Source organism: Amblyomma mixtum, chromosome 2, assembly GCF_055824585.1.
Source record: "Amblyomma mixtum isolate Tamu chromosome 2, ASM5582458v1, whole genome shotgun sequence".
NCBI lineage: Eukaryota > Metazoa > Arthropoda > Arachnida > Ixodida > Ixodidae > Amblyomma > Amblyomma mixtum.
Genome location: NC_143013.1, coordinates 33166758 through 33310474, shown reverse-complemented (window position 1 = coordinate 33310474; position 143717 = coordinate 33166758). Strand labels below are relative to the sequence as shown.

Here is a 143717-nt window from a genome sequence, read left to right as displayed (position 1 = left end):
CGCAGTTGCGGCGGCGTGCAGGCTGACGCTTTTGAAGTTCGCCGCCTATGCCGGGAGCACGCCGCCGCCGCTTCCTCGGAGATGGGAGGAGGGGAGGGGAGAGCCTTTCGGCGTTTGTTTACGTTTTTTCCTTCCGTCGGGAGGATGTAAGGCCGGCGAGAAACGAAGCTTACAAAGCAGGCCTCGCGAGAGCGGCGGGAAAGGAGGGGCGCGTGTTATTTCGTCTTCCCTTGGCGGGTTGTAATTAGCTGGCCTGCCATGGGTACCTGCTAGCCGGCTTGGGGTGCTGCTGCGGACGTTAAAAGCAGAAGGCGTAGGAAGTGGAGAAGTGAGGGAGGGGTGAAGCTCGCAGTGGGGAGAGAAAAGAGAGAGAAAGAAGGGGGATGTCTTTGAGGGGGGAAGCCGAGGCAAAGAAAGACTACTTTTGACCCCTCACCACTTTGCGCTGTTTCGCCGCAGCTACAGAGTTTTTGTCACGGTTCTCTTTTTACCCTCGTCACTTGTGTACTGTGCCGCCTCGGCGGCGCTCGTTTCATGCTCTCTCTTCCCTTCCTTCTCCTCCTCTACTCTTCTCTCCGCCTCGTGTACTCCTGCGAGGTCCACCCCAACGAGATGGTGTACGAGCGTACGCGCCTCGCCTCGCTCGGTGTTGTGCGCCTGCCGCCGACCGGCTGCGCTTGCTGGCGGCGGCAGACTTTTCCGTCGCCCTTTTTGATCGCCCCTCGCTTTCTCTCTCGCGCTTGGCCGCACCCTCTCTCTCTCTCTCCCAAACACGCTCTCGTGCTCAGTCCCTTGTCCCCCTTGCAACTCCTGTTTGGTCTTTGGTTGTGCTTGATGTCGGTCGAAGAAGTGCCCCTCTTCGTACCGCTTCAGTCCCTCCTTGACACTCTTTCCCTTCATAAGTTCCCTTTTCGGTTGCCGCCAGAGCGAGATAATTTTTGCGAGAAGCATTACAGCTACCAAGCAACAACCAATGTGTGAAAGTGGGGATGGAGTGAGGGCAAGAGTTGGAGGGGGTATCCCCATGAAAGCTGTAGTGCTGAGAAACGGGGTTGGCCTGTGCTGGCATCTCGGAACCGCGAGAAGTGCCAACTTTGTGCCGTACCATAAGGAGGAGTGTTAGTGGGAAGCGGCTTTGGTTGGGCTGTAGCGCTTCGTCTCACCATCGCAGCGACGGCGATGGGCAGCAGCGGCTTTTCGAAACCAGAGGCTGGTCAGCTAGAAAACGCTTGTCGACGACGCTTGGCAGCAGCGGCGTTGTACCAGCGCGTGCGTCCAGCCTCAGGCAGCAAGCGGCTAGCTACGTGACCGGTTTTTTCTTTCTTGCAATCGTGGTCCTCTTCGCTCCTTCACCGACGGGCTTCTCGGACGCATGCCGGCCGAACGAACCACCGCTCGCAGTGTTCCCTTCGACACGGGTGTCACGTCAGAGAGCACAGCGCGCGATTCTTCTCAGGGGTGTGAGGCCGGCTTCGACTTCTCCTCCTTGTCTTCCCTGCCGGCGCCTCGGCCGAGGGTAGGGTTCCCCCCACGTGTCGAGATTGATGATGGACCGCCTGCGAGCGCGGCGTGCCGCTGGCCGTGTTTCTTTTCTCGCCAGCCTCTTTCTTTCTTCTCTCTGCCTTCTTTCTCGCTGCTAGCCGACGGAAGGCCCAGGTCGGTTCGTTTTCTCGCTTGGCCGCAGCCGGCCGGCTCGCGCGGACTGTTGCTCTTACCTCGAACGTGCCGCGTCTACCCCTCTTTTCTGTTTTTCTCTTCTGTTTTCGTTATCACCCTCCTCAACTGGCGGCGGCGCGTAAACGATTCTCCGCGCTCGCGCGCCGCTGCGGCGCGTGTGAAAGAACGCGCGCACGAGCGATGTCAGTTGGGGCGCGCCACGCTTTGAGTAAGCAGCGCTGCTTATCACGCGCCTCTACGGAGCACTACGCAACCCCCCCCCCCCCCCCCCCCCCCCCTACACCACCAGCTCTCTTCGCGCACACACACACCGCCGAACTCTGTCTCCGGAGCGCGATACATCGTTTACACCTCAGCTTAATGGTCGCTTGCGTACCTTACTTTCTGCCAATATGTTATAGTATTTTTTTTTTCACTTGAAGCAAGTAGCAGGTTTCTTTGTGGCGGCAAAGAGACGACGTACGTACTTGTCATCTGTAGCGCTCTATGGCAACACGCCAGCCTTGAGGGGGGAGGAAAGGGAGCGACCAGTCTAACCAGGATTCCACTAAACTTTGAGCGAGAAACGATGTTGGAAGAAGAACAGAAATAAAGTAACTGGTATCCCCTTCCCTTTCTAGAAATGGGACGAGGAGAAATTCGGAGCAGCTGAATCAAGCCGTTAGGCCAACCGGCGGTAAAGGTAAGAGTTAGCAAGAGCGCATGAACTCAAACTATAGAACATTGCGATTCACTTAACCTTACCTGTCGCTAATCCAGAAGGGTATTTCTGCATTTCAGCCGAAGACGCGAAGTACAACACTCAAATGATACCTCACAACTAGCCAACGTGAAACCTTCATTGCGTTTAAACTGAAGGAGTGACGGAGGAATCGGGTGGGCGTACATCGTACCTGCACCTTCAACGCAGTTTTGTGCCATAAAATACAGCAACAAGAACAGAACCGTCACAAGGATAATAATATAGTATTTAGCAGAAGAAGCAAAAGTCTAGTTTCGCCCCATTCGCTATTTTGCTCTGGAAAAGTTGATTAATTACTTTTGACTTGCGCATCCAATTAGTTTCTTTCACAAATGCTTAGATACTTATTGAAGGCAGTATGCTCACTAACAGAGGCGTTGTTGACGAGTGAAACGAAGAATAATTCAAGCTTCGCATCCTTCCTCCCTTGAGACTCAGGTGCTCCTGGTATAGGAATTTTAGTGTTCCTGCAATCTTCCTACCCCAGCGCTATAATCGGATGAGCGTACGAGAAAAAAGCGCATCCTTAGCGGAATACGCGAAAGCACGGGGCGAGGCGGCATAGGCAAATGGGGTCAAAGGACGATCGCGACGATGGCCTTCGTTACTAAGCGACCATTTGCATAACGACTGGCGAGGTCGCGCAGCATAGGAACGAGCTACAAAGAGAGATGCCGTCGTCCTCGACACCCATATCAGATCCCACGCAGCACCTCCACTCCATTAATCGTTCACCACGAATTAACCTCTGCAGCCTCACATGGGAAAGAAAGCAGCGGGGAAAACGAGTAACTCATACCAGAAATCCTGTCGTGACATCCTCCCGCGGCATAAACAGGAAACTGGAATCGTAAAACATACGGCCAGCGTCACGATAAATGCAGCGTAGCCTAATAGAGTCTTGCGCATCATCGGCGATGCACCCAGATGGCGTATGAATGGAGACGTCCAGTATACGGCGCTGTACGGTACGCCGTGCTGCTATAGTGCCTGTCGAAGCGAGGCAGTTAAAACGAATGTTATAGATTGGCCGTTCATCAAGATTTTGCGCCCAATGACGCGCGCGTCTCTACATAGATCCTTGCTTAGTGTGCTTCGTGTTCAAGATATTCGCTTGCCCTGCCTGAGTGCGATGTGTAGTAAAGCGCAAAAACTTTGAACTTTTGTGCGTCAGCATAAAAGTGTCACGGTTAATTAACAGCCCCGTTAGAACTGTGCGCCATAAATATTGAGCCGCTCGAACAAAGGGCGGCTTGCGATGTAGGCCGCGTAACCGTTTGTGAGTGGCGAAAATTTATACCGTTTTCTTGGATCGACGGCAGGGGTATATATTTTCGCGGGATCGACGTCATGCCAGTTAGGCCACTAAGATCTTATGAAAAGACTGTGTGTGTACATTGTAGTGCTGGTCTCTGTGATTACATCTGAGTGAAACACACTCGTGGCTTCCGTGTTACGAAGTGAATTTGTTCGCCACTTGGTTACGATGTTGTGTCGTAGTTTCGACATGCTATAGTGCGCGCCTGCAGTGTGCAATTTCTATCGAAGCTCGTCTAAAATCGGCATTCGCAGGCACTATCAAATAGCTGCTGAACTGCTTTTTAAACCGTAATTTGTACTTAAGATATAAAGGGGACACGGAAGGAATAAAATAATGGGGTGGTGGCCGGAGCAGTTTCGCTGTAATCCGGATTACAAGGGCATCCTTTATTTTATCGCTGCGCAGTGCACTTTGCTGCACTCGTATGCGGTTTGCACATTGCGCTGTTCTGTGTACGGTTGTTTCGCTGTTCAGTGTAGAGATGTGAAGGCCTGAAAAAAACACTGCAATTTTGGAAAAAAAAAAAAAAAACGTTTTTTTTTTTCAGGCGAGAAAAAATGGAAAGAAACATCGAAAATTTCACAATGCAATTTCAAGGTTTTATGATTGCTTGCTTTAAGTTTAGGTTTTTGCTTTTGCTTTGAAAACCATTACAGTGTGTATCGTTGAACGATTGGAGAGCAGACGTCATCGCCGGTGCCAGGTAGTGCTTTTAAAGGTGCACTGAAGAGGATTCTGAACTTGTCTTTTTGCCGTGGGAACTCGATCTACACGTTCCTAGCATTCTTAGAAACTGCAACTTATTGCCCTGTATGTCCGATTTCCCTAATTAAATCGAATTAACGTCCGGCTCCCGCCCTTTTTTTTTAAATTCTGCCTCGTACGATGGGCGGAGTCGACCAACGCGTGAAGTTCCTTTCAGCCAGCTCCGTGGAGGCTTTGCTTTCGCTTTATTTTGTTTTTTAGGTTTCCATGAATAAATAGTTTCATTCGCAGATAATATAGCCGCAAAATAAGCCCGCAGAAATAAAAATAAGCGCGGACTATTTGCTACTACGGACTACTACGTATTACTCCGCCGATGGAAGAGCGGCAAGCCGCCGCGGGACTGGGTGAAAGGCACTCCACGTGTTGGTCGACTCCGCCCACCGTACGAGGCAGAATTCAAAAAAAAGGGCGGGAGCCGGCCGTTAATTCGATTTAATTTGGGAAATCGGCAATACAGGGCAATAAGTCGCAGTTTCTAAGAATGCTAGGAACATGTAGATCGAGTTCCCGTGGCAAAAAGACAAGTTCAGATTCCTCTTCAGTGCACCTTTAAAACGTTCGTGCGGCGAGTATGCGGGTTGAAGGCCAGGTCACATATAAGATCCAAGCTAGCCTTAAAAACACACTAATACTTGAACTCACGGCTGAAGTAGCACAAAATGGCTCCAAATTCGACAGCGCGACACACACGGCATAAATAGCATAGTCTGCTGTGCAGGTAAGCGGTTTTAGCGAAATACAAGCCTGGCTTCTTGACTTCCAACGTAGCAGAGTACAGAACATCCGCAGGAATTTGATCCAGGACAGGGGTCTGGGACTCAGCGAAGCACGTGGCCCCATCTACCTGGTGGCAAGTCCTTTGCTCCAACCAGCCGCTAACTCCTCTGGCTTGCCGACTGCTGCAGATACCACAATCAGCGGCCAGCTGCGAACGAAACTGGTCACGTTTAGGAAACGTGTGAACAAGGATTCGCAACAGGCTTTCAGGGGAACGCGTTCGAAAGCTCGTGTATGTGCAGTCGAACCTAGCTGTGGACACAACTTCAATCCATGCTGCTGCGCGTAGTGCCGCATCCAGCGACGGTGACTCTGAGTCCGATATGGTGTGACTTATAGATCAGTTTTCATGTTCCCTTTCTCGGTGCAATACAACAAAAAGTTCGTTTCACAAATATCATATTTATATCTCCATATTCGCCTGAAGTGCAAATCATTATTTATCTTCTCGGTGCAATAGAACAAGAAGTTCGTTTCACAATGTGACATATATAACCGCATATTCGACTGAACTTCGGTGCATTGTTATTGATCGTTGTGCTGTTGGAAATAAATCTGTTTTTGACACGTTTTGCAAAATTTCAAATTCTTCATGAAAAAACCCTGAAACAAAGTTTTTTTCGTGCCATTCAAAATTTCTTGAAATTTTACATCTCTAGTTCAGTGGCAGCGCTTGCCTGAAGCCGCACGGTGTACTAGTTTAATGCGATAGCATTACAAGCTCCATGGGGCCAAAATGCGTCGTCGGTCACGAGATTCACCCATTGGCTGGAGGGAGTGACGTCACCAGACGGGAGCACTCTCACTGGCTGCAGGTAAGTGACGTCACCAGAACAGAAGTGACCTCGCTTCCGATAAAGACAACAGCTACTGACTCTGTCGCATTGCCGACATATACTGGAATTAGGTGTCATTGTGAATTATTTTTTTTTTACGTCGCTTGGTTCTCGGCACGGCCTCGTTAGCTACGAGTGGTGCAAGGCCGAACTATACTCGAAGCCAATTAGGCACTTGGAGAATAACCTCGAGGGGGGCCTTCAGAATCGAGTTTCCGCTGAAGTCTCGACAGGAGGTTTAGACAGAAGATTCAGCGCTGATTAAACCCAGCAGTAGGTACGATATGCAGACCTGTGCAGCCATTGCAAAACTATCTTTAACCACTCCAAAGGTAGTCCGTAGATATCCTTGTTCATTGAAATTTCCTTGTCGGAAGCAACAGCCAACCGAGTGCAAGTGGCGCCTGAGAGAAGAAGGTTACCACCACATCCACATCTCGATGCACACCAATCCCGAACTATTCGCGAAACCAAAACCAAGATGCTCCTTATCCCACCCACATTATTCGGCATCAGAGACTGGTCCAAATTGGTTCGCTTTCATGAATATAAAGTCTGCTTCACGTCACCAGTGTTTTCTGTGTTTTATGAAACCCACTACATCAAGCTGACTCCTGTGACAACGACATCTGTACCTGTGAAGCAGTATATAAGGCCCCTGGTTTCCCGTGATTCGTCGAAAAGTCACCGATTACGGCGTTTCGTGGATGTACTTCTATCAGCGTCTATTGAAACGCGAACAAGCCAATTGAAACGCGAACAGCACAACTCGCAGATATTACACAAGGGAGGCAAAATACATGAGCAGTTCATTTTCCCATCGAAGCCGAAAAGACCGCTCTTCTGAAATGTTAATAGCCCACGCCTGTATTTCATCTCCAGCCTCTAATATGCTTGATTTTTTGTGCTCGCGTTCCAGCTGTTGTGTTCGCATTTCATTTGACGCTGATAGTACGTGCGTTCAGCCACATTCTCTCTTTTTAATTATTATATTGTGGACATTAGTAAGAATGACTGAACGACGGGAATCTGATTACTTTAATCACCTTATTTTCATGAAAGGTGGAATCTATTGATGCCCTGACATGCCTGTTCTCCCGTGCAGTCAAGCAAGGTAGGGCTTCTGGTCCTGCGGCTTTGGCAACAACACTCGCATACAAGCATTTAATAAGAGACATGATCAGGCGTGTGTCCTTAGCAATGCTGCGGTATTTGCACAAATATAAGCCGAGTCCTTGCTGAATTCTCCCCTTCGGAAAGCACCGCGCGTTATAATTCGATTCAAGCTACGCATGCGGTGCGATTTTTTTTTTCCGCTGTTCTTTGAGAAATTAACAGCGAGCTCACCCGTCAGCTCCGTGAGCTATACGAGAAAAAAAACGCCAAATCTATGAAATTCGTGCCTGGGTCATCGAGGCGAAGGACGCGCCAAGCCCTTGCGAGTTATGTGCAAAAAAGGCGGTGTGGGTCGTTGAGAAAGAAAAAAAGACAGGCAAATAAGTCATGAGGAGTGGTCGAACGGACAGAGCTTGGTAACACGAAACACTAAGCAGCGAAGCAACATGCGGTGGCAGGACTCCCGCTGCAGTTCGAAAGGCAGCAAGGTTTAACGCGTGGGACATTTCGCGCTGATTACTGCAGGTTACTTGTTCTTCATTCGCGGATTTCAAAACTTTCCGCCACCGGAAATTAGGAGCCTTGAGCATGGCTACTCAGTTTTTTTATCCTCGTCTTACTTAAATCCAGTGACGTGATTATTAAGGCAATATGCAACGAGGGGAAATCAGCTGAACGAATTATGGAGAAAGGTCCGGTTGAGTTAGGCTCGGACATGAGCTGAAAAATAAAAGCTCTCTCTCTCTCTCTCCTGTTCAGTTCAGTAACCTCTTGCCTACGGGATAAATTTTACGCGTCGTCTCTTCCGGTGTCGAACGACTGAACAAAGACGCGACGGCGTGGTGCCAACTCCCATTCCGCGGTGCGACGAAGGCACTCGCCTCATTTCGCGCTCAGAAAGCACATTCCCCTGTGCAGGAACGATCGCATCGGTGGGGGACAAACGACCGACTAAGCGACGGCGGCATCGTTTTAACGCAATTCCGGGGAAAGGGATCCACATTGTACCCTCTTTGACGACTGACGTCTTCGGCGTACGACCGCAACAACGCATGAAAGCGCCCCATCATCCACTTTGCCGACAGCAGCGAGTGGAAGTTAACCCGCACCCACGGTGCTGCTGCCCGAAAACAAATAATACCTTTTTGGCAGCAGCGGTGAGTCTTCCCTAACGACCTCGGTCATCGTCCAGTCTTCCAGCGGGACACCGACATTCCTGGCGGCAGTGTCGCCCTCTCCTCCGAAACTGCTGCGAGGGTGGGCCGATGACGCCTGTTGCTGTGGGCGGAGCCCTAAGATAAAACAAGTGACCACCTGGCTGAATTAGGCTGACCGAACTTGCTTCCCTAAGTAGGGATCTGGGGTTCATGGACCCCGTTTAACGAGTCAGGCGGTATGCTTTAATTTGGTTCGGTTCTGAACTCTAAATGTGGGAAACAAGCCTCTCTTGCGAAATTCTGCACGAAGCCCCTGCTGGTCTTGAAGAAAGCCCACAGTCACAGAAACTACAGTCATTTTATGCTGAAGCTGAGGAAAGCAGCTTCGGGAAATTTTCTGCTTTTCTTTTTTAATTTCTGGTCTTGATCAATGGAAAATTGTTAGTGCAGACATTTATTGACTAAAATATATTTGGTTAGAAAATTTGATTAGAAGAAAAACAGCCACTGGCTGCCGTTGCAATCCGAGCCCACGACCTTTTCATGTCACGTGAGGTGCTCACTAACTAGGCTACACGGTGGCTCTGTAATCTAATTTCGAGGGTATCTATGTTGAAGGTAACGTAACCTTGAGAGAGTTCACCAGCGCCACTCTCGACCATAGCGGTGGAAGGAGGAACGCAGCTGTCATGCCGCAAGTGCTAACAACACAAATAAAAAAATAGAAACATTCCCTATGCTTTCCTCAATTTCAGGAACTGTTGATTTTGTTCATATGTGTGTCGTCACGAGCCCCTCTATTCCCTATCCTTGTCTGCTAATTGGCTCAACGCGATCTTCGGTACTAGGGTTTTAGCAGTCTTGATGCCATAGGAAGCATAAGAGGGTTCTCGCACAGCTGCCTCCTCCTTCATCGTCTGATCATGTTGTACAGTCGGGAACAAAACTCTGTGGACCACGTGCGTTACTAGCCGCCGGTTGGAAACCACACTTGTGGAGGTGAAAGTCAGAGTTCACTCCTTTCACCTCGGCAAATGTGGACTTCAGCTGGCGGCTAATAGTAGAGCTATAGGCTTCGTTTATGTATCACGTAATCCACAGACTTCTGTCCCCGACTGTGCGTGTCACTTGCGGTATATAGCAGAACGTTCCTACGTCCGCGGCTAGGATGGAAAGTGGCGCTGGTGAGCACTCTCAAAGTTAGGTAACCTGCAACATAAATACCCTTGAAAGTAAAAGATTGGACAGACGCTGTCGTTGCTCAGTCGGTAGAGCACCTCACATGACATGCGCACATGCGCAGGTTGTGGGTTCGGATTCCATCAATGGCACGTGGTCGTGCTTTCTTCTACTTTGCAATCAATCTTCTTTAAAGTAAACAATGGTGGCGCTACTAATTTCTCATTGATCAACAGCACATTTTTTTGAAAAAAAAAAAAAGAAACATTCCCGTGTGCTTCTCCTGCGTGACTCTTGGCTTTCTCTATATGTACGTCGTCACAAGCCCGTGAATTCCCTATCATTGTCTGCTAACGTGCTCTGCTTAGTTATACAGCAGCCTTTTGGAGCCGGAACCTACCGATCTCAACAGGTGCATGCTAATAACCCACTGCTAACAGTCCTTGTGAAGCATATACTGCTTACATGTAATATTGTCCAAAGCTCACCTTATTTTCCATATCTATTTCCCATAAGTTGATGCGCTTGGCATTACTTCATGGTGCCTGGTAACCAGCGAGCCCCGGGCATAGGTCGGCACACTCACTCATGAGTGCACTCATATCGCCTCACTCACACTCACACTCACGTCTGTGAGTGTGAGTGTGAGTGAGTGGTCGTGAGTGTGAGTGGACGTGAGTGTGAGTGCGAGTGAGTGGATGTGAGCGTGGTTGGTCACGAGTGTGAGTGCGAGTGAGTGGATATGAGTGACGGTGGTCATGAGTGTGAGTGCGAGGGAGTGGATGTTAGCATAGGTTGCTATGAGTGTGAGTGTGAGTGAGTGGATGTGAGTGTAAGTGAGATGAGTGTGAGTGTGAGTGAGTGGATGCGAGCATGAGTAGAGGTGAGTGGCGAGTGGACATGGTTGATGAGTAATGTGAGTGGACATGAGTGGCAATGAGTGGCTGTGATTGGACGTGAGTGGCAGTGAGTGGACGTGAGTGGCAGTGAGTGGACGTGAGTGGATGTGAGTGGATGTGAGTGGTGAGTGGACGCGACAGCGAAGGCGGCCACGTATGTTTCGCGACGACCGCTTAGCTATCTTCATATTGTTGACAGCTGAGGGAAGTCAGTTTTCACTACTGAGGACGCCCGAGGCAGCATAAGGCATCATGCCGGTGTCATTCGACAACTGAAGCAGAGGATTCCGCTGGCACGGAAACGGCAATCTTTCGTTGCATTTTTAGTTCACCATTGGCACGGGCGCAGACCCTTCGCGGATGTAATGAGCTGCTACGATTTTTTTTCAGATCCTTTATCGAATTTCTCATTCCCAGTCCTGAAAATATAGACAGGTAGACAGGAAAATATTGCCACGCTCCCCCCAACTCTGCTCTGCCCGTAATTTGTTGATTGGGCCGGACCCACGCGAAAATCTGACCTACTTGGCGCCGCTATTGAACTGCACAAGCTCAGCTCACGCCCGAAAACGACGCGAAAACCAAGTGCGCTTTTCGGTATGTTTCTATCATGCACCTGAAGGCGCCCAGCATCGCAGATCAAGCATGTGGTTTTTATTTTTTTTATGCATGGCATCAGACATGGTGATGCCTTTGACGCCCAAGGAGATATACAAAATGGTAATATTTTATTTTTAATTTGCGCGAGAAATGATTGTTTCGTCCCCATGTTGATAGTGAAGTTCACGGTGCTGAACATTGTTTGAACGAATACGTACTTGCGTGAAGAATACGGGACCCGACAAAGGAACATACACCTTTGTTGTGTCCCGTCGTCGCCCAAGCACGTACCCTTTCAAAGATGAACCAACTCGCCCAAACAAAAGTATTACTTGTGCATTGTTTATTACGCGAAGAAATCCTCTACTTGCGGCCCATTCCAGCCATTTTCCTTTCCGTGAGTAAAATACTCGATCATTTGAAAAACACGCTCCATTTTCCATGAAGCAAAAAGTATTCATAGTCGCCACTTGACTCCAATGTGTTCATGCAGAGTCACGGAACGTCATTGTCAAGGAAGTCAAAATATTGGTAATTAGACATCATCCAAGACTATTGTCAAGGCAAACTCATTATTGTTACTTAGATACCGTCATCGCCGCGCGCACAAGAAAGGAGGGAGCGCCGCCCCCCCCCCCCCCCCCATACATCTAAGCACCCTAATCGCCAATTCTGCGCCATACATTTACTCTGTCGGACCTGTTCCGTCATTGTTTACAGTGCAGTGCTATGACCAATCAGGTTTTTTAGGGGCCGAAGACCCATCATGTTGCGTTCAAAGAACTGTTTACTTTGCCGGGTCATTTTGAGGCAAGCTTTCAGGTTATTTTTTGCAGTGAGAGTAACAAAAACAAATCTGTCACATTTTCTGGGGTCTAGAGAGAATGGAAATTACTCTGGAAGCGCGATGTTACATTGATGCTTTCGCGACGCAGTGACTGCCTTCCTCTGCAGGTACTCACGAGGTGAACAAGGGAGGGGAAAGCCTCAATGTGCTTGCAAACGTTTCAACAAGAGGGCTGTCTTCGTCTGGGTGAAGACGAGACCTTTTGCGGAAATGCTGGCAAGCACCCTGACGCTTTCCCCTCCCTTTGTTCATATTTTGAGTGTGAAGAAACCAGCGCCTTATCCTCTCTATTCCGTATATTGTTCTGCCGATGTTACACATTAAAATAAAAACTACTGCTGAATAATATCTTGTATATTTTGAAATTGGTCAGATGTTCAGGGGAATCCCCCAAGGTGGAGTAGATTTATTGTCTAAGCGTCTTAGCTGACGCTGAACAGGCACTCACCGCCTCAGCAGCAAGCCCAGGAGCACGCGTGCGTAGCATTCGGTGCATGGAATATGCGTGATGAGTGACCACTTCCTTAGAGCATCGATACTGTTGGCCAATAGCCCGACAAAGGCTGGGCTGCTCGCCGCCCCATCTTTGCGACTCAGGCTATGCTAGGGGAGCAACGAGGGCAATCGGCCGCGGCAATAAATCTCTCATCCCCTCCGTTGTTAGCAATGAAGGAAAGATTGAATGAACTTGAATGTGAGTGAGCGGTCATGAGTGTGAGTGGAAATGAGCGTGAGAGAGTGGTTGTGAGTGCGAGTGGTCATGAGTGTGAGTGAGTGGTTGTGAGTGGGACTGGTTATGAGTGCGGGTGTGACTGTGAGTGAGTGGTCGTGAGTGGGAGTGGACATGAGTGTGAGTGGGAGTGAGTGGTTGTGAGTGTGAGTGGTCATGAGTGTGAGTGCGAGTGAGTGGTTGTGAGTGTGAGTGGACATGAGTGCTAGTGTGAGTGAGTGGTTGTGTGTGTGAGTGGTCATGAGTGTGAGTGCCAGTGAGTGGTCGTGAGTGTGAGTGGCCATGAGTGGGAATGTGAGTGAGTGGTTGTGAGTGTGAGTGGACATGAGTGTGAGTATGAATGAGTGGATGTGAGTGCGAGTGGCCGTGAGTGTGAGTGTGATTGAGCCACCTTTATTGGTGCCGAGGGCCCCCGGGTGAGCAGATGACTCGGGGTTTTATAGAAATACTGAGGACAAAATGGAGATCGAATGTAAAGGTTGATTACAGTATTTTAATTAGAAAGAGGTTGGTTTCTCTGAAAACCGAGCTTTAATAATCTATAAAATACCAACACATGATATCGAGCTACCGCCGGCAGCAGGCCGTTGCCCTCGTAAGCCACGAATTCTCGCAAACGCGAAGAAGTCGTGTTTTTCGATATGCGGATCTCTGAGGCTAGACCGCAACACCTTCCACTTTCGTTCTGCGATCACGGAGCCCCTCCTAATGAGCTCCATGTTATCATCAACGTCACGAGTTCGAATCGACTGACGGGTCAGAAATATCCTATAGATTCTTAATAAACATCCCTCCCAAGAATGATTGAGTAATTTGCTGCCAAACTGACTTTTCTGAGCCACAAAAAAAAAAAACAATCAAGCAATCGAATTTTACTAAGTGCGAAAATTGGGTGGAGGCGTCCACCCTGTCCCTTTAAAACGACCGGCACTGAAGGCTGGCGTACTGTATACGCTATACTTAACCAAGGCACGCAGCGAAGCCACAGGCGTGTGTCCGTTATATGCGGATTAACCCGGCCGCAGAGGCTGCCCAGCTATGGCAGACATTCGGAGCCCAGCCCGGAATGGGAGGAGGGACAAAGGCCGTTCCATCCTGCGCACATAATGGTCGCCGCGCGTAGTTTTTACGACCGCGCGCGGTCGTAGCTTTCCTGCTGACTTCCTGCCGGGCCACTTCCTGGCGACGATTCTCGAGAAGCCGGGAGAAGGCACACGCTGGCCACGCTGTAAACAAGGAGCCCCCAGCACACCCTCTACCCCCGTGTGGAGCTCTTTACCTTTGCCACGGGATGCTGCCATTATGAATGTTGGGCTGAGTCTGCGCGGAAACGCTCGCAGTGCTTCGCTCGGGGGCTCAGGTGTAGCGAGACAGGAGAAGAAGACATAAAAGTGGAAAGAGTAAGCACAGAGCGCTAGCTTGTAAAGTGATGGATGATGTAGTTCTGTAATGGGCATGCGGGATTAACTTTAATTTGGCCATTTCGGCAGTTTCTCCGCACGTGTATTACTGTCTACACAAAGATAATCCGCGTAGCTCTTCCCACTGGTCCCCGATCAAACAAGTGTAAGGAGGTGAGATGCTCGTTACGAAATGCGTAGGAAAGGTGCCGACGGTCAATGGAACCAAGAAAAACATGAGGAAATTCTTTTATTTTTATGGTTTCTTTTATGATGGTGCTGATTAGCCTGGGAACTTAATCCGGTTATCGTTCTAAATAGCATATCATTTTGCAGGAAGAAGTCACAACCACTAGCGTGCTCTGAACCCACGACCTCTGACTGCCGCGTGCAGTGCTTAACTGGGAAAGAGTGGCGGCTATCTCTCCTTCTGCATGTCTCTTTGCTTTCCTTCGTTTAATGCTGCTTTTCCAATGACTTGCAGTGTGCGATCAGTGAGAACAAAATGGCAGAATCGCCGCTGAATCCTTTCGGATGTTTTATCGAAAGGATAACGCAGCACAGATAACACACGAAAAGATAGCGCAGCACAGAGCATCCGCCTTCATGCGGTTTATACATTATTGTATGAGATTCGTGGTCTCTTTACCTTTCTTCCGTACGGTGAAATACACCATGAGCATCCACATTCAGCACTCGTGCGCGATACGAAGCAGACGTGCATGAAGTCAAACTTACAATATAATGCACTGAGATGCTTCCGCTTCGTTCCTTTGTGCATCATGCCTGTACTAATGCTCAAAATGGAGTTGGTAGTCATGTAGCCGTACGATTTGTATGGCAAGCCACTGTAACATATTTTATTTGGCAATGTCACCGGTTTACTTTCGCGTGGTTGGTAATGAAGGAGTTTATTTACCTACTAAACAGTGTTCTATCCTCTATAGAAACGAAATTCGCCCAGGAGTCTTTCTCAATCGGGCACACATGTCATCACAGCGAAAGCTCACCGCCACTTGGAAATGCCTGCAGTGCGTTCCTTAACTTCCCAGTCTTATGTATGCAGTCTTTACTGAGAAGGACACGCATCCCACTAGAGAGCTATATGATTCCAAAAGACTGAAAAAACCTGTGCGAACACAAAAGACAAGATATAAGTGAAAAACGCAATTGTTTCCGAACCCGCCGCGATGGTTCAGCAGTTTCGGCGTTCAGCTCCTGATCCTCGCGGTGTGGAATCCTGGCTCCAGTGGCCGCTTTTCGATGGAGGCGAAACGTACAAAACACGAGTGTTCTGTGGGATGCCAGTGGACGTTGCAAAACCATAGGGGGTCTATATTAATCAGAAGCATTCCACTGTGCCGTCTCTCATAGCGGCCTGTGTCAATTTGGGACGTTAAACCACCACAGTCGCTGGTGACCTACATACTACCGCCTCCGTTCTCTGCTTGCCCATTCTCTGAATTCGTCTGTTAGCTCCCAGCTTTCCATCACTGAGGCTCCAAACCACCATTTCTACTAGATGTACTTTCTGCACAAAACGCATTCGCCCTGTCATGAAGAAAATCACGCCAGACATCGGCTATTACTTCCTGGGATACAACGGGCACATTCCCAACATATGGACCGGAATACGAAGTTTCACCCCGGGCCAAATAACACACCTTGAAGAAAGGAACATTCGCTCCTCGCATATCACACCCCGATAACAGCAAACAGATATGCTGTGCCCCTTTTCCTATCTTGCTACTCCCCTCCCACTCCCATCGTTTACCCAACGTGTCTCGCTGTTTTCACGCCAAGCCGCGAAAGTGCAAGTGCGCCAGGGCCACGTGAGACTGCGCTCGTAAAACATAAAAGCATTCTAGCCCAGGAAGCTCCCTTCCAGATTTTTTTCCATATATATTTGTGTAGTTCTCTCCTCTCGCTTCTCTTGCGTTCTCCATTCTGAGGATGAGACACGACGTTTCTCGCCATTTCCGCCGCATGCGTTTCTTTCTATCCCTATTTTTACAATTTTTTATTTATTTTCGCTTCTCTGAGGTCCCATTGGTTTTGAGACAGCCCGCGCGAGCGCGGGCTCTCTTGGCTGCTTCGACGCCGTTCTCCCGCATCGCGTGTCGGCGGCACAAGCTGCGAGGGTACCGCGTCGGGAAAAAGCGCGCGGTTTATTTCGGGACGGATGGAGCGCGCGAAACTCGCGTGCGCGCGCGCTCGCGCGCTCTTTTATGCCGTCTAGCTCTCTCTCTCTCTTTGGCGCGCTTTTTTCGCCCGCTTTTGATAGGAGACGGCCGGTTCACTGGGGGCGCGCGTGCAGAGACAGACACAAGCCGTGGGTTGGTCCGGAACTGTCACGTAAGAGCAAAGCGCATCGTTCCTCTCTGCGCCGTCGAAACATGTGGAGTGCACGAGCGGGCATTTTTCTTTTTCTTTTTAGCCGAGGGACGAGTCGCGAGTTTCGGAAAGAAGACAGCTTTCTGCGGCCGGGCGTGACTGCTCGCGTCGAGCGCGCCAGACGCCGTGACAGGAAAGGAATGGCGCCAAAGGAAAGACAGAAAGACCGGAGTTGAATCGCGTTGAGTCTCGAATTCGAGCGAACTCCAAGCGCGCGGTACAGCCAGGTGGAACCTTCATTTCTGCGCTTTTCTTCTTTGTTTTCATCCTTAGTTTTCGTTTCTTTTTTTTGCTTTTTTTGAAGGGGGCGATAAAGAAAAGGGAAAAAAAACTGCAGGCTTCGTGAGTTCCGGCCTGGGTTTGACCGTTAAGACCGGCGCAGCTGCGACCAAACAAATTCCAGACTTTCCGTTTCTCCTCGGAAAGGGCAGCTGTTGCCTTCCTACCTGCTCACTACCCTTAGGGGTGAACAGGCGGCAGTGATGGCTTTACCCCGCCACCACCTTCTCACAACGAAATCATTCCGTCCAGCGCCTATCTCGAGTGGCCTCATCTGAATAATGCGATATGCGTCCACCCATACACCTCCTGCCACCCACCCACCCACTTCCTAACCTCCGTCCGTCCGTCTGTCTGTCTGTCTCGCTTGCTCGCCTCTTAGGGCCAGGCCCATTTGCATTCATCGCCACGCACACATTCTCGTGGCCGCGTAATCTCCGGCATATTTTCATAACGTTCGCATCGGCCGTTCCATCTTGAGATCCTCACAAGACAGCGGCGGTCGTTCATGTGAACACGTCATCATCAACGTGTTATTCTAAGGCCCAGAGAGGTCCACGGCAGAACAAGGGCATCCTCCACCGATCTCTAATTATCCCTGTCCTGTGCCACCTGTGGCCGCCCTGCACCAACCTCACCTGATTAGCTGCCTCTCTCAAATATAAAAGTGTTCGTATTTGTCATCATCTAAGTTAGGAAGCACAGACCAGAGGACAAGGTAGAGAGAGCTTGGACGCGTTAAGGAGGAGAAAGGTTTCTGACGTACGACAGCTAACTGCAGGGGAGCTACAGCTGCGTGTGATGGTTTACAACTTACAACTTGAATGCTACTTTGTGCTTGCATGTCCATGCTGCAGGCCTGTAAAGAAAAGCGTAACGCCAAAGCTTTCTGAAATGATTTTCATTTGCTTTAGCTTCGTTGAATTCTTATAAGGAATTAATAAATCTGGATTACGCTCTAAGACATTTCGTGAAAGGGGGGAGTTCGAAAACCACTGTTTTGTGTTCCACTGCGGGAATAGGACTAGCTATGATAAGGCGGCAACGGTGTACGAGGAGGACGGCGCATTCTTCGTTGCGGCTTCGCGAATGGGCCATTTTCCAAGCCCAGTAACGTCGCGTGTACGCCTGGAGTGCATGTGGTATTTGCGGGCAGCGCTTCCTCCGTGCAGGCCGTTTTCCACTTGCATTCAGCAAGTGGAGATGGGTAAAGCTTGTCGAGGAAGAAGAGCCGCACAGCGTAGAGATAAAAAGCTGGAACCAGCAAGAGAGACAGGAGGCTAAGATCCGGTCAGGCCGTCGCCCGCTCGCCACTTTCGCATCCCGCGAAGCCCGTATAGGCAGTTCCGAGCTTGAGCCCCCAGTATATCCCCGCCCTCTTTTAAGACGCGCGTTTCTGCGCCATTGGCCGGCATTTCTTTGCAAACGACTGGTGTGATAGCCCATTGTTTTCCAGCCACAACTTCCTGCATTCTTCACAGCGTTCAACCTTTTGTGTGCACAGAGCGCGCATATATAGGTATATACACATGACATCATCATGCACCCAAATGGCGACTCGGGTATAAGATGCGGGCCCCTTGGCCGCTTCGACACGAAGTGCGCTTTCCGGATGCTGCGTGGTCTGGAAGGGAGTTAACACGCTTGCCTCAACTGTATTCGTTTTAATGGATACAATATTTAAACCGGTCAATACGGGATTTCACAATGCACGGCTTACACTTCTGTGCGTAAGGTCCTCGGACACACGACATTAGAACTAGCTGTGCATTATGTCCTCACGTAAAATGCTCAAGGCTGCGCTAAAACCTTTTCTCGGTGATCTCCTAAATGTGCATGGAATCTATAGCTGGTCCTGTCTACTTTACCCAAGCGAGCATTCTATACATTCTCATTTCCTACGCTGCGTTCACCTTGCTAGTGCTGAAGTAGACGGTTCTCCGCTTTTCCTTTTGTCGGTTGTGTGAAGAGGGAAGGACGTGGCTAAGAATCATCATATTCGTCTCTCACAGTTTGGCGAACATGAATGCCGATCAAAGCCCGCTCCTGGGCCATGTCGAAGGAAAACGGTCATCGTCTCCTGGTTCAGCAAGTGCACCTCAGGAAAAGCAACTTATATTATTTCAGGGGCATGTCGTTGGGTATGCGCTCTGGCGCTTTTTATACTTTCCTGCAATTAATAACTTTCGGTAAGTCAGGCGTATGGTAGCGACTGCTGAGGTCCTGAGATCCCTAACACAATTTTATGGTAACCCTTTACCCGTGAGCACGGCAAAATTTATCTAGGCACCAGCTTACTGTAGCTGATAACCAGAACAGGCCGACAGCTCGAAGAAAGACGTTTACTACAAAAATATGAGTGCATCGCTTAGCAAGCTTTGACTACGAATATTAATGCTACTTGGGATACTTCAATTATAAATACCTCCACATGCGCAGACAGCTTGATTCTAGAGAAAAACTGCATCTGTCAACTCCGATAGCTGTCGCCCGACGGCTCTGAGATAAAAAAAAAACAACTAGTTAACGAAACGAAAGTTTCACCTATCACCTCTGCCAGTTAGTTAAACAAGCCTTCCTTTTAGACTGCCTCTTCGGAACACGAAGAGGCACTGAGCTATGTGGGCTTATGCGGGCATGTCTGCGATGGTTACGCACGTGTTCGGCAGACATGAAACAAGCCTCAGAGGAGCCGCCAAGACTGCTGGGCTTTACAGAAGCACGCCACGCTGTGAGCGCCGACAAAGACAGGCAACACGCCTTTGTTCGGTCGGCGAGCGCTATAACTTCCAGAAGCGCTGGGAAGCTAGATTCTTCGAGCACCCTCCTACCCCCTCCCACCATCTTTTCTCTTTTATAACCTTTAAAAAGTAAAGAAAAAGCTTGCACTCCCTTGGCGCCCAGAGGACTGCGGGCTCGTTAACGCTTGACTTTGCTCAGGCCGTAAAAAACATCGCAGACTACTTTTTGTTCCCGTCCGTCCTCAAGGAAAGAGGCTGGACTTGCTGCTTTAGGAAGAAGTTGACGGGCGCGGATGTACGGCCACATAGCCATCATGGCTGCTCGGGCTGCGAGCTTTAACGACGAGTTCGGAGCACTTTTATGGCCGCGCAGGAGCAGGCGCGCATGCCGGGCAGAACGCATGCGCGCATACGACGCTGGCCGGCGCATAACTATATTTGGAAATGAGGGGCGGCGTTGAGCGGCGGCAGTGGGGAGAAAAAAATATGATTGCGGTTTGTTTTTTGCCCCCTCTTTGCGTAACCACGGCGGCAGCTATTTCTTCTCCGCTTCAGTCGGGGCGTTGACATCGAGGGAATAAAGCTTATATGCTTGGGCGAGGGCTTCCGCTGTGCAAACAGCGCGTAGGTCCTTATGGCCTCTGCTATGATGGATGTCGTCTGTTCGGGCTGGACCGCCAATCAGCTAGAGAATAGAAGCGGCTTTGTGAAGAATACAACAAAAATGGCTTTTAGACATTCGGGTAAAGGGCACGGAGGTCTTTATTAGAAACATCAAATGGCCGTCTGTTTCATTTTCTTCCTCATCCTTTCAACCGTGTTAATTGGGATCAAATCTATTGTTGAAGCTTCAATCTAAGCCAAAGAAGGGTAAAATGGGACTGCATATCTGAATCGTCTTGACGTAGCGGCAATCGGTCTATTCGAAACGATATTAACTGTCAATGCTTTATGTCATTTTGTAGTTAGTCTCTAAAGGGCCACTACCTGCTCTTTTAGGGACCACTGGTTGCGGCAGAGCAGTTCGTTCCTAGAGAGCTAGCCCCTGCAGCACGTTTTGTTCTTTATAAATTAGAATGTCATTCAGGATGATCGACAACAAGCATATGAAAATGCTGTGGATAAGTCGCTTCCAATTGCTATGAGGTGCAAAAGACCTTCTCTTCGCTCTTAAGACGGGTTTACGGTCAACGACATTTCCTGCCGGCCTCTGGCATCACTATCCATGTAGGTGCCCTTCCCCACCGGAATGTCTCCGTGCACCTTACCAGTCGACTTACAACCCATTTCATCTTTGAAGTCCCATCGGGAAGAGTGACGACGAAGGCTTATCAGCCAGAGGCCACAGCGACGGAGCGGCGACGGGCGCATTCAACACAAAGGATGAATGTTTCAGAAAGGAAGCCGTCTGGAGAAATGAGCAGAGCGTCTGCAGGAGGCAGAAACGTGGAGGCTAATTACCGGGAATGTGTCACGTCCTGAGTGCCCGGTGTGTAGCCGTCGCTTGAGACCGGCCGCAGACGAGGGCAGCGCAGCTGCAAGGGAGGCCAGTTCCTGGCAGCCCTTCATCGAACCAGCGTATAGCCCCACAGACGATGAGCTCAACATCAACAGTGCCGTAAACAACCACAGAGTCAGATGTTTTATTTTAATTAAATATGCATAAAGCCAATTTATTTGAATCTCAGTGTCAATCTCCTAGTGACAGTGTGGATCCAGGTCCGTTAAAAAAAACCGGCTCGTTCGCACATATAAGTTCACGTCTCTCATACTTCTGATCAAGGCTCAATTTCTATGGATGAACGTATTATTCAGAAATTCTGCATTTTCGGCTCTCCGAGCCGCGAGATCGTGAATAAAGTTGACAGGCACACAAGTCTTATTTTGAGGAAGAAATTTAAGAGCTTCGTGTACACGAACACAGGTCAGCACAATCATCATTGAACAACATGGCGTCGCTCCAAGCGCAGCCACACGGTTTCGGAGGAAACCTACACAGCTGCCCAGTTGAAGAAAAAATCATCTTTGTCCGGGGTTCGAACCCAGGGCTAGCGCCTATCCGGGGTAGTCGCTCTAAAAACTGAGCAAATCAGGAAGGCTAGCAGACGGCAGGGCGATGCCGAATCGATGAGCAACTCGAAGCGGGAACGGTGTTAGAAAGCTGTATACATATAGCTTTAATTTTTGCAGGGGTGTGTTGCTGTGCTTGGGTGGATACTAATGGATAACTGCTACAGGACACGAATTTGGGTGTGAATTAGCGCTCCCGCATGGACCTTCCGGACAACAGGGACATTATCCGGCAGAGACAAGACGCTCTCGACAAAGTGCTCTTATAGGCGCCGGCACCGGACCTCCTTGTGTGCTCTGCGTGGTCACGAGACCAAAGAGGGTGTGGCCGTGTTGTCCTTGGAATTGGTACAGCTTAGGGGATGTATAGGGTCTGTGGTAGCAGCGAATCTCTTTGCAGCTATGTATACTGTTTGTTCGTCGCAGCGAAGGACTAGTCGCCTGACATTTTTATTTTCTCTTGTACGCTATTCATGGTTCCACGTATACATCGGCGGTCGAGAGTTTACGTAGCACAGTATCGGCTACAAACATATATTTCACCGCCGCCTTTGCATGGAGCCTGGAATTACGTCATATACGTTTCCAGGTGTAAGCGCGCGCAAATCGCACAACGCAGCACTGAACCTCAATCAGTGAAACTTCGATAGAACGAAATTGCAATTATTAGCGTCACTGTCGCCCACCGCATACTTTGGAATGCAGCTATAGATGTATACCACGTAAAAGCTGCAACCACCCGGGCGAGCTGTTGCAAGCTTCGCGTCGCTTCGAGATTTGGAAAGCAAACACATTACACCTGCGTGCCCTTCGGAGAAGAAGAAAATAAAAATAAGAAACAGAAGATGAACCCCCCGCTGTTCCATGGTCAAGAAATGTTCCCAGAATCGACGAACGGTTGGCCCTGCACTCCCTTGTTCGATGCGAGCTCTCGCTTGTGGGAGCCTCTTGTGTCTCTTGTGTAACGCGCATGCCTCGCGAGGAGTGGGATGGGTGCCGTAAAAGGAACCTGCGCGCCCTGTTCGGCGGCGCGGCGACGTGGTTCGATCCCGGCCGTCCTATCTTTATGGGGTCGTAACTCTTTTCGAGCGGTTCGCGTCTACGAGAAAAACACGAGGCCGCCGCGGTTCCGTTTGTTCGCTCGCGTGCTTGGGCGGCTCGCGTGCGCCTGCTCACAGAGGCGCGTGCGTATGGGGACTCCTTTAACGGCGGCGCCAAAGCTCTCTGTTGTTCTCTTAGCCGCCCAACGAGCGAGCACTTTACGTCCCGGCCGAGGTCATAGCGAGCCTGTCGCAGTTGTCCGTAGCCGGCAACGACGCTTCTGCGTGGATAGAGCATGCGTGCTGCAACCGAATGGATGTGAATCTCTCTTGGCGGTACCTTTTAATGCGAGAGCATTGTGTGGCTCAGTCGGGTCAGCAGAAAGTGGCCGCAAAATGTGTCCGCAAATTTTGTCCGCACGATTAAGTCGTTCTCGGAGGATAAATGCGTGAAAGTGGGATCGTGACAGATAGCGTATGATAAAATGTTGCCGTGGGAAAAATTTGGTTGATGAGGTGTAATTGTTCAGTTATTTAAACGCGAAAAAAACGCGAAAAAATGCACTTAGACGTCCAAAAAGGGTCGCCGCACTGATCTCAAGGTTTTTTTTTTTTTGTTCGGGGTAAAAGGTTCAGTCTCCTGTGCCCGATGACTGCCGCGTTTGCCTGCCGGATATGTGGACGAGGTTTGTGACTATATGAGCAAAACTGATCTTCACTCCTTCTTTTTTCTTCGACATTCCCTCTCCCCTTGCTTACTATGCATCTTATGCCACACTACTCCAATAAAGAAAAAAAAAACAGCAAAGGAAAGGTGCCGTAACTGCCTAACTCGGGGAGAACACCTCAACCGCGCCACGAAACATCCTCTTCAGACGGATGCGAATTCCTCAACTTAAGCGACAGACTTTAAAAAAAAAAAAAGAATTGACAGGACGGCCTTGAAACATGATGCAAGAAACCTGCGATAGCCGGTGGATTTGCTCTCTTACCTTGATGTTTTTATTCTCAGCCGAGGCTTCCATCGCGCGACCGGATATTTCAGGAGACTGAAGGTGGGCGGAGGTGAATGGTGGGAGATGCTTTTGGAAGGTGGAGGGGGGTGGAGAGGGGGTCGAGGACCTCTTTTCAGTTTTCGAGTAGTGGATGGTCCGGGTACTGAGGCCTCTGCCTCATCGAACCATCCATGTAATAAAGATTTTTTAATTGGATTGAACTGAATTTAATTTTATTGAATTGATTTGGTGGCTCGAGGGAAGCGGTGCGTGAGTAGGCATCCCTCTAGCTGGGGGGGGGGGGGGGGGGAGTGAAGCGGGGAGATGGCTGGTGGGTAGTGCTTCCGGAGGGCAGCTGCATGACTTCCAGCTGTTGCTTCGAATTGGATTCCGTCGGCGCTTTTAGTGCGAAAGCCCTACTTCACTAGCGAAGCTAAAACCCCGAGGTATGTGTGAAGCCTCAACGTTTGACCTTTGACGAAGCGTCAGCGACGGTGGCCGCTCACGCACTTTTGTTGAAGTATCTCGAACGCCAGTGTGAAAAACCTGCTCCTGTGCCGTGATCAACGGTTACTCCAGGAAACGACGGTTGTTCGACAAAAGAATGTGATGCCGTGCTTCATAAGTCTCGTCCGTGTCGTGGGCTCGTCCCAGGACTCGTAGCAGGCCATCGTTGTCAAAGTACGTCCTGAGCTGCCGCACTGAACATCCCGAGAGAGATGCATGTTCTTTCTTGTTCACGTAGTTTGCTTCGGCTTCGAAATGGCTCTTCTGTTCGCTGTGAATGAAGTGTCGTTCTGCCTTCTGAAATGCTTCCCGCTGAAAGTAGACCAGCCCACTTTATGTTGTTCTTCAGGTTGTTAACGTACCGAAAGACCCACGCAGTTGCCCTTAAAAGCCGAGTAAGAGAGATGAACCATTCAATATGAATAAGAGGTTTTGGCAGAAAGGTCGTATTCACACGTGAACTGATACGAAACTTCTGTTCAGGAATGTTCAGCTGAATGTCCTGCAGTGGAACCATCTGCAGCCAACATGCGCGTTCTGTAATCCATATTGGTTCTTCCACCATAAGCGTGACTGAAGCAGGCGGTAAGCAGAAGTCTTGCTTGTAAGCAAGTCAGCTGGGCTCTATTTATCAGGGCAGAAACGCCAGCGGGAGTACCTGCAGAGATCGCAAACCTCTTCTCGGTTCTGTACAAAGGTTTTTCAGTTGCTCGGGTCTTTCCTGATTCAGTAAAGAGTGATCTGAGAGTATGACCAAATCATGACATCGAAAAAGCCAAATTACAGTTATTCGATATGTAGCTGTACATTTTTGCAGCTATCAACGCCGACAATAATTTAAATATTGTCAGAATGATCGGCTTTAGCAGCGCAACTGTGTTAGCAAGCAAAGCTGCATGAGCCATTCCGTCAGCTCCCTGTACGCACACATACGCTACTGCGCCGTATGTTCTCGGACTTGCGCCCGCAAACAAATGAAGCTCAATTCTGTCTTCCAGCCCTGCATGCACCTAGAAACCTTGGGTTGGATTGTATAACATTTATTTCGTCAAAAAAGGCAAAATGCAGATGATCCGTGCTAGGTGGCTACCAGCCCACGGCAGAAAACGACCTGAGTAGCCCATTCAATGGCTCGGGTTTGAACGCCCAGGTCTGAGCTGACCAACCCGACCACCCATTCATTGCTCGAGGTACAGGAACTTGTATTAGAGATTCCGGTGGCGGCTCCTCTATACAGTTCCGCAATATGTGATCTTAAGTGGCTATTTCGCCACATAGTGTACATTCCGGGTCGTAATCACCGGGATAGAATTTTGATAGTAAGTAAAAGGAATCAGGAGTGAGGGGAAACCTTGGGAACGCTCCAAGCGTTAATTCCTGGCTACGCCTTTTGATTTGCTTTTCTTTGATATTTTACGGAAAAACTGCGCAACAGCTGTTTATGAGCTCTGCGGTCACGAAGGCAACTTTATCGACCGCTCGACACAGTCAGAGCAGGAGCTGCACAAGCTTTTGGAGTTCTTCGACCACCAGCTGCAGTGCAGGGAAACTGTGGTGGCAAACCCCCAACCAGGATGGCCATTGGACATCGCCAAGACGTCTGGCACCCGAAAGCCTCCGCATCAGCGTAGCCCCTCGACTGCAGACGCACTTCAGAGCACAGTGAGTAACCAGAAGCAATGCTTATTTTGTAAGTCGGACAAATACAGCACCCAGAAGATAGCGACTCCCACGGATATGAAAAAGCTTCCCACTAAGACGGGCCTCTGTTTTGGTTGCGTATAAAGTGAGGACCTGGCAAAGGATTGCAGAGGTCGCATAAAATGTGAAAAGCGTTCTAAAAGACATGTTACATCTGTGTGCACGTTTGACACCGCCAGCAAAGGGAGCGATAAGATCACGTATGCGCCTTTCAACCTGAGCTCGAAACAAACTGCATCAGTTGTACTCTTGCACAATTCGACTACCAAACAACAGGGACCGCAGCATTTGGTTGCTATCCTATCCTCTTTGTGGCGGAAGCCGACTCAACTTCATAACAGCTGGTGTTTCGCAGAAACTAGGAGCCGAATTTATAGGAGAGGAATCATTGAGAGTCAGTGTCCGCGGTTTCGGCCCCATGTAGTGGATCTACTAGTCCCCTGCCTTCGCATAGAGGTCGCAGATTGGAGACGGGCTTCCGGACGCAAGATTCCTTTAATGAGACATCGAGCAACGGAACGTCAGCGAACAGCAGATCGTGAATGAGGAGCAATGACGATGGTGTCTTCTTCATGTGTCGGTGAAGAAGTTCCAATACATGCACACGAAGACTCCATGAATTCCATCAAGTTAGTGGATTGAAGAACGCGTCAGGCACGCTCCAGAGGATCACCTTCTCCGCAGGACCAGTTTCCATGGGGCGCATGTTGTAATCTACGCGGTCATCCGCGCTAAGAAACACTCGGGCTTGTGTAAGAACAGAGCGGGAGCGAAGATACAGAGGCGCAGGTGCTGTCGAACGCGGCGCCAAGAACCCACCGTCGTCACCCCCCATCGTTCTCCTCTCCGCTTCCCTAATGGCAGTCGTCAACCGCCAACCGGAGTGACGGAGTAGCACCGACGTCGGCCCGGTGTTTAGGAAAAATGGAGTCCGCTGGGGCCAGGGGCGTGCAGACGCAGTTCGCCGTCTTTTATTTTCTTCTGCATCTCGCGGCACCTGTTTGGCGTCGTCTCCTTCCTCTTCTCTCGCCCCTCACCCTCTATCTCTCCAGGCCTTCCATACGCACGGCAGGCGGGCCCTTTTGCTCGCAATCCGCAGCTTCTCTCCTCTCCTGTCGCGTAATGGGGGTTCATCTTCAGGTGCCGGACTGACTGGTGCGCTGATTGATCGGCTGACGTGTCCCTTTCCCCTTCCCTTTTCCTTCTCCCCCTCTTTTCCTACTCGCGTAGCTGCGTTGCATGACCCGAGTACCCACTAGGCGTACGTACCTCGGACAGCGCGCTACGTTACTGCAACGAGCCTCCGGTGGCTAATTCATTACGCCGACGCGAATTATGCCTCAAGCGCGCGTATTACGTGTTGCTAGTATCGCGCGGTAGGCTTGCTACTACTGCGCCATGCAGTAATGAGGCTAATTTGTGCCTTGGTGGCTCGCTTAGAAAACTGTTTGTCGCTACCGTGTAACGCGGTTGAGTAAGCCGACCGTATACACTTACTACGGAAATGACTGTGGGCAGGAAACTGCTGCCTGGAATACCGTAGTCGAATGATTAAAGACCGTTCGCTCAGGGGAGCAGTGCCTACGCGCACGAGAGCGAAGGAAAAAGGACATGAAAAAAAAAAGCTTTTTAACTTATCGCCGGAATTAATGGTGCTGTTTTCTTGTTTCCGTAATCGCGGTAACAAGCGCTTCAGTAAACTGCTGTTGGAAACGCCTCTTTAACAAGTAACAAGTGAATAGTTAATTAAAAGACTAGCGCATAAGACTAGGACAAAGACAGAGAAGGAGACAGGACGAGCGCATAGTTTTATGCGCTAGTCTTTTAATTAACTATGTCAAACCAACTAGCCCAGTTTTCCGCCTTGATAACAAGTGAAGGCGGGCTAGTTGGTGGTTGACAATGGAGTGCATATTGCAACCGCGCAAAACGACGAGGGACGAAGAGAGGAAAGCACAGGACTAGACGCGGAACTTCAACTAAGGTTTACTACAGGAAAACCACATTTATACAGGAATCGTAATCACACCTGATGAACGCCTCTCCCTGAAAGCTCACCGCAATCGTTTTGAGAAGCAACCTTACGCATTGAGGTCAATAAAAGCTGTCAGATGAACCTGCAACAGAAAAGAAAAGGGGGAATTTTGGCGATTGTTCATTAAATTGTCTTTCTCATACATTGCGGTAAGACTTCGCGTGTTTGCCTAATTTCGTGGCAAGGAATGCAGTGATACCGTTTGTAGAATTCGGTTACCGAGACTCAACTATCGTGCTAAATGCCCACTAAGTACTACTTGTGACCGGCACTTGCTGAAGTGAGCGCAATAAGCCTTAAATTGCCACCGTTTCAGCACGAATTCCTTTGTCGTGCATTTTGGATTTTTGCGAGAAAAAAAATATAAATAAAGGTTTCAACAGCGCCAGCTTGCTTTGCTCGGGTTGCAATTTAAAGCTGACATCCTATGTTTCCTCACAGCAAGCAATGTTCTCACTGCGAAGTGAATCAGCGTAGCCGAAAGTCAGCACGGGGTTACGCTCGCAGTACCTCCAAAAGGCTTCCCTCCGACAGCCACATCTTCCGCCCTGCATTCCGCAGTTTCTTTTTACCGCGGAAAATGCGTCATTTATCCTGTTTTCAAGGTTCGCTCGTGACTTTTTCAACGTCTGAAGCAAAGCACACACATCAACGAGCAATCCTGAGCTGGCTGAGCCGCGGGCAGGCAGAAGACCATAAGAAACAGAAACGGAAGGAAGTGGAAAAAAAAAAAAAACTTTAAAGCCACCAAAAAGAAAGGACCATAGCAAAGAAATACAAAGGCGTCAGGACAACGACGACTGTGGCGGAATCCTTTCGGCGGCGGGCGTTTATCACTGAGGCCTCGCAGCGGCGGCGCGGGCGTGTCTCTCTCTCTCTCTTTCTTTTTTTTTTTTTTTCTGCGAGGGATGACGAGACGGCGGCTTCAGCGGAGACGCCGGCGACGACGCCAGCCATCCAGCCAGTCCTCCCGCCTGCCCGCGCCCGCGGTGCCAACGTCCACATAATCATCCTCCACGCCAGAGCCCGCTGAGAGCCCCTTTTTCTCCCGGACTCCAGCACAGCTGCTGCCGCCGCCGCATGCCCGCTCCTCGTCAGTGGCGGCGAGGAGCGAACGAATGCAAGCGCGCGCTCAACCTGCCTCGCCGTCCGAGTCGCAGCCGCGTCGTAATGACGGCCCTCGCGCCCCTGGTGATTGCCGCCGCGTTTGCTTTAGCCAGAAGCGAGGGAAGACCGCTTGTGACTCGGCCCCGCAGCGCCGCTTTTCACGGAGCGGCTGGCGGCGGAGGCGGGGAGAGGACGGTTGGAAAAGACCGGCCAACAGTGCTACGGGACCGGAGTGTTTGGAAGGAGGTGACACAAAAGCAGAGAAGGAAGGAACGGAGGCAGGGAGGAAGTTATATTCGTTTCTGCGAACAGCCGCGGCCCGCAGGTGGTTATTTACGAAGAATGCTCTTTCTATTCTTCTATTCGGCGCGCGCGCCGCCGCCGCGTTTATGTGCGCATTCGTCCGTCCGCGTCGCCGTCCAGTCTCCCACACCCTCCTCTTCCCTGAAGGGTGGGAGAGAGCGAGGTTTGGTTGAGAGAAAGAAAGCAGAGTTGCGCAAGGGGTGTTTCTTGCCTTTGTCATTTTTCTGGCCTAACGCGCGCGGCGGTTCCTTTCTTGTTTGATGCCCCGAGACAGCGAAGACAGGCATTGCGGGCTGCGCTGAGCCGCTAAGCATGCGTGACCGCCGGACGCTTTTTATTCCCTTCTCTTCTTCTCGTTCGTTGCGTCTTTCCTCTCTGTGTGTCCAGCTCGTTGCGCAGTGTATATATACGTCGTGCGAACGCCACGCCGCGGCAGCTTTGCGCTCATGGAAGTCGCGAGCGATTTTCTCTTCCCACCGGTCACAAGAGCGGCGGTGGTGATGGTGCCAGGTCGTTTAGAGCGGCGGCGGCTGCGGCAGCTGCCTGATGGGAGGTGGGATGTTCTGGATGAACGCGTCAGGGGCGCTCTGGGCTACCTTCTCACGCCACCGCCGGCAGCAGGACGCGTTTTCGCGCCTCTAGCGGCACCGACACTTTGTGCACTCAGCGGTCTGTTTGTATGCGTGCCAGCCGGTCTCGGCGTGTCCACACAACTGCGCTGCGCGTCGTGACGTTAAGGGAGTGACGGTGGACAGTAGAATCCGAAGCAGGCGGTGTGGAGGGTTCTGCTGCAAGTCCAGAAAGGAGAATGCTCTCAACTGGGATTCGGTGGCTGCGCTGGGGTTTCCTGTGTAGTTACGCACGGAAAAGTCGCAAGCAGGTTTACGTAGATTAACTAGTTAGGCGAGTTGATGCTTGCGTAACACTGACCCGCCGCGGTGGTTTAGTGGCTTTGCCGTTTGGCTGCTGACCCCAACGACGTTGGATCGAATCCTGGGCGTGGCGGCTGTGTTCCGATGAAACCGAATTATAAAAACACCCGTGTGCTCTGCGTTGTCAGCGCACGAACCCCAAGAGGTCGAAATTGCTCCGGAGCCCGCCACTATTGTGTCCCTCATAGTACATGCGTTGCTTTGGGGCGATAGACCGCACAGTTAACGATTTAACTCGTTTACCGTCCCGGTGGAAAGAGATCGAAAACGACCACAGAGAGAAGATAATGTGACATATCAGTGCGCCTCAAGTTTTTTCACCTGGTCTTCTGTCTGTAATCGTTTCTTAGCTCTTTTCACAAGAATCTTCAAATCGCTTTAGCTTTCATTTTCCCCTTTGTCACGGTGAGCTGCAACTGAATGGTGCGCGAGTTGTAAAACTGGCATTTTAATACAGGCATCCTGCTTGCAGAAAAACCATATGGCTGAGAATGCAAGACGTAAGAAGACTGCGAAATTTGAAGTCTACATCATGCCATGTACATTTCGGAAGTCGCGTACGTATGCCATCATTCCATTCATTCAGAAATGTTGCACATGTTTAGCGCGATATGGAGGAACACATGCGCCTCACTTTCCACTGGTGCTGGTACCAGCTGTACAAGCTAATCCAGCTGTCCGCACTGATGAACCACGTTTGTTAAAAACAGTTTCTCACTACCACTGCCCTTTGTTGGCCGCTATTTTTACACGTCATGCAGCGCACATATACATTTACGATCTTTGATTCCCGGTCACTCGAGGTTTCCTCATGGACTTCGTACCAGACGTAAATGAAGCAGTGGCCAGTAAAATCGAGCTCTGTGTAATTAAACTGCAGTTAGGGTCGATGGCGTTGCCCATCTTTGGCAGTTTGAATAGACTTACAGCGAATCAAAAAGAAAAAGTATTGGGATTTTTGCTCTCTGGGGTCCACCTGCCCGAGCCATGCCAGTGATTTTTCGCTCACAGCGCCGACAGCGCCGACACCGGATTTTCTGGAGAACGGGGTCTCCAACGCTATCGCGTTGAAAAAGCTTCCGAATTATTTCCTACTTCTTGGCATGACGTTCACCAAATATGAAAAAGGAACAGAGTACATATTAATGTATATTAAAACTTCATAATGTCGCATTTTGACAACCGCAGCGGTGGCCTAGACGTTTGAGCATCCGCCTCGCATGCGGTAGGTGCGGGGTTGATACCCAGCGCCTCCGAATACCCACCGGTGACACAGTGGGTACAAGCTTCCCCCTGGCCTGGTGCTCGGCTTCTTTAGGGTGAAATGCTTGGGGAATGGGTCTTTGAGCCCATCTTGAGTAGCAGAAACAGCCTTGTTACATGGCTTTCTTTGGCCGCATACACCTTTGCGCCATAAAAATTAGTCATAATCATCATCATTTTGCCTCACCCCCTGGGGCAAAATGAGACATCCTTGCAGAATCAACATATATTACCCATCCTTGCAATGTATGCACACGAAGTTGGCTCTCTTGAATTCACTAAGACCAAGCCCTTCACTGCATTGTTCCTTTGGCCACTACTATGCACTTCTTGCACCGGGTTCTGCACGTAGCATGGCTGCGTAATGTGTTTCAATTTTTTACCCATTTCGCCGTTTTTTTTTTGTCATAGTGTCATAGCTATTGCTCTTTCGCTCAGCTGTGTTGAATGGATTCGCAATTTGGTTCGATTCGTCGAGGCGTTGAATGTGATCGTGTACGCCAGACCGAATGACACTTGCTCCATTGTCAGAATGTGTTGTCAACAGTGACTCCGGAACCGAGGTGGGTAGGGGGGGGGGGGGGGGGGGTTGCTTTTAGGAGCGTGCGCTGCAGATTTTGACATCAGCAGGCTTTCAGCGCAACTCGTACTTCTCCCAACGCTCCTGCGTGACGAGGGTCCGGTCGCAAGAGAACGTATTTTACAAATTCTGCAGGGGAAGTCTGCAGACATGCGTAATATGATGGACCAGGTTGTCCGGTATCTGCAACTTGTGTTTTCTGTGAGTGCGCCAGCTGCTTCAGGAGAGTGCTCTTTCAGTGCTCTGAGGAGAGTAAAAACATTTCTGCGCAGTCGAATGACGCAGAGGAGGCTGACACACCTTCTCCTCCTCTGCGTGCACAAGAAGAGAGTTGCGGACCTGCATTTGGAAGCCGTTATGAACGAGTTCGTATCTAGAACGGCAGAACGAACAGCAACCTTCGGCCTCCTTTGAAAACCTCTCCTGCCCAACGTCCTCTTGTCATGCTAGCCTTGAAACTGAAACTCGTCAGTCTGCGATACTATAGCTTCGTGCCTAGTGCCTACTTTCATGTCTACTTGCGTGAATATATCAGTTCACATTTGCTTCAGTGCGAGCGCGAATTCAGAAATATTAAAAATGTTTTTTTTTTTTTCGCAGCTTTCGAATGCGTTTATTCACTTCCGTGGTCTGCGCAGGTTTCAGTAATTATGAAATTTCCAACCATTTTTAAAGTGTATATACCAATGTAGAATAAGCGAGGATTCGATTATGTAAAATTGAAACGGCTACAATGTATAAAGTAATTAATAAGAATAAGAAGTTTGCAAAAGTCTAGTGGATGCAGCTAGCACAGGACTGGGTTAATTGAAGGAATATGGGGGCGGCCTTTGCCCTGCAGTGTGTCTAGTCCGGCTGATGATGATAAAGAAAATACAATACTTGCCCCCCCCCCCCCCCCCCCCCCCCTCCCAAAAACGTTCCGGAGTCCCTGAACTTGTCAACTAGTTGTTCATGCCCACCGGACAGAGTGCGACACTGATGTTTCTTAAGTCTTTTTATATACTATTTCTCTGTTTCGTATTCTCTCATTTTCTGCACTGTTCTATGGTGGGCGGCTTTGGGAGCTTCGCTTGATAGCGCCTGCGCTGCATGCGTCTCTCCAGTGCTTTCTTCATGTTTCCTGCGTGCTTGTCGGCATTTATTTCTTTTTCGTTTCGGTCTGTCAGGCTACCCTAGAGAGTGGGAGAACATGGGTAGAGCTTTAGATTAAGCTATAAAATCATTACAGATACGTCAGTCCCTCCAGAACACCACATTATCGTGTTTGGCCCCACATCTCGTCATCATCATCAGCCTGGCTACTTCCACTGCAGGGCAAAGTCCTCTCCCACGTCTCTCCAATTAACCCTGTCCTTCGCCAGCTGCGGCCACCGTATCCCCGCAAACTTCTTAATCTCATCGGCCCACCTAACTTTCTGCCGCCCCCTGCTACGCTTGCCGTCTCTTGGAATCCACTCCGTTACCCTTAAAGGGATACTGAGGCGGTTTTCGAATCAGCTAATCTTTTAGGGTATTGAAGTAGTGTAATTGCTGATCACGTCTGTGAAATTATTTTTTTGATTTTGGCTAAAACAGGGGCACAACCACCAATTAAAAACGCGATGTTCAAATCTCCCGCGCCCCGCGCGAGCGTAGGAGAGGAGAACAGCGGAGAGGGAAACCTCGTCCATGTCGGCCAACGTGACGTCACGTTGAGGAGCCGGGGATACTTCGGCGCACCCGAGCGAGCTTTCAGCGCGCGTTGTTTCTTGTGCTGCGTGCGTTGTGACGTACAAAGCGTGTCAGCCGACCTTGAGAATCAGTTCAACACGAGGTTCTACTCTGCGTTCGTGTCCATGAACAAATACGGCCGAGACTGTGTCATCTTCCACTGTTTTTTGCAAGATAAAAAGCTCGCAGCGCAAGCGCTCGCTGCTGTGACAAAGAATTCAAGCTGACCAAAGCAAGCCTACTCTGCTCGAAGCACTTTCGTAAGAGCGGCTACATGCAGAGCTTGTCCCTAATGTAACCTCTGGAGATTTCTGTCGAAAGGGCGCGGCTGAACCATGACAAAGTCCCTTCGATTTTCTGGCGCATGAGAGGCGTGTCACCATTCCGAAGAAGCGCCTCTTTTAAAAGTAGAAACATGCTCACTTAGCCTCTGACGAAACCTTATAGAGGCTTAAGCATGTGTCGCTCTCATCAGCTTAGGTGCGGCCAGACCACCTGAGACGTGCTCAGCAAGGCTCGGTTAGTGATTTTATACCCGGTTCGACGTGTTCAAGCAAGCAAGCAAGCAAGCAGAGCAAAGCACAATAAAGCAAAGCAAAGCAAGCAAGCATCGAAGCTCTTCATATGCGGCATCTCGTTTAATCGTAGCTAAGCAATTAAAATGAAAGCGTTCGGCGTTGATTTCGGATGCAAATTTATGAGAGAAATGAATGCCAACCGAGTTTTTGCAAAAAACACCGCAACCTTACTCGGTTTCTTCATTAAGTTGTGGCAGCGGGCGAGTTGCAGCTAGCATGGCTTTTGAACACACATATAGTTGGCAACTACTTCACTGAACCTAAACTGCAAATCTAGGAAGGGAGAACGTCTCCGAGGCAGCGATTAATATTTTCTGGCATCTGCTGAATGCGCCACGAGTGAAGCAGCAGCCTTGTGCGCGTATTTGGCTTGGTTTCCAGCGCACAATGATTGCGTCACTATCTTGTGGTCACATGCCTCGCAGTGCTTGGCCACTGCGCTCTGCTAATTTTGACACCAACTTTGTGCTCCTCCATTATTTCCTTGAAATACTTTCTTGCCCCAAGCTGCAACGCCGGGTACTGAGAACAGTATTTTTTTGTACACAGTGCTTTGGGCCTTTTCTTTAGGATGGCGCTCTTCCGGGCGAGCCAGGAGGTCTCCGGTGGTGGTAATTGACTTGAGTATTGTTCTCACCCCTTCCTTTCCGAGAATACGAGCCGAGGTTGTGCTGGCACCTTTTACGCACGGTCTGCATCGCGTCTTTGACGCTGGCGTATGCTTGTGCTAGGCGTAGAATTTTTTGCTTGTGTCTTTTTTGGTTTCAGGCGATATGTGGAATGAGCAAACTGTAGTATCCTTTTCTTCGGAGGTCAGTAAAAAAAAATAGTCGCCGTATTCGCTTTTACAACGACACGGAAAGCTGCGATCTGCACTCAACGCAGCGTCGGATCCGCATCGGCAGCTTCTCCGGTCCTCAAAGTGACGTCACGACCTCCCTTGACCAATCACGGGCGGCGGCGCGCCGCGCGGCGTGCCCCGCGGCACAGGCCGCATATTTCGGCTAAAAAAGGCAATTCGCGCTTGTTTTTGCCTTATTTGGATGCGATATTCGAGCATACAGCATGAAAAACTATAGGATGCCGCTGCCAGCCCGATTTTCAAAAAAAGTGCTTCAGTCTCCCTTTAAGGACCAGCGGTTATCTTGCCTTCGCATTACATGGCCTGCCCAAGCCCATTTCTTCCTCTTGATTTCGACTAGGATGTCATTAACCCGCGTTTGTTCCCTCACCCACTACGCCTGCTTTCGATCTCTTAACGTTACACCTATCATTTTTCTTTCCATAGCTCGCTGCGTTGTCCTTAACTTAAGCTGAACCCTCTTTGTTAGCCTCCATATGTTTTTGCCCATGCATAGGTGAGTACCGGTAAGATACAGCTGTTCGATACTTTTCTCTTGGGGGATACTGGTAGACTGCCATTCATGATCTGAGAGGACCTGCCATATGCACTCCACCCCATTCTGTTAAAATAATTATCTCTTAATTACCCGAGGAGAGAGTATTAGTAAGCTTAACGTACAATAGGACCAACAACCAGTTATAATTAAACACCTGCTGTACTCTAGGATGCCGGATTGATTCAGCTTCACAGTTGTGAAAAATGTGGCGGGCCGATTAATTTCATGCCTTTTCGACCGCTTTCTTGTTCAGCACGGCTTACGTCGCAATTTTTTCCTCTACTTAAAAGTCGCGAATTTAGCAAACCTTACAACAAACTGCAATTGACATGGGGCAGGTGAGATCACCCAAATATCCAGTTAATCTAATCGCTCATTCAGGAGTTAATGGGCGCTAAGCGGCAAAATTTCTCGTTTTGCCTCGCTCTGCTAACACGTGGCGAGGGCCGCTCGGATGTGGTTCTAATGTGAACAAGTATTTATAATGCAAGAGTTGAAAATGTGGACCACTCCGGCAATTGAGTTGAAATATATTAAGTATACGTTGGCGGCGTGAACAGTCATTAACAGCCAAAATCTTGTGTAATCAATGAAAACGTGAGGTTTATGAAGGGCCTCAGTCTTACGAATGCGGAAGATATACGCAAGATTTACGTCTTACGAATCAAACGAACATTGCCTCGCGTCTCTGCATTCGATTTCCGTCTCGCAGTCTCAGTCTGCGCTGTGTAGCCCTAAACCCGCATGCACCCTATAACGCTATACCCGCAGAAATTGGACGAGGAGGGTGGAAGGGGCATTCATTCACCGCGTGAGTTCCGGCTCTTCGTCAGAGCGGCACACGATGCGCTTTTATCATTCTGTTTTTATCGTGCACAAAGCGTTCCGCTCCATCTTCCTCGGGCTCCTCTCAGAGGAGCGCCGAATCCACTCTGTCGCTCGGTTGCATGCAGCGCGGCGCTATCGGCCGTCACGCTCCGACAGTGGTCGTAATGGGCGCTTCGTGTTTCCCTCGCGTCGCGCCGTTTTCGTGCCGATTCGGGCAGGTTTCCCACGCAAGCGCCTCCACGCTGTTTGCAGCCTGTAGTACACATACGAGCTGTGGCGTTTTGCCCTACGTGCCGAAGCCCGTGCTCGTATGCATGTACAGGGTTGGTCAAAAGTTTCCAGGCCACAGAGCCTGCTTTCGGGTCATTTGGTGGCGCACTTTTCGTAACCCTCGAAGCTCAGTACATCTGTACGGGGATCTGTACGGGGTCTAGGAGAAGCATCACTCTCCTCTCACAGCCGTGTTAGATTCATAGCGATGTTAAGGGCCCGACAATAACGCTACAAAGTTCACCCTGTGGCCTGCGTACTTTTGACCAACCCTGTACATGGCGTATTGTGAAAACAAGAATTTTCTAAAATGTCGATCCTCACCTCCTAGCGAAAGTTATGAGGTGTATATACCAGCAAATACCGCTGGCGTAATACTTTTGTTCTGCGAAACGCGTCAGACAAGTTCAAATGACAGCGCACGTGCATACGTTTAAAAAAATATAGCGTTTTTAAAAATTTTGTTAGAAAATTCTCTTTCGGTCCTTCCTTCAGCAAGGAGCATGAATGTGCCATCGGGGCCGAAGGTAAGAGACCCACCTCCAAGTTCCGGCCTGTGCTACTTAGCGTGGGGGCGCAACACTTCTGGTGCCGAGACCGGAAGTGCTTTGTCATGTGGCGCCTCTATGCATAGCGGCACAGGTCGGAACTTGGAGGGGGGTTTCTTACTGTTTCCTCCGATGGTACACGCCGTAGCCTGTAAATGAAGACTAGTGCTAACGAAGACCACAACAGCCATGATATTGTACACTTTTTTCGGCATTGTCTCTTCAGCGTGCGCTGTTCGGCAAGGTTCGCTTTTGTCACTGTAAAGAGGGTGAACCGGGTCCCTAAATATGTGGTATGTCGGATGTACATGCGCGATATTTTTCGGGTCTTGTAACATACCTCGAACCCAAGACTTTTACGGTCCCCGACTGACCGAACCTTTTCTTATCGCGCCAGTGCGCAACCGCGAATGACCATCATGAACCAGATGGTCAGCCACAAAACGTTACTATGCTTGAAGGACTATCGGGCATCCGATATATCGGCTGACTACGCATGAAAATCTCGGAGACCTGAACATGCGAGTAGCTGACACCTGCAGGTATCGCTTCCACAATGAGCATGTTGCTCGTGCTTTCATTCACCGAAAAACGCAGAATGGCCGACACTATTCAGTCCACATCTGGAGAGCGCGGACAACAAAAGAACGTCGGAAATGGCCCGTGGAAACCAGACAGATTCCTCCAGAAGCCTGCCACCGCGTAGTTGTATTGTCCTGTCCATCGACGTACGAGGCTTCCTCCTCGTCCGCACGTACTTGCCTGTGATGGAAAGGGTGAGGGCGTGTAGTAATAGCGAAAAATAGGGGCCGGATATCGACGCTGTAATTTCATGCCCGTCCTCGACATCCGGGCTTTTGCTGCGTAGAGCATGGAATTTTGGACCGCGCCAGTTAGCTGTCCATTGTGCGCTCATACGCACGCCCGCACCTCCTTTCCCTCCAGTACGTGAGACGATCATCCTGCGTCCCACGCCATATATCGCGGCCGCATGCGCAGACGCACGTGCGTGCGAGGGTACCGCGGTGGAGTCCGAAAAACTCGCCAGATCTTTCACGTGATCTGATCCCCTTCCCTTCCGACGTGTGAGCTCTATAGGGCGTGCGATCGTCCTATCTGCGCTGCTTTCGCGATGCGCCAAAGAAGGAGGGAGAGAAGGAGGAATAAGAAAAGCGGGCTTCTTTTTTTTGCTTTGTCTCTCCTCCTTGCACGATTCTGTGTGAATGGAGCCCGCTTTGCCGATTCATCCCGTGCGTATTGTATGTGTACCGGATGCGTATAGTGTTGCTGACTTCGTCGTTGGTGGAAAGCGCTTCTTTCCCGCCGTGATTCGCGCCGTATACGGAGTTCTTTTGTTTATATTTCTTTTTCTTATGCGCGGAGAAGGATCCTGCTTGCACACAGAGCGACAGAACTATAGAAAAAGAAAGGAAGAAGCAAGAGGGACAATGGAGGTAACCCTATACGCCTCCCCTGTCGCATGGAGCCCCGTACCACGTGAGCGTCGGCGCCGACTGGTCGGCGGGCGTGATCTTCCCACGTCAACTGGGTCGATCAGCTCTCCCGCGTCATTCGAGGGACCGGCGCGAAGAGATCGGTGTCGTGACAGGAGACGGTCGCTCAGGGCTGGTTCTGAGTCCTAGAGATGTAAAATTTCATGAAATTTTGAATGGCATGAAAAAAACCGTTTTTTTCAGGGTTTTTTTCATGAAAAATTGGAAATTTTGCAAAACGTGTCAAAAACAGATTTATTTGCAACAGCACGACCATCTAGCCCAAACAGAAGTTTTGTTAAATTATGTAGTTATAGATGTCATATTGTGAAACGAACTTCTTTTCCTATTGCACCGAGAAGATAAATAATGATTTGCACTTCAGGCGAATATGGAGATATAAATATCTTGTTCTATTGCACCGAGAAAGAGAACATGAAAACTTATCTATAAGTCACTCCATATCGGACTCAGAGTCACTGTCGCTGGGTGCGGCACTACGCGCCGCAGCATGGATTGAAGCTGTGTCCACAGCTAGGTTCGACTGCACATACACAAGCTTTCGAACGCGTTCCCCTGAAAGCCTGTTGCGAATCCTTGTATGCACGTTTCCGAAACGTGACCAGTTTAGTTCGCAGCTGGCGGATGATGGTGGTATCTGCAGCAGTCGGCAAGCCAGACGAGTTAGCGGCTGGTTGGTGCAAAGGCCTTGCCACCAGATAGATGGGGCCACGTGCTTCGCTGAAGACCCTTGTCCTGGACCAAATTCCTGCGGATGTCCTGTACTCTGCTACGTTGGAAATCAAGAAGCTGGGCTTGAATTTGGTTAAAACCGCCTACGTGCACAGCAGCCTATGTTATTTATGCCGTGTGTGCAGCGCTGTAGAATTTGCAGCCATTTTGTTCTACTTCAGGCGTGAGTTCAAGCATTAGTGTGTTTTTAGGTCAAGCCTGGATCTTATGTGACCTGGCCTTCAGCTCGCGTACTCGCAGCACGAACGTTTTAAAAGCACTACCTGGAACCGGCGATAACGACTGCTCTCCAATCGTTCAACGATGCACTCTGTAATGGTTTTCAAAGCAAAAGCAAAAACCTAAACTGAAAGCAAGCAACCATAAAACCTTCAAATTGCATTTTGAAATTGAAAATTGAAATTTTCGATGTTTCTTTCCATTTTCCCTCGTCTGAAAAAAACGAAAAAAACCGGTTTTTTTCCAAAATTGCAGTGTTTTTTTCGGGCCTTCACATCTCTAGTTCTGACTGCAGTTTTGCTCGCACTTACGAAGATGTACAGTTCACAGCATTGTTTAAGAAATATTTGTTGTGGCGCTCGTTCAAGCACCTTAACACACTATGCTGCGTTGCTTTATAGGGCCACGAAAAAGACGGATTCAGGCAAAGCAGCCTGGCCTGTCTGTTTATATAGTTTTAAACACCCGCAGGATTTTATTGCAATCTAGGCGTGCTTTAACCTTGATTCGTTTCTGAGTGAGCTCTGAAGTACGGACGTCCAAACGGCTGCACGATAGTCTCAGTATAAGGCCCAAAGCTCATTTGTCTGTTAATAATTCATCGTGAACACGTGACCGTCGTCTCAACCGCCCATTCGCATCTACTGTGCTCCGTTTTCCTGGTGAAGCGGGTAATACGCACGCTTTACTTTTCGGCCGGCGTTATAAGTCGGTGACCTGCCCTCCAGACGGGGCGTGTAGCTTGCTGCACGTCGCGACTTTTTGCACGCTTATCGGCGCATCTTCAATATCCTCGTTTTCAGAGGTCTCGCGCCGGAACAACTATACACTCCGGTTTAAGGAATATTTCCTGGTGCGGTTCGACAACCTCCACCTTCTTGTCTGCCTCATGCACACACTGCCACCGGTGCCGGCTGGGCTGAAAACGGGGCAGCTTTTCGCTCTGTTCCTTTTTTGCTTTTATTGATAGTCGGCACTGCCAGCGTCTTTCGCATACAGATTTGGAAGAACTTACGCGCGTGAAGACCACACTGCGGTAGTCTTACAAATGCGGTTAGGTATGCGCACAGTGTGGCGGAAAAGGTACACATGCGGCCGCGAAAGACGAGCCAGCGCGAGATAGGGCATATAGCCCAAGGCAACTAAGCTTCTTGCTTGTACTGATGCATATTTTTCCCTCATCACATCGGATACTGCAGCGCCGATAGCCACGCAGAGTTCGAGATAACTGAGGGATCATGTGAGTCGCGGCCGAAATTCTAAGGTTCTTGGTAGCTAGAGCCACAATAAAGCGATTTCAGTACTCTTCGCTTGTAAAGCTTGTGTAAGATCGCTTGTAAAGCGATTTCACACTACAGGTAAGCCAAATGTAAAGTTTTCTCCTTGCTTGCATCTTTGTTTTTTTTTTTTGCATTAATTGTTAATAAAGAGTCAAAGTTCCCGGAAGTGGTCTCTAGCAACGTGTTTTAACAACATAGAATCTGCAAGACGTCAAGCATTCTATAACTATCATCATCAAAATATTTATAAATGTAAGATCCAGAGGGAAAATCAACTACAGCTATAGATATAACTACATAAATAACAGCGCCGTGTCCCAACTCCCGCTATAGCGTTTCGTCTTTCCGCACGATTATTGGTCTTGTACGAATATTCACAAAACGAATACGTGTCAGTCTATCATGTTCGATTCGGTTCGTTATTATTCGATTCAACTCTAGGCAACACTATTCGTATTCGAATCTGTTTTGAAAAAGTGCACTTCGCACACCCCTAGAATGCACTTGTGCAGCAGTTGTTCCATGAGTGTCTCGTCCGTATTTTTTTTTTTTTTTTTGCGAGCACAGTTCGCGTATTGTAGATCACGGTGTGACACGAGCAGTGTCATTCTCCCCACCTGACAGGCGTCATCGACGAGTCGCGAGACACGTGTAAAGGACGAAAGAGACGTGTACGAGCGTTCCGAGACACTTGACGCGAGCGGATGTTGCCCTGCCGAAGTTCTCGGCCACCGGAGAACAGGTGAATCATTCGCGAGAGACAATGGCTCACGATTCATGTCGAAGCTCGCGCGGAATGTCGGCCGATTACTTGGCGCGCGCGCGTCCAAGTGAAACGAGTTCTAAACCGCTTGCTTCTGCCGCACCCGATCCTTGTCACTTGAGTCGTTCCAACGGCAGTGATCTTGAAGCACAGGTATGACGTTCGCGAAAAGTCGTCGACGCTGTAGTCACACCTCATCTTGTTTCTTCTTTTGTAAGCCTGGAGGTAGCTGCCTGAAGTCATGCTACCCCCCTTCCACCGCCAGCCTCTTCCCCCCCCCCCCCCCCCCCCCCCATTGTTTCTTTCCTTGCCCTAGATTTCTTTGCACAAGGCATTAAGAGTGTGTGGTGATGTCTGTGTACAGGAGTGGTTAAAGGTGGAATTTATTTTTTTTTCTTGTAATGCAGCCTCTCCGAAGTTTTATTCTTAGCGGTTTACTTATGAATTCAAAATCAAATAAAAACGGGAGAAGATGTTGCTAGCCGTGGCAACTGCTATATTATATCTGAAGTACCCGGGCAGCTGCCGACGGAAATAAAAGGGACAGGGAGAGGATACCGAGGTGAAGAACAGAGGGGAGTGATAGCGAGAAAGGAAGAACTATGTATATTATATATACAAATCCAGATTTCAGAACCCTCCTTTGTTCTCGTTTTAGCTGCATCGAACACCCAAATGCGGTACTTTTTCAAACAGAGATTTTCGACTCTACAGATTCGTTCCTGGAAGTACCGATCTCTTCAGGACATACAGATCGACTCATATCTATACAGGATGGAAAATATAGTTTTGCAGACTCAAACGTGGCCCGGACATGAGTTGCAGTGATAAAGCATCTATCTCTTTTTATTTATCCAAGGTTCGCCCAGTGCGAACGAGCCTGTGTGCTGCAGCATAGACGGATTAGTGGCATCATCAAATTTTAGATAAGCCCGTGTGGGTATTGAGCTGCTTACGGTGCAATCGGATCCGGGTCCTGCCAAAAAACTCTAAAAATAAAATTCAGTGTACACACAAATTGTAACTCATCTAGTATGCCGTACGTGAATATATGCACCCTTTTCTAATCGCTACCACCTTTCTCCTCTTCTGATGCTCCTTCCGCTATAACCAACACAATTTTTTTAACTATTACTCGAACAGCACAACGTTCACTCCACGATACGTTCCGCATATTTGGCGTTACGGGGAGAGTTAAAACGGCGAGAAATGATTAAGCTAACAATAAAACTAACTGGCCTAGAAAGTGAAGCCGCCGGTATGGCTCGGCGCCCAAACGTTATTCCTCGGCTCCTTGACACAGTGTCCTCTCTCCACTTACGGTCCCTTCTTCAGACAGGGCTGTAAATGCCAGGAGTATACTCGAAACCATAATTTATTTTTTTTTTCTTTTTAATCACGTTTGAACACCGCGGATTCCTGCGGGTCTCACATGCGGCATTTACTGTCAGTTAAGAGATGACGAACGAGCGGCGGCAGCCTTTGAGCTCGCGACATATTTGACACGCTCGACGGCATAAACACATCCGAGAATTTCCCGCTTCCAGAGCGGCGTATCGCGTTTGCGATGCCGAGGGGGGGGGGGATGGCTAAGCTCAAAGAGGGGACTTGCAGACGCAGGCGCTGTGGCGTCTCCGTGGACAATAAATCTTCAGTAGCCTCGCTTTAACCCTCTTTATTTCTCTCTCGCCATTTTGAACCTGAGACTGTATGCGCGGCTCTTTTTGATACGCGGATCATGGCATCTGTAAAGCAACCAACAGCAATCTCGATCGTTCTAATTTTAAGAAACCTGCAGCTAACGCTATTCGTAGCATTCGTTCACAGGCGGTGTTTGTAGATGATCAATTAGACGTTTACAGCTTCGCTCAAAAGCTCCTAGGCCATAGGGTTCACTTTAGATGGTTGGTTTGGTTTATGGAGTTTAACGTCCCAAAGCGACTAAGGCTATGAGAGACGCCGTAGTGAAGGGCTCCGGAAATTTCGACCACCTGGGGTTCTTTAACGTGCACTGACATCGCACAGTACACGAGCCTCTAGAGCCGTGAAGCTATAGTCAGGAGTTATCCCCTTTCACACTATTCTGAAACTCCCAAGGTGCCGTTAAGACGAAAAAATTTAGGCGGCGATCAATTGACGTGAGACGAGTTGCAGCGTCAGTTGTGAAGGGCCTCGCACTTAAAGGAGGTTATCGTTGTCATATGTATGTAAGAGGCTCATGGACCCTTGTAACGGGCTTAATGGGTCACCGTACCCACTACTGCCAACAAAAAGGTTATTTTAATGCGTTAGCATTAAACCCCCATGTTGTAAAAATATTTCCGTCTGTCTGTCTGGCTGAAGCCTCGGTTGGCAGGTGGAAAATTGGGGAGGGGAAAATTCTTTTTTCCCATTTCAGAGAGAGGGAGAGAGAAGACCCAGAGAGGGTGGGGGGCGCTAATAAAAGAGAAAGCTATAAATATGAGAAAGGTAAACGACGTAAGAGAATTATTAAGGATTGGATGGAGCAGGCTCCAAAGAATGGAGGTAGCCTAAATGTGGTCAAAAGGAAATTAGGCATGGGCGTAAGAGTTAAGGAGGGCGATGTCATTGCCATTATGTACAGGGTAGTTAAAGTAGCTGAGGAATTGCATATATATATATATATATATATATATATATATATATATATATATATATATATATATATATATATATATATATATATATATATATATATATATATATACAGTCCCTGGAATAATCAAGCCGCTGTTGACAAAGCCAGCATCCTGATTATTCTCTAGCCAAAGGTTACGAAAGAGGAAGTAAAGAAGGCTGTGCAAGCAGTGCAAAGCGAAAAGCGGCAGGTGAGCATCACGTGACTGTAAATTTGTTCCAAGATAGTAGGGCGCTGTGCTCGGAAAACATACCACCGTGTACACGCAGTGACTCTCAACATCTAGTGTTAGTGCTAGTTGAGAGAATGTTAGTATCGTCTTATTCCATCAGAAAGGGGATGGTTGTCAAAAACTTGAAAACAACGAACCAATCAGCTTACTATCTGTGGCTTACCTGGAATTTACTAAGGCAAGCGCTAATCGAGTTATACCATGAAAACCTTATACTTCAATCAACCACAGGACGATTCTGGCTTTGGGAAGGCCATAAACACACCATCAATAAGGGGATGTAGAAATGCGCAGAATATAAGCAATCTCGATATCTAGCCTTCATAGATTACTAGAAGGGATTTGACTCAGTCGAAACCCCGACTGTTTTGCAGGCATTGCGAGTTGTAGAAGAGGCATATCTAAAGGTACTGGAAATTATCTATAGAGGTTCCGCAGCAGCCATGGTCCTCCTCAGGGAAAGTGATAAAATACCAATAAGGAAGGTTGTCAGGCGGGGTAGATACGATCTCTCCACTACAATTCACGGCGTGTTTAAACTTTGCAGGAGGTTTTCAGCGAATTGAATTATCAATAATTGGAAATAAAAGTTCATGAAGAATTGCAGAGCATAGTTAAGGACCTGGACAAGCAAGCAGGAATAAGAACGGGGCGTAGTGCATTCGGCAGGTACTTTCAGATCATGAATGGCAGTTTACCAGTATCTCTCAAAAGAGAAATATACGACTGTTGTACCTTACCGATGCTCACCCATGGATTGAAAACTTGGAGGCTAGCGAAAAAAGCTTTATGTTGAGGACAGCATAGCCAGCAGAAGAAGTGAAAATGATAGCTGTAACATCAAGAGATAAAGGGAGCATGGCGGGTCAGGGAACATGCGCGAGTTAATTATTTCGTAGTCAATATGAAAAAGAATAAGTAAGCGTGGGCAGGGCGTATAATGCGAAGGAAATATCACCGATGGTCCCTCAGGATGACGGAGTGGAACTGGATTCCGAGAGAACGCAAGCGTAGAGGGGCAGCAGAAAGTCAGCGGCGTTGATGAGATTAGGATGTTTGCGCGGGTTAATATTGAGCTGGCGCAGGTCAAGCAAGGCGTTTGTTCTCCATTGCACGTTTTTAGCCTAATAGTGATGATATGGCGATGATGACATTAGTGCACCTCGCATTTGACAGCCAGCCGAAAACGAGTTAGATGAGATTCTACTCCACCAAGCACTTTATATAGTGATGCAATCTTCGCAAGATTCTTTAAAAGATAGAAGACGACTTGGCTATGGGTGAAATACTCTTATTACGTCCAAATAAGAATTTCAATCGAATGCATATCAATCACAAGAAATATTCAATTTCTATTCCAAATCGTGAATATGCGCGCAATCTAAATACATATTTAACGCATATTTGATCTTGATATCTGGTTTTGTTCTATTGTACGAAGTTCAGTTTAATTTTCCAGACGTACACAAACTCTAGAATGGTTACCTGGGTAAAAATCTGTTTAAGTGCAGATGATTTTTGAGAACTGCCAATAAATCACTAATGTGACGTCACCAAAAGTGGCTTTGAGAGCTTTTTAGATGAGTTTAGCGCTTGATGGATGCATGGATACCTTTTAGGTCAAAGGCTGCCGAATGTGAAGTGCAAGAGGAGCTTACAAACGATTCTAACCTGTTGGTCGGCACACTGCGAAATTTATTACGTACCGCTTTTAAACTCGTCTGATTTCCAGTGATAATTATTTCAAGAGCATAAAAATCATGCGGCTACTCCGAATCACGCCGCGATAGACAGAATAAGGAAGAACTTAAATGTGCTTGCAGCAGCACTAGCCCTAAGAGGCGGCCACGTATTTTGCGGGTTTGATCTTTTTTAAAAAGTACTGCGCGTGAAAAGTAAATGCAAAACGAATTCAAAACACCCGCAAAAAAAAGCGCATGGGAAGAGTATTGCGAATGTGGTGCCCTCTCTCCACAGCAAAAAAGCGCTTTCACGTACGCGTGTCTTCTCGCTTACTCGAGAGGTGGCGCCACCAAACAGAAACGCAATTTTTGTAATTTATTGTGATGATGTTTTGCCACAAGCTTTACTTTCGCTCTCTGTTACGAGATGCTGAGCGATTAGCATTATGTTATATCTTGCTAATCCTCCCGCGCGTGCGCAAAAACTGTCGCAATTTCTGCAACTACAAAGCAAGGAGCCTGTAATGCAAACTGGTGGCTAACTGGCGAGCAAAGCAGATGTATCTTTTCCAGGCTTATAAACTATCCTTAGAAAATAAATTTCGGGGGTGGACAATAAGGCTTTCATGTAATACAAAGAAAACTTTGAAATGAAAAACTCGCGGCTTTACGACTTTTTCAAGGCATAGAACTAACAACGACGACATTACTGCATCCCTCCACGTTTCTCCCCGGAGTCGTGCGCCTGGCATTCTCCAAGTGTCCAAGTACACATGTACAAATGGCATGGCTCAAATTTGGCTCGTTCTCTTGTTCTAGAAAACGGCAAACGCTTCTGCTGCTAGCTGCGTAGATGTGACCACCGCAGACCTTCTTCTTCTTCTTTATTAATAGCTATGCTTAATGCCTCAAGGCTTAAAGGGGGTACGAATGACGGCTCTAAGGAAAAGATGGTTAAATCAATTAACAAAAGGTTGGCAGGCTAACGAAGTCGAGGCGGGAGCGATGCCTTCTAGTCAAACACAGCATCGACATTGTCTTCTAGTCAAAGGCAGCAGCTTGTTTCTGATTTTAAATACTTTCATATAATCGCAAGTTTTTGGTGCACATAAGTTTTGGAATATGCCCATCTGCACTGCAATTACTGACGACACAACAAGTACAGCGGCAGCCGAGATGACATCACAGGAAAGACGGGTCGGCTGTAGTCACACAGCCGTGACATATAGGTGCGGACATAAGTAAACGGAGCACGATACTCAGTGTTTGTAGCCTGGCTCCATGGAAGGGAGGCCTGCAGTGATTTGAGGACAGGCGGAAAGGGAAATAAAGAGGGAGAGAGTGAAAGCTTCTGGCGTCCTGTTTTACACATCGTTTGATACAAAGTGGCGAATACATTTTTAAAGTTGGTTGTTTGCTCTATTCACGACACAGACGTAAAACAAGCGATTCCCCTACTCTGCCAGTGTGCTCTGCCAGGCCAGCTCTGGACTGACTCGTGCTGTGAAGGCACGGGTTTCCCTTTCCCCCCAGTCTTTGTGTAATGTGGCCGACTATTTGTTTTTCTCGGTGTCGGTATTTGGAAAACAATTTAGGGGTGTGCGAATAGTACATTTTCCAAACCGAGTCGAATACGAATGTGTATCTTCGCTTCCGAATCGAATACGAATCGAGTAGTGATAGTACCGCCACGTAGTGGTGATGGCAGTCGTACAGTCAGAAAAGACAAAGAAAAGACTCTAAAGAAACGTATTATGGTGCTGACTCGGTGGTGGCGATCACTCGGTGGTGGCGATAGTAACAAGCGTGCTCGGCCGTCGTGGAACGGAATGTCTGTCGCTATCGGCAGCGCTCGATTTAAAGCTGGCAAGGAACCACTGAGATTAGGCGCCAAAGCAACAACAGCAATCTGAAACAATGTGGAAGCAGTCGTTCGTGGCTGCGGTCCTTCGAGATAAATCTGGTCGCATATCGCGTCACAAACAGAATGATAAGCGTGAAAAAATAGTACAAATATTCGTACAAAACGAGCAATCGTGTGAAACATTAATGCGCCAGTGGTGGCAGTGATGTACGGTGCCATAAGTCTAAATCATGAATCTCGAGCTATCGCTAATATAGAAGACAGCACTGATCTCCACTAACGGATCGCTACACGAAGTCACTCATTAACCCAAGACCGCCAAGTTATAGGCAAAGGACAATTATCATTTGCTCGGTTTGGTCAAAGACCCTGTTCCCAAAGCATTTCACCCCAGAAAAGCCGAACACCATGCAGGCCGCAGGAAGCCTTGTACCCGTTAGACAAGCAGTGGGTAGCCGGTGGCACTAGATCGCCACGGGAGGAAATGAGACTGGTGGCACCCACATATCAGCTATGGCCTCCTATATCGAGTATCAAGGCAGGGCTTTGCTGAATTTGCCCGAGTCCCGCCGCGTTGTTCAGCCTTAGAGGTCAATCATTATAAAACAGCGCGAACAAGACGAGGACGACGCAAGGAAACGTACAACACGAGCGCTGACTTACAACTAAACGTCATTGAGCAAGATGTGCACAATATATAGGAAGGAAGTGGCAGATGTAGTCATAAGCGGTCGACGTCATAAGGTGTAAATGGCCATAAAAGCGATAAAAAGAGGAAAAGGGTGGTGAGGATTCAGCAGATGCCTGCCTTGATGCTCGATCTAGGAGGCCAAGGCTCATACGTAGGTGCCACCAGTCACATTTCCTTCCGTCGTCCTTGTCTTGTTCGCGCTGTTTTAGAATGTGTACCTACCAACTCGCCCAGGCTACTCAGAGGACAAGTACGAGCATTATGAACCCCACCACCGAATAGCATTCTACTATTGCGTTAAAACACATCCAAAACATCTGATAAACAGGTTTAATTTCTGCCCGGTGCAGCGCTTGCATCACACAGAAGTGCGCCCCCGCCTAGCAAGAACTTGCTGAACGAGCATGCCTAAATTTTATATCAAGCAATGTTGGGTCGCCATTGTCGCGCTCCTAGACAGCCACTCAACGGCAGTTAGGAGGTGTAGCAGTGCTTCTCGTCTCTATGGCACCGTCTTCAAGGGTTGTAGATTCAAAATATCGACTTTGTTGAAACGACTGCACCTTCGGGACGGTATAGACTCTCATACCTGATCATACCTGTTGATATACCCCATGGTGCCCACTTGACGAGTACCTGACTTGTGGTAGAAGAAAGCCAGCATTTCTGCCCCCTTGGAAGGAAGGTCTGAGGTCCTGGAAGGGATCTTGCACCGCAGTATACGTGGACCAGGTTGTCTTAATATAGGTCAGGACTCAGGGCAGAGCAGCTGGGGTTTTCCAATTTGTTCAGGCGAACTGGGTGCCCTGTGGTGAATGGGCATACTCTTTGGGGAATATGTGCAGCTCAACACGTGTTCAGAATTTTTTTAGTGCTCAGTAAACACGAATAAGATTATCTGTCACAAAATCGGCGCACACTTCCAAAGCTGGCGTGGCGCGGAAGGAATCTCGAACGCGCGCGCCGTCGACAGTTCGAGAAGTTAGGAGAAAATTTCAGTGACGGAAAGCGCGTAACCTCGAGAGTACTGGTGATGCCCTCTCCACTTCGTGCGCGGCGGCGCCGGGTCGGAAAGTCGCGACTCGAGCTTTCTAGAAACCTCTCCCAACGCCTGGTCAAGGCGATATCTGCCCGGCGGGAGGGTGAGAGAGCAATTGTACCGTTGACACTGTATGTATGTGCAGGCCTGCCTTGGCGCGAAGAAACGAACAGACGCGGTGCGCCCTATATATTAAGGACATTCAGCGCCGTAAAAAATGCAATATACGCAAATGTCGACAAATTAACAGCATAGCGGATACCTGCTACAGCAGCCAGTAGTCCGAATATGGCAGTTGATGGATTGGAAAGAAAGTGACGCAAATACACGCACAAGTTGCAACAGAGGTGGGGACAAACGTGAAATCTGTTGATATCGTGTACTCCTCTTCAGGAGACTTAACTGTTCGCGTAGTTTTTTTCCTCGTCCTTGCCTGCCCTGTGTCTTTCAATGACCACAAGTGGCGCATTTTCCTCAGCGAGCAGGTAAAACGACGGTGACTACTATCATTCATCAGAGGCTCTTTCTGAGAAACGCACTGCGCGATAGACACGGACGATCACAAAATAACGGAAGGTGCGCTGAAGCTTTATAGTCTGTATCCGTTATAACTTCATTGACAACTGATGTCTAATGATAGGTCTGAGATTTATAACTGAGTTTGAGGTCTGATAACTAATAACTAATGATAGGTCTGAGTTTAGCGCTTGTGTTTCTTGTTCCGTACATGTCTTTCAAAAGCACTGGGAATTTTTCAAAATGGCGCTAACTCGTTCACCTTCTGTTCAGGCGATAGTAAGTGGTCCTAGAGGGGAGGAAAGGGGGGAATCGTCGTTTTACGGCGTAGCTGTTAGTAGACTACTCCCGCTGTATCCGTCGACGTTGGAGTAGTAGTACAGCTGGTAGTGTGATGACCAGCCTCACGGCACTGGTCAGCACGTGACAAACGCCGTGACGTCAACGTAAACGGAGCCGTTCAGTGCAGTCCATCCAGCCGCCTGCAGTCCATCCAGCCGCCAATGTTATCCCCTCGCCATGACGTCACCGTGAATATGCCTCGAAAAGAAGACGAGAAGCAATCCCAAACTGACTAGTCGTAAAATCAAATCGTAAAAGCATAAATAGCTCCGCTTGATAAATGCACTGATGGGAAGCGTACCCATCCTGGAATTTTCTTTTTTTCCTGCTGCGACAGACACTATACAGGAACTGCTGTTACAAAATGAGAGTGTGTGTGTGTGGGGGGGGGGGGGGGGGGGGAGGGGGGTGCATCAACACTGGCGCTGTCATGTTTTGTCTGGAGAGAGAGAGAGAAAGGGTCAAGAAGTCGGGTTTTTTTGTTTGTTTGAATGTCCCAGCTTCCTTACCGGGATCAAAAGGCAGAAAACTGAGCGAACGCTGAGCAGGACTGTTTATTCCAGTTCCCTTGTTTTGTTCTTGTTTCTGCCTCAACGCGATGCAGTCTTGCGATCACGGCAGCAGTGGAGGAAGAACAGCACAGCACTTGTTCGCATGCAGTTTTATCACAGATTTCTGCTGCGCTGACCAGTGTCAGTTCAGGAGGCAAGCACTTAAGACAACGTGAGAGCACGCTCTTATTTAAAAACCGCATTAAAATTTGTCTTTTCTTCCCTAAAGGCACAATAGGAAGTCGTCGGCACGCTATAGTCTCACAACCATTTTGCCACCCGCACCATGGCCACACGCTCTTGCTTCAACTCATCACTCAACGGCGTTCCGTTCAGGCTCCAGAAGGTTCAGCATTTCTTCTTTGGCCTATGCCGAGCATGCTACATGATGAACCACAGGGTTTAAACGGTTTGACAGATTGACGGATGGGTAGATCGGTTCCTGAGTTCCCTGGATTGGCCAACAGGACGTCTCTTCATGGCAAGGGCCCCTCGTGATAGCATTATGCTGAGAGCAAATCGCTTGCTTACTCGAAGCAAGGTAATCTTCGGTGAAGTCCACCCATTCAAGAAGCGCCCACCATAGTTCGTGTTCAGCGCATCCAAAATGTAGCACCAACCCTCGGGAAGGGCACGTTTGAAGGGTGCACTCGGCGTCTACTAGAAACTAAGCACTGGTGTCCGGCGTGAAGGTTGGGTTGACCTGGCCATTCATCTCATAGGCAGGCTGAGAAGGTGCTGCAGATCGCCAATTTGGTCTCTGTTGCTGTTGCTTCCACGCGTTCCATTCGCTGCGAACCATTGGGTCTCGGGGGCCGTAGTTCTCGGTTGGTGAAAAGGTTGCTTTCAATTTCTGCGAGCGAAGCAAGAGACAGACGCGACATAAAAACTGATTTATAAAGAAATGTTTGTGCGGTCATCAAAGAGTCAGCATCACAAAATATTTATTATTTTATAGCAAGTAGAATGTGCGAGGCTCACTTAATTTCAGGTATACCTACAGGCTATAGTCGAAGTGTAGGACACTTGAGCACGGCATACGTACGGATATTCTTTTGTATTAATGTTGAAAATATAATTTGAAACTCCTTAGAACATCGCATTTTTATCTCTCCCAGGCTCGGCCATCAAAGAAGATCAACACACCACTCTATCGCACCCCTCTGTGTGGCCAATCTTTCTGGACTGTCAATGTCTCCTTAAAGCTTGCACAGAATGCAGCTGGAACAACTGTTGTTGTGAATTATGCGCTACACTACTTTCGTCTCCTTCTGCTACAACACGTGTCACAGCCCCCCCCCCCCCCCCCCCCCTCCCCCTTTATCCCACACAGCAAAGCCCGCTTCTCGCGCCGTTGTATCATATTACCACGTTCTCGCATTTCTGCGAAGTATGCTCCAAATCACAAGCCACATCATTGTTGTATACTGAGAGTGCAGCTGAATGCACAGGCTACATGTCCAAACATATCGCGGGAGTATGAAGGAGGAAACAAAATTGTTCGTATTGCCCTCGTCCAAAGGGTCTCATTAGTATCGGCACACAATCTCCGACTTCTTATGGAAAAGGAAGCCAACAAAAGCTGCATATACGAACCTTTGCTAGAAGGGAAAGTTAAAAACAGGCAGTCCCCTATCAGTCTCCCATACCTCCCCACATCTCCGCTTCTTGATTTCCCGGGCAACATATACTTCGTAAAATTCAAACAGACTTGCTACAACTGCAATACTTTTTTATACCGCTTTCGATCTCACCCCTCCAGCCCCAACTGCCTTCAACTCTATGTCGATCTTGCACACTCTCTTGTACTGTCTTGTCGTGTTTCAGTTCAATTTCTGAGCCTGTCCCTCATCTCCAGTCCTCTCCTCCTGTTATACCTGGCTGGTTTTGTTCTCGTGAAGAGTATCAGTTCGGCCTGGTGCGACAGGCGAAGCGTGTTTCGAGCACGTCATTTGTGCTCATAAACAAAGTGTTTTGCTACAACTACTCCCATCAGAAAAAAAGAGAACAAACGAACAGTGCATCTCAACATGCATAAACTTTCGATCAGGCGTCCTATGTGCAAGTCACATTTCTATTCTCATTAATCTACTGAGAAACACATCGGTACGGTGACATGGTCGCTTGCTGGACTGGCACTGTACACAATCCAGGACCTGCTTTGCAAGGAATGCGCACCTGAAGGATGTTAGCGCCCGGTGCTTTGGCAAAAGTGATGGCCATCCACAGTGGGACTTGACCGATGGCGATGGCCGCCAGGACCCAGCCGATGACCTGCCCCAACGGCGGCAGACTAGACGCACTCCCCTCGGTGGCGTTGCCGTAGATGAAGATTGCCTGCGACATATGAATGTGCACACGTTTCACTACTGCACGGACGCCAGAGTCAGTGCTTTTATCAGACTGCAGACTGGCCCCTAAAGCACATCCAAAAACAAAGCACAGCAGCGCTTATCTTATTAATTTCTCGTTCTTCGAAAGGCACTGGCCGGAGCAGTTTGCATATTTATGATCTTTGGCCTACTGTTTTGCTTTTGGCATGACATGAAACAAAATAACTGTGCTATAAAGCTCTTCACACGACCCACTAAGTGGTATAAAGTGCACTATGTTGTGATAACTAAAGGAACTGCATTCGCATACGTATCTTTATCGGCCTTTTTGTGCATGCTAGATGGTAGCTGTTCTTCCAAACACCTTTGCTGCCTTTCCAACGCAGACAGCATTGACAAGTCATTTAATAGCACTGTACGCATAAACATGGAGCAAAAAGCGACTAGCATGCCTTTATTATAGCTGCCGGTGCGACTGGAAATGCTTCTAATCGAAATAAATTTGAGACAGTAAGCATTACAATCTCGAAATGTAGAACAGTGGATACGCTCTGTTTCCCTTGATTTGTGGATATTACGGCGGCGGCTCACAAAAACATCTGTAGCTAATGTGGCACGGTCGCTCAACGACCGCTGTTTCGTTGCTTATGCAGGAGTGCACAACCAACTTCAAAACTTTACAAGTGATATGTCGTCCAATAAAAAAGCGCTCTTCTTACGATGAGAGATACTGGCGTGATGAATCCCCAGGTGATTTTCCAGTACCACGAGATCTTGCCGTTAAGCATGTACTCGAAGTCTCTGATAACGTTCCTGATGCCTGAAAGAAAGAATTTCACTTCAAAATACAGCCCAGAACAAAACGAGTCCAATATTCTTTGCACACTGCTTGAAGGCTGAACGCTAGATAGGTTATTAATGCAGAACCTCTTTCAATGGCGAATGCACGGCTGCTGAGCCCGATATCGTGGCTTCAATAAACTCCGCGGCGTCTTCATTTCGATGGAATGCAGTGAGATTTGGGCGCACATTAAATAGCCTCTCGTGGTCGAAGGTAATCCTAAGCGCTCTACCATGCCGTGCTCTATGATAGCCCACAGTGTTGCTCTCGTGCCGCTTTCTTTGCTATTTCATGCGCAGTGCTTTAACAAGCCTGCATGGAATGCCTTGCAGTTTTTTTTTAATTGATATCTGCGCGTTCAATTTCTTGTTTAGTACGCAATTTCTCCTTAGTACGTATCTCTCGTTAGTACGTATCTCTCGTTAGTACGTCTCTCTTGTTATTACGTCTCTCTTGTTATTACGCATCTCTCGCTATTACGCATCTCTCCCTATTACGTATCTCTCGTTGTTACGTATCTATCGGTATTACGTATCGTTATTACGTAAACTTGATGTGATATTGATGATATTTTCCGGATTGTTTTTCTCTAACTCCTTCGAATGTGGTTGCTTTTAATTCTTCACAGACGGCGCAAAAAGAACGAATACATATTTAGTAACGCGTAATGTTTTCCCTTGTTTTTCTTTTTGTCTTTTCGCGCACTTTAAAAAACTAATGGCATGGATCAAATCGCTCAAACAAGGATTTTAAATCAAAATTTTAGTTATCACTTGGATGCATGCATTACACTCGTTAGGTTTCACGTTACATGATTAACATTACTTGAGCAAGTTTTTAGGCTCGTTATGAAAGTCTAATCAAGCGTCTGTTTCGCTCACCGTAGATCCACATCAGGCCAACCACTTCAAATATGGCATACAAGAAGACAGCTTGGCCGACACCGTAGTTGTCAAACAGAAGACGCATTGCATTCCCGCTCTGGATGAAAGAAAAAAAAATAGAGTAAGAAACTGCTGGAGACATTATAGTTTCTATGAAGTCAGGTTGAGAAGGTTACAAAAACAATGAAAAAACTGAACTGCTCTTATACAGTATTCAGTACCACATCCACGTTCCATAAGCACTTATGATTCGCAAGTTGCTAGATGTCTGTCCATGCACAGTTACCGCATCCTTTACATCGACGCTTTCACCATTAATGAACAGCTGCTTGGCCTATAGGCAAAGGCAATGTCATTGCCAGCCCGTTAATATTGATCTGAGTTGCAAATATTCCAGACCAATTCTTTATACCCAGCTCTAGTGAGTTGCTACTCTGAATAGCTAGCGTGAGGAGGAAAGAGGACAGGAGACAATGGAACGTGAATACACGGTCAAGAATACATGTTGTGGAAGAAAAAAAAAAAGAAGGACATTGTGGCCTTCACCTAAGGAACTGCGGGGCGGGCGGAGCAACCTATTCGGATGCGCTTGATCCCGAGATCCAGATTGTTGGTACGTTAGCAGCGTGTTCGGCGCGCATGCTTGGGGACGTACTATTTAATGGAAAAGCAGAAATTTGAGAAAACTTGTCAAATCAATCTACATATTGCTGTGTGTATGGGACAGGATTAGGAAGAAAAGGCGGAAGGTGAAGAGCACAGAAAATTTAAAAAATAAAAAAGAGAAACAAGTAATAAAAACAAATAGCGGCGTTCCAATTCAGCGATATCGTGAACAACGATACAACATTTTTATCTTCTTCCAGAGAAGAAACACGTCGAAGTTGAACGCATGGCACTGCTGCGAAGGTAAATGGAAGGAACCTGATATACTGTCCCATTGCTAGTGGCATAGGGGTAAGCGCCTCCACACTAGACGTTTCAGAAGCCCGCGCTCCTCCTAAGTTCTGACTGAGTGTAACGTACGTCGGTGCAGAGGATGAGGCCCGTCCCGAAGCATATGACGCAGAACACGACCGATATGTGGCTCCTCCATTTTGTCAGGCCAGGGAACTGGTCGGTCAGCACAGTGGTCACGGCCTGCACGTCGCCGACCTGAGAAAGAATTCAGGCGAGATGCTTCAGTGAGAAAAGGTTGCTTTGTACCACGGCGTCGGAGAAGACGTAGTTTTTCTAAGTTCAGTTTTGTTCAGTACATTTATTTATCTTCACACAATTACGCTACAGTGACGATGAACACAAAGACGAGACCAACAAACAGGCGCGCATTCTAAACTTAGTTTACAATAGTTGTTGCTCAACGTGACGTCAGCGCCACAGATTATAACACTGCTACCCGAACTCTTTGATGATAACTGTGCAGAAACTCCCCTCAAGCCCAATTTACTAAACTCAAGGCATTCTAAGAGGTCGAGAATTTGAAGGTTAGTTGACTGTCATGCCACTTGCGTCGTACAGAAGAACTGACAGTGTATTGGAAACATGGATATGATTAATAAAAAAAAAAGTTTCGGAGCATTGCAATCATGCGTGATGGCAATCTGATATGCAGCGACACCATCTGTTAATACAAAGGAACTGGCCTCATGTCCAGCCCTGATTTTGTTTCGTTAACCAGTAGGGATTAAACTCTCCCGGCTACTCCAAAGTGGTAGTATACTCACTCCTGTGCCAAGTCCAAGGAGGAAGAGCATGAGGAAAAAGAGAACGGACCACAGCTGAGGCACGAAAGAGATTCGGCTCAACGCCTCCGGGTACGTTACGAATGCCAGGCCAAGGTCTGCGCAAACAAGGAAACAGAGGTGGAAAGAGACCTTACGACATGGTTGTGTACCAAGGGGGAAATATCGCTATAGCTGCAGACACTCATACTATAGAAATTCATTTTGAGTACGAAGTGGTATTTTTATACAAAAATGAAAATACGTCATTTAGGCTGCCCAGCGGAATTACTTCATTTACGGAACGAAGACGTGAGTGCAATAGCATCGTCTCGAAGCAGAAAGGCCGGAAGATTGCGAACAGCACTTATTGTAGAAGGACAATGCATGAAGGCCTTCGGAGACCATAGATGCTAGCGAGGAAATTGCCAAAATGCCCTGGATGACTTGTTATATCAGAATTGCTACCGCAAAGTTATGAAAAGGATAGGTGACGAGCTGAATGGGACCTAATTAATAGGTGAATAATGAAATACGTGGGCGGGCGCTCTAGAGAATTCTGATGACAATAGGCTGGGCCATCCTCTGCTTAACTCCTCAAGTGCCCATGACGTGTTACAACACGTTTTTTGTTTTTTTTTTTTTGCGGAACTTACGTATAATTATGGCAGAAATTTCAACATGTCTTGCAGACTGTCGTCCTCAGCTGCCCGAATTTCGAGAGCAAACCACATTTCAGTCGCTTTCCGTAATACATGCTTCAGTAAGCAAACATTGTAACCCTTGGACAGAATGAGTCTAAGTCTATTGGCACATATTAATCAAAATCTGCTAATAATAATATTAATAATAATATAATTGAAATCGCAGCAGAAAAAACCAGTGGACTACCGGACTAGGCGGCCCACCCACATGTTCTAAGAATATTCAGCCAATAAATATGTTTTCAATCAATCAATCGAGATCTGCTAGCGTAGAACATTCGTACATTACACAAGAGAATAATCAGCACGCCGACATTGATTAACAACGTATATGCATTGCTTTGAAAGGCCGCAATACATAGAAGACAATCAACAGGATAAAACTGAACTCATTGCGCTTGAGTACCACGCAGCAAGACATTTTCCTTTTCAGCAAGAATAATTTGTGAGGTGCTCACGCACCCTTCGGTACTGTCAGCAAAGGCTACCCCTTGAATTAATTCTCGAACCAGTTTATTCATGCTTTCGTCATGAGCAAATCTCGGCTGGGGCTTCATTTTCTACCAGAGGCTATGTGGTTCTTACCAGATTCCCCTTTCAACACCTGCGAGATGTCGTCGGTGTTGAGGTCGTGTGCCAGAGATCCCAGGGTGGCGAACACAACGCACCCTGCCAAGATGCTGGTCATGGTGTCCGCGATGCTGATGAAGAAGGCGTCCCTGTTGAGTGGGGTCGCCGAGCAGAAAACGGTAAGTACGGGAGGAGGCAGAGGACGACTAAATGGCGCCAGAATGACCGCCTAGTATAACAGTCTGTTCCGTTTCGATTTTAGATACTCCTGAAAGGGAGATGTGATCAATCAGGAAACTCTGCGACTTCTTCCTTAGAGGTTGTCCAAAGCCGTTTATGGCGTTCATTGAGTTTAAGAACAAAAGGTAATTTCAGCCTCTCAGTGCGATGTCCATTTCACAAAAATCTATCTCCGCTTCAGCAAAGAGTGTGTTGTCTGGCTGATTGGTGAATTTTTTTTTTAATCCATGGAGGAACTGCGCAAACTAGACGAACGCATAAAGGACACGGAATTCTCGCTTCGATTGTCAGCTTCAATTGCCCCTTTTTTGTGCAGGAATAAGCATTATTCTAAGTAACGCTGCACAGCACAAACCGTATCTATACGGCCTGAAATATTGCTGTGTACCTCCGCAATATATTTCGACTGCATGGCCTCAGCAGTGTCTGATATTTTAGGTGGACAGGACCGCAGCCCAAGATGATTCCTTCATTTTAAAGTAAAGCACAAAGCCGGATGTGTTGAAAAGAGCACTGTCGGATAAAACTTACGTCGGTGCATGATTTTCGAACCTGTGTAAGTTCGACTAGCACCATGGGCGTCCGGAGGGGGGGGGCAAGGGGGGGCGGCTGCACCCCCCTGGAAAATCACTCACTCGAACCGTGAGTGATGGCCGCACGCCAGGGGCGGTGGTGCGCTCAGCCAAAAGGGTAAAAGCAGCCCCGCTTCCACGCTTTGGGTCACATCTGCGAAATGCCGAGTCCGGGAGCGCGTCGTTCCGCCGTTTTCAAACCACGCCATCGTTAGCTCTACTGAAGGGCGACCTAGCTGTTGCAGACATACAGCGGCACCGGCGAGCATGTGTTTCGAGCCGTCTTGAGATGGGTGTCTAGAGAGATAGCGACACGGAGGCAGACAGTGTACGGGGCATCTTGTTTTCACCTATCGTTACGCCGGTCACCGATGAATTCTTCAGGAGGGAAGAACAAATCAGCCGTGTCCACCCCCGCTTTGTCGGGCTGCTCAGGGGCAAGCGGGCGATGAGTTGGCGCCGCCGCCGCTCGCTGTCTCCTCCGATCCACGGGAGAGTGCAGTTCGGTAGAAGCGCCGCTTTCAGAATCTCCGGCAAAGGGGATTAGATGCTTTTGTTCACGGCGACGCAGTCTCCAGAGGCGCCCCCACACCAGCGTTCTTTGCGTCTTCTGCGAAAACCAGCGCCTTTGGTATTCTAGTACACTCTACCTTTGGTCAACGCAGCCCGATGGCGCCTGCCTGGCTCGCCTGTCACCGTCTGGCTGGGCCTCAAATCACAACAGCGCCCATGTACTGTGCGTGTCAGTGCATGGTAAAGAGACCCAGGTGGTCGACATTATCCGGAACTCTGTACTACTCCGTCCCTCATAGCCTGAGTCGTTTTGGGGCTCTGAACCCCATAAAAACACAAAAACAATTTTTCCGACCGGAGTGGCGAGTGTCCCTTCCCCTCGGAAGTTGCGCGGCGTTCCTTTCACCCCCAAAGTGCGCGCCTCTGTGTTTGTGCTTCGATGTTTTTAGTGGCCGGTTGTCAGCGAAGCTGAGAACAACCAAGACAGCGGACGAGAAAACGACGAGCGGCGAGCAGTGTGTGTGCGGTTGTTCGACTGTGCGGATGCGCGAGCAAGATGGAGCGAGGTGTATGAAGCTGCGAGCGTGCATTTATCATGTAAATAAGTTTTCGTTGTATATATAGTCATCTTTTGTTTTCAACGTACGCGTTCAACAGTTTTTCCAATCAATGTGTATGATGAGTGTGCACCGAGAGCGTGTAATGAAGCACAGAAGTGAATTTCTCACACGTGTAATTACGCAATTCGCCCAAAAAAATCCGAGGCGCCTACAGTTGCTGTTCGAGGAAGACTGACTGAGTGACTGTAGTTGCGTGTTTGCGAACATGTTGTGCTGTGTGCTGGTCATCAATCCGGGTGAGTCGAGAACCCGTATGCAGCAAGACTGAGCACTCTTCTCCACGAAGTGATAGTATCTTTTTGCATTTTTTATTAATTTTAATTGTTTCTTCGTTGATAAACTCCAATGTACCTCTCCTAGCCACGCTTTAATTTGCTGTTTGTAATTTCTCTTTCATGTGTGCATTTTTTTTAAATTTTAGTTATATATAAATAAATAAATTTACTCCGCAAATAGTGCCTTTTTGCTACGAACATACCCCCCCCCCCCCCCCCCCTCCGGCGCCAACAACCAACGGGGCCCCCCCCTGCAAAAAATTCTGCGGACGCCCTTGACTAGCACAGATATCCTTTTTCTATCCGCGGCGTTTGAGACATTGTCGCCTGAGAGCTGTTACATCGCCCAAGCGTCGAGTACAGCGCCTTAAGGACAAAGCCGAGTTTGAAGCTTACCTTCCCACTTGGTGCCTGAAGTCGTTGTAGCTGGCGTACATTATCAGATGACCGAACGCCGTGGTCAGGGAGAAAAACGACTGCTCGCAAGCCTTAAACCACACCTGCGAATAAGCAGCAGCAATAAGATTGAGGCAATCAGCATTACGGTAAAGCATGTGTGTTTCGGAAATTTCTTTAATGTCCGAAGTAGAGTGAATTGTGTTAGATCAAGAAAATATACTTCTAAACAAATTCATTAATTACTGATCTTCGCAAAACGCTAAAATGTGAAAGGCAAATTCAACATAGAAATATAAAACAAAAAAAAAGTGAATATTCGGATGCGACTTGAGAGCGAATCAGCAAGTACAGCACAAAGGCGGCGCTCCAGCAAATGGCTTCCACTTATTTTCCTGACGTCATCCTTCATCCTCAAGCCGGCAGAGTTTTCAATTCACTAACTCCACCCCGACTACTACGTATATCATATTTCAATTCCTAAGCCTTTTTCACAATGTTCAATTTTCAGAAGTTGCAATAACCCGCCAGTGACGGAGTACATCCGGTGAGAAGCCCATATCGTCAACTCGTATCGTAGGTTTCGATAATTTTATATAAGGCTGAACGTTACTAATAATGCCTGAATTTTTAAGGCCTTATAGTTATGCAAATAGTATCCCAAAATAAACAGAATTAGGCACCTGCCACAACTTTTCTTTAAATGAATAGGTGACTTCTAGCGCGATATTGGTTCTGCTGTTAATCACCGGGATCTGGTGTGACCTAGGCGTCAGATGACCAGCTAACGGTTCATTCAAAGAGAGCGTTACCGGCACGAAAACATTTTCATTTTAAGCATGACATTAGTGGAACTAAGCGAATAATTCATAAAGAACCTTGTTTTCATATCATCAGAGACGTCCGGATAAAAAATCACCACCTGTTTGAACAGACGTGCACGTACCTCAATCTCCCATATCTTCTCCCAGTGTGGCACAAAGAATGCCTTGATGCCGTTGAACGCGCCATCTTGAAGACACGTGATGATGAGCAGCGAGATCATGACCACGTACGGCATCGTAGACGTCAAGTACACCACCTTTTGAATGCCCAAACGCAGGAAAACAGTCTCATTAGGAGTCACGAACTCTTGCACACCAGGCTAACATTACCAATGAGAAAAGCGACAACCCAGGGAAAGACATACAAGCTACCAACATCTCTTGCATTTCTGCAATGCAAAATGATATCCTTTCAGCTTCATCTGAGATGCATGAGCTGAAAGTGCAGACCGCCAATGTTAGAATTGCAGTTTGCCTTAGTTGACCGTTCAGTGCGGAGCTGCAGTCTCACCTTGCCCACAGAGCGGATGCCCTTGTACGTGGAGAGCGCCTCGCATATCCAGGCAAGGAGGAAACACAACGCCATCCGCCAGTCTAGCGCCGATGGTAACGTGAAACCTCCAGAGTCGCGAAGCACGTACTTTCTGCAAGAAGGAATTCGGTCGAACTCAATATGAATGCTTATGGAAAAAGCATATATTCTTTTTGTTCGTATCAGTTACAGGACGCTCCACAGGACACATGCATAAACATCCGACTTGATTACATCCAAATGGACGGGATGAATGGATGCTCGGTACATTTTGTCTCTCTATATTTGTTTTGCAGTCTTTCAAACCTGAAATATGATTTCTTGACGTTGACAATCTTAAATAGCGATTTCTAGGTACTACTGACTATCGCACACGACAATCTAAAAAAAATTCCAAACGCTACCTCGGAAGCATTGCCTTCAAGTAATGGCAGATTCATTTTCACTTTTGAAATGTTCTCACATTTCTTCTCATATAAGAAATAGAGACCAAGATTTCAAGACAGTTACACGAAGCGAATAATCATCTGCGATATGTCAAGAAAGGATTCCCTGAGGATAGCTCTGGAAGTTCTTTCGCTGCACGGTGACATGAACGCTTGTAGAGAATTTTCTCCTGTCGGGCTGTAATATAATTTTTTTTATGGCGGGTTTATGCAACGAATTTCGATAGTACTTGTACTGAAAGATTTGGTCTGACTGCAGTTTCTTTTAACAGCATGCTTCATTCTTAATATATGTAATAAACTCGTTTAGGCGCCAGCAGTTGTAAGACTGTAATCTAACATAAACGTTGAAAAAAACCTAAAACTTGCCTATTTAGCTTTGGCGGTCCGGCGGAACAAAAACAGGTGCATAGTTTTCATTAGGAACGAATAAAGGAAAAACGGACGCGGACCATAAAATTTCATAATCGGGCTAACAGCACTGGAGACTGCGGTCACCTTTCGGCCCACAACGCTAAATTCGCGCATCCTGAATGATAATAAGATTTCCCAAAATGAAATCGTAACTTGAATATTTCTTTGGAAGAAACAACTCAAGTTACCTTTATTATACGTACTGAAAGTATTGTTCTGGTGCTGATGAGGCGCTTGTCACGTTTGTGGTGGCCGATGAATTCTATGAAGAAAAAAAAAGCAAAAGCTAATCGATATGCCTTCGCAAAAGCGAAAAGAAAAATAACTACGATGTAGAGTATGCGGTAATTAGGATAATATTTAATTCAGTCGCAGCGAAATTTTAGATACAAAAACCTTGACGCTGCATTTATTATGACTATTTAGTGAGCCTTGCCTGATTAAATTCGCTGCCTTGAACAGACATTTTTATCAGTTTCTTGTTAACACGGTGCGTTAGGTAAATCGTTATTCACAGGCGTATATTGAAGAAACTAATTATCAAACATGTCCTTCAGAAAGGACGGATTAAAATATCGCTGCAAACCACTAAAGCACACAGATGTTGCCTTCTCACGAGGTTAAGCAGTAAATTCAGCGAGCCGGGTACAGATGAATATGTTTACTAAGGCTTCGCCTAATGCGGCACTCATGTTCAATACCGCTTAACATAAACCGATCTGTAGCGTCTAATAACCAAGTTTGTCGACTGCTCGCCGCGAACTCACTTGATTGGGATGGAGCACGTCAGACATAAAAGCACAGAGGACGAGCAGAAAATGTGGCAAAGATAGATTTGATCTCGGTTTCCATTCGTGGAAGGTGTCGCTTTATATTTGAAAAAAGCAGCTGTCGCCTTGCGTGCTGTTCTTTCTGCGTTTTCGTCTTGTTGGCGCTGCTGAAGTATGATTGCATCAGAGGACTTTGATCACCAAATTCTGAACAAGATTATCTTTACTTTTATGTTTGACTTAATATAAATTACTCTTAATGAATATGCCATACTCTATGCTGATACATATAACTAGTAACCCGTCGCGATGGCTCAATGGTGTTGGCTTTCGGCTCGTGATTCCATGTGCGCCGGAGTGAATCCTGGTCGCGGCGGCCGCATTTCGATAGAGGCAAAATGCAAAAACGTTCCTGTGCTATGCGATGACAGCGCACATCTAAGAACCCCTGGTGCACCCCCCCCCCCCCCCCCACAGCCCCCGTTTATTAGCGCCCCTCATAACCCATGCGTCGCTTCAGGACGTTGAAACCTTACGGTACAGCCGGCCAAATCTTTAGCTGGCGTGCGCGACGGCCGCTTTTTCTGCGCTCCTGAGCTTTGCGACGAAGCAAACTTTGGGAAAGCTCAATATTAAGCAGAGGTTTAGTGAGCCTCTGCTTAAATTTGATATCTTAGCAAGTTCGCGCCGTCATAAGCTGCAGGAGCACGGAAAACGCGGTCGTCACGCACGCCAGCTAAAGTTGTGGCCGGCTGTACGTACCTTATAGTTAGTCTAATTTTTTTCCCGAACATGACATACTGTTATCAATAGCGCGAAAATGGTAAACTTTAGTGACGTACCTCCCCCCCCCCCCCCCCCACCCTCCTCTTCCTGTTCACTTAGTTGTTTTTGGAAGAGAGTTATGTCGCTCTACCATAGCTGTTCCGAAAAGGCAGTCTTTTCACCTCGAAGCTTTTTCTGTAATTAATGTTTTGCTGCAGACCATCCAGAAAGCTAAAGAACAAACTGGCTGACACACACAGAAACAAAATATATCAATAAACTCAAACAAACAAAAAAAAACAGACTGCGCTTTACATTTTGCTCGCTCACCATTGATGAGTCAACACATGAGGCGTCGCTCCATTCGGGATCACAGCGAGACCAGGGCAGATAACTTTGCCACGATGCAAACAAGTAGAAAAGGCACAAAGCCATGATGTAGTTGTACGACACGGTGACGTAGAACGTGGAGAACAACTGCGCCACTCCGATCCCTGCGAAGAGAGCAAGCGTGTATTGCACTGAATTACTGCACAGTGACTGTACATACTTAAAGTCCTGATCATCCCCAGCTCACAGGCAGGAAATCAACGCGAAGCGTTCAATCCTATTTCTACAATCACACTCTGTTAAGAAAGACACGACATGTGCTTTTTATACCATCTGAAATTTCGTAAAGCTGATTTTCACACCGATTTTGTCTGCTGAAAGATATACTAAGGTGAATATTGGTTACGGTTTTATAAGATAGAACGGTCTATATAGGGCACTGTTCCGTATCCTGAGTTTTCATTTCTTATTCCCGTATCCTGCATTTGTACAAAGTGTATATTGCCGCCTATCCTTTCTTCTATCACTCCCTCTCCCTGTCCTTTTATTCCCGCTAGCCGCAGCTCAGGTGCTTCCGGTTTAGATGGCAGATGCGGCAAGTAAAATCTTTTACTCCCATTTTTTTTATTAATAAATAGCCACTAGCAACATTTCATTTCTTTTATAAAACAAAGAACTAGATGAAACCAATGGCGAGTACATTGGCGATACTGTAAAAGGCTGCGAGTGAGTATTGGTCACTTTATCTTGAGTGCACTGGCATAAGCAGTGGCCAACGCCATTAGCTCATCTGACGCTTTTAAATCCAGCTCAGCAGACGGCTTCTATCACCGTAAGTGTCACTGAAAACTAGCTCGAGGAAATTTTTGTAACGACGTCACTGCAGAAAATATCAGCTCCATAAAAGGGCTTCCTTGAAAACATCATTAAAAGGGCTTCCTTAAAAACATCATAAAAAGGGCTTTCTTGAAAAAGTATGAGAAAATGTGCATAAAACGCAGTGAGCGGGGTCTGCAGGTTCCAGTCTCTAGAAAGTAAGGAACAACACATGGATTTCTCCACTGGGTCCTTGAAAAATCAGCAGTGAGACTAAAAAGAAAATTCATTGTAGTCCTCATCGCCTCATTAGGGATTGCACCATCTGGCAAAATGAAACTCTCGCATTTTTTAGTCTCTTCCGTTCCATTACCTACTTTGGCCTCTGAACTTCCTTCTCTTCGATAGTTTCACACGAGAGCGAAGGGTACAGTGCAAAACAGAAGGTGGCACGCATAGGCGCTTTGTTCTGTTCTTGTTTTACAAGAGTTAGCGAGGACTCTACTCACCTTTTAGACCGGGTACACACTTCCAGACTTTGACATGGCTTTTCCCAACAAACTGGCCTATGGCAAGCTCCATGAAGTAAACGGGCTTGCCGATTAGGAACAAGACGATGAAGTACGGAATCAAGAAGGCTCCTGAAAACCAGAGAAAGACAAAGATACAGTTCAGGTGCCACTTCAGCGAAGCTTTTATAGTTTGCTTCCCACTAGTGCTCAAGGCACTGCTATATATCTTCCCCTCCTTCCGTTTTTTCTTCACGTTCTTCGCTCTCTATACAAATTACGCTGGTACACTGCTGGTACCAGAAAGCTAGCATAGTCTTGTTTCTTTAGGTGCAAACAGACTGAAGTTTGAGGAGTTGTGCGAAGGTTCGAATTACATTTGTGCATTCAACTTTGTGCATTCCACTTTGTGCATTCCGCTTTGTGCATTCCGCTTTGTGCATTCCGCTTTGTGCATCCCGCTTTGTGCATTCCACTTTGTGCATTCCACTTTACACAACAAATTATGTAGCCTGTTTTCTGGGCAATAGCTTTAACGGTGCCGCGTCTTTGCGCGTGGGGGCGAAATTAGTCTCTGGCAAGACAGTCAGGATAGTGAGTTAGAGAATATAGTGACCCAAACATTTCGGGGGCTAGGGGAATAGCGAGTCGCCAGCGCAGTCGCCATGGGCAGGACAATAAATCTAGCAGTGTTATTATTCCGCGCATGCGCACTGGTGCCCCGCTATTCCCCTATCCCTCTAATCGATAGGGTCCTCCTACTCTAAAGGTCTGTAAAGTGGCAGTGGAAACGTTTCCACAGCCAGCATCCTTTGAGCATCTATTCAACATAATTTCTGCCGAGGTTGACACTTTTATTGAAACTAGTTGCTCCATTTGCATTTTGAAGGGCTCTTTATTTATTTTCTTTACTTCTACTTATTACTACACACGCCGGTAAGACAATGCCATGAGGCTAAACGTGACCTAACCTCAACCTGTCTGGGAAGCGAAAACAAAGGGGCAACGACCCCTTTGGCACCGAAATACATGCAAGGGATGAAAACAAGAGTTGAGTCACAGCTGGGCAGAGGATCCAGTGCTATGTTTACCTCCTCCGTTCTGGTAGGCGAGCGTGGGGAACCTCCACACGTTGCCCAATCCGATGGAGATGGACAGGCAGGACAGGAAAAACTGCATGCCTTTGTTCCATTGTTTCCTATTGTGCGCCGAGCCGGGCGGTGGTGGTGACTCCTCGTCTGTCGGCTGCCAGGGAAAAAGCGCCGGTTAACGCACTCCAAAACTAACCGGAAAGAAAAACGCTAGGGCGACAAATAAAGAAAACAGTGCAACAGACGCACGCCCGGCCCTTGGGTTCCGGGACCTCGGAGTGTTTCGGTAACGCCATGATTGAAAGGAGTTTACGAAATATGATCAGTTATGAGTTTGCTGGTGAGAATTCACTGGCTGGTGTAGCTATGTGCACTAGATAGGACAGGTTTACGTGGTGCGGGTGTGCGGACAAAAAATATTTTATCTGCGTCACGTCAGCAGATCACTTAATATTCTTTCAAGTGTTAGGGAACTCGCATGCTCCGTCAGCTTGCGGTAGTGCCAGGCGTCTTGGCCGCCAGGTGGGGCTACAATAAATTTATTCCAGAGCGCACGCGTGCCGTTTTTTTTTTTTTTTTGCCCACTGTATACACTTGTTCAGTTCCGTATTGTTTTCAACTGTACCGTTGGAAAAACTGGGTGTAGGAAGAAACGAAATGACGAAAAGAACCATATTAACGCAACCCTATTTACGTATAACTTCTGCGCTTCTTTTACTGGTCTTTTGTTTTGCTTCTCCTTATTTTGCGTAGTTCCACGTGTAGCGAATAACACATGTCTCACGCTCTTCTAAAATAGCGCGACTAATGACCGACACTGAATTCCTCCTTTGAAGGCAATTGGACAAGACTGCCCAGTACCATCAGTCTTTGGCTGTTCCGTTTTTAATCTCACCTAGAAGCGCCTGAGAGGTCAGCCGACTTTTATGATTTGCCTTTTTGTGAGATTCAGATCGCAAGCTTTTCTAAATAATTGTCACTGCACACACTTTCCTTACCGATAGCGGTCACGTTTTCATGATAATTTTCAGTTTCTAGCCTTGGTTATCTATATTTCATTTATGTACCGTTAGAGCCCCGGGAAAGGTATTACAAAATTCAGGAAAGTGGAATTGCTGCAAAGAGCCAGGAACGTCAAATGCATCAACAAAGTAAACACAGTGCAAAGCGTACCTACTACGACACAAACAAACCCGGACATAAACATTAATCAGGTACATGAAGCAGTATCTAAAAGGGTATAATCTAAGCAAGCGCGTGGCCCAGAGGGGCGCATCTTTCTAAATGCGTCAGCAACGCTGAGCCAAAAGAGAGATAGGTCTCTTATCTTGGCCTTTCGTAGAAGCAGCGGATTCCACGTTCTTATTGATAAAACACTAATTGAGTTCTGAAAGCTTTTTCGTGTAAGATAGAGAAAGCGCGAACTTTGCATGCGTTATCAATGCGAACTGAAGTACGAGCTATCGGATGTACCTATAGAGAGCTAGAGAATTGAGTTACGAGGTATGAAGAACAAAGAACGGCTAAAGAAGCAAGTTAAGTGTTTTTTCACACTCCAATACGCTCGAATGAAGCGAGTATAGATGTAATAAAACGAGAAACGTCATACTGAATCAGTTCAAATATGTCAGCAATGTCGGCCTGGTGAGAACGCCGTACGATAGAAACGTAATCTAGGAAAAATATAGTTATCATGTTACATGCCAGAAGTTTAGTAAGCCAGTTACGAAGTAAAAACGCTTCTTTAAAGAAGCACCATAATTTTTTTTTTTTTTTAGGATTAACGACGTGCTTGGAATGAGCCTCCCAACTAAATTTAGAGATGAGAACAAGGCGAAGGCTTATTAGGTATGTAATTACCCGTTCTGAATGTTCGTGTAGCGATAACAAACATATCCAGAATGAAAAAAAAATTGTTCTCTTTATTGTTTAGCCACTAACTTATCTTTCACCCGCGGCGCATAGAAAATTTATTAAGTTAACTGTGCGCAGAGCCGCAAGCTTGTTGCACGATAACTACCGGTTTATCATGCATTTTAGTTTTATTTCCAGGCCACGTTTAAAGGTACAGGTACAGCCAAAATATTACCGAGCACGCTACAGGGCTTGAAAATCTCTCACTCCTTTCGTAGAGGAGATACGATTTCTTGGGTTCATGCGGGACCACACCGGTGGCATGTGCTAACATGTGCATGAAGTGTCTCCATGATTTGCGCTAGGTAAGATGTGAGAAGAGTTTTATCACCAAAGCGTGCACCGTAACATTATAGCCGGGTCCTTACCCTGAAGACAAACTTACGCTGACCTATCTCGGCACATTACCGGGTTCTAATCGCAAACGGGATATTGGCTGATGAATCAACTAGGAAAAGAAACTGGCGAGGGATCATACGATCTGATGTGACAAATCAGCGTTAGAAGTAGTACTGTACATTTCACTCTTACATTGATCGCATTCTCATTGCTTCTTTTAATTTGTTTTCACTGTCACTTTTTTGTTCCGCTGCAGCCTGGGCTACTGACAGGTGAAGTTGTGTTGGTGGTGGACGGAGGTCTTCTGGAGGGTACAGGTAGACGGGTGGACAGGTGGATGGCTGTGTAGTATACAAATGCGTTTTCACATTCCGGACCCACCGTCTGGGGTATTGCCCATCTTATTGCTAACCCAATAAAAACACGAAGGACCACAATTAAGTCCAAAATTACTTGCAGACATGCCCTATGGTTCATAGTTTCAAAAGGCAGCATAGCGCACAGGCACGTATCAGAAAGGGCAAGGGGGGGACCCCCGAAATCAAGGTAAATCTGCTCATCCCCTTCTCTTATTGGCAGAGCTAATACGGTTGCCGGCACACCCCCCTCCAGCTAGAAGAAATTACCTTAAGCCCCTCCCGAATAATATTCCTGGCTGCAACAAACACAAAGGCGGAAGAATTACTGACCGCGCAGAGGAACATTTGCGCTCTTGAAGAGTGAAGGAAGAAGGCATTTATCAGAGCATTGCGCCCATCTGGGAAAGGTGCGACCAACGGTTGCACGAGATAAAGACCCCAGGCAGAAACTATGATACAACTGTATGAAAGACGTTGAAAGATTAGATTAGCGAACGAGTTTGTGGCGCCCTTGAAGACTGCATTGGGTTATCATGAACGGCGTGCGCGAAAGCTCGTTGATTACGGCAAATCATACTGCGCATGCCTTGCTTTCTTTATTTTTCTTATATTTGCTGGTCTGAATCACCAATAAAAACAGATGAAAGTTAGTGCGCGTCCCCTGTCCGTCTTTCGCCGTTGCGCGTTGTTGTTGTTAGTGGCTATTTATTCTTAGGAAAAATATAAACGGAAGGAAGAAGTGTTGATAGCCGCGGCATCTGATATCGACACCTGAAGCACCTGAGCTGCGGCTAGCGGGAATAAAGGGACAGGGAGAGGAAGGAATGAGCGATAGTAAGAAAGGATACGGGTAAGGCGGCAATATACACTGTGTACAAAAACAGGATGTTGAAATAGAAATACATGTGGGTTGCTCCAAACTATTTTTCGAAACCATAAGGAAGGCGCACACCGCAACACTCCTCTTTCGATTGGTTCCTTCATCAAATCATGTGCCAAGCTGCTCAGCTCTTAAACCTTATGCAGAGATATTATCACTGAAGGCGGAGCTTTTTGTAATCTACGTACTGCAGGAAAAAAGTGACAAATATCACCACCGCAGACGGCTGACCTAAGTAAACTGCGATGACGTGCAAAATGCGGCTTTTATAACGGGTCTCCGGGGCTATAGAATACACCGCGCAACTTTTTCTTTCCAGCCACCTTCGAAGTTGCTGATGCTCTTGAAATCCTCCCCAACGCCGCAAGTTTGACTAAGAGTGGCGGGAAAGTATAGCCCAACTTCACCTGGAAAATTTTCTGCAATATAGGCGTCCTTTGCTGCCGAAGAACTCTCAATCGAGCCGCAAAAGCCCAACTATCGAATTTTACTAAGAACGGAAATTACACGATGTTAGCCCCAGTTTCTTTTTAACAACAACAGTGAGAAACCCTCTAATGAAAAACAGAAAATTTAGCCGGCGTTTAAAGATCACTGTCATGCTACTCTGCATGGAGAAGGGAATTTGGGAGACAAAGACGGAAGGAGAGTGGTGTGGAAACGGTAAAATGAAAGAAATAAAAAAGGGGAGAAGATGGAATGCGGCCATTAATTGCGTATTACGGTGCATCAGCGAGTAATGATGTAACATATGAAATGATGAAGTGCCTAGTCCGACAAATGGGCTGAAGAATGAGTGAGGGTAGCATGCAAGGTGAAATTTGAGCTTTACAGGATTTCCAGTGCCATTTAGATAAGCAAACAAAAAGTACATTACATGTTTTTCTTACTTAAGGCAGGCTAGGAGACCTAAAACACTGTTCATTGTGAGAGGAAACAACAACAACAAAAAAGAACTTGAGGGGCAAGGTACACCGAGTGAAAATGTATCCCTACAGCACCTGAGGCACGCATTTTTTTTTGTTCTTTATCTTTTTGTTTTTACTGTTGTTTTCGCGAACGCTTTAACGAGTGCGTTGCAGTGTCCTCTTACTCACCTCTGTATTTCGAGAAAACTGAGGGAATTGCCTTACCGTTGAATGCAATCCGAGAGCGATGCCATTCTCGCTTGTCTTTTCCTGGTATGGAGGCGGAATTTCCTGCGTACAAAGGTATTCGTTTCGCTGGTATCAGTTTACTCGTCATGCAAGCAGAACGCCCCCTCCCCCCCCCCCCCTTTTTCTCTCCTTTTTTGTGTTCTTCGGAGTGGAGGCAGCTTTAGTAGAAAAATAACGAGGCGATATGAATTGGAACAGAGTGATAATGTCTGACCACGTGATTTCTCGCGCTGATAAAGCAGCACTTCACATTTTGAGAGTGCTTTCAAAAAAGTTATATCTCTAGCGTAAGCTATTCAGTTATTTTTCACGCCCACCATTCCCTGTAGATTGAGGCTGACACTTAACCCTCAAATGCTTTGCTATAGTGCGATAAGAGACGCGCTCTACGTTGCAACCAAGAGAGTTAACTGCTGAGCTCGTTGGCTTTCAGACGTATTACCGATATTTTCAGCGAAACGAAGACACACACAAGAAAGAGGACACCACGGGACTGCTAACTTATCAGTAATGACACAAAAGGACACGGATTTACCTATCAAAGAAAGTATAATTGAGGTGTGGGAGTATTTGAAGCTTTCGAATAGTGCATCGAATATCCTTTCATTCGATTGGCTGAACTAATCGAATAGTGCATGTTCAAAATTATTAAAATCGAATCTGTAGTCAAGTTTTTGAATAATTTCAGACTAGTTTCCGTATCATTGGCGCAGAGTTCGAACACGGCGCGCCGCAGTTTTCTTCGGCGACTATATCAAAAACAGGACGCATTCCAACGCGGCCCGGCATTCTGACGCAATCGGTCTGCGCGAAATGGAGGGTTCTGTGCTGCGGCGCAGAGAACTTGTGTGGCCGTATGCATACTGCAAGACTGGGCAATGATAGAGGGCTGAGGTAGGTCCGGCAAACTAGTAAACCCCGCCTTGACCATAGACTTCTACATAGACTTCTTATAGACTCTATTGCCTTCCTATAGATATTTCTTTTTGTTTATTCGTAGTTTATAGACTATCTATAGGCAAAAGTCTACAAAAAGTGCATGGCTATGAACCTATAGATCGTCTATAGCATTTGTATTGCCTACAGACTGTTCTCTAGGAAGAAGTCCTGAAGTTTGGGCGAGTTGGTGTTGATACAGGGTCTGTTCTGAAAGTAGTAGGACTGGTTTTTTCCTGGGCGAACGGGCGGACGAGAGGTGGTCTGCGCGTGCAGGATCGTTGAAGGGGGATATTGGGAATGCTGGGGAAAATGGGCAGTCGGCTCTCGGCCGTTGAAGAGAGCAGGTCGCAAGTACTGTAAACTCCTGTCAAGACATCTCGTCATGCAGAATCATGGAGCATTTACTGGATCAGCGATCCGCGATCAAATTTTGAGTAAATCTTGATAAAACGGGCAAAGAGACTCACGACATGATTAAGGAGGCCTACAGTGACGCTTCCATGGGTAGATCAGGTGTTTTTTTGAGTGGCACAAGCTGTTCCGAGAAGGTAAGGAAAGAGTGGAGGAAGACGACCGCTCCAGACGCCCTTCGACCAGCAAGACCAACGAAAATGTGTAGCGAGTGAAACATTTACTTGACAGTGATCGTAGAATGAGTATCAGAATGATTGCTGATGAGCATTCCTCAAACCCAAGTTTTTGAGATCGTGACAGAAAACTTATCCATGAGGATGGCGTGCGCGAACTTGGTGCCGAGAGTGTTGTCAGAGGAGGAAAAGGCCAACCGGTAGGCTGAAGAAAACCCCGATTTTTTGCCCAGCACAAGACGGCAACGATGCCTCAGCCCCCCTACAGCCTCGACTTGGCCCCGCCAGACTTTTTTCTATTTCCGACAATAAAATCGACGCTCAAGGGGGAACATCACGGATCGGTAGAGGTGGTTCAACAGGCCGTGACAAGGGAGCTAAGCAGCATTCCGGTCCAGGCGCATCTGGAGGCGTACGAAAACTGTAAAACTCATTGGCAGCAGCGTGTAGGTGCGGAAGGGTGCTACCTTGAAAAATTGTAATCGTTTGTACTATTCTATTGCATAAATTTTGTTTAAAAAAAAGAGTCCTACTACTTTCAGAACAGACCATGTACATAATACAAAAACCTGTCGCAGCACGAACGAAACGGGGATAAGAGAGAACAAACAGGACAGGACGAGCGCTGCACTTCGAACTGATAGTTTATCGAAAAACTGAAGCTTATGTACAGTCCTACTGATCATCTTGTGGAAATCAATCAGTTTTCCAAAAATGCTATTTCATTATCATGCAAAACTAAAGATGTGTTTGTTCTTCTCTCTTGTCCCCGTTTCGTTCGTGCTGCAACAGATTTTTGTATTATGTTCTCTAGGATTTGTCTATAGACAGTCTATAGACTTTATATATAAAAGTCCATGGACAATCTATAGACTGTCTAAAAACATTTTTTGAAGATTTATTCGCTGCCTTCTCGATTATTTTTGATGAAAGGAAATGGCTCAGTACTTGTCTCATACCTCGGTGGACACCCGAACCGCAACCACCTCTAAATTACCAGAGGGCATCTTCTTTAAGCATATAAGATGACGGTCACAGAGTTACTATACCGACTTCGTGTTGCGTACCTGCTAACTCGCGGAGGCGCCTACCGGACTGACGCATGCGTGTTGCGTACGCGTAATGGTAGGTGGACTGGCTTACGGGAGCACACGTACAGGAACGACCGACAAGAAAAGGAACGTTTGATTCGCCCTAAAAATCTAAAATTATTTCTATTTCTGCGTCAAATTTGAAATGGTTTGGTTTATGGGGTTTAACGTCCCAAAGCGACTAAGGCTATGAGAGACGCCGTAGTGGAGGGCTCCGGAAATTTCGACCACCTGGGGTTCTTTAACGTGCACTGACATCGCACAGCACACGGGCCTCTAGAATTTCTACCCCAAAGAAATTCGGCCGCCGCGGCCGGGATCGAACCCGCGTCTTTCGGGTCAGCAGCCGAGCACCATAACCACTGAGCCACCACGGCGGCGCAAAATTTGAAATGGCATTAAACGTATAATACTCCTGCAGAAAAACCAGCTCACATTCACTTGTTGTATTGTAAAAAGTCAGAACGCATAACCTTTAACAACCTTTTAGTAACAAACTCTATTAAATGCGCTGCTACAGCTGCCATCCAGGGTCTGCGAGGGCAAGAAAGACACTTCTTATAGTATTGGCCTTTATTTTTTCACTGCGGTGACTGCAGTGCCGACTGCTGTCACTAAAAAAAAAAATGCATTGCTTCCACCAGCACAGTAGGCAATGCTGGAAGGTGGAACGCAACTGTGGCTAGACTTGCTCATTGTGAAACATCCACCACTGCACTGCAACAAAATGGCAGGCATTGGCCTTTATGATCACATGTTCTTTTCGAACTATGTAGACGATAGTCACTTACTGCTCTTTGCAGTAAGAACAGACGATAAGGTCAGTTGTCAGACTCTACCAGCAAGAAGGTTAGCGTACCGCAGTTGAACGTGGAACAGGGGATTCACATTTCATAAGGATAGTATGCAATAGAGGATAGTAGCTTATAGTCTGCTACCAAGTCTGCTGATTTCATATCACTCCACGTAATGTAAAAAAAAAAAGTCCACTTTGTATAGTCTTCTCACTCGTCACACTCGCGCCGAAAGACGCCTTGAACGGTGACGTGAAAATTTCTGGGAAATTGTGAGATTAATAGCCGCCTATAGGCAATTGGCCCAAACAACTATAAACCTTTTGTATCACCGCCTATAGCTGTAGTTTCGAGCGGATATACTTTTCTACAGACAGCTAAAACATTCGTATGTTTCCGAGCCTATAGCTCTATAGTGGCATAGATTTTTCAATAGCTGGAAATAAGCACCGCTTTGGGTGGGTAGACGATCATAAAAGGTCATAGACAGACATAGCTTTTTTCCATAGACGCCCATAGGCCGTTTTGCAGGGCATAACTCGTCCTAGTGATTATAGTCTGCCAACACTGCCATACAAGATACGGGAACGTACTCGGGCAGCAGCGGTATTGTCAGGATTCACGTTTACTTTGTTTATTTGTTTCATTTGCGAATCGTCCTGTCTCGCTCTCTAATTTACTGCGGTCGCCTGCCCTGCGACATTGAAAGCCCAGATAGGGAACCATTGGCAAACACTTATGCTGGGTTTTCTTTTCTTTTTCTCAGATGCACTGTTTTTCACGTTCCGCTGCGCGAAATCTATCTAGTTGAGCAGATTACCTGTTATGGCTCGTTTCACATTGAAGTCCACTATCACAGTGCACTACTCTGGATACAAAAGCCACAATGTGGGTTGTCACGATAGGCAAGGCAGCCTGCAGACAGGAGGTTATCTGGTCATGGTGGAAATAGGAGGCCAATGCCCCATGTGCGCATCAAGAAAAATAGATACCAAGACAGAAAGAGCCACCTAAAGTTCAGAAGGTTAGCAGGAAAGTTGGATCATGAAAATTTTTTTGCTTTTCATTCGCTTTCTTTCGTGTGAGCAACGAGACGACTGATCCGAGATACGTGACAACTAATGGGCCAACAAAGACAAATGCGAACACCGAAACGGACACTTTTAAGCGTCTGACTGCCAGCCATGCAAGGAACGAGACTAGGGAAGAAGCGCTACAGGACCATTCTGAAACCTACTGACAAGAGATAATCAGGCACAACTGATGTTCACTGGTGGGTTTCATTGGGCAGGACCGAACGCCGGCCATCAGGTAAGCCATCTTCATTTTTTTTTTTCCTCGGCGGAAACAGATGAGGAAAACGAAAAGCTTCAAGAAAGCTTGGCTTACGAGGGCCGGCCGCATCCCGCTCTGTCCCATGTTTTTCTTTTTCTCTCCTCGCTGCTAGCCTCAGGAGATATAAGCCTGTTCAACAATACTGAATTGCTGTAGCTTCCGGCCTATTTCGGCCGTTCAACTTTTCTGGCTACGAAAAGTCCAAGAATCTGTTTTTTTCTCTCGACAAGTGTCGACCTCCATGACAGTTAGTAGCACAAACTAAAAATTTACAACGCAACACAAACGAGGACAAGAAGACAAACATATTCAATGAACACAGCGCTAAGTATGTGCATTCTCGTTACCGTCTTGCTTGCGTCATTTTTCCGGTTTCCACGTAAAGTTTTCAAGCACCCAACGCCAACCGGACTTCCCATTTCTCATTAAATCCAGGTTGTTTTGGTATCCCCTTCTCTCTTTTCTCCCAACCGGACTTCACATTTCTCTTTAAATACTGGATGTTTTGGTGTTCCTTTCTCTCTTTCTTTTCTCCGTATTTTTCTGGGCGCACACTTCTTCTCTTTGTACACACTTGCAGCGCTTCCTTCCTGCGAGACGGCGCGTCATAAACGCAAGAACGGGTTTTCCGGATGTTGCTGACCGGACGATGGAGGCACTCCCCCTGCGCACGTGCGACCTTGGGTTGCCCATAGCGAGCGCAAGGTATCGCGCGTCTGTCGCACCCCCTTCTCCCAGTGGCGCGTGCGTAAAAAACCCCGCGGGACACCGACGTTCCATTCTCGGTTGTCTCACGAGGCGCACCCTGTAATTACGCAATTTCACACGTGTGCAGATAAACTGTGCTTCAGGTTACCGACCGTCTGCTCATGAATGGGCGCTCGTCGAAGCAAAAATACGCAAAAAAAAGAGCAGCTCGCAAGCTTAGATTCGATATACGTATGCTGCCTTCTGCTCGGTTAAAAAGCGTACAGCATAGGGGTAGCCAAAGCCAGCGTAAGCCTAGCCAGCGTAGCACTCAATTCATATCATCGTCTGCACGGAACAAGTGTGTGACCAGGCCTTCATGTTTGGCCGAGGGGTTCGTCCGGTGCCCACCGTTCATTGAGGCAGTTACAGTCCCCGAGGCCATTTCTCTTCGTTATATTTCCCATAAAACAACGACTGCGACTACTACGCGAGCTCCAGCCGCATTGTACAGGGTACAGCATGGTAATACAGGGAACGCGAGCAATGCGCTTTCGCACCCTTTTCTCGCGAATACAATTTAGTGCGCGTTCCTTGCCACAGAGTGCTGCATGCAATCCGCACATAATAATCATTTTGTATTGCCGAAGATAACGCTGGTATGAGCGCAGTCGTTTTCTCGGAAGTTTTAGTGGGTTGGGCACGATGCGATGTTATTACAATCGTGCATACGCTGTGTTTTGCTCGATGGTATCGTGCTAAGGATCATCATCCTGATTCTGATTATATCTGCATGTTTAACTATAGCCCGCGACCAAGCGCTCTGCCAGAACCATCTGTCGTAACTCTGTGCAGAGTATATATACAGTGGGGGTACGGCAAGGCTCGCGTGCGTAGTACTTTCGCGCTCTTATCTCACGAACCCCATTTCGAGTATGCGTGTCTATAGGAACAGTCTCCTGGATACAGGACAGCTAATAATGGGTTTGTATTGCCGACCGGTCTCCCGTAGGAAAAGTCAGGATGAATACCACATGCCATGGGGCAGGTTGACAAAGGGAAGAAGCTGACGACACCACAGCAAAAAGAACAAGGTATATATATATATAAACACACTCTACTGTCGTGCCTTCCAGGCAAGAAGCCTAAGACAAGCGGTAACATTGGAAGGACGAGTGAAGACGACGGATTGGAAATCACGAAACTAAGCGAACAACGACAAAGGTTAACGAACACACACACGGACAGCAGACGTTTTGTGAGTCTTCGTCACGTGATTAACCTATCTACGAAATTGAGTTATGCATAACTGAGCACTATACGAACAGCAGCGGGCGTCCCTTTAACCCAGCATGACGCGATAACTGGGAAATTGAATCGAACTGATGCAATTGTTAGAAGACATATACTTCGCCGATTGAGGCGCGACCATTGAACGAGAACTAAAAATACGCATAGTGGCATACGAACCAGCGAAACTCGTTTGTAGCATCTCTGAATCACACAGCAAGACGAGATGGCGGAGAATTTGACCTTGGTGACTGTGGCGCAAAATCTGAGCTATGCATAGCGCTGCACTGAAATAAAGTTTTGCGCTTCGCTATTTCCCTCTCTCTCTCAGCGATTAGGTATGCCACCTGTGATTTATTCCTTGCCATATTAACGCGAAACTGTGGCAGTTGGGACAGAAAGTAAAAGAATAGTTACTCAGTTTCATACCTTCACAGTTGAAGAGTTTATAACGATGCCTGCTACAGATGGACATTTTGGGTGCTTATAAGTTCGCAGATTAGATTGTACACATGGCGAAGGAGCAGGTTTAATTCATCGAAAGGTTCAAAAGCCTAACGAAGCAAGAAAAACTGAGTGTAGTAGTGTCTGCCAAACAGTTTATTCGGTTTCCTCAACACTGCAGATCAATTCAAAGAAAGAAGAAACAAAACGAACTTCAAGCCACCGTGTAGCACTAACCCATGATTTTTCTTTTGTAGTGCGCGCTGCTATGCTGCTCAGTACACGATAGAGGGCTGCCTTCATTGTACGTTCGTGCAGTCCTTTCACTGCCTGGCAATATTATCAAGAATTTTTCGCTAATCATTGTTTATATTCCCCAGACCTCAGTGCTTCAATATAAGTTGGCGATTACTGACGTGTTCTCTTCTTTTGGTTGCTGTAAAGCAACAGGCATTGGTCACCAGCCAGCGTACATGTTTTCCATCTTCTCTGTTTAGTGTTCAAAGCGCTTTTCTCTTTCTTTTTTTCTCAGATCACCGGCCCATCGACCTCAACTTAGAGCTCTTCGATCCAAGCGCATTTGATGCTCTTCTATATCCTACAGTGTCACCATAGACTATATATGGCAGGCTTATTTTACTGACAAAGGTAATATGACAGAGAACAATACATTGCACAATCAACAATATGAACACATCAACAATCCGATAGAGAACAACAAATGGTTATTCCGAAAGTATATCTGACAAGCACACATTGCACATTTTTTTTCGATATCTTTCCTCTGGGCGAGTAACACCAATAAGGCACTTTCAAATTCATTAAAAGAACAGAAAAATTAATGAATTTCTGGAGCAATTTGACTGCCTCTTTTATAGGGCAGTTACCCGTACATACCGAATACAAGAAAAACAATATACCACGTCTCATCAGCATGATCCCTTTCAAGATTCAGCGCGTCAATCGAAGCCACCGGCATATTTAAAAGAGAACGAGAGAACATATCTTACCTGCAGTTCCCACTTGTTCCGCATCTTGGCGGCGTCGAGCAGAGATCTATCGGCTTGGAATTGAGATGTCCGTCTCCCGCTGTGCTGCCGTTCCTTCTTCCACTCGCTGACGAAGCGCGCGGAAATCCCCCGCAGTGAGGCGATACGGGCTCACCTTGCAACGAGCCAATATTTAAGCGGCCATGCACCAGCTGGCTTGTCACATCGATAAGGAGGAACCCATTGTCGATCCCCTGCAGTCACGGGCCGCACCCGCCGTATGCCTCGTCGATAGCGCTTATCTCGGTGTTTTGCCACTTCCGCACCAACTCCACTATTGAAGAGAAAAAAAAAAGGGGGGGGGGGGGCAGCGCTGATCTAATTTACAAGGAAGCGCGTACACACTGTCACCACTTCGCGATATCGGCGCAAAGTTTCGCAAAAATGCAGCAACGCTGGCTCGAAGATGTGAGGCCGCAGAGGAGAGTGACCATCGGGCACGCGCGCACGATCGAAGGTGATGGTCGGAGCGACGATTGAAAACTGAGAGGCGGCCGCTCAGACCTTGCGGCCAAGTTTGTAACGTATGCAGGCCGCGAGCGGCTCGCGTGGCGTCAGCTCAGTCCTTAGCGGCCTTGCGTGTCGCCGCGTTGCTCGTAGGCTTGCGGACAGGTTCTGCGGTTCGTGTTTTTCGCGACGCCGCGTTGCGCCGCACGGATCAGCCGAGGAGGCAAGGGAGAGAGAGTGAGCTAGCGAAGGAGGGGGAGGGAACTCTTTTCCTTCGAGCCCACGTGTCTACTGGAAGCGCGAAAGTAATAGCAGTGAAAGGCCAGTAGTGTTTAGACCAACGCATTCGTACTTTCTCTCTACATCCCTTCCCCATTTCCCCTCTACCCTAGGCTTCGTCTGTTGCACATTTCCTTCCCTCTTCGTTTTCTCCGTCCCTCCCCTTTCCTACGACAAAGTTCTTGCCCGCAAACAATGGGAAGAGTTATTTTTTCTTTTGTTTAATTCTACCCTCTGCATCGTTTTGCCGTCGCCCTGAGCTTTCTCTCGCAGACGCGGCTGTCTGGATCGCCGGGCCTTCTCTCCAGTCAACGCAGGTTAATGTAGGCCGCTCTTCCACTCAGTGCAGTCGCCCGCCGCTGCTGGGCCGTTGTCGCCGCCGGCTACCAATGCTACTGGTAGCGTCAGCGCCGGCGGCGTAAGAAGCTGTCCTGCACCGTTCCAGCTTTCGCCACGTGTTTCGTTCCTTTCTCATCCTGCTTTCTCTCTCCTTCTCTCTTTCCTCTCGCTTGTCGCGCCAGAAAGAACGAATGCGCGATTTGGCCCAGTTTTCTTTGCTTTATGTTCGCTTTGTCGTTGCGCTTTGTGATGGTGCATACCGCAGTTCCTCTCCTGTTGTCATCATGAAGTTTGCTCCTGTGTTCTTTGCTGTTGAACGGGATGATATCGGAGGAAGCGTTTTGTTTTTGTTTTAATAAAACGCTATGAAGGAATGTACGTCGAACATTTAGACAGACCGGCACGCTGAGGGTACCTTATCAGCGGAAGCTAGCTTCTGCTTACTCAAGGGAGTAAATACACGCCGGATGCAGAAACTTTCCTTCCTCTGACAAATGTTTGCTTCTTTCCACTGTGTGCCCGATATTGCGATCAAATCGCCTGTTCATTGGCGACGCGGGTCGTCTCTGCACGTTTAACGCTTGCGTGTTCTTATCGATTTATATTTAAATGCCTCACGCATCGATCAACGCAGACACAGTCTCATTTCAGGAAGTCGTCAACTGTGCTTTCTTTCATGCCCAGCTCTCCAATTGTTTGGGATAATATCATGGCAGCGTCTGCCACACTCGGTCAGCGCCCCATGCAGGACCGCAGTGGAGAAACGGATGAGTGTATGCGCATGCGTGCAGAGCGCTTGCCAGTTGCAGCGTCGTCTGCTGGGTTGTTATAGTCATAGGGTGCGTTCCAATACTCCCAAGTAGACGTCTACTTAGACGTCTTGCCGGACAGCCGCCATTTTGAGACGCGTTCCATTTTTCACGAAGCCGTCCAAGAAGACTGCTTCTCCGAAGTCCACATCGATGCAAGCTAACTTCCTGTCTAAAGATGGCGGAGCAGTTGGCGCAGTCGGAGCTGAGTGAGCCGTGCTCTTGGCGGGCACTGGAGCCCCGAGACGCACCATCTTTCAAGTGTCAGTCATTCCGTTAAGTTGATTTTTGTAGGAACTGGCGGCCGATAAAGCAGTCTTTATGGACCTACGATTATATTGTGAATCGCGCGAGAGGAAATCGTGCGGGTGATATCGTCTGCTATGCAGGTGAGATCGTCTGCTGAAGCGGTAGCGATGAACGCACAATTATTGCAGAAAATAAAAAATAAAATAAAAACTAGCAAACTACTAGCAGCGCGTTTTTAACTTGTTTTATTAAGAATTTTTAAGAACATAGGAGTGCAACTATTCCCAAATGTTAGTTCAGTTTATGTGCCGCAAGGCGGCGCGTGAAGTAGACACGTTCCAATATGTAGACATGTAGACGGCTTCCTAGACGTAACACTAGACGTCTTGTCGGACGTCTAGAGAATTGGAACGCACCCACAGATAGGTCTTTTTTTTTTTTTACCTACACTGGTGTTGCAAGTGTATCATAAAATTATGATACATTGGCTACACTAGTGTAGCCAGTGTAGCTGCAAAAAATGGCCCGAGAGTTTCTTACTATTACCTAGAAGGAAAGCTGGCAGCGCTCCCCTTCAGCCACCATGGACGCTCAAAGCATCATGGGGCGGTGAGCTACTTGGTGCGGGACCGTCGTATTTTTTCGGGAACTTCGAGTGTCACTACTGAGATGTTTCTATCCGAAAACGCTGTTCGTGTTTGCGCAGACGACTTTGGCGCGAACGCAATGTGCAAAAGCCGTAGTAGCGAAACCACAACAGCATACGACGCCAAAAAGTCTTTTTTTTCTTCGAAATACTATTAAAAAAGTTGTAAAGTGTTTAAACAACAACTTTTTTCTAAACATATTTCATTTTAAAAGTGCGCCTGTTAAGTACGAAAAATTAGTTTTTGTAGTGTTCAATACTTGGCCAATAGGAAAGCTAGCCCTCTCTTTTTTGGGCAAACTGTGCATTTACATGCTTTTCTGCTCATTTGTTGCAATTATTAGACAGGATATTGAATGTTAGAGCATTCTTTATTATCGAACGGCGTTTATTTTTGCATTATTTTTTGGCCAAACATTGTAGTTCTGCAGTCGGTAGCTCACCGCCCCATGATGCTTTAAGCGCCCATGGTGGCTGAAGTGGTCTTGAGGGGGCTCCACGCAAACTTCCATAGACGGCGCGCCAGCTTTCCCTTTAGGTAATAGTAAAAAACTCTATGGTCATAGTGGTCCTGCATGTGATGCTGAACTACCGTCTGGCTGACGCTGCCTTTATAATACTATACAGGCGGCTCAAAAACACGGCTCATATCGCAAAAAGGCACAGTAAACACAAAGCGCTGACTCTCGCCGACATTTATCTGGAAAAGTGTATCCAAAATACGCATCGTGGCAATCGTGCAGAGAGCCGCTGATACAATGCAAATTGCAAACACTTCAGTCTTTGTCGGCTAGCGACATTGAAGGTTGTGACCCCGGTACCACCGACACAAAACAGATGAATTTTCTGCCTCTGCTATTTCCAGCGTTAGGCAATAGTACGTCTGCTTTCCAGGTATGGCGTATTTTTTCTAGCAAAGGTGAACGCACGGGTTGTAATGTGCTGAAACGTGCCTTCGTGTGACACTGTCATCCTGCTCCCGCAGTCAACCTCTGATACAGTACCTCGTTTGTTCAATACCTGAAGACAGCGTCAACGTCACTCTTCCACCTCACTCGGCTTGTTTTCATTACACGTATTTGCCGAGCTTCTATAAAGATAGAAACTTTCGTTATCCGCACCAGCTACAACAGCGTAAGAAACGAGCCGCAATGAAAAACTAATGTGTATACAATCATGAGCTTGAGGGGAAAGCCGTGGCTGATAGCGTGACTTCAAACTGTTCGTGCAGGCCATTCGATGTATGGACACATTGCTCCTGATGGGCAACAGGAACATTCATTTGAAGACCCCTGTCGGCATAATTGCTCCTTAAAGGGCAACTCCGGCGATTTTTCAACCACTTTAAGTTAATGGCTCTTTTGCGTTCCTAAGAACCTCCTGTAATGTGTACGATACAAGTTTTTCAAAAGCAACCGTAAAATAATTTTTAAACAGCAAAAAAAACAAAACTCGAAACCGCAAAACGAAACCAGGGAGGTGCCTTCGTGCGGTATTCACTGTGACGTCACGAGCGGGTTCGCCGCGCTGTGAAGTCCCCGAAAATATCACAACTACTCTGAGCCGCGCTGGCGAGATGACTGAAAGCGCGGAGGACAGCTTTTCCGAGACCAGCGAGTCTTTAGACGACGACTCATTCGACGATTTTGGACTGGACGAGTCGCCTTTCAGGTATGATCCACCGCCGCGCGAGCCAGCCGAGTCACACCACAGGCCGCGTAACCTGCAGCACGGAGATGGTCTGAACTCGGAGGAGTGATTACTTGAGTCATTTCTCGTGCATGCATTTGTGCAGCAGTCGTCAGAACAAAAGTTAATGAGATGCTCCCGTCGACAGCTGTTCGTGTGGCCAGTACCGGCCGGCCCAGCATAATGAAAGAATCTGCGGCCGGAACGTTGCCGCGGTGCACAACGTCCTTACACGGGCACGCATCACCAACAGTCCTCTCTGCGAAGCTTTGTCTAGACGGCGAGCTTTTGGAAGTGAGTTCACGCCAGCTACAGTTCTATAATCCAACATACCGCTTCTTCTTGACGGCCGCGCTTCGTTCAGCTGGCCGCTGCGGAAGACGGTTGTACTAGAATAACGTTGGCACAGAATATGCCTTCAAGCGCCAGTTGAACGAAGCCTTAGCGAGTCCAGAGCTCTGTTTGAAGTACACGCTGTCTTCATAGCAATCTGGCGCGAAATGTTCCGAGCACAAGCGGGAATGCTTCCTCGGAGACCAGTTTACAGGGCGGACAGCTCTCACCAACTTGTCGCGAAGGTTCTTATCGCTAGGAAACCTTACGCTAGATCACGCCCGTTGTCACAGATCAAGAATTTGTGCACCCCACAGCACAACAGAAGTTGCCGTGACCCATCACTCTGGCGTACACATCACATCAGGCACAATGAGATGGCGCGAAATTGCACAGGTGGTCGAAATAATTCCAGAGAGCTCCACTACGGACCTCTTTCTTCCTTTCTTCTTTCACTCCTCCCTTACGTCGCGGTTCGGGTGTCCATTACTGCGTCATTTAGTTTCCTCAAAACCAATTTTCAGTTTTCCCCTGCACTGCCAGCGCCAGCGCGCGCCCAACCAGCTTGACACGCCGCCCCGCCAGTGACGTCACAGAACAGGGTGGCCTGTAGAAGTTTCTCGATCAGTGGGTGCCGCTCGCTTGTTTTCAAAATTCGCTTGCGGAAAAACTATGCCGGTTTCAGATACGAAATTTTACATGAGGCATCAGACTATCATAAAGAATACAGACTTAAAATTTCATTTCAATCGATGCACATCGAAAAATCGCCGGAGTTGCCCTTTAAAGGGACCATGAAAAGAATTAAAAGCCGCTTGTAAAAGTTATGCTCAGAAGCACTGACACCAAGTATGAGTCTTCGGAACTGAGCCGGCAATTTACTATGGCTTTTTAAAAATCGCGTTTTTTAAAATTCGCGGGCCGTTTGGTGTCTTCGTAGGGAGCGATTTTGAAACCAAAACCGGGAAAACAGACGTCACTAGTCCCATGACGTCGGTAGGCCACCACACGCTGTCATTCGCTCAAGCCGCGGCAGCTACGACGTCACGGGCACACTTCCGGTAGCAGTGAAAATCGTCTGCTCGAGGCGCCGCGCGACCCCCTCGGGCAAGCGCGGGCCAGGGCATTGCCTTCACGCATATGTTTTCAATTTACCTATGCCGCCTCTTTCTGCCGGGAGTTCGGGAGCTAAGAAAGCGCCGAGACCGGAGAGACGCTGCCGACGCACGCTGCTCCTCGGGAGCGCGACAACCGGAAGTCGTAAACCGAACGTCAGCGAATGACGTATTCATGGGCGGAGCCCAGTCCCGGAGCTGTTTTCTTTATTTTTTCTTGGTGCTCCGCGTGTATGAGTTGAGAGGGGAGAGGAGGAGCGTGATTTTTAATCGTCTATAACTTCGTTGTTATTCATGCTAGCTCGAAAATTCTTTCGCTGGGGTTACGAGTGATGGATTGCCTATCTTTACGTAATCTAAATTAATTTGTTTCATAGTCCCTTTAATAGAGGGAAAACACGTATCATTTCAGTGAGCACTTAGCGTCCAAGCCTACCGAGTTAGCAATCGAAGCCTGTTATCACTAATATCAACCGGGCTGAGGCTGTACGCCAGGCTTCAAGATAGTCGTGTGGGTCATCCTGTGGGCGAAGAATCAGTCGTGTCGGTCGATCTGAATTCAAAAATATTCGCCCTTTGTACACTCTGTTTTCAACGCCAAAAGTTCACTGACCGAACGGCAGTCCTCGTTGTTTTCGCCGATTTCTGAATGAACCCCAGAACCCAAGAAGAGTATAAAAACACATTTAGTGGCTCTCATAGTGTATTAAGTATCGCACTGAAACGTAGAGCACAAGGTGATCTACCGGATAGACTGGTTTTGCGTATACCTGCCGGTTTTATGAGTCGCCGAGGTTGACCTGCTTATCGGTAAACCGCATTTACTTTCGTCCCTTCCCATTTGCCGGAAGCCAGCCATAACAAAAAGCGCGTACTCACACAGACTTTATACGCGTGGCGACCTCTGGTGACCCGGGCCCGTGGTAGGTCGCCGTGTGTATGACGAACCCGGCCGCCCTAGTAGCCACGATTGCTTCGCAAAGAGACCCCGCGACGTTTGTAGGTCACCGTACAATAGGATCCAGTGACGTCGTCGGCAGCGGAGCTGGAAAAACCAACGCCGGCGCATAACGTAGCGACTGCGCTCACTTCCGGAAGAGTTGCCACTCTCGTAGGCAATCTGTCCGCCCCGGACGTTGGGGTTCTGAGCGTTTAACGGTGGCGCAGGTTGCCCGTGGAGCGCGTTCAGTGTGTGAAACCACGTACATCTCTCCAGTACTTTAGTCACATCACGGGAGCGTCGACCGCTAGGTCGTTCAGCGTTCCGTGTAGAACCGCAGCGTCGAAACACACGAGAATACGTGAATGCGCATACCAATTCTTCGCGGTTGTTCTTCCAAGGTGACAAACCCTTGCTGCTCGTATGCTCTCGTCAACCGGTTCCCTGTGGCCGCTTTTGACATAGGTTAGCAGATAGAGTTTTAATGACCAGGTATCGAGCCTTTCAGCCCCAGGTTACCGACCGCAGTTGTCGGCAGTGGCCTGTAGCATGCTAAGGAAGAAGCGAACAGATAGTGGTTCCGTTCACCAGATGGAAAACGATAAGAGGTGTTAATAACAGCCCGAAAAAGGTTGCCAGTAAAATCTGTCTAAAAGTTGTTTTTCTGCACCCATGAAGATCGGTAGGTTGGACGCGAGGGTAAATTTTGAAGAGCAGCTACCCCCTAGTTACACCATAAAGTGCCTTGTATGCTTTGTACCTCGTGCTGAAGGGGTTGTTTGCCGTATGCCGCTATCTTACGGAAAAGATTACATCGGGCAAACTGGTAGATACCCAATTTTTTTCACAGCGATGTGCAAAAAACTGCCGTAAAAGGTCATCTTACTGCCCATGGTAGGCATTGCAAACACTGTACCCCCAACTTTCCAGACGCGGGTGTGATTAGAAAATACAAGAAAAAAGCGACCAGGGAGATGATGGAAGCTTTTTTTGATAGAAGAACAAAACAGATAAAACTTGTTTCAGTGCGCCGTCGGTGTCATTGGCGGAAAAAGAACTTGCATATCTGGCCCAGCGTGCGCACTGACAATGACTGCATATCATTACAGAGCCATGAGTTTTTAGCTCCCGCGGTGACGGCAGCTTCGAATGAAATTCCCCAACGAAGGCTGACGAAAAGTATTGATTGAATCGGGTGCGCTCTTCATCGGTTAAAGGATTGCTCATATTAGTGTGTAAAAAGAAATGAGGATTACCGCGATCGGTGTAAACTGTTTGCGAAGATCTTTTCGGGTTATATTTCAAAAGGGCAAGACAATCATCCGCAAAATGCCTATGTTTTCGCAAAGAGCGTAGCTGCGCAGAAGTCTTTTAAGCGTTCTGAATCCCGGATAGCTCACCGGGCAAAAAGCTAACCAATTTTGAACTGACCCGGACAAAGGTTTACTATACCGAAGCTTTGTAGTTTCTTAAGAGAACCGTTAATTGTTAGCGCATATATATATAACAACCGAATTAAACATAAGTTGACCGTATGCTCATACCTACGGTAAATTTCCATAAAGTCACCGCTGATTGCTAACGCCTGTATTTCAGACCTAATTTATCTTACCTAACCTCGTAACCCTATCCTAACTGCGGTAAACTGTCAGAAACTCACGCAGTTACTAGTTGTTGTTGACCGTTTGTCGTGAACGCCCTGATTTAATACCTAACCTAAGTTGATCCAGGCCTGCGGTAAACTGTCATATGCTCACGTCGCAGATATAACTCTTGGTGCGAAGAGCTGCTGTCCTTGGCCGGGAAAGAAGGCGCTGAGCTTTTGTCCGAATCAGCTCAAAATTGTTTCGATCTTGTCCGACGTTCCAAACACCCTTTGTACTTCCGCCATGGAAGATTGGGCGGACGTTTGTCAATTCTGCAAAGATGTTTTGTTTTTGTTTCACCACCATGACTTGTTGAGCCATAGAATGCTTCGGTCGTTAGCAGACGACACCAATTGGATAAACTATCTACTAGCTCGAACATCTTGTGCTTGAAAGAAACCAGCCAGTTTCCGTTGACTGAGCGAAGGCAAAAAGGCGGGGGGAAATTGTCATAGAAAAGGATTTTAGTTTTAAATTAATGGCATCTTAGGTAGCTTTGTTATATTAACGTATCATTTAACGCGATAGCGTTAAAGGCCCTGTTCATCAGAAAATCCGGTGTGGGCGTAGTGAGCGAAAAATCACGGCATGGCTCTGGCAGGTGGTCCCAGAAAGAGCAACCCAGGAGGCAGATGGGCCACCTAGGTCACGTGACCTTGTGACGTCATCACAACCTGGGCGAAGTTTAAGTGTCCCCTGTCATTTTTTTTTTCGTAGTAGCGCCTGAATATATTACTAGTTCATCAAATTATATACAGTACAGTGAAGTTCGCGGTGCTGTACATTGTTTGCCGCATCCGGATTCGCGAGAGAGGAATGCCCATTAGGTTTTTACTTCTGCCCTCTACGCAACTGCAGAGAAGGGGGTGAGTCACACTCGCGAGTCGCTACCCAGCGGGATAAGGGTGGGCAGGATAGCGGAGGATTCTGGGAAAACGGCAACGGTCAAACCGCTCCGGGAATGAATATGTCAGGTCGCATCCCTGTTGTGCTCGTCCTTGTGACGAGGCGGACCCGCGTCACATTGCGTGGCTTGGTTTGGTTTATGGGGTTTAACGTCCCAAAGCGACTAAGGCTATGAGAGACGCCGTAGTGGAGGGCTCCGGAAATTTCGACCACCTGAGGTTCTTTAACGTGCACTGACATCGCACAGTACACGGGCCTCTAGAATTTCTCCTCCAAAGAAATTCTAGCCGCCGCGGCCGGGATCGAACCCGCGTCTTTTGGGTCAGCAGCCGAGCACCATAACAGCTGAGCCACCGCGGCGGCTCATTGCGTGGCTTCTGTCCCATGTCCACGCGACGTGCGTTGATAGCTTCAGGCGCGGGCAACAGGATATTGCCACGCTAGCTGCAGGAATGAAGACAGTTTAAGTGACAATACTGAACAAATGGGCCTTGAGGTGACTTTCCTTGAACCTGGGTCAACCGGACGTTGAAACAACCAGCACCGTGGAAAAGCGAGAAAGTTTGCGAAGCTAGCGGGAGAAAACGAGAATCCGCTGAAATCTCCATGGTGGAAAATGCGCATATTTGTACAATGCTGGTTGATTGGTGATGTTTTCCTTTCCCCAATGATTTATTGGGTGGATGTTTGTGGTGTTGCCTGATTGGTTACTGTCCCCGCCGAGGGCGGGCACCTAGGGTTTAAAACCAGCTGTTTCGGCGGAACCAAGGGCTGGTTTTGTCACGTAAAAGTGCGAGTCAGTCAGATGTAAATAAGTTTTCTCCTTGCTTGTATCTTTCTTTCTTTTATTAATCGTTAGTAAAAGTTAACCTCTCCAGAAGTGTCGCCTAGCTACGTGACTGAGCAATATCAAATCTGCAAGACGTCAAGCATCCATCAACATTCACCATCAACCCAATTTAGCTCTACCAGATCGAGAGGGAAACTCAACCAGTACGGTCACTAAAACCATCGAGGCAAAATTTGTCCAATTGATTCAGAGGTGATGGTTAGCATTAAGTCTAGGATGCTGTTTCTATTTGTCGTATGAATTCTAAGCTGCGATAGGCTAAAACAGAAGTTTAATTGGATAGTAATGCCGGCCGACGTGCTGCATTAGGACGCAAAAAAGGCCAATCGGTTTTGGAGAAACTAAAACGGGAAAGTGTAAATTGCGGAGAGTAACATCCAGAAGCAACACATGCGCTACGAGGGACGCCGTAGTGCAGGACTGCGGATTAATTTAGACCCCCTTGGACGTTTTTTTTATATTTCGCGAAACTAAAAGCTCTGAAAAGATAAATGTTCGTAGAGATATGGGAGAGGTCTTTGCCCTGCAGTGGGCGTAGTCAGGCTGATGATGATGAATTCCATTGGAAATGCAATGGCCGGTTAGAATAGGGTGGACGGTAACAAACGCCTATCAATATCTTCACAAAGTAATCTCAGCACGCAGCCACTTATGTTGTTTCCGTACCTCACTTAGGTTGTTAAGCATCACAGTGTGTAATATTTATCCAGGTTATACTTTAAGCTGGGCTCAAAGACATGCATAATGCATTAAAGAGACGTTTCACCACATTGAATGTCTCTATTTTTTTTTTTTACTGCACTGAATGTCATTTTGTACCTGTGATAGTCAGGTTTGCTAGGTGAAATAGGACTTCGTTTCTTTGGTTAATCTAAATAATGCGTCATGTCTGTAGTTCATTTACCGCTCTTGTTGTACGTAACTGGTATTTGGTGGCTTTCTATTGAACGTGTGCTGATATACAAGCAAAAGTAGTTGTCCCTGTCCCTTACTCTCTTAGTTTCATAATTACAAGCGTCTAGTTTTTGTGAAGCTCGGCTCACTATTTCGAACATATACGTAGATGTGATGTCTGGCGTTCAATACCGTAGTGGCGTCAGAATCAGCGCCGATGGTCGCCTCTTCGAAGCTCAAAGTTACGGCGTCCTTGAGTCGGGAGAGAGGCGAGCGCTAGAATATGTGCTGACATCAGCCGACGTGCTCCTCGAAATAAACAAACCTTCGGAATGCAATAACTCTGCGCGAAGTTCGCTTGATGCTTCGACACAGAGGCTTATATGTCTTAGCGCTGTGCTCATGCGTGAGCGTTCGCGAATTCCTGCACGCATATTGCCAGAACCTCCGCGAGGCTGCAATCTGCGTTCGTTTTTTTTTTTATGGCACCTGCAAAATAGTATTACTTGCCGCTTCTTTGTACTGATACCTTAGGTTAGGTCCGGCCTGCTGTAATTTGGCTTGTAGTTTGTTTTTGCACCATGAGAAGCAGTCGGCCTTTTTACGCGAATATTTCTTCACTCGTTCGGAAAGAAAAAGGAAGGAGAACAGATCTTTGGGAGCACACCTGGACCATAAACAGCAAAAATAAAATTTTCACTCTGAATTTTTGGCTTCATAACCAGAACTTCTGGACAAGGGCATTTTTTTTTTTTTTCAACGGGAAGTTGTTTATTAACGCATTTTTTGTATATCGTAAGATGCACCTTAACAATCAATATATCCGCAGATACATCCTCGGGACTCTTATAGTTTTCAGCTATTTACTGTCAAAAACTCACCCTTTTGGTTTCCTGGGCCAGTCTTAACTGCTCGGTGCGAGCGCAGAGCAGACTTTAAAAAGAAGATTTTGCTGCGCTTCGGAAGATTGGGCCATTATCAACAATATGTTCATAACAGTATCTTACAATATTTCACTGCTACCTCACAATTAATTGTCAAAAACGCATCCCATTGCTTCTCTATAGCAGCCTTACCTACTGGGTGCGAACATGGGTCAAACTTGAAAAGCAAGCTTTAAATACGCATCGGAAGGCTGGACCATTTCCTTCAATATGCTCAAAGCAGTATCTTACAATATTTCATAGTTGCCTCGCATACAAAAGTGATGTCCAAGAAAGCTGGACTTCGTCACGTGCCATAATCTAAAAATGTGAATAATTTTTGCTCATTCTCGCGGAACTATGCTGTTATTGTAGTAACGAACTCTTCCAACATATTTACAAAAATTGGTGTCAAAGTCATTCTGAGAACAGCAACGCTGGCGGACGACGTACGAGGACAAGTACTATAGGCCAGAACACAGAACAAAATTTCGGTGCAACCTTTTTGAAAGCGCTATGACGCCATCTATTGAACGATGGGAGAAGCATAACTTTCCACACGAGGCGACACGACATGGGGTGCATATCGGAGCAGCGGCCAAACGGCATTTTAAAAACGCTTCATCGCGCCGTAATTAAAGACGCATTTTGCAGTGATCGAATTTAATTACCCTGTGATTTTCAGCGAGGATACTGAGTCCACTGACAATGACTTCTGAGGCCCCTTGTACGCCACCGGGGCAAATTCCTGCGGTTAGTGCAAGGACTTCACACGCTATTCCCTCGAACCGCGTATTAGAATTCCGCGAAACAATCAGACAGGGTTCAGTAATGCAGCGGCATTGTTACAGACTGTTCATCTGCATGCCTTCACTTTGCACGATAATGCGGGAGTGCCTGTACAGATAGCAGGTCTGATATTGTTTTTTAAAGCCACTATCTCAAACCCTTAGAGGCTGGCTATTGTTGCGAGTCGCGAGTTACGATCTTGCGTAGCCGCGATATTACGAAACTCGCGGTTTACGATAATTCGGGGAATCCGAACGAAACGTTACCTACTTATGTAGCACTTAGCACTCGAGCTACAAGTGCAAGCGAAGCGGTTACAATGACCAAACTGAATTTAGGTGCATCGCCCCACTCGTCCAATTCATTAGCTTCTATCGGTCGTGATGCTATAGCCACCGCGCTATTTCAGCGCGACTCGATAGATCGAAGCCGCTAAAGTGTAAACACAGAAAACCAAAGCTGAAGCTGCGGGCTGCACTTTCCCTTGTGTAGTCGACACACACAGTCACCCCTCGCCAAATCGCCAAATGCTCCGACCATACCTGTACATTCCCATAACACGGTCACTGAATGCTACGGTAGGATACAACTTAATAGCAGTTGGCAACACTGGACCATCATCCTCGGAGGCCCAGTGTTACCAATGCTACGTCCCGTCCCTTCTCTTCATTTGTTTTCATGCCGTTGCGCTGTTGCATTACAAATCACGTCTCACCAACGTGCCCACCAGTTCTTGTACATTCGCGGCGTCCTGCATTATTCCGCTAGCCAATCAAAACAGTAAACAAAATCAGGTTTTTAATGTTTCACTTTATTAAACAAGCCAGGTATCAAAATTCTAGAGCTTATAATTTTTTTTTTTCTTGTGATTGGCTTTTTGTTTAGGTATGAAGAAAAGTTTTAACAGCGGACTACATTTTGTCGTGGATGAATTCTGTGCGGCGGTCCTGGATCATGGGACCACAGCGCTTGCAGACACACACAACTGCGCTGCTCCTCTTACCTGCTTCTAGAGCCTTATAGAATTTTTGGCTCTTAATTGTTGCCTCACGCATGGCGTCTTTTTACCTGCTTTTATCACCTCATTGAATTTTTGACTGTGTTAATTGTTGGCCCACATTTATTTTTTCTGTATTTTTTACCGCTTCATGAATTTTCGCCACCTTTTCACTTGTTTTTATGTCTCGTTTATAGCCGTGTTTGCTGTGCTAGTCGTTCGCATTTGTTCACCCATCCTTAGCCAATATTTCTTGCGATTGTTTTCGTGCTGCTTTTTATTCTTTTTGGTGGGGTTGAGCACTCCGTGAATGTCTTATCAAGAGTGGCTTCTACAGAATGTCCTCTTCATATCTGCGTTGTAGGTACGCTTGCGTGTCAAGTCCTTCCGTTAAAAATAAGGCACGGGTCAAAACACGTCCAAAATAAAGTTCACAGTTCAGAGCAGTTGTGTGTCCCCTCTATGTCCTCGACTGCAAGCGCTGTGATTCCATGATGTCTGACAAATGCCAACTAGCCCCGCAACATACCCTGCATAAGTTGATTCCTACTACAACGGGCACCTTCTCAGTGTTTTCTGTCGACCCGTGCGCATTGTGCTCCTCATCGCAACAGCAACGTGCAAGGCAAGATCTTTGGCGGTATGCATCCGCCTCAGGAGTCTAGCGCGATTTGAAGGTTATCGCGCGAGTGTCCACCGGCCTAGCGTTCCAGGCGCCTAGCGGCCGGTTTTGGAATAATGAAAATCACAATTTCACATTCTTCTTTCCCTCGTTCACCGTTTCATGATACAACCATCACCCCCGCGACGAAATCACCCCCTTTTCTCGTTATTCTAAGTTTTCCCTTTGTTTTGCAATCAAGCGCGGACTTGGTTACCTCTTATCTTCGCGGACGATAACAAAGGTGCGAAAGATCTGGTAAAGCTGATCCCTGGCACTGCTTCATTTAGTTGTAAAAAAATATACCATCGCCACATCCCCTCGTCATGATGTTTTTATCCAGCAATGAAAGTTCGCAAAAGATTTTTGCAGAAGGGTATATAACTGCTGTTACACAAGCCAGATGCAGCTTCGTAGCTTCCAGTTCCAGATAATACAGAAGAATACGTCGCGCGTAATACCATCACCGACTGTTGGATAAAGCAAAAAAAATACAAAAATAAACGAAAAGCTACTTGCTCAGAAGGGAGTGTCATCTGCTTGAGGAGCGGCAAAGAGAGTGAGGGAAGCTGGCCAGATACCTCGCTCACCACGACAGAGGATTCTGGGTCATGGCGCTGTTACTGTTCTCAGTCGACGCTCGCGCGATAACCTTCAAATGACGCTAGACTCTGTCGCTTGAAATTCGGGACCTGTTCGGTGGGCTTCTTCCCTCGGCTGGCCACGGACCCCGTACAGTGGTGAGCAGCCTTGTCTAGAGCGCTTGAGCAGTGCGCACTTGGTAACAAAAACCGAAATTAGAGAGCAGCCCCTCATTACAGGGCAAAGTTTTTGTGCCTGCTTTGTTTACGACGCTACCTGGCGCTACTTCCGTGTAAGCGTTGCAGCTGGACCCTAGAGGCTGCCACAAAATCTGGATTTGTTTGCAAGAAAGTGCACCGCCCGAGCGCTCTAGACAAGGCTGCTCACCACTGTACGTGCAAGATACTGCGGTCGGAATGACAGCACCAAGCTCGCCTTCACCGACAACATCTACGACTGTTTGTGCTCATTTCCCCGGCAGCGGCCGCATCACTTAAATGGCGTGAGCTCTCGCGCATAACCAACAGCACCACCGAGTTCCTGTGGCAGCAGACACTTCGACACCCCCGCACACTCGTGCCAAACAGCCCACGTCAACCAACTACCAGGTTCGTCTTGTAGGAGATGCCAAGGACTGCCCCACTTAAGCATGTCCAGTGCTTGCTCGGACGTGGCGCCGCGTTTGCTACGGAACCGATCCTTCCCGCCCCGGATTCACTGACCCTGCAAGTCAGGCAAGTATCAAAGTCAGCCCCTATGTCGGAACGCTATCGCTGTGTCTCAGAAGGCCTCGTTGTGCTCAGTCGCTGTACCGGGAATAGGAAAAAACCTGTGTGTGTATCCTCATCTGCAAGCGCTGTGATTCCATGATGTCTGATAGAAACTAACTAGCCCAGCAACATTCCCTGCATAGGCCCTGAATGTGGGCGGAGCTTCACTGCAGACAAGTTTTATCCGACTTGGACACGCAGAATTATATTGATGGCTTCAAACACGGTATTTACTCCTGCTTTCGAACTTGCCTCGTAATTGCTTCTATACCCGGCAGCAATCTGTATTTGACCCAGGCAGATATCTTTAACGCCCGATGGAAGAATGATGCAGGCTGAACACTCCGCACCGGCAGAGCTCTCGACTCGTCGCTCACATCGCACGCAGCGATCCATAACCAGTTGCACCCGCCGCGGTGGCTCAGTGGTTACGGCGCTCAGCTGCTGACCCGAAATACGCGGGTTCGATCCCGGCCACGGCGGCCGAATTCCGATGAAGGCGAAATTCTAGAGGCCCGTGTACTGTGCGATGTCAGTGCACGTTAAAGAACCCCAGGTGGTCGAAATTTCCGGAGCCCTTCACTACGGCGTCCCTCATAGCCTGAGTTGCTTCGGGACGTTAAACCCCAATAAACCAACCGACCATAACCAGTTGCTGTTTTTCCTCTGGCTGTTACTGCATCTGCAGACAACGCAGTGGTGCCCTGATGACTTATTGTAATTGTAGGAGGATGACAGATGTTTACGAATTCTCAGAGTTTACAGAGCGCGCTAGTTGTGCATGGCGCAAAGGCACTGCGTATCGTTTTGGAAGCCCGGCGAAAGATGGCGCGGTTTGAGCGTGTGCGCGAACAGTTCCCGGTGCGAGAGTATCGTATTCTAGTTTAATACAACTGCGCTATAGTGCGCTGAAATTTCTTCCAGCTGGAAGAGGTTCCCGAGCAGTGCTGCCAACCCTAGGTATTTTCCCCTAGATCTAGAGAATTTAAACGTCGTTTAGCAGAAAAGGAATTTTTGTTGTAATCTAGGGAAATTTTACTTTCTGTATGGATCATTTCTATTTTTCGGTGTGAATCGGCTCTTTATTCACCGTTTCTTCACCACCTTGATTTTGAGAGTCTGTCAGTGCCCCATCTGCACGACGGGAAAGCGTTGTTGGGATCGAGGTAGCGTGGTCAGGCCGGGAGGAGGTACGAGGATAACGGGACTCAGGGAGACTTTGGGGGGCAACAAGACATTCTATTTACATGGTGAAGCAAATGCACGGATGTACAGAGATGATGAGGGAAGCGCCGCAGAGAAGAACTCTATAGAGACTCGATGAGGCGGACCAGCGCCCTGAAATAGGGCTTCGCCTCCGGTTCCCGGCAAGAAGCAAGTCTGCTGGGTGCGGCCCTTGGACAGAGTCGATGACACAACTGCCATGCAAAAGTTGGGAAGCTTCCTTTGCTAGGAATTTCCTGGTCGGTTCCTGGAACAGTCTAGCTTCAGGAGTGTCATAGGCACGCTGTCCAAGAAGCACGGTTCCTCGAAACCACGGCTTAAGGAAGTTGGGTGTGACTCCGCACCCCACATTCTTCATCACAACGTGCGCTGCTTGTTGGAAGGGCTGGTCTAGGTTGGGCTCTCTTGGCTGGGTTCTGGTGAAATTCGTGGCGAGTTTTCTTGGAACCAGTCCCCGTGACTCGCCAGTTGACGGTGAAGTGGTTAATTTGTCTTATTGAGCACCAACTCTACCCGGGTGCGAGCAGAAAGAGTCCATGGGTAATTGCTGGAATTGCAGGTCCGTGCTCTTTCACAACAGCGTAGGCGACTTTGTTTGACCAAATAGAAATGCAGCGTATCAACACGGAACTCAATCGCAGAGAGCCGTCCACCTACAGATTCGCGCTATCGCATACACGTTATTCATAGCTGTTATCTGAGCTAGACGTACACTCGAAGCTACAGGAATAGAGGTCACACGTGCTTAAAGGCTAGGTGTCAGTGACGCTCCTTGATATAGAGATACAGCTCCTTGTTGCAGCTAAGGGCTAAGTGCTTCGTGATTTTGCCTCTCTTACTCGCCTATCCGGTTACTGATATGGGCACACATAGCTAGCGCTCTTCCATTAAAGTAATCAAACAATACGCAGTGCTCAATCAGCCCTTCGCGTCTAAGCGGTTGTCCCACTTTCTAGCTCAAACTGCGGGAACCTTGCAATGTTTTTAGAGCGTTAAGCACTACTTCTCGCGTGTCGGGTCTCGGCGTTATGCGTTACCTACTGTTTGCTGCAGTATATACCGGATGGTGTCATATGATTCAGCGTGTCTTGCAGCATGCACTTACTAGTTCGGTTAGAAGCTAGCTCGCGGCAGGGACTCTAACCGTGACATATGTTGCCTCCCCGTTCTAAGTCTTTACGAATCTTCATATGAGAACTGCGGCTCAGCCGTTTGTCGCAGAGTGTTCGAGGTGGTGGCATATGATTTCGCGTTTCGTGCAGCATGAACTTACTATAGTCGGATACAACTGAAGTCTGCAGTGAAGCTCCGCCCACATTCAGCCTCCGCGCACAGAATTCATCCACGACGGAAAAGTAGTCCGCGGCTTAAACGTTTCTTGTTACCTAAGCGGGGAGCTTATCACAAGAAAAAAAAATTATCAGCTCTAGAATTTTGATACGTGGATTGTTTGATATAGTCAAACATTAAAAAGGTGATTTCATTTATTGTTGCGATTGGCCAGTGTAGTAATATAAGACGCCGCAGACCACGACCGAGTGTTAGCAACTGCTGTTTTTTTTTAAGTTGTATCCTACTATAGTTAAGTTAGTCCAGCTCGAGGCAGAGATTCGAACCACCGACCTATCTTAGATGCGTTAACGCGTGATATTCGATCGCAGCCTCAGCGTCGGCTAATTTTTTGTTTCTTGTTTTTTTTTTATGCAGTAGCATTAGAAGCCCCATCGGAAATTTCTTCGCCATAAATACGCCCATAAGCTGGAGGGAAGCGACGTCACCGGACCGGAAGTGTCGTCTGTCACAAAATTCGGCGCAATTTTGGAAACAAAGAAGCAAAAACAGCACCGCGCGGACGCGTCTCGCCGGCGCTAGCCGAAAGGGGGAGAGGGAAACCCCCGCTGGGCGCCTAGCCTGTGTCTTGTGCTCTCTCTCCCCTCCACCACCGCTCACCGACGCGGCGTGCGCGGAGGGCATGAGTAATCCACGCCGATTTCTCTAGAACGTGCGAGTCGTTTCTACTGCTAACCGGGGGAAGAGGGGGAAGCCTTGCGTGCGCTAAGACATGTCCCCCTCCTCTGCACTCGGACGTCGGCGACGGCGCCATTCCAGAACACGCTCGAAAATTCGAGATGCGACCCCCCCCCCCCCCCCACCTCTGACCAATGGGGACGCGCGGCCAGTGAGAGGAGGGAAGGGAGACAGCACTGCCAATGCTGCTTGTATGTGCGCGCCTACTCTGACGCGTAGAACAAACAGACGTGGAAGCGAGCCTATAAAAGAAGGCGTTGACCGCTACCAGTCAGTCCGGACCAACGTTTGTCCGGACCGCCGTTTAAGCTTCATCGAAGCGCGCCCGTTCGACTCCCGGGAAAACACCACTCGGCCAGCATCGGACCAACGAGGCAACGGTCGCCAGTCTGCGGGACGGCATCGTCGTGGAACTCTGGTCGTCGGACTGCCGCAGTGCCCGGTGAACAAATTGTGTTTTGTTTGTTTACCTCTCTCTTGTGTTAGTGCACTTTAGGTGCAATATTGTCTTTGTACTGTAGTCTCTCTCTCGAGTTTAACTTTGCCCGAGTTGCATTGGTTGTTAATCACTTTGTATGTGCTTGTACTAGTGATTGTGTAATCCTCTGTATCGTCTCTTTGCTGCATAAACTTTGTTTTGTTTGTGAACATTTGGCTCCGACCCATTCTCTGGCTTGCGACCGGCGAAAGCTGGGCACCAAACGCCCAAAAACCTCTTGTCACTTGGTAGCTGGTCTCCGCTGAGCTTGCCACGCTGAGTCGAGGGCATCTCCTTCGAGTCCGAGACCGCTACCCCCACACGCTCTAAGGGTGTCTGGGAGCTTCCCGCGTAAAAGTGCGCGAAGTGTGGGTGACATCGTCACCGGACCGGAAGTGACAACTTCATGTCCGTGTCGCCACCGTGACACCTGCGAAGAACTTCTAACCGCCTGCTAGATGACCCGAATTGATGTGTGGTTGTGTGCAGACAGACGTGCAGAAGAAGTTCGCAAACACCACCATACACGAATGACACAAAATTCTATGTAAATATTCTAACGCCATTGCATTGCGAACAAATCATGTTATTAGAGGTCCCTGCGAATTCTTTTTTCAGCCTTTCGGGACGAGCGGCTAAGAAAAGCAAAAACGTGGGCGAATGCAGTTTGACCAGGCAAATATAATGCTTGGTGCTGGACTATCACATCTGTAGACTAGTGCCGCGTTTTAGTCAATGACGAACGACAACGGGCGGACTGAACCGGTGGCGTTGCCTTGACAGTTCTAGGGGAGAAGCCCAGAGTTCGCTGACAGCTATAACGTTGCAAAACGAAGCATTACAGAAGCACGACTCGAAATAAGAGACTGGCATTATGTGGTAAGACATTAGTCAAACCTCGCTACAACTATCTAACATTACATATCATTTCATGCCCTGAGGCAATTGATCAACATCGCATTAAAAAAAAAAAACTTGGGGTTGCTTTTTTTCTTTTTGAACGGAAAAAAAGAGCAATAAAAGTGCTCCGAATCCATTTTTTTTGAAATTCCGTTTTAGCCAGAACAGCTTAGTGGCTATAGAGCACGAGTTACACTCAGTCCCAAGAGCAAAATATCCAACACGCATCTACAGACCGGGAGGCTGCATCTCCACTCCAAGCGTAGTCTTAGAGTATATCGCGTTTTGTTCACTGTAATCATCTTCATACGGCAGCTAGTTAAGTATGATGCTTCGCTGCGTTTAGTGCCGCTCACGCGCCACTATGAATAAGCGCAACGAGAAAGTCTGTTCTGGCTACGGGGACAGTTCACCGGCAGTTACATCGCTGAAGCCAGAACGCCGACAACGTGATGTACCGCCATCTCAGTAAGCCCAGTACAATAATTAAACGATAGCACTGCAGCCCTATTTTTATAACTATATTTCCGCTTGTATCTCTGGCTGAAAGTGCTGTCATTTAGAATCTGCTTTGTCACATCTTTACTGGAGATATTTCCTTCTATTAGCATAGCTGTAACAAAAAGGCCAAGAAAAACTAACTGACCTTCGACCGTGCAGGGATGCCGCATTGTATCGCCGAAATAAAAAAAGGTAACTGATCCATAGAAAGCAATACTGTTCGAAAAAATTCTAAAATTCTGTTTTTAAATAAACGCCGAAATAAACGTCACTGCATTTTTAAGAAAAAAATAAAATCCGAAAAGCTCTAACCACTAGCCCCGCTCAAAGCTTGCGGAGAACTTTATCTCTCCTCGAGCGCGGCCTGCATAGAGTTGACAGTGGCACCACTGTTGTGATCGGGGGCCCAGCCAGCGGAGAACGGCGAGCCGGGCTGGCGCCATCGGGCTACGCTGATCAAAGGCGCTGTTTTTAAGAGAAGACGCAAGGAAACGATGGCCTGGGGACGGCTTCTGGCGACGGCGTCGGCGTGAACAAAGGCTCTAATCCTCTTCGCCGGCGATGCTGAATGCGGCTCTGGTGCCGAACTGCGCTCCTGGGGACTAGCAGAGGGGACAGCGAGAGGCGGCGGCGCCAACCCATTGCCCGCGTGCGCCCTGAGCAGCCGACAAAGCGGGGGTGGCCACGGCTGATTTGTCCCTTCCACCGACCTGAAGAGGTCACCGGTGTGAGCCGTCAGCACTCGCGTCTCCCACGATCAGGATCGCCACACAGCAGCTAACGACCTTTGGGCCCGGTCGGCCCGCAGCAAACCAAACAGTTCGCGACTGAGAGACGCCAAGTTCCTGCTTGCCAGTGTGCGTGTCTGTGAGGTGTGCGCGGTCACGTGGCGGGGGCGGAGCCTAAGAAGAGACTCAGGGCCCACTGGACGTTCAACCAGAGTTCGGATCCCCTAGCTGGGGGCCTGGGGAATGTGAACTGTATTTAAGCAACAATCTGTGATGTGTCACAGAGCTTCTTCCCTGACCCTTCTGACTTTTGGTCCCCTTGTTACTTGTAAATAATGTAAAATAAACCTTCAAGCTTGCTATTCCTCCCGAAGGCTTCCCTTCGTAGTCTACTGCTTCGTCCTAACGCGGTGAAGTTCACGGTCCCGATCCCCAAGCACATCAACTGCTGGCAGCGGTGGGATGCTGCTGCACCGGCCACATCACTCCCTTCTTCGCGGAAAATTTGGTGCTCGGCCCGCTAAAGGATGCCATTGTGCACGGTGCGTACGTCCTGCTGCGTCCTGCTGCGCTTAAAGGTCATTTCATTCCCCCCTTCAGTAGTAGTAGTAAAAACATTTATTGCTGCAAAAGGAAGGGTTAGGGAGTAGGGGGTGGGGATAGATAGATGTGGAGCATCAGTGATCGGTCTTCCCTATTCCAGGATCCCGCTGGCCTCCGCCGCTGCCTTGGCCGTCGTCACCAGCATAAGCTGTGTGCTCGGGTCGGAGTCAGTCAGAAGGGCCTCGCACTGCTCTAGACTAGGGCTATTTATCTTTGGTAGTAAAGGGCTTTTTTCACAGACCCAGGTGGCGTGGTACGTTGTGGCGTAGCCCCCACACCACACGCTCTCTTTCGCGTATCTGTTCTGCCACTGTCGTGTCCGGTCGCTGTGTTGAATGCAGCGAAAGACGCACACGGTACTTTAAGACTTCGTTTATTTAAAGCTGATGAGGGTGCGACCAGCGTCGACCGAGGCAGGAGCCGAACTGGCCGCCCGAAGAAAGGAGGGAGCGGAGAAGCGTCCACGGGAGGGAGTGGCTTCCCAAAACAGGAGGAGGATGCGGGGGCGCACCATGGGGGGCATCTGGCGACAGCGTGCGACGAGGGGCAAGTGGTCGTTAGGAGGAGGATGCGGGGGCGCACCATGGGGGGCATCTGGCGACAGCGTGCGACGAGGGGCAAGTGGTCGTTAGGACGGAGCACTGCAGGGGTAACACACACACAAAAGCAATAAGGGGACACAACAGCCACATTTTATGAGACATGGCTCTGCTTGGGTAGGTGTCTGTTTGTAGTCTTGAGCGTGGTGGCCTGCTCTCTGTTGAGGATATCTGCCGGAGCCGAGTACTTCTTGCGCGCTCCCAACAACGCCTTCATTGCCTCCCCGTAAGATTCTGGCATGCTGAAAGGTTCGACCGGCAAACCCGCCCTCTGGTTCGTGAACCCTCGGACAACGGTGTCTACCGTGAGATTTCCCTCAACCCCAGTTTCAGGGACCCAAATGATGGTGCGTTGAATGTTTGTGTTGTTTGGTCCATGTCTGTGTTTTTGTTCGAAGAGGATCCTTGCGGCTTTTCGGCCGATCGTTCCATCTCTGTATGCCCTCGCTGCAGCCTGAGAATCTGTCGCTATCCAGTAACTCAGTCCCTGCCAATTGGCTTCAGTCAGGGCTAGAGCTGTGGCGATCTCTTCCGCCGCTTGTGTTGTCCTTGTGTGCACTGATGCACCAGTAATTATCTTGCCTTTGGCGTTCACTACTGCTACCACCCTAGCGTTTTCCTCCGTTCTGTACTTGGACGCGTCAACATACAAAACCATCTGTTTCTTCTTTAGGAACCTGTCCAACTCCTGGACTGCGTGCTGACGAGTTGTGCGGCGAAGCCAGCTTGTCCGGCGTTGTGTCGGCTTCTGTGTGAAGCCTCCACCTGCCAATTGTGGCACGCGGCAGGTTATGTTTAGGGGGAATTCCCTTATGCTTTCAGATGCCCATTTATCTCCAGTTTTTTTTTTCTCTCGTTTTCTTTTCTCGTCTTTACTTCCTTCCTACAGACTGAAGCTCTTGGGCACGCTGGATCCAACAACGTTTCTTTTCCTCCTTCTTAATTCTTAAAATTTTTGGGGCCTCTCTGCCCTACAAATCACCTTTGCCCGGCCATCATTTCTGCCTTTCTTTATTTCTAACTGGGTTTTCTTAAATGTTCTATTGGGCGTTGGTCCCTTTTCTTTTATTTTCAATTGGTTCGCCAGAGGTACTTTGGTGCGGAATTCCTCTCACTTTTTTGTTTGCTTTTTGTACTTCTTGAGAGAGAGAGAGAGAGAGAGAACTTTATTGTCGGAAAAGAAGGGTTCATGGGCGCTTAGCAGAAGGGCCAGGTGGCCGTTAGCTGATAGCTGGCGGCGACCTCTTCGGCGCGCTCGATGGCTCCTGCCTGGACGGCGGGGTCCGAGCTGCGCAGCACTTCTTCCCAGGCGTCTGGTGAGGGAGCTTCTATAAGAGCTTCCGGAGGAGGATCCTCCGGGCAGTCCCATAGCATATGATCGAGGGTGGCAGTGCTACCGCAGTGTTTGCTGGTGGGGTCTATGAGATCGGGGAGGATGTGGGCGTAAATGTACGGGTTCGGGTAAGAATGGGTTTGAAGTCTTCTTCTTGAGAGTTTTACAATAAAGGAGAGGTGAGAGAAAGGCCGGACTGAGAATGATTTAGAAGAAATTAAAATCACTAACAAAGACTGAGCGAAAATTGATACAAAAGAAGCGATCAGAACAAAGAAGTAGGACAAAACTGCGGTAGAATCAGAACTGGAATAGATTGGCGAACGAAAAAAAAATTATATCCCATTTCGTCAGCATCAATCCAATTAGTTACTCCAAAATTTCTTTAAGTTCGACGAAATTTTGTTTTGTTACGTATTTTAGCGTCACTAAATATCGGCCGGGTCAAGAAACGATGAAATTATGAATGAAGACCGTTTTTTTTATTAGAATCAAAGGACCGCATGGCTCAACGAACTTTGGACTTGTTGCCCGAGGAATCTTTAAACTTGCCAAACCGTCAAGGCTTAAACTTTTTTTTCTTTTTGACTTGGTCAGTGGTCGAAGTTCTTCGCTCGACTTCGTTGTCTTTCATTTTGGATGTTGGAAGTGGTGGAATAGGCGTTTGGAAATACGCAACTTAACTTCGCAAATCAAACAAACCGCAGTGACAGGTGCTCCGAACGGCAGTTATTCTAACCGGCATTGTCATCTTCATGTATAAGCCACTGCTCAGTGTCGACATCAGGTTAGCGGATTATATCGCAACGTACAGCGTGCTAGGTCTAACCAGGAGGTCGTCGACTAGTCAACGAAACGCCGCACACACAACTGTTGGGATTAAGATGGAGTGCATAGCGTGACCGCAATTCGTGTATTCGGCACACGCCTGCGGTGCGGGATCAAATTGTCTCGACAGAAGCGTGCAGTGTTTTGTAAGCTAGAGTCGGTGTCGGCAGCTCGCCCAAGGCTGAGTACACACTTTTATGCAAGAGCCCGCGCACGTCGAAATGTTGGCGCCACCTTCCATCCTCCTTTTACGTCATTGACAGTGTTGCTTTGCTGAAATCAGCTGCCCGCAGTCTAAATGACCAAACCACCTATGCACTGTCGCAAGTAATCTTTGTTTATTGTGATGTTTCGTATTCATTCAGTACATTGATTCTGTATCTTTGCGTAAACCGCTCCCCTATCGAGTGCAACTGCCTGAGAAACACTCACGGGAAACACACGAGAAATACTGTCTTGTTCTCTTAGATGAGAACAGATAAGGTCTATACGAGAGCACATAAGGCCGCTGGAAGCCATGACTACTACTTCCAGACTTGCCATCAATTGCCGTAACTGCGGTAAAGATAATGATACGAAGTGCTCTCCGGAGTTTTGAGGCGCCGGCGAGGACCACAGACACAAAAATCAGCTTTGTCGGGAAATATCACAACCATACCTTATGGCCAGATTACTCATGCCATGTGTCGTTAAACCTTCGGTCCCGTTACACCCGGTCGAACTGAATTATCTTGATCGAACGCTTGATGCCTCATGAGGGCATCGCATGTGTTTAATTTAGGTCCTTTAAATATTAGTTTTTTTTTTTTTATACGCTTTCTGTGCCTGCGCGCGCTGGCGTTTGGGGCTTTTATAAGAGTGAACCTTTCCCAATAAAAATTCAGTCGATAGAGCCGCGTGTGTGCGCTTCTTGCGTCGCACTGGCCTTTTTGAGCTCTTCAAAATTAACCTTCACGAAGTTGCCTGGTTTTTTGTTGTTCTGAAGTGTACGACTGCTGCCGCTGATTGGCTGGCAGCAGCTGTACAGCTTCCACAGCGCTGCATGGTTTTAGCGGCGCATGCGCCCGTGCCACGGGGTCACGATACGGCTGTGATCGTCGGCGTGTGACGAACTACGCGGAGGTATACAGCAGCGGGAAACGCAGATATGGGACCTCCTTGACACCCTCGCATCGCGCCAGAGCATCACGCTCAGATGCGCTCCTCGCCACCCCGGAAAGGCGCAAAATGGGTATAAAATCCGACACGCCTGGATGAGTCCCAGCCGGGGGAGCAGTCACCGACGTCCTACCGCACGCGCTGCCCCATAAACCGCTCGCGTGCTCGACGTTGCGTCATGTTGAGCGCAGACGTCGCTTACTATATGCCTCCTGTTGTAGGCGTGCCGCACGAGCGTGTTGTACCGGCTGCGGGGTGTTGTCACGTGGGGGTGAACAGCCTGAGATAAAAGCCTTGACACGAACGCCTTCGCAAAGCTATTGCGCTGGGCTCCGATGATAATTTTTTGTACGAAATGAAGAACCTCAGGTGGTCGAAATTTCCGGAGCCCTCCACTACGGCGTCTCTCATAGCCTTTGTCGCTTTGGGACGTTAAACCCCATAAACCAAACCATAAACCAAACCGAAGCCAGACGACGCCGCATCAGTATGATATTGAACGCTGGGCAACATATGCTGGTGTCTGCGCTGCTTGCCGAGACACAAACATCCCCCTCGTGGTATCATACACGCATTAGAAAGCTTTAGCATGACGCATATACCGCGTAATGTCAGATCCACCACTGGGCATGCGTAGACGACGCCGACGAGGTAGATGCAGGACAGATGATGGTGCACCTGATGCCTTGAGAACATATGTGCTTGCTGAGTGGGGGCTGCGACGTTAAGCTCTAGGGATAAGTGGCATCCGCTATGCTAAAGCTTTCCGTAACAAACTATGCTTTAAGTGGGCATTGTTGAGAAAAAAAAAATTAAGCAATATCTTTGCAGGGTGGTTTAGAACTACCTTCCAGAAGCAGCTTTGTATTGGTTGGTAAAGCTTTTTTTTTAGGCTGTGGCTAGAGTTCCGTCCAGACGGAACTACAATTTGCGCTAGAGTTCCGTCTAGACGGAACTACAATTTGCGCTAAAGTTCCGTCCAGACGGAACTGCATGTAGCGATGGTTTGGTTTGGTTTGGTTTGGTTTATGGTGTTTAACGTCCCAAAGCGACTAAGGCTATGAGAGACGCCGTAGTGGAGGGCTCCGGAAATTTCGACCACCTGGGGTTCTTTAACGTGCACTGACATCGCACAGTACACGGGCCTCTAGAATTTCTCCTCCAAAGAAATTCAACCGCCGCGGCCGGGATCGAACCCGCGTCTTTCGGGTCAGCAGCCGAGCACCATAACCACTGAGCCATCGCGGCGGCGCCTGTAGCGATGGGGTTCCGTCGATGGGGCTCCGTCCAGACGGAACTGTAACTGACACCATACAGTTATTCCGTCCAGCATTATCTGCCACAAGAGTTATGTCAAGACGGAATTAAAGCTGCCGTTAGTGATTGGGGAACCAGTTTGCTTACAGACTTTTGCATGTTTATTTTAAAAAGTGGCAGTCCTGTTCCGCCTAATGTGTGACAGGATATTCTGCTGCATCATTTTATTTTCTAAGCAGTCAGTGAGAAATGGCAATAGAACGAGTTTTGGCTTGGGTTTGTTGATGCGTTTGCATAATGCTTGTTGACCATTTGTGTACGTCTTAGTCTTTTTCGCGCTACGTCATCTTGCAGCACAAACAGCGACAGGGCTTCACATCACTTCGCGAAGAGTTTCTGCACTCTGCTTCTAACAGTGTCATTTTCCCGATCCTGCATGCGTGCACGGAAGTTGTACCTTCGAGGATGTAAGTGAAGGCAGTACGCGGACAGATATTTTGGTGCCGTATAGACCAGATTTTTTTACCCTCGCACGCAGGCTGCGGACGCGCGCCTACTCTCTACGCCAGTCGCCATCTGTCGGCGCGCGCGGCCCGAGGGACTGCGGGTCACGCCGGCGCCGCGCATAGAACGCATGTTTACGTGTTCGCTTCTGCCGTTTTGTGCTCCATCAGCTAACGTATGAGGGTGTGTGCTGTGCGTCACTACTCACATTTGCCCTCTTCCAGACAGTGCTGCGGTTATCTTGTGCGCAGTTACTCGTTAACGTGACATCCGAGGGTAGTCGACCAGGTAGTGTACCGACTGGAAACCGGCACTTCGAAGCAGATTTCTGCGCTGTCGTGTCGTTTGTTGTCGCCTTTTATGTGCGATATCATCTATGATAATTTTATGCATCAGAATATAGATCTATTGATATGACTCAGTGGAATAGTAACTGGATAGGCGAGCTGCAGACTGAAGGTTGTCCCGACGGAGCGCGTGTTTTCGATCACTAGTACGTGTTCGGCATCCTTGCGCTGAGCTTGCTCTTGTTCCCATTAAACACATTTCATGCACAGGATTGTAAGCACGACCGCTACCGAATCCAGCTGCTTTTTCCGCACACATGTCAGAGGTATCTGGGGGGTAAAGGTTTATCTATAGTATCTTTCTGCTGTTGGTATCTACCTTAGCTTGGTTTGGTTTATTAAGGTTTTACGTTCCAAAGCGACTCAGGCTATGAGGGACGCCGTAGTGAAGGGCTCCGGAAATTTCGACCACCTGGGGTTCTTTAACGTGCACTGACATCGCACAGTACACGGGCCTCTAGAATTTCGCCTCCTTCGAAATTCGGCCGCCGCGGCCGGGATCGAACCCGCGTCTTTTGGGCCAGAGCAGAGAGCCGTAACCACTGAGCCACCGCAGCGGTGCGGTATCTACATTATTCATAGGAAAATATGCGCGATTTCATTACATTTTCCACACTTAGCCAAACGCCTACGCAACGCTCTCACACGCGGCGAGAGCTCCTGAATAACATAACGCGACTTCGGACCTCAGAATTAGTGAAAGCTGGATTAGCTGCTCATATCTATTCAAGCTTTTATAAATTAAGCGAAAGTACGTTTTTATGCACAAGGTTGCATAAACCATGACAAAATTTGTTTTCTGTTGGCGCTGCGACTCAGTTGAGCTCACAGCGGTAATTTGTTGATAAACTGGCGCGGCGACAAGAATCCGTTTGTGGAAGGGGGGGGGGGGGGGGGGGGGCTTTATGGCCGGCAGGAACGAATAAGAGTGCATGGGAATTGGAACTGCATACTAGCCGCACACCTAATTCTTGATATTGAATAAAAAGTTTCTTTGCGGTGGAGCACCAAGACGGAATTCGATATAAGCACGAGCGCGTTCTAAGCGCCGGCACAATTAACCTGAATGTCAAACTAAATGTCATTAAAACGCGTCAATGTTATCGCTTTGATAACGTAAATACTTCCTGCAACACAGCCACGCAGCGGAAGTATGCTCGACAATGTTTTTTTAGCGCCCGAAGCGCGGCTATATGCAGGCGCGGCCGCGGAACTGCCGCAGCCCCGCAGTCCCCAAAGAAACGCCCGCACCGCGGCGCGCCAGTCGGTGCAAAATGGCCGCGCCCAGGAGAGGCTCAAAAATCTGGTCTATATATGCGTAGAGAAAACATCTGGGTACAGCTTTGTCAACTGGTTATTCCAGAGGCAAAGAAATGCTTTTTTTGTGGGTAGAAATCACCCATTTTGTATAGTATGGACAGTACGGACATTAGACAGTTTTAGTTTTACGTACGTAGAACCTTCACGCACGTAAACGTGAGCAGTCTACGTAGCGTACGCTCGTGTCGCTTCGTACAGTTTTAGCTACATGTACAGGACGCAAACTGTGTAGATCTGCCATAGAGCCTAAAAATTGCGCTAACATGCTGTGCCGCGCCATCTAGTACAGATAATGAAAACTAATTTTGTTTAGTCGAGCTGCTTGGAGCGGAGCCAGGACAAGCCAAAGTGCGGGTGCTAAATACTTTCCCCCTTTCTTCTGACAAACGTTGAGCGATTTCATTCCACCGAACTGTATGTTGCACGTTATCTTCAAATGGATTGCATTCTTTTACGTCCCGCGGCATATTTAAATCATTGCTTTTCGAGAAGCGAAGGCACGATGGTGTCCCACTCATGTTGACGATGTGTGCGTATGGGGTCAAAACGTGCACCGTTTTGCTTTTCTTTTTCCCGCTGACTGCGCCGAGGGTCTCGCGATATCGCGCGAGGTTTCGAGCTTCACGTGGTCTCGCGAGACCGTTGGCACACTCGTTGCTATGACGACCACAGACGCTTCTCCGTCAGGCTTAGGAGCTGCTGAAACGGATTTCTATGGGGAAAAAAAGCTAGTTCTCACCTAAAACTTCATGCGAGATCAAGAGTGGACCAACTGAAGGCAAATACAGCAGTTTACAGCACGATACCACGTCGATGGATTAGCGACGAAGCTGTCATCGTTGCGAAGCGGGCGGGCAGGGCGCCGCCATCTTGCCAACGCCACGTACGCAAGCAACGTGAAGACCGCCACGCAAATATCTGAATCTCACGTACGTCCGTGCGACCCCCGCAGACACTTCACGTTCTGCGCGTGCTCACTGGTGACCCGTAAGCGCTCTACTTACGTGAAGCTTCTACGTACGTGAAACTAAAACTGTCTATTGTATGGACGGAACTCTAGCTGCAGTAAATATTCCGTCTGGACGGAACTGCAGCAGCAGCAAATGTTCCGTCTGGACGGAACGCTAGACACTCCGTTTTTTTTATTGAAATTTAATGGAAGAGAAATATGTTGTGCAGGGTAATATAAGGTGCCATTTTTCTCCGATTTAAAAGCTCGAACAGGTGCAGTTTAAAAGTAACTTGCATGTTTGGTTTGGTTCGGTTTGGTTCATGGGGTTTAACGTCCCAAAGAGACTCGGGCTATGAGGGACGCCGTAGCGAAGGGATACGGAAATTTCGACCACCTGGGGTTTTTTAACGTGCACTGACATCGGGTAGTACACGGGCCTCTAGAAAATAGCCTCCATCGAAATTCGGCCGCGCAGCCGGGATCGATCCCGCGTCTTTCGGTGCAGCAGCCGAGCGCCATAACCACTGATCCACCACGGCGGCCCTGGGTAACTTGTATGTATATTATTATTCGCAGAGATACCACGCTAAAAATGCAAAATTTTGAAAATCTCACACTTGGCGATTTTCGGATATTCTTCATGAAAACAGCTGAAGGAAGGAAAGTCCTTCTCTCAGTGACTATTATCTATCTTGATCCTTTAAATCATATGAATTTTCATTGAGCAATTTGCTAAGGACTGTATTTCATATTATTTATCTGCCAAGGGTGACGACGCTGGCCTCGCAGAGACCCTTACTTCCCAAATAATGTCATTGCTTTCATGAATCGCGAAGGCCAGTTGCGAATAGCCCTCACGAGGTTGCTCACTTGTACGAATAAAACAACAGCTCGCTGCTTTCAACTTCTGTACTGCTTCCGTCTAGCGGGTGAGCGTATAGTGTCTACTGTTCCCCTTTGTATCTTCGCAATATTGAGCTGAGAACAGCACAGTGCGCTCGAGTTGTTTGGCAATGCCACGGCAGTGAAACGCGATATATGTACCGGACGTGCTGCAGCGCAACCAACTTTCGATACTACGCGAACAGGCAGGACATTATTGATCAAATGTTTTAGGGGATGTCCCCAAGGTGGAGTAGGTGTGTAATAAGGGAGTAATTACTCAGTGGCATCCACCGAAGCGCAGCCATACGCCTACAAAGGGTAGCTATACAGCTTTCTCAGAAACCTCGCAGTTAAAATAAAGTTCGTCCTGGTCCGGGGTTCGAACCCGGGACCACCGTTTCACCGGTGCAGTCTCTCCACCAACTAAGCTAACCGGGACGGCAATCGTATTGTTGGGTGAGAGCGAACTGATCAGTAACTCAGTATAAACGATATCAATGAGTATCAACGATACTGTTTTGTACTGGCCCGCCGGACTTTTGTAATTTATATGTTTGTAATGTAGTAGGGGGCTGAGGCCTTGTCAGGCAACATTGTGCCTTTAGCCTCAGCCCCTTCTTAGGCAAACATCTAAGCAAGAAATAAAAGAAAGAAAGAAAACTCGAAGTGGGAACAGTGATGGTCAGATGTTTTAGGGGAAGCCCCCGAGGTGGAGTACATTTGTAATAAGGGAGTAATGTACTAACATCGCAGTACCTTATTAAGAAAGTACCGCATGTACCCGTAACTCTTTGCTCGAAGGTCCCGTTCGGAATAAATCCACCTCAACTTTCTTTCCTTCCTCCCACCCCCGAAACACGCTATGCCGGAAAACGAAAGAAATGAGGAAAACAAAAAGTGAAAGGTAAAGAATTTACGCCTGATTAAAGTGATCACGCAGACTTATCAACGTTAGTTATTTATTCAGACGCTTGGCGTCCCATGAAAACGACATGTCCGAGGACATGTCCAACTGCGTTTTTACATTTTGGGAGTGGTACGTCAAATCTGCTTATTCCAGCCAAGTCGTCTCGACAAAGGCATTTGAAATCACGCGTCCTGAGCGTCCGAGCTAGCCTGCACGTCAGCGCTACTCAAACTGCAAGAATAATCAGCGAACCTTTCCTCATTTATTCAGGCATCCTCGTCATCTATCATTACATACCGTTTTATGCCCCGAGGCAATCAACATCGCTTTGAAAAAATAATAATAATGAACATTACCTACGTCAACTTGTACGCTCCCTTCAAACACGGCGCATTATTTGGGTCGTAGGTGTGTGGTGCCATCTATCGAGAGCGCACGAAAACCCATATGACTGTGCACGGCTGGTCTCGAGGGGAGCGCGCGCGCGCCGGCCTCGAGACAGGCCGTGGACTGTGCAGCATTCAACTGAAGACGGCACTTGCTCAATGCAACAGGCTCATCAGGCTTGGCTGCAAGAGAAATAGCATCATTTGCTTATTTTCTTCAGTTTGCTAACATTGCAGCGTCTCGAAATGAATGCAGCGTGTAAGCTTTTTTAACTCGACACGTTATTTTTCTGCCTTTTGTCTAATATCGTAGGCCTGCCTACCGCATATGCGGGAAGACCGCCGTGCGCCAAGCGGTTCGGGGAAGCGGCAGTGGGTTGACCACAAAGCTTTCGCCATGCACACTTTAGAATTTCCAAAGTGTCTTCGGTAATTTTTTTTCTGGCTTTTGTCTAATATCGTAGGCCTGCCTACAAGCCGCAGTATGAAGTCAACGTCAGGCTTCGAAAGGCTTTAACCGGCACTACAGCGCGTAGAATATTCCAGGCGCTATTTGCTCTGAGGGTTGCCTGTCAGTGTATTTCTAAAGTAGTCAGTCCTAATGCGCTGGAAGTGGTGAACCTAGTGGTATTAACAGGGTGCTTCACCTAAGATTTTACACAATTCTTAAAATAATGCTTTTTTAAGTTAGTCGTGCTCTTTTTTCGGCAAAGCATTGCCAGCGGTGTAGTACATCTCAATACAGCTAGGACGTACTTACTAGCAGGCTGGTTACACTGAGCAGTTAACTTTTAAAAGTTACTGTAAGGCTTCATAATTATTGAGAGGCGTGTAGCCCACACTAATTGTAATATCTATATCAGTTTTTAGAATTTCGAACATGCGGTTACCCTCGGTGCTGTGGTGCAACAGATTTTGGCTATTTTGGCGAGTTACGTGCACTGGAGACGTTGCTTTGCCTGCATGCTTCTCTAAAGCGCATGCATTTTGGCGCGATGCAGCCAAAATTTGTTGGGTCACAGCTCCGAGGGTAACCGCTTTTTGGCAGTTTTAAAAACCGATATAGATATTACCTACGGTGAGATACATACCTCTCAATAATTACGGAGCCTAACAGTAATAGTTAAAAGGTTAACTATTAAATACTAATTAACCAGCCTGCTGTTAACGAAGCTTAGCTGTGTTCAGATGTACTACACCGCTGACAATGCTATGGCGAAAAAAGCGCTCTTCTAACTCAAAAAGCCTATTTTTAGAAACTCTGTAAAGTATTAGGTGAAACAAACTTTATACTGACACGGTTTCAAGCGCAAGGACCAAGATACCTGTCAAGAGGTGCACCCGTGGGTCGAGGATGCGTTGATGAAGTCATAATCCCCGGGACAAAAATTGTTAGAAATCGGTAGAATAATGTAAGACGCTGTTTCTATGGCATTAAGCAGCTAAGCTTGGAGGCGAAATGCGAAAGCGTCAGTGTGCGGAGCGATGGAAAGCACAAAGTGGTCGAAATTGAAATTGAAATTTTGAAATTTTGAAATTTTGAAATCTTGAAATCTTGAAATTTTGAAATTTTGAAATTTTGAAATTTCTTTCTTTTCAACAGAAAGAGGAAGCCGGGGCAAAAGGCCAATTGGCCTGACGAGGTCCCGGCACCTGTAGCAGGGGCAGCGGTGCGCAGCACATACCATAGATATACAAGCATGATAACGTCACGGCAACAAAATACAAAGAATTGGTGACATTATGTACACAAAACGAGATGGAGAGGCACTGCATTAGAAAGTGTGCCTATGGTATATAAAACACAGGACATATACTCTCTCTATATATATAAATGCAATGGCATAACAAGAAATGCAAGTAAATTAGCACTGCACTGAAATTGATTCGAAAGTGAATCCTGCACTAAAATTGAGGAGTAATTGCAGTTCAGTGCGAGTGCGTTTTAACTGCAGTGAACGTAGTAAGGCTGATTATGATGATGATGACGATGTATCCTCCACTACGGCGTTTCTCATACCCCATGTGCAGCTTCAGGAAGTTCAACAACGCAGTGACCCAGTATTCAGTGTTGGTGAAGACGGCGATGAGAAATACTGCGAGTAGTAGTGAGGAATATACTGCGCTACAAGCTGCGAAATGAAAAGCTCGTTACAAGTGAAAAAACATACCATTTCGACCATGCTTCTAACTAGGTCGTTGAGGACAGCTTGCAGCCACCATTAAAGCCAAATTGTAAACCCCGTTCGCTGAATCGTCGCCCTTTATCATTTCTGCTCGCTAATATTCGAAGTGTTGTTCCCAAGCGCGATTCATTGTGCAGTTTAATAGGTTCATCTTCATGCGATGTCTTACTACTAACTGAAACATGGCTTAACGCATCAGTTCACGATACTGAGATTCTTCCATTTCTCCCAGATTTTGACATATTCCGGAAGGATAGACACGATAATTCGCGCGGTGGGGTGTGTTGATCGCCACTAATCTGGATCTGCATTGTTCATTTGTCAACCTTCCTTCACAACTGGAAATGATTTGGCTTCGATGCACTACTACACATCCGCCCATCCTCATTGGTATTTGTTACCGCCCTCCTAATGCTGACAGTTCTTTCACCCCCTTATATCATGATGCCTTAAATGTGTTAAATAAAACATATCCGTCCTATCCTTATCTTTGGCGATTTTAATTTTCCCACAATAAATTGGTCGAAAACAGATGCTTGGGAAAGTTGGTAACTCATTTTCACCGGAACAGCGCGCACTAAGATAAGAACACGAAGGGAGACACGACACACACGAGCGCTGTAGTTATTACTCTTATTACTATTACGTATATAAGCAAACAAGGAAGGGGAATGAGGGGCTCGTTGTAAATATGACAGAAGCCAACAGCCACAGAAACCAAGGGGCACAGGGGATTTTTTAAAAATTAATTTGTTTATTTTGTGGTGTTGATCAATTTAGAATATTACTGAATATGTTATCGCTTAAAGCTAATTGATTAGAAAAGCAGAAGAAAAAACAACCACATGCCGCCGGTGGGATCCGAACCCACGACCTCCGAATTACGTGTCCGGTGCTCTACCTCTGAGCTACGGCGGCGGCTTTTTTTTTTCTTTATTAAGCTACGGCGACGGCTGTCAAATCTTCTGCTTTTGGGGGGTATTTATGTTTACAAGTAACCTAACCTTGAGAGTGTTCATCAGCGCCACCCACGCTCATTCGGAGGTCGTGGGTTCGGATCCCACCGGCGGCATGTGGTTGTTTTTTCTTCTGCTTTTCTAATCAATTAGCTTTAAGCGATAACATATTCAGTAATATTCTAAATTGATCAACACCACAAAATAAATAAATTAATTAAAAAAATTCCCCTGTGCCCCTTGGTTTCTGTGGCTGTTGGCTTCTTTCAAATTTATAACGAGCCCCTCATTCCCCTTCCCTTGTTTGCTTAATTGGTTAGCGAGGGCCTCGGTTCTAGCAGCCTTGACGCCATAGGAAGCATGAGAGGGTTCTCACGCAGCTTCCACCCTCTCCGTTCGATGGCGTTCTACGTCACACCTGCGGCTACTCAGGATGTTCTACGTCCGCCGCTTATGAACGTGGGTGGCGCTGATGAACACTCTCAAGGTTAGGTTACTTGTAAACATAAATACCCCCCAAAAGCAGAAGATTTGACAGCCGTCGCCGTAGCTCAGAGGTAGAGCACCGGACGCGTAATTCGGTGGTCGTGGGTTCGGATCCCACCGGCGGCATGTGGTTGTTTTTTCTTCTGCTTTTCTAATCAATTAGCTTTAAGCGATAACATATTCAGTAATATTCTAAATTGATCAACACCACAAAATAAATAAATTAATTTTAAAAAATCCCCTGTGCCCCTTGGTTTCTGTGGCTGTTGGCTTCTTTCATATTTATAACGAGCCCCTCATTCCCCTTCCCTTGTTTGCTTAATTAGTTAGCGAGGGCCTCGGTTCTAGCAGCCTTGACGCCATAGGAAGCATGAGAGGGTTCTCACGCAGCTTCCACCCTCTCCGTTCGATGGCGTTCTACGTCACACCTGCGGCTACTCAGGACATTCTACGTCCGCCGCTTATGAACGTGGGTGGCGCTGATGAACACTCTCAAGGTTAGGTTACTTGTAAACATAAATACCCCCCCAAAAGCAGAAGATTCGACAGCCGTCGCCGTAGCTCAGAGGTAGAGCACCGGACGCGTAATTCGGAGGTCGTGGGTTCGGATCCCACCGGCGGCATGTGGTTGTTTTTTCTTCTGCTTTTCTAATCAATTAACTTTAAGCGATAACATATTCAGTAATATTCTAAATTGATCAACACCACAAAATAAATAAATCAATTTTAAAAAAATCCCCTGTGCCCCTTGGTTTCTGTGGCTGTTGGCTTCTTTCTTCTTCCACATGGCAGAAGTATCATGCTGTCGCAAAATAATACGACAAGTTAACCGCTCAGACTAAACTCAAGTTTTTTTCTACTACTTTACCATCTATGCTACAGAATAACCCAAAACGATTTTGGAAAACCATTAGCCCTAATCAATGTAATGAGATTTCACTCAACAGTAGCTCTGGATCTCCTATTCCTTACACTGAGGTTGCAGATGTTCTTAACGCAGCATTCAGTTCGGTCTTTACTAATGAACCACTTGACAGTCTTCCAGATCCACCATATTTTACGCACCCGCTCATGCAAAATATCACATTTCATCCCGTCGGCATAGTCAAGGTAATTAAATCACTGAAGGACTTGTCATCTACCGGAGTGGACGGTATCGACGCCAAAGTGCTGAAAAATACTAAACATACGTGTAGCCTGTTCTTATCGCTCATATTCCAGGAATCCCTCACACACCGGTTCAATTCCACATGACTGGCAGTGGGCAAGGTCATCCCAGTGTTCAAGAAAGGAAGCCGATCATCGCCGAGTAACTACCGCCCGATTTCCATAACAAGCGTTTCTTGCAAAATAATGGAGCATGTTTTATACTCGCATATTGCTAACTTCCTATCGTCCGTTCATTTTTTTCACACAAGCCAGCATGGTTTTCGTAAAAATCATTCCTGTGACACCAACTGGCACTCTTCGAGCACGACTTACATTTAAACCTTGATCGTAATATCCCGACTGATGCATTGTTTTCAGACTTGGAAAAAGCGTTCGACAAGGTCCCCCATAGTCGTCTCTTACTAAAGTTATCGCGCCTTAATATTCATCCATGTGTTCTGAACTGGATTCGAGGGTTTTTATCTAACCGTCAGCAGTTCGTATACGCCAATTCACACTTTTCATCCTTAACACCTGTGCTCTAGGGGGTACCGAAAGGAACGGTACTCGGGCCCCTCCTTTTCTTGATATATATTAATGACCTACCGTGTAACATTTCTTTTCATATTGGACTCTTTGCCGATGACTGTGTCGTTTACCGAGGAATTACTAACTCCACCGACCATTTCGCATTAAAACTGACCTTATTCGCATACAGGACTGGTGTAAAACATGGCTCATGTCATTAAATATTTCTAAAACCGTGTTAATGTCCATTCACCTTCGTTGTAATTACGTAGTGCCTAATTATAATATTAATAACGTGCAGATTGCAACATTCGAATCATTCAAACATCTTGGTGTGCATATCTCGCGTGACCTAACTTGGACCTGTCATATTAACCGCATAATAAATTCTGCTAATTGTGCTCTAGGTTATTTACGCCGTAAACTTTCACTCGCTCCTCCCCCTATTAAACAGCTTGCTTTTCAAACCTTTGTGCGACCCAAGCTAGAGTATGCTAACGCTATTTTTGATCCGCACCACAATAACCTTACTAACGCCCTCGAATTGGTTCAGAACCGCGCAACACGATTCATTCTGTCTAATTATTCCTACCACTCAAGCATCTCAGCACTAAAAGCTCAAATCAACTTACCCCCCCTAGCCTAGCGCCGTAGGATAGCACGTCTTAACCTTTTCCATAATTTTTTCTTTTCTTTGCCTTTTGATAACCCCTACATAAGAAGAGCCCACCGCATTGCCCGGTTCAGCCACAGTAATGCAGTGTATCCCCTACAAGCCCATACTGTGATATTTCAGCAGTCATTTTTTAAGCGTACTGCACGAGACTGGATTGACCTGTCCACCGAAGTTACCATTATCATCAACCCACTAGGATTCAAGCGGAGCATCGCCAACCTTTCATCTTAACATTTTTTACCATTGTTTGCCAGATACCATCCACTCCCTCATGTAATGTCTCAACCGACACCTTTGAGGAAATAAATAAATAAATAAATAAATAAATAAATAAATAAATAAATAAATAAATAAATAAATAAATAAATAAATAAATAAATAAATAAATAAATAAATAAATAAATAAATAAATAAATAAATAAATAAATAAATAAATAAATAAATAAATAAATAAAGTGTCCTGCCAGTGGAAGAGCAGACTAACTTATGCGCACAGCCGGATAGCTTTCAGAATCCACACTTTAACATACGATGTCATACCACGCCATACCGTCCCCATCTGAGGCTACTGAAACACGTGCAGGGGGCGCAGGTAGAGGAGCTCGAGAACGAAGAAGAAGTGATTGACAAGGCGAGAGCCTGCAGTCAGCTCTGTTCTCCTGGACATCAACCAAGCAGACACCATCCATGGCCGATTCAGTCCTGTCCAGCTCCCTGTCCGGACGTTCCCGAGGTTCTCGGTTCTGCCGACGTGCCCTGGCAGCTGCGTTCGGCTTCTCCGTCGGCGGCATCTTCCTTCTGCTCATAGGTGGGCCCCCAGAAAGTGACCGCGAGGCAAACGAAAGGCATTGGGACCCGTACGAGCGAACCGATTCCCTCCCTTGGGACACAATCCAATCTCGTCATCTGCGTCGCCGGTTGGCCCATATCGCCCATGACAGGCAAGCGGCGCCGCTCGAGCCAGTCGCAAAAGGTGAAAGAGCTGGAATGGAATAGAATCTCTCGTCTATTCTGACCCAGAATGAGAGAGAGAGAGAGAGAGAGAGAGAGAGAGAGAGAGAGAGAGAGAGAGAGAGAGAGTAAAATTTATTGCGACGCAGGACTTGGAGTAGGGAACATATAGTCCCTGAGTAACCATGGCTAGTTGGTTCGCCAGCTGGTCCGAGGTGAAACAGGCCCGTCACGTGGGGAACGAGGGTAGGGATAATGGAAATCTAGCTCATCAGTGAGTCACAAAAAACAAACGAAGATAGGTACGGTAAGCGTTTAATGGGTCAATCGCAGGTTTCTTGAGATCGTGGGTGTATCGGCAATAAACAACTTCGAAGACCCACGAGTAGGGCACTGAAGACTAGAAAAAGTTGCCTTTCGCTAACTGTACCTCATTCACTTCTGGGCGACGGTTGAGACGTAGAATTAAATAGCTTTCTAGTTACCCCTCCAGGTCGGCGCCCTCACTGAGGAGCCTGTAAGATTCATTCTCGGACAGAAATTTGCAGGATGCGGTATTGAAGAAAAATTTTACTGCACTGCGATTTATCAAAGCAGGTCGATTAGAAGTATTGAAGCACTAAGCCATACTTGAGCTCAATCTTCTGGAAGAATACCAGTGTACTGTCTGGTGAGGCAACGCAAAAACTTTTTTCTGTAAATTTGCATCACGCAGGCTTTTGTCCATGGCAGTAAGCCACAGTATGTTCTCTTGCTGGTAGAGCAAGGTTGTACTTGAAAATAAAGTGTGAAAGCATCGGCTGCATGCTATCTCAAGCTCGAAGACTAGTGAGAAAAAGTCTCATAGTAGGCGTGCAGTGATTTGCCTAATTTCCAGGAAATAGCGACAGGCGTTCCCCTTTGCCCAAATACAAGGTCTTTCATATATGACTATCACTCAATCAACGGCTACAACGCTATGGTCCATATAATATAAACATTCTTTTCAATTCCTAGTAATCTACTCTTATCGGTAGACTGGCAGTAAGAGTGATAAAAGGGCATGGCGTCGTTTCAGCTGATGACGGGTTGCTGAAAGAATAGGCGTAGAAAGAGAACAGAGCCTATTTATGTTTATTTGTGTCTGTACAATTCACTGCATCGATCCGCTTTCTTGGTCTCGCGCGTCCAGGTTTCCTCGCCAGCCTGGACGCCTTCATGCCCAGCAACGGCATCTACCGGAACGTCAGCCACACCAACATGGGTATCCTAAAGGCCATGTTCGAGACTGCGGTGAACAACATCGCTACTCGCTACGGGGGCGCCGCCAACCAAACTGGGGTCGACGGCAGCAACGCCTCCGAACAGCACCCTGGGTTCGGCGCCGTCATCAACGACACGTCTCCGTTGCTCGTTCGGAACAGGTCCCTCGCCTTCCACGTTGAGCTTCGCCACCAATACCACCTGCCCGTGGAAGCCTACCCGCATGTGCATCCTCCTGACGCTTCCACTGGCAACGGCACAAGTCACGGGGTGGTGGTTCCGGCATCGGTGATCTCTTCACTGACTGACGTTGAGCATGAACTTCGTTCGGGCTTGGACAAGAGAAGCCCTGCGGAAAACTTAAGCCAGTCTGAGAACAACACGAGCCCGGCGGCTCGTCGATTTGAGGACAGCGGTGGTGTGCTGCTGAAAAATTGAGTAAAGTGCGGTGAGCGAAATGGAAGAAGACGTGCCTGTGTCTCTTGTACTGAACGCTGTACCCCCTCTCACTCATAGCACAATCCCACTCATCCCATCGTACGTCCAACTATACCTTTCGCTTCCAAACATCTTTTGTTGAGAACTTCCAACTTCTTGCAGGCAATAAGACGCCGCAACTGGCAGAGAGAATAAAAATGACTCAGTATCCTAAGCGCCACAAAATAAGAGCACATACCTAGACTGAGAAAAGGAGGCAATATGGAAAGTACGGTTGATTTGATGTCCCCGTATTTGAGATAATGTCACGAGCTTTGGAACACATCACAATGTCGAGCGCGAGTTCGCGCACGACATCCGCACTTCGAATGCTACATTAGCCCCTGCCAACTCTGCTACGTTAGCCATGTGCCTGTTTACGCGTGTCTTTGGCGAGCCCACACTGGCTATTGAAAATCGTCACAACGTGGGGTGTGTGAGTCGATGACAAACGCCGAGTTCATGTGTCCGCTGACGCTGTTCACGTAGCAAGAAGGCAGTGTGGTCTTCTTCAGGCTTTCCTTCCACAACAGCCAGTCTCTGTGAACGTCGGGGTCCCTGGGTCCAAATTTTTCGGTGGCTTGGAACGTCGCCTTCAGTTTCTGCGAAAAGTAGAACAACCTTAAGCCACTAGCAAACTGACTGCCGAAGAAACAGGCCGGTTTGTCATGCAACGGCTGATATCAGTCTTACGTACTTGCTCTATCGTAAGAAGTGCCTCGTTAATCATGTCCATAGTCCAAGAACTGCTCCGTTAACTTGATTTTCCTGCCTTAACTACACAGGGATGCTGAACAGGGCAAGTTGGAGAGGATGTATGTTTGAAAAAAAGCCAGCGCGAATGAAGAACGGGACGGAAGCAAAGGAGACAAGCGCTGTCTCACAGCTGAATTTATTAATAGGAAGTGTACAGATTAAATTGCAAAGAACACATGAAAAACACATGAAAAAAAAACGAAGACAAACGCGACTGAAAAAGCAAGTCAGAGAAATGAACACTCAAATCAAGGAAAGCAAAAGTTCGAAATTGCGATCAGGTCAGTGCTGAATCCAGGCAAGTAATCTCATTCTTAGTCAATGCAAGTGATGCTTTTTCAATTGCGTTTGTCATCATGATTCTTCATGTGTTTTTCATGTGTTCTTTGATATTTAATCTGTATACTTTCTATCAATAAATTCAGTTGTGAGACAGCGCTTGTCCGTCTTGCTTCCCTTGCTTCCGGTCTTCTTTCGCTCTGGCTTTTTCTTACCTCTCTCCAGTCACCGACTATAATTTACTTATGTGAATGATTTTCTTTTAAACTTAGAAGGTTTGTAGAGGCCCTCTTCTCGAGAGCGTACTGGTTACCTTGAGGACATCTGGACTGGGCGCTCTTAGGAAGGCTACGATCATCCAGACCACGATCTGACCAACAGCAACGGCAGCCAGGACCCAGCCGATGGTTTGACCGATCGGAGGCAATGTGGACGAGGACTTCTCGGTTACAGTTCCGTAGACAAAGATGGCCTGAAGATAAAAGGCAGTATCGTAGTTTCGCTGACACTCAAATGCACTTAAGCGGCTTTGGAGATGTGTTTCAGGAACTAAAGAAACAACACATTTCTATTTTTTTTTTAATATAGCGTAAAAAGGCTACTTACTATCAACGAGAATGGTGTTAGGATGCCCCAGGTTATTTTCCAGTACCACGACAAGGGTTCACCAAGCATGTAGCCAATGTCGTTGCATATATTCTTCCATCCTGCGCATGGGAAAACCACGGGATCAACTCGGTGAGATGTGCGTAGTTTGGGAATGTGAGATGAATGAATGCGAGTAAGTAAATATGTGCGCGGGGAAAACATTAGTTAGTAGACCTCTAGACCGGGGCTGTAGAAATGGCTATGCTTAAACATGAAGACCCCTTTCGCTAGTGTCCCATCGTCAAGACGACCTAGCTTTCTATGCATCGTAAGCTCAAAAACATCGGCTTCGTCATTTCGCCCACAGTTACACACAAAGGTGGGATTTTGTTGCGAAAGCAACACTACGCGAGTCGCCGAGCCATTTCGCGGAGGCGAAGAAAGGCCATAGTGCGCATGCGCGAGGAGCAGTGACGTCACACGGCGCACAGCTAGCGCGCCGCCGTCGTCGCTGCGCGGGTGACTCAGAGGTGCCGCCGCCGCGCTCGCCAGTTGCGCGTATGCGGTAGCCAGTGTTGTCAGTAACGCGTTACAAGTAACGGCGTTACCAGTAACGTGTTACTTTTTTCGGTAACTTAGTAACGTACTCGTTACAATTTCGGAACCGTAACGGGTAACGTACTTACGTTAACATTTTCCGGTAACGTAAGGTGTTACGTTACTAGTTACTTTTTATTTCAATTGTCCCCCTCCTCCTCTTTTTTTAAAAAAAACGCCAAAAATGGTGTTGCTAATAAACAAAATCTACAGGTGCTTTCAACGACACTTGCTGCGGCTCGCATGCGAGAAAACACCTACCCTTGACGTTGCACTCAACTAAAAAAAAACAGCACGAGCACGCATTCACACACGTACTTGTCTTCACCCCAAAACCACTCACACACACAACTCTCTAAAGAGTGGACGCATGCCGAGCCACCAATGGACCATTTGCAGAAATCTGTAAGTCAGTTTCTCCGTAAGCTTGTTATCGAACCAAAAGGTCTCGGTCCCAGGCGACACTCTCGCATCCTTTGTGGAAGCAGTTCCCTCTTATGAGTAAACTCGGTAACGTCGCCAGTTTACTTAAAGATGGCCCCAAGAAAGCCGTCGAAAGAGTACAATGGTACAGCACAGAAAAGGGGATTGCAGTCAACCGGCCGAAGTAGAGGAAAAAAGAAGGCAATGGGCCTTTGTTCCCGTGCCGGCAGTAGTGAGCTACCTCATGCTAAACTTTCTAAATTTTTTCTACTCAACAACACTGTCGCTCCAACTTTCCCCCCTTCATAGTCATAACCCCCCCCCCCCCTTTCTCCCCTAGCCAGAACAAGGAAGAACCCACTCCCCACAGCACTGTGACAAAGGACGGCTTCCCTCCTTTTCCTGCCTAGAGGCTGTTGCAAGCAGAGTGCGACCATCCGGAGGTTTCATTCGCTTGAAGAATATGAGCGTGTTGTCTGGGTTTGAGATATTTTGGTTGGAAAACAAGCCTTGCAGAGAAGACGAGTTACCGGTTACAGTTACAGCGAAGACGCACTGATTAAAATTTATGGGCATGGAGTAACAACAAAGTAAAGTGCAATACTTTTTTTCGGTAACGGTAACGCGTTACCTTTTTTTGTAGGTAACGTAGGGCAGTAACGCGTTCTTTTTTTTTATAGTGTAACGAGTAACGTATTTAGTTACTTTTTTTCGGTAACGCCTACAACACTGGCGGTAGCGGCGCATAGCTAGCGTGCCGGGGCCGCCGCCGCTGCCGCGCGCTCTCCATCACCTCTCTCTCTCTCTCCTCGTTGCTTTCGCAATCCTCCAGGTTTAACCAGAGCTAAACCACTGCCATTTTTTCTAATAAAAGCAAGGCCGGATTCGCTCTAGAGTGTCGTACTCGCTGCCTTTCACCCAGTTTAGAGAACCAGTCCTGAAGCTGATTCCGAACTACAAGCTTGATTTCTGGTTTGGTTTGGTTTGGTTTATTGGGGTTTAACGTCCCAATATGATTGACGCCGTAGCGAAGGGCTGCGGAAATTTCGACCACCTGAACTGTGCAAGATGATATAGTGTATAGTTGACTTACCATACACCCACACGATGCCGACCACTTCGAAGATGGCGTAGAGGAACAGGGCTCTTCCGACTCCGTAGTTGTCGAATAACAGCCGCATGGCGTTGCCGCTCTGCATTCAGGCACTTAAATTTATCGTAGATGCACGTGGTCTCAAAAGTAAATAAAGAAATAGAGACTTTCGCAGTCGGTCAAAGAATAAGCCAGCCAATGTGAAAGGTAAAAGAAATGTGATCCTTACGTGACAGGAAATGTGCATGGACACCGGAACCAGAGGGAGGGGGATGGGCAGGCCAGGGTAATTCTTTAATTTTAAAATGTAAATGTCGGTTTACCTAGCCTCTGTTTTAGACAACCTGAAAAGTGTGTCGACGCATTACGTATCCGACCGTCTGAAGATTCTTGCCAGATTTAGGCTTAAAGGAAAACAGTTCTTCACCAGAAGCAAACAAGAATGGGACATTCCTCGATGGAGGACATTATATGGCAACCAGAGCCTTCGGTTCACTTTACCATACGCGTTCAGTCATCATCGTATAAACAGCTAAGACATTTTTACAGCACTCATCAAGGACTTTAAGTTGTATGTATTTCATGCAGCTAAGTCTTTCTTTTCCTTGTCTAGGGCAGCATTACCTTGAGCATTTAATTTCTTAAGGCTCAATCCACGGAGTGGTGCATACTGTTCAACGATCTTTGGTGCTTTACTGCTATTCTTTATATTCTGATTCCTTTGTTTGATGAGAGGAAGCTTCGCTGTTCTGTACTATGTCACAACGTGCTTCATGTATCCTGCGAGTGTGCACACGCTCTGTTGATCTGCCTTTTTATTTATATATATATTTTAACTTGCCCAAATGGGCCTCGGGCATCCCTCAAGCTGCCGTCGTAGCTTTTCGACCGAGGCCCATTTCTTGTATTTGAATGAAAAAAAACTTAAAAAAAGCTTGGAAAGAAACTTGACACAGCTTGCTGTCCCAGACGCAGATGAAATGCTGAACGCGCATGCAGGGCGTTTGACAGGTGCACGTGCTGTCGTCACGGAGGACTTGGCGACATCTACGTTACAAAGAACCTGAACTTAGCCTACGTCAAATAGTTTGCAAAGTAGCAGTTCCAACATTACGTAGGACAAGCTGCATTGCGGCGAGGCATTTTTTTTTTCGCAAAATCATTGGAACCACTTGCAGGTAGGTACCTTTTGTACTTTAAAGAGACGTCGAAAAAAACTATCCAATTATCGTTCATGATAAATATCGCTTCTGTGCTTTTTATGCGTGTGTTTATACTTTTTTACGGTAGCTAAAGACGCATTTATTGCGAATAAAATTAGACTTAATAATTTTCTGGCTACTTGATTCAAACTCGAGACGTCTTCACCAAAAAGACTCCGAGATCACGGTTTTGAAGTTAACGGCGATTTAACCTAGCCTCTGAGATCATCACCCTGAAAAGTGTGTCGACGTATGCAGTTTACTTGCGAAATCGGCCTGTGATGGCGGCACTTTCATTTCTTTTGTTTTTTTCTTGTTTATAAAAACTTCCGTTTCCAGTGAAATAAGCGTATTTGTCTTTAGAAAGCTGCAATCAGTCGAGCCAAGACAATGCAAATCTCTGCGCGGTGTTCCTTTGAAGAGGAGCCGAGAAAAGCTTTCCGCTGATAATGTGACATGGCGTTATCGACGAGAAAGAGGCCTCACTTACGTCAGTGCACAGAACAAGGCCCGTGCCAAAGCACACGGCACATAAAGAAAGCACGGTGAAGCCCTTGGAGGATCGCAGGCTCGGGTACCGGTCCTCCAGCACGGCTACCATGAGCTGAATATTTGATACCTGCACCAAAAGCCGAAGACAAGGAAGAACTGCTTACATTAGATCCACTGACCGGCTTTGCCGTATGTTTAAAGGACCATAGACGTCAATTTTAGTTGCATGTTTTCTTCTTTCAGATGATTCGTTAGCCAATAAAACACAGGGTTCACCATGTGGTATTGGACTACGACCACTAAATAATTTATAATTAAATTTTTTCCTGATGCTTTTTTTGGTTTCGGTTTTATCAGCCGAATGATAGCTGTGATGTGTAGTTGATGTTCAGGTCAAGTGAGGCACAAAAAAAAGACTAAAATATAGTCCCTGATTCGTCGTTTTAATTACTATCACGCTTAAACCAGCCCGCTTCCAGAGCTGGAATGACAATAAACGACGTATTAGCAGTTATACTGTCGTTTTTTCATGCATCACGGGACCTAAACCTCAACTACGTGTCACAGCCATCGTTCGGCTGGCGAAAAAGAAACCGAAACAGCATAGAGAAGAAATTCAATTATAAATTATTTAGCGGTGATAGGCGAATACCACGCCGCGATCCGTGTACACTAACGTCTGACGAATCATTTGAAAGAAAACACACAATAAAAAATCTGGTGTCTGTAGTCCTTTAATGTGCATGTAAAACGTAATGTAATGTAATGTAATGTAATGTAATGTAATGTGATGCAATGTAATGTAAAATGCACTAATTCTCTAACGAATATTTCCTGTGTTATTCACAAATTCATTAGGCTGCCAGCGAAGGTTTCGCTGGGCTGAATTACTTTATCGCCTTTATTTTATAGCGCTGTGAAGGTGCATGCATCATGACGGCGGAGTGTGCCTTTGTATGAGCGTTCATAAAAAAGCAACATGCATGCTTTGCTTTCTTCTTTTTTTTTGCTTTCTAAACAACTGATATAAACAAACCAAGATTCCTTTCTTCGCACTCTTTTACCACAAGCGTATGTGTTTTTACGCATATGTGCAAGATCATGTCAGCTGTGGGGACGCTTTCGTCCCCTGCGTTCGCTTTCCCTCAACGCGCTAGTTTCCTGTGGTTAGCTCCTCCGCAAAGCACTCCTCTCGGTTCGGTGACTTTCCACTAACAGGGGAGGGCGCTCGCGTCGCAGCGACACCAGCGCCACGGATGGCGTTTTGCTGCGCGCTCGCGGGGAGCTACGGGGGCTCTTCTCCCTCGGCACCGGGAAGCAAGCGGACGTTTCGCTCGCAGCTTCGCTCTTCGTCGACGGGCGCCCCTCGGTCGGAACTTACTCCCGCCGAGCCCGTCCCGCTCGACCTCGGAGTTCCCTTTGCCCTACCGTGGGCGGACGTTCGCTCGTAGCCGTGCTGGTGAGTCGGACATCCTAGATTCCTCAGTGTATTTTGTTGCTAGCTGGCGTTATTGTTGCTATAGCAATAAATGCCTTGTTTGTGTCAGCCATTGTGTCGTTCCTTTGTTCCCGTAGAGCAAGGCCCGCCGTGGTCGGCGTGCGCTCAGTAGCGTACGCGACCACGGGGTGGGGTCCGCGCGGTTTTGAACTGGCTCAGCCGCGGTTAAACGGGGAATACGTGTTTATCTCCCCCACTTTAACCCCACACAGCCAATTGCAAATTGTTGTCTCAGTCGTACCCATATTGCGCTTCGCAACTCACAGGGCGACACCTAGGAGCCGCTGCTAGTTCTAGAAAGGAAGTCTGCGTGACTGGACAGCACAGCAGAACCGAAAGCCACACTGACTCGAGCATGTTTCCTCTGACTAATCAGATTCTGTTCGATTTTGGCTTTTATTGTAGGCAGCCCACCACTGTACGGGGAAGCGCACTGTACTTCGTCCGTGAGATGCTGTGTTGCCATGGGGCCACTAAGTTTTGTCAGTAGTCCGGCTACGCAGACCGAGTATCATCATTACACTCTAAACATGAATCAGCCTATATGGGAGTAAAATGGGATTAAGCTGTCCTCTAGTGCACTCTCTTTTATGGGTAGAGTATGTCGCCCGAGTCCAGGCGTAGGTTCATCACTAAATATACAGAATGCTTACTCTTAGCAACAAAGGCATATTGCCAACGCAAAGCATAGTAACTTGACGCAGTTAGCAATGGGAGGAGTCTTTTAAACACGGCACCGGAGGTCTTGAGGTTAGCCAATAGAGAGGTTTCAAACATCGGTTAAAATCTTCGTCACTACTAGAAATTCGCATGTTTTGAAAAGAGAATTTGTTTCTGCTGCCAACTCTGAGTATTCCGTATTTTCAGTCATAAAAACCCACAGAAAGCGTGCAGGGCTTGGACAGAATACCCTTCCCCTAAAAGGGAGTCCACTAGAGGATATCTTACTCTCCTTTTACTCGTATATAGAAATGTGTTCAAAGCGTACGGCTGGTTGTCCGAACTGCATATTATAATTAAACAACAACACTTGGAGGCCTAGTACTTATTTTACAGTAGTGAGCATGCGCATGGGGTTCACTTACGCAGCTTCCCAGGCCGAGAAGAAAGAGCATGAAGAAGAACAGCACAGACCATAGCTGAGGCACGACTGAGATTCGGCTGAGGGCTTCTGGGTAGGTGACGAAAGCCAGGCCCAGATCTGTTGACGCAGGTAAAAGAACAGACAGCCTAATGCAGCACATACAATGCGGTGCTTTGGCACTCGCAAGATTATGCGCAGCAACTTAACGACTGCACTTCTTTCTTTACTACGTAAGGAACAAAATTAGCACCGGCTATCACCAATAGTGCGAAGTAATTGGTGTAGATTCCAGAACACGATGAGGAATCCGCAGTTTGACACGTGAACAAGAAGAGGCGACGTAAAACAGGGCGCGACCAACGAGTAAAATTGAATGTTTATTCCACGCGCGGCAAAATTTAGGCAGCGCAACTTTGCTCCCCAGATGTTGCTGCTCGCGGTATAAAGTTTTAATTGTTAGTCAGTGCCCTGTGTTGCGTCGCCTCTGCTTGCGTACCGTGCCGAATAGTTCTTTTCTCAACACGTTCTCGGACCAGTAGTAAAGCCTGATATTTAGAATCACGTGAAACTGGGTTTCTTTTGTTATTATTATCAATGCCAGGTTTCCGAGAAGTTCTCGCTGAACAGCTAAAACAGACGCTTGGGCGAGTTGGTAATTCATGATTGTAGACAGCGCGAAAGAAACGGGGACGTGGGAAGAACACAAAGACGAGCGCTGACTTTCAACTGCAGCGTTATAGATTGGCCGGCGTAAATATATACGTCAGGCACAAAAAAAAAGAAAACATAATGACAATCTCATCAACAGATATAGGCGAACAACTATTGAAGGTTGCAACAGCGGTGCCATTATCTTGTCATCATGTTTTCATTGGTTGGTTGCACCTGATATATATATATTTTCGCAGGCGAATCAATAAAACTTCAGTTGGAAGTCAGTGCTCAGCTTTGTGTTCTTCCCACGTTCCGTCTTTTTCGCGCCGTCTACAATCAATCTCGCAGAATATCGAACATATGCGCGGATCCTCCCCCTTCAGTCCAACATGTCCCCCGTTCTGCACGCCGGCCGTCGTCATGCGGCCGCACAGCACCATTCCCCTCTCTTTGATACCCAGCGTGTAGCTTACACGGATGCCTCCTTCGTGGCTCCTCGAGGTTCCTGCGGCTACGCCCTGTACCACCCCCACCTCCCCGCTCCTGAAACTCACACCAGCGGGCCTTTTCTACGCCCTCCGGATGCATTGTCCCTCGAGGTCCTCGCCATTGCGCATGCCCTCCAGTCATTTGCCCTCCTGCCCTCCAGTCATTTGCCCTCCTGCCCTCCATGCATGCCCTCCGTTTTCCTCCGCTGGGTCCCTGGGCATTTAGGGATTGACGGCAATGAGCTGGCCCATCAGCTCGCCCGCGGCACACTTTTCCGGGCACCGTTGATCCCCTGGCCCAAGCCCTCGGAGGACGGTGGGAGACTCACCCTTCGCCGCACCATAAAAGAGGTCTACCTCGAGCTCCGCCTCGACAAACGCCTTTACCCTTCCCCTCGTCCATCACTCACAGTGCCGGAGGCTCGCCTTCTTCGGTACGTTCAAATGAATGCAGTCATCACCCCGTCTCGCCTCTTTCTCTATCGCTATCGATCAGACCCTTCCTGTCCTAACTGCCCCTGTATCTATGCGGACCTTGCCCATTGCCTCTTCTATAGGCTCCCAAAGCATCGCCGGGTGGCGCTGCTGCGCCTGATGTGCAGCGCCATCTATGGGAGAAAAGTAAAAACTGGGGCGCTGCTCGCTGCTCGCGCTGCTTTCACCACGCTTCTTTGCACGCGCGCTCTCTTGCACGTGCGCGCGCCCGCGCTGTCGCGATGTGTCGCCTGCATGAGCCACAATAAGATCGTTCAGACTGACGCGCAGTACTGCAATGCAAACTTAATTAAAGGGGGGAAACTGATTAGTCGCGTCTACTATGTGGAGCAGACGGTCGACGATGAGGAGGCCCATTTGACTGTAAAATGCGTTTCTCGAGTGAGTATTAACGTCGTACTGTATGACATGTAACTAGAGGTAAGTCCACGGTATAATTATATGCTCGAAATATGCGAAGTACTATCAGCTCTGAGAAATAAAGCGAGACACTTGTTGATCGTAGTTGTCAGTTGTTGCATGCGATGCGCAGGGCGATCCACTTACGTGCGAGTCGAAAGGACATGCGACCAGGCAACAGTTCGTCAACATTCTACTCCACCTTGGGGGAACCCCCTAAACATTTGACCACCATTGTTCACACTTGCAAGTGCGACCTGCGGGTCGCCTTCTTGCTTGAAACGAAAACTCTCCGGAATAACATTGCTTGCGCGCTTTCGAGAATTTCGTCTGCTTTGACCGCGTCTCCTGCACTCGCGCTCGGTGCGATTCTCAATGCACTACGGCGACCAGGAGGATATCGTGACGGTATTGATGTGCACCGCAGTCGTATAAGCGTCATGATGACAGCGACAGCGGCGCGCTTCTCAGGGCCGGCCTGCCGACCTGTTTGCCTGCCGCCGCCGTCAGAAAAATACGCTAATATTGTTTGTTCGCGTTCATACCAAACCCTGGAGTAGAGCAACGTCAAAAATGAATCATTTTTGAGGATCGTTGGCCAATACCGAGCTGCTGGTAGAAGCGATAACTGCGATACAAGCATATTTCTTTTCCAAAGCCGCTTTGCTGATGCCCTGTGCTGCTCGCCTGTTGTCACCTGGCTCCGTAGTTAAAGGCATCACGGAAATCGATCACGTCTTTGTTTTATTATGTGACGGTGAACATAGTAAAACGGTGACGCGAGTAGCACCTTTATTACAGCGCTGGCCAGTTCCGAAGTGCCCTCAGCTGCAGCATCGATGCGAAATGATTAGGCTTAGCGACGACTACGGCAGCGAGGGAGCAGCGCAGCTCGTCGCCCGGCGTGGCCGCGGGCGACGTCGTTGCCGAAAGCTCTACTGTCCGCGGACGGCGTCATTGCCAAAAGCTCCACTGTCTCGCCGATTAGTTCAGCGGCTTGCGACTCGCAGTCGCAAGGCTGGAAAATCGAGCAGCGAGCGACTTGCCTGCGCGTCGTCTGCCACTTTTTTCGTGCATGGTAGGGACAGACTCACTGGCTCTCCGAAGAGCGCGGCCGCATACTCGCGTGTTCGCGGTAAGAGTGTACCACCGTGTACATACGCTTTGGTTTTTACATTACGGCCTTCGTACTACCTCCTTTTTGCTTCGCCGAGACCGCGTCTGTCAGCGCGAAGATTGCGCCTCGCGCGACTCTCCCGTCGCACGTGCACACAAAGCTAGCAGGGCGTCTGCTACGGCGCCGCCCCGAGTTTCCGCTGCTCGCCGCTGCGGCGCTGGCGTCGCGCTCCCAAACTTGAGCTTGGGTTCCCTATTGCCGGGCTGCTCAGCAGTCGGGTTCCTACTCCCCACCCTCTCTATCCATCACCACCTGGCTCGACTGGCTTGGCGTTGAAGGGGAGGAAGAACAGCGACTTCAGGTCGCCCAGGCGGTCGACATGCTCGGCCTGTAAATTTTGGCCGAATAAAGACCTTCTACTACTACTACTATGCGCGGCTCTCGCAAAGCTTTAAGGTCCGTAACAAAATTAGAGAAGACGTTTAAGCTCCGCCTTAAGGGATGACGCAATAGCGTAATGTGTTAATTGCCATATATGCAGTAGGTCATGCTCTACTTTACATTCATAGATGCCTGGGAGTGCTCATACTCCTCCTGGCACACTGGCGCAGTTAAGCGATGCGCCACTGCCCTGCGATGACGGGTGCTCCCAGTGGTGGGCCTTACACGGCACAGGTTGCTCTTCTCGTGTAAATAAATAAATAATCTAGCTGGCACCTGCCTCGGTGGGCAGTTTGCTCATTATCGGGTGGGCAGGTTGTGATGATACCGCTAGGTCACGTGACCTAGTTGGCCTACCTGCTTCCTAGGTTGCGCTCTGGAGACCACCTTCCATAGCCATGCTCGTGATCTTTGTTGCGAAAGCAACACTATACGCGAGTCGCCGAGCCATTACGCGGAGCTGAGGCTAGGCCATACTGCACATGCGCGAGTAGCGGTGACGTCGCACGGCGCACAGCTGGCACGCCGCCGCAGTCGCTGCGCGGGTGACTCAGAGGAGCCACCGCCGCGCTCTCCAGTTGCGCATGCGCAGTAGCGGCGCATAGCTAGCGTGCCGGGGCCGCCGCCGTTGCCGCGCGCTCTCCATCGCCTCTCTCTCTCTCTCTCTCCTCGTTGCTTTCGCAATCCTCCAGGTTTAACCAGAGCGAAACCACTGCCAATTTTTTGTTCCCAACGCCGCCGCCGACAACGCCGACACCTGATTTTGTTGTGAGCGCTACCTTTAACGCTATCGTATAAAAACCTGCTCCATCGTCAGTCATGGTTTCCTCGTTTGTGTGCGTACATGCGTGAGAAACAATACGAAAGCTCACCATCAAGTTTATCAAGACCTAGATGACCATGGCGTTCTGTCTCATGCATTTGCGGCGTCGGCGCATCGGAGACAGTACTTACTGCCTTTGCGCATCGTACAAATTAGTAATCGAATTGAGCTCACTTCAGGTTGTTGCAAGGTTACTCCATCGGAACAACGTTTAGGTGTTAATTAAGCTCGGGAATGTAAGGTACAGTACTCACCCGAGGTGCCTTTCAAGACATGGGAAATGTCTTCAGTTCCAAGTTGGTGCGCCAGTGAACCAAGAGTGGAGAAAACCACCAAGCCGGCCAAGAGGCTGGTTGCAGTGTCGGCGATTGAAATTAACAAAGCGTCCCTATAACGTAAGGAGAAGAGAAGAGCCTATTTTGACAGCCAGGGCTCGGCATGTATTCGTAGAGTTAGCTACGTCAGACAGTGTACGCATAAGAGACTGTAATCTGGCAAAGAAACCAGCATTCTCTTACACATTGAATATTGGAGACAGGGCGCACGCATCCACGTGAATACGTTACTGAAGTGAGCACATTTAGCGTGGTAAGAAGAGGGGCTCATCAACGTGACACTGCTTGCGATACTGCTTCGCGAACAGCCTGAAGTGTATAGCAAGGCTGTTGTCTACCATTCTCGGGCAAAAAGAAAAATTGAATAATGAAATAGTGAAAGGTACCATGATGGAAATATTGAAGGTGATGGTCCGTTCTTACAATGCGTAGCAAAATCTTTTAAAGCTTTTCCGTCTCTCGCATCGAGCAGTTAAGGCTGCCATATAAAACCAATGGGGAACGCTTTTGACGATAGCTAAAAAACGTTAATAGCAAAAGAATGAAAACATGCCGACGGGAGATCCGCGGATATATTGATTGTTACAATAAATCTTACATTATATAGAGAAATTGCGTTTATAAATACTCTCCCGTTTAAAAATGCTTTTGTTCAGAATTTGCGGGTATGGGTAGCTCATATTGACTAAAACGCAAGCGCACAAGTAGACGGGGATATGAGAGAGACACAGGACAACTCTCTACGCATATTGACGTTTCGAAAACAACGAGCTGGCCAGAAAAGACGCACCTTGAAACCTTGTGTGCGAAGTCGTTGTAGCTAGAATACATTGTTAGCACTCCCATGCCGATGCCAAGGGAGAAGAAGGATTGTTCACACGCGTTGAACCATACCTGGAAAAGGACATCGTCGGAAAACATATTAATCTCTATGTATCATACCGTATTCAGCTGCGATTAAAATGTCCCGCTGAAGGTATCCTAACGTACCATTCGAGTGCCGTGAGCTAACTGCGCTGCACCGCCGAGACCCATTCGCGGTCATTACACTGAGCTGTCTCACGAAAAGCGTAGAGTAAGAAAGGAGAAGAGGCTATCCCAATTGCTGAATATTCGCTTGTAGGCGTTAGTTCACTTTATAATATCTTCATCCACGGCACCAAATGAAGGATATTCAGGTGGAAGCCTCTTCTGATCGCACGTTCCTCGGCCTCCTCTCTCCCCTTGCACATGCAGCTTTTCTCAGAAAAATCGCAGGCCATTTATGAGTTCGCAACGTGCACGATTAAGAATTACCTGGCTTGCGATCATGAAAAATGCAGGCATATTAATGTAAAAAGAGTTAGGGTGTGACACTTAATTACATTACGCGTTGATAATGTTATCGCTAATATGAAAATGATATATGATAATGCTATCGCGCTATCAACCCGTAATACTCTCTCTTGCTGTTTTTAAACATGACTAGCAGAGCTTTCGAGACACATCTGTACACAACCCTTGAATACGTCCCGGCTTGGAAGGCTCAATTCATTCGTAATTTCTAAACAGCAAAATATATATAAATTTAGCTTCAATGTTCATATCAAAAGCCTTTTTTTTTTTTAAATAGCTTCACCTAAGGTGACTGCAAAGCAGGGTTTTTTTTTAACAATATGCAAAATTTATTGATGACATTCGTGACAGGACACGCAACCAGGCATTCCAGGCATTCTCTTCTCTTCTGCCCGCCGCGATGTCGCAGTGGTTACGGTGTTCGGCTGCTGACAGCGTTCGGCTGCTGACCCGAAAGATCCGGGTTCGATCCCGGCCGCGGCGGCCGAATTTCGATCAAGGCGAAGTTCTAGAGGCACGTGTACTGTGCGATGTCAGTGCACGTTAAAGAACCCCAGGTGGTCGAAATTTCCGGAGCCCTCCACTACGGCGTCTTTCATAGCCTTAGTCGCTTTGGGACGTTAAACCCCCATAAACCAATAAGCCAATCATCTCTCTCTCTTCTCTCTCTCATTACAATACTCCGAATGCACTCCTCGATTTCGCAAGTACCATCGACCTCCTCCAGCAATTTTCTGATGCTCATGCGCCAGGGATGCGCTGGCCGTGCTTGCGGACTATGATGAATGCGTGTGAAAGATGGCATTAAGTTTCTTCCGCGGAGGCCGCATTGACGAAATTGGTATTATTTTTTCGAGAATATTGCGCGCACCTGTATCTCGAGTATCTTGCTCCACTGCGGCACGAACAGGGCGGCGAGGCCCCTGAAGGCCCCCTCCTGGAGCAACGTCACCACCAGCAGAGACAGCAGCACCACGTAGGGGAACGTCGACGTCAGGTACGCAACCTGTAACGGAGCGGACACAGGTACAGTCTTTGTCAAAAGTTTAGAGCCCAGGAGGTTCAATTTCAAGTTTTATGCTGGGACTCCAGGAGCATTCATGGAAGTCCTACCTATTGCAGGAGGCAGTACCAGAAATCTTCTCATGTCCAGGAAATTTGGAGCGCTAGAGATCCATTAAGAACGACACAGTGTGGCTCAAAAGAAAACCCCCTGGGATCCAAACTTTTGACAAAGGCTGTACATCTTCACGCTGTCAGAGAACGGGAGAACGCTGCTCTTTAACTGTTTAATCAGTTCTGTGTGTTTATAGGTTTTACGATTTCTTGAAGTATATCTTCATTGTAACGAATCCCTCTCTTTTGCCAATTTTTCACCATATTTTGTTATCTTTATGCTATGAAAAGTAAATTATTTCGTCCTTGACGGAGGCTAAACGCTCATTATAGCTTGCGACTGGCCCCTAAAACTATTGGCTATTTAGTCTAACCCTATTTAATATATAAAAATAATATATAAGATTAAGCTTTGGAGCTAGAACTCTCCAAACCTACCTTAAGCGCTCGAGCAGCGTGCTTCGTAGCGCATCATGTGCACTTGAGTGATTTTTTTTGTTTTTATCTCAAACTAACCGATAAATTTCGCACCCAGTCTGCAGCTCACTGTATTTTCTTTCTGTCACACGTGAAAACAAAACAAAAAAAAAACTCGAGGACATTCTTCTCTGTCTGTCAGCTGTTAGCGCGAACACCAGTGGTACATAGAGCGCACGCAACTATCAAGATCTTCACCTGAAATCAAAGTTAATATCTGGCTTATTTCACTGCAGTGCACGCTGCTAGATGGTATGGTGGATGATGTGGGAAATGAGTAAATAAAGAAATACGGCGGGCCGAGAAGGCGAACGACTCGACCTGAAGCCGCGTCGCCACAATCAGACGCCGTGCGAGCAATCAGGTAGACAAATGCATAAACAAACCACATACATTGGTTGTGTGGAAAAGAAGCAGTAAAATGAGCTCATCTCTGTTTCTTAGTGCTGTTCCATATGACGTTCATACCTTGCCAATGGAGTGGACTCCCTTCAGTGTAGACAAAGCCTGAACGATCCAAGACAGCAGCAGACACAGCGCCATCCTCCAGTCGAAATACGAGGGCATCTTGAATTCTCCGCTGTCCATTAGTACATAATTCCTACTCCCAGCCGGGCAAGAAGTAATCGTAAGAAACATAGTGCGGAATAAAAGTGGACAAGTGCATCATTAAGAAAACTGATACAGTGCGCAATAGGAGATATTCAAAATTCCGCAAGTGCGCTTTCCCACATAACAATGTTGTCCCAAACAAGATGGCTGACCATGCGTTTCCAGCTGAAACGAAGCAAGAAACACTGGTTTTTTGTTCGGTTCTTCCAAAATACGTTTCTTACATTTTGTCCACACCTTTAGCGCCTGTCCTGAAGCCAACGTAGTTTCTTTATAGCGAAGTCGGCCATCTTGTTTGGGGCAACATAGTTATGTGGGAAAGCGCACTTGCGGAATTTTGAATGTTCCCTTTTGCCAAAAGTGACGTTTTTGCTTCTAAACCGTACACCTTAGCCTTTATGGCACCCCTAAAGACCGAAAAGCGTCAGAACCTGAGGACAAGGGTTCGCCTTACTTTACAGGTATTTGCTTGGCTACGCGGCTTAGAAGCAAACCACCGTTGCTCGGTTACTATTGGCAAAGAAGGTACAAAACAAGGTCCCGCGCTTAAAAAACCGCATGCGCGATCTCCCGTATAGGAGGCATTCGCAGCTGAGTTGGTGCTGCGGTTGTTCAAATGCGCAACCGAATACTGCCGCCCGCAGTCAAGTGTGTAGCTACAAAATGCGAGCCCATGTTTTGTCGCAAAAACAGACGTGAGCCTCTCTGATAACGTTCTTCGTTTCAGTGTGCCCTACAGGGCCTCGAAATGTTCGCTCACAGTGTCGCCGATGTAAACGCCGCTCGTCAAGGTCACAGCATATCTGTTTGCTCACTATAGTGTGTGTTACGGTGCTAATACCGGCAGTGCAAACTTCTTCACTGATGCTTTGACAAGCGAACAAACAATCAGCCAGTCAACCAGAAAAACAAGGGCGATTTAACTCTAACAGAGAGACACTGCGCCATTCACTGCACAGTCAAAATTTTTATCACCTTCTTGATTAATGGGAGAGCATTATATGGCTCCGTCGGGTCAGCAAAAAGTTTCCGCAAATTTGTCCGCACGATTACGTCGTTTTCGTAGAATAAATGTGTGAAAGTCTGATTGCTACTGATAGTGTGTGATCAAATTTTGCCGTGGGAAAAAATTCGCTGATGAGGTCTAGTTAACTAATTAATTAAACGCAAAAAAATACAGTTAGACGTCGATATAGTAGATGGACGTCAGAACAGCCACGGCCGTCGATATAGTATGTGGACGTTGGCCGGTTGACCGCAGTGATCTGAAAGTTTTGTTGTCGTTTTCTTTCTTCACATATTACAAGGTTGATTATAGCTGTTAGATCAGCTATAATCAGCTATTTTATTACACAAAATAGCTGCTGCCACGTGCGCTGAGCCACCGATGCGACTGTTTGTTGAGTACGCAGCGCGTCTATTCTCAAGAAGCACCTGCAACGCAAGTGTCATTAGAGACTTTTGGAATAAGGGGACCCTCTTGGTTAGGGGAATAGCAGGGCGCCAGTGCGCGCGTGGAGAACAATAACTCGAGGGCGTTGCTCTTCCGCGCATGCGCACTATCGCCCAGCTATTCTCCTATCCCCCCAACCGATCGGGTGCCCCTATTCCAAAAGTCTCTGTTAACCGTCGCAAGCGACGTTCCATCACATTAGTATATCGCTGAACCGCTTTTGACGTGAGCTCTCTCTGTAATATGGAAGCAATGCATTTTATATTGGTGCTGCCCAAAAAGCGCTCAATTCAGCCACTAAGCTTTTTGCCACTGTCTAAATTTGAAATGAATATAACCGGAGTAAAAAATGGCGTGTCTTTGAAGTTCGTGGCAATAGCTTTTCACGTTGACACAAAGATGTCTTTGAAATATGGAAAAAAAAAAACGGTTGCCGCAGTGCAAAGAGAAATTCAGCGAAGCTAATGCTCAGTTACAGTGTAGTAAGGTCAGCAGTCGGAAACGTATTTTGCATCAGAAAGTTTCAATGTGATGGTAACGCCGTGAGGTGACTGCAGAATCACAGACGACCACACGCAGCGCAGTTGTGGCATTAAAAGGACACTCAGGACCATAGAAACTGACCTTTATGCATAAGGTGCCGCGTTTAATTGCAAAGAAACCACTCTCAAAGAAAACAGAGCTTTTGTAAATGAAAATTAAAAAAAATACAGGTGTCGCCACCACGAGACTACTTTGAAAGTAAAATGTGTGCGTAGACATTGAATTTTTTTCGCGGATCCCGGAGGCTATACTACAGCGCCATTCACATCAAAACGGTGGCAGCCCGTCCTTTTCGGTAAACACGTCACGAGTCCTAATCGACTGGCGGGAAGGTTCTGAAATCTAGTTATCTCGCCGATAAATGAGTTTTTGGTCGCAAGAAAAACAACAACACAGCCAGAAGAGCCAGAAAACCAATTTTTACTGAGAGAAATAGAGAAGAATCACCGGGGAAACCTAACGAATTTACGTGGGAGTAATACGAAAGCATTCAAATTTTATTCCAATTCCATTTTATTGTGGTTTTAATTTAATTATATTCTAAATCGATTTCAATTTTATTCAATTTCTTCGCAGTTGGTGCAGTTGTAAGTACTACACTGGATGAGTTACCGGTAGAGCCATCGGGGTGGCTCAGTGGTTATGACGCTCGGCTGCTGACCCGAAAGACGCGGGTTCGATCTCGGTCGCGGCGGTCGAATTTCGGTGGAGGAGAAACTCTAGAGGCCCGTGTACTGCGCGATGTCAGTGCACGTTAAAGATCCCCAGGTGGTCGAATTTCCGGAGCCCTTCACTACGGCCTACCCCATAGACTGAGTGGTTTTAGGACGTTAAAAACCCATACACCATGAACCAAATTACTGGTAAACTTATCGTAATTTCCCGCTTTAATGGTGTCATACAGTTTCGACCAATCGCGATGTTTGTAACGCCGCCACTTTTTTTGGCGATGCCGAGTTTTCGCGTCGACGAGCCAGCTAACGCTTTCGCATTGATAACTGAATGGAGTTGTCCTTGGTAGTTCTGATGGGTTGCTCAGGAATTACTTGCGAACCGCCATCGAGGTTCTTGCGGCTTTTGCTTGCCTACAACGCCTCATTACTTTCACCTGTGCGGCCCATACTGTGGTGTCTCGGGGCTAAAGCCGCCTTGCCTCAGCTTCGGTGTCACGCAGTGCGAGGTCTTCAAGTAGACGCCTATTGGCCTCGCACTGCGTTGCACGAAGTGAAGGGTCTTGAAGGGCTGGCCTTTTTTTTTTTTCGGTCTCGAGCAAGTCGCAACACTTGGGCAGCAACAGGATCTTCTATCCCTGTCTTTCTCATCGCATCTGAGAGAAAGAACGCTAAACAGCAGAACAGCCTGCAAGCACGTGCTAGAGCTAGCCCGCATGTACAGTCTTTGTCAAAAGTAATCAGGCTTCATTGTTTAGTTCTAGCTTCTATAGTGGAGCCCTTGTGGCTTTCTTAAAGATCAAAAGGTGTTGGAAGGTATCAGGACCCCCAGCCCTTACCTTTAACGACCATTTCAGCTTCAGGGAAGCCGGTAAGGGTTCCACTGTATGAGCTAGAAGCAAACCATGCAGCCTGGTTACTTTTGACAAAGACTGTACTCTGCCATGAAAAGGCGGGCGCTCAGGCAACGTCCTGTGTGTGCCTCCTCCCTCGGCTCTCCCTTGCAGCTGTCGCTGTGAGAACAGCACTTGGCTTTTTCGTCCTTGAGTACTGCTTTAAAAGCGTAGAGTACGATGACCGCGAAATCGTGGCAGTGAGAATTTTGATAGAAGTCACACTTTTCCTTATTTGTTTTTCAAGAGTCTTACCTGAAGAACTGCTCGGTCGAAGAGGTAGCGTTGTCGGTGAAATTCTCGGTTGAGTTGAGCTGACCAGTCGACAAGTGAAAGATAAATCAAAACGTTCACTGTATCATCTGCTGCATGCACCGTGCTCAATACGAAGAAAGTATGTCTTTAACGGTGCAATGTGCGTGACTACTTCGACGTGCACACATTATGATATAAGAGCCGTGTTTTGTTAGTTTACGTTGCTGGCTTGTGCAGGGAATTGTTCTACCGCTGCTAATGCGCAGCCTTTGCTTGTTTATAAAATGTGGAAAAAAAAACCTTGACTGCACCGACGAGGCTAACGTAAATTGCAGTCACGTTACGTGATAGTAGCCCGAAATTCGTAATAATTGGTTCATGGCCATAGCTAAGCCAGCGTTGCCCAAGCAAAGTCAACACGACAACGTTATCCACAATCATTACCACTCGGAATTAATTTACCAGGAAGTTTACAATGCGTCACAAATTGCGTCATTATTAAAGCAGAAGCCTTTAATGCCTCATCGTTGTAAGCAGGAGTTGTCGACAGAAATGTCACGCTTTTCAATTGGTCGAAATGGTCGTGACGTCAAAGTGCGCGAATTTTAAACAGGGCCAATTGTACTTAAGCCAGTAACCATGCAACCAATTAAAGGGATGGTATAGTGATGCTCCATGTAAGTGGGACTGAGTTTAGTGAATTAACTAATTAGCCTAATTAACCTTTAAAGTCAGACCAGATAAATAAATAACAGCGAGTAGGAAATTGGTCGAGTTGGGGAATCGAACCAGGTCTTCCGGAGTGCGAGATGAGCACGCTAACCACTTTGTCATTCCAGCTCGCTGGTTTGGAATGACCAAAGGCGCGTCTAGCGAATACGGTGTCTTCGTTCACTCCCATCTTCCTCCCTTCCCGTTACGGCGAGGTTCAGGAGTCCACCGAGACATGCGAGACACATTTCCTTTCCTCAAAAACCAATTTACAGACGAGCAAGGCGTACAGCCGAATGGGCGATGCCGTTCTGTGAACTCCCTGGCAGCGTTGCAAGAGGGTGTCGTGTTCCACTCTTAGAGGCGAAGCTTAACATCTTAACCACACATCAGTGACACAAGCAGCACCACCGCGCTTAAGGCTTCCGCCTCACCGCACTTTAGGTCAACAAAGTGCCCCCCTGAATTTTTTCGCGGTACATTAAGAGCGCGGTAAATGTGAATGGCTTCATTCAAAGTACTTTTCATCTTATGAAGCGTCTAAACAGTTACATCTCGCACTGAGCGCCGTCAAGTGACCCTAACTCCAGTATCTTGAAATAAGTGGGCAAAATACAGTCTTCACTGTCTTCAGTGTGAGCAACTACTCCACCGGCTCAATCAAACTGCGCGCCTTCAAGCCGCCTGAGTGCTGGGCATGTTGACAATATTTCGGCTTTGCTGAATGCCCAACACTGTGACGGAACAAGGACCCCTCCTTCAAAGCAGGTGTCCACTTCTACCGAGAAGCCCAAAAAGCTCGTACGCAAAAGCACGTCTCGCATCGAAATGTCCCACATCGAAATATTTTACACCGAAACGTATTTCACCGACGTGCCTTACGCTGAAAAGCTATACACTGAGAAGTAAAAAACTGAAATACGTCACATTAAAACAACCCTTCACGTAACTTTCACGCCCCTGAAGCCATCACTCACTGTGCTCTG

General features: G+C 47.6%; 3 protein-coding genes across 4 annotated transcripts in view; 1 reads left to right on the top strand and 2 right to left on the bottom strand.

Annotated features, from left to right (window-relative positions):
- Positions 1-51401: 51401 nt before the first annotated feature.
- Positions 51402-87329, bottom strand: LOC149358912 (sodium-dependent nutrient amino acid transporter 1-like). The gene is made up of 17 exons (XM_089571099.1): positions 87234-87329; positions 80410-80722; positions 72209-72274; positions 67584-67737; positions 66493-66624; positions 65168-65331; positions 63506-63564; positions 62422-62554; positions 62033-62167; positions 61087-61190; positions 58486-58619; positions 57200-57315; positions 56502-56630; positions 55473-55572; positions 54470-54570; positions 53596-53754; positions 51402-52270 (listed from the first exon to the last, which is right to left on the bottom strand). Exons 2-17 carry the CDS (start codon positions 80431-80433, stop codon positions 52085-52087), a joined length of 1896 nt encoding a protein of 631 aa, XP_089427225.1. The 5' UTR covers positions 80434-80722; positions 87234-87329; the 3' UTR covers positions 51402-52084.
- A 32509-nt stretch (positions 87330-119838) lies between these two features.
- On the top strand, positions 119839-121873 carry LOC149358911 (uncharacterized). The gene is made up of 2 exons (XM_089571098.1): positions 119839-120039; positions 121354-121873. Exons 1-2 carry the CDS (start codon positions 119919-119921, stop codon positions 121860-121862), a joined length of 630 nt encoding a protein of 209 aa, XP_089427224.1. The 5' UTR covers positions 119839-119918; the 3' UTR covers positions 121863-121873.
- LOC149358907 (sodium-dependent nutrient amino acid transporter 1-like) overlaps positions 121281-143717 on the bottom strand; it is a 92229-nt gene continuing 69792 nt past the window's right edge. Inside the window, exons 4-15 of one of the 2 annotated variants that reach the window (XM_089571093.1) lie at positions 143709-143717; positions 142021-142079; positions 138062-138194; positions 136872-137006; positions 135456-135559; positions 134585-134718; positions 129915-130030; positions 127330-127458; positions 125638-125737; positions 123543-123643; positions 123250-123408; positions 121281-122503 (exon numbers count right to left, since the gene is read on the bottom strand). The exon at positions 143709-143717 is cut by the window's right edge and continues 155 nt beyond it. In XM_089571093.1, coding sequence (XP_089427219.1) covers positions 122309-122503; positions 123250-123408; positions 123543-123643; positions 125638-125737; positions 127330-127458; positions 129915-130030; positions 134585-134718; positions 135456-135559; positions 136872-137006; positions 138062-138194; positions 142021-142079; positions 143709-143717 — 1374 coding nt within the window. In that variant the 3' untranslated portion in view covers positions 121281-122308. The remainder of the gene's footprint in view (positions 122504-123249; positions 123409-123542; positions 123644-125637; positions 125738-127329; positions 127459-129914; positions 130031-134584; positions 134719-135455; positions 135560-136871; positions 137007-138061; positions 138195-142020; positions 142080-143708) is intronic. The other variant, XM_089571094.1, reaches the window with a different exon arrangement.

Excerpts from the sequence above, each read along its gene's own strand:
- LOC149358912 (XM_089571099.1), bottom strand. The coding sequence starts at position 80,433 with ATGCGGAACAAGTGGGAACTGCAG. Across the intron at positions 65,332-66,492 it reads GTGTGTACCCGGTCTAAAAG|GGATCGGAGTGGCGCAGTTG; the intron begins GTGAGTAGAGTC and ends CTCTCTTCGCAG. Across the intron at positions 56,631-57,199 it reads TCCTTGGACTTGGCACAGGA|GTCGGCGACGTGCAGGCCGT; the intron begins GTGAGTATACTA and ends ATTCTTTCTCAG.
- LOC149358911 (XM_089571098.1), top strand. The coding sequence starts at position 119,919 with ATGGCCGATTCAGTCCTGTCCAGCTCCCTGTCCGGACGTTCCCGAGGT. Across the intron at positions 120,040-121,353 it reads CATCTTCCTTCTGCTCATAG|GTTTCCTCGCCAGCCTGGAC; the intron begins GTGGGCCCCCAG and ends TCGCGCGTCCAG.